Genomic DNA, 144,179 nt, shown 5'->3' with positions numbered 1-144,179 from the left:
AACTATCGCAAGGACAGAAAACCAAACACTGCATGTTCTCATTCATAGGTGGAAATCGAACAATGAGAACACTTGGACACAGGGTGGGGAATGTCACACACTGGGGCCTGTCTTGGGGTAGAGGGAGGGTAGAGGGATAGCATTAGGAGATATACCTAATGTAAATGACGAGTTAATGGGTGCAGCACACCAACATGGCACATGTATACATATGTAACAAACCTGCACATTGTGCACATGTACCCTAGAACTGAAAGTATAATAATAAAAAATAAATGGCCTTAATCCCACCCATGAGGGTGGAGCCCTTATGGCCTAATCACCTCCCCAAATTTCCACCTCCCATCACTACCACAATGGCAACCAAATTTCAACATGAGTTTTGGAGGGGAAAAAACATTCAAACCATAGCATACCTTCTGTGCAAATTCTGTGCAATATTTACAATGGGCATTTTATTCATTTGGATTTAATGGGTGATACATTTGGGCTATTTTTCCTCTCCAAATCTGATGTTGAAATTTGATTTTCAATGTTGGAAATGGGGCCTGGTGGGAGGTGTTTGGATCATAGGGGTGGATCCCTCATGAATGGCTTGGTGTTATCTTAGCACTAATGAGTAAGTTCTCACTTTATTAGTTCATGCAAGAGCTGATTGTTTAAAAGAGTGTGGGTATCCCTCCTGTCTCTCTGTTGCTTTCTCTCTTGCCATGTGACACATATGCTTCCCCTTCACCTTCCACCACGAGTGGAAGTTTCCTGAGGTTTTTACTAGAAGCAGATGTCAATGCCATACTTCCTGTACAGCGTGCAGCATTGTGAGCCCAATAAATCTCTTTTCCTTATAAATTAAAAAAAAACAACAACATACAACCTCCCTATATTGAACCAGGAAGAAATTGAAACTGTGAACGGATCAATAACAAGTAAAGTTCCAAAACTGAATCAGTACTTAAAAGCCTACCAACAAGGAAATGTCCTGGCCCAGACAGATTCACAGCCAAATTCTACCAGACATATAAAGAAGAGTAGGTACCATTCCTACTGAAACCATTCCAAAAAATTGGAGAGGAGGAACTCCTCTCCAACACATTCTATGAGACAAGCATCATCCTCATACTAAAACCTGGCAGAGACATACCAACAAAAAAGAAAACTTCAGGCCCAAATCCTTGATGAACATAGATGTAAAAAATCTTCAACAAAATACTAGTAAATTGAATCCAGCAGCACACCAAAAAGCTAATCCACCATGATCGAATAGGTTTCATCCCTAGGATGCAAGCCTGGTTCAACATGTGCAAATCAATAAATGTGATTCATTAGATTAACAGAACTAAAAACAGAAACCACATGATCATTTCAACAGACACAGAAAAGGCTTTATATAAAATTCAACATCACCTTATGTTAAACATCCTCAACAAACTAGGCTTGAATAACATACCTCAAAATAATAAGAGTCATCTTATGACAAACCCACAGCTAACATCATATTGATCGGGCAAAGGTGGAAGCATTCTCGTTGACAACTGGAACAAGACAAGGATGCCACTCTCACTATTCCTGTTCAAAGTAGTACTAACATTCTTAGTCAAAGCAATCAGGGAAGAGTAGGAAATAAAAGACATCCAAATAGGAAAAAAGGGGCTCAAACTATCCCTATTTGCAGATGATATGATCCTGTACCTAGAAAACCCAGTAGTCTCATCCAAAAGCTGATAAGCAACTTCAGCAACGTTTCAGAATACAAAATCAATGTACAAAAATCAGTAGTGTTTCTATACACCAAAAACGTCCAAGCTGAGAGCCAAATTAAGAATGAAATCCCATTCACAATAGCCACAAAAAATTAAATACCTAGAAATACAGCTAACCAGGGAGATGAAAGATCTTTACAATGAGAATTACAAAACACTGCTCAGAGAAATAAGAGATAACACAAACAAATGGAAGAACATTCTATGCTCATGGATAGGAAGAATCAATATTGTTAAAGTGGCCATACTACCCAAAGCAATTTACAGATTCAATGCTGTTCCTATCAAACTACCAATAGCATTTTTCCACAAAATTAGAGAAAAACTATTCTAAAATTCATATGGAACTAAAAAAGAGCCCTAATGACCAAAGCAATCGTAAGCAAAAAGAACAAAGATGATGCCATCATGTTACTCAAATTGAAGCTATACTACAAGGCTACAGTAAACAAAACAGCACAATTCTGGTACAAAAACAGAAACACAGACCAATGGAACAGGTTAGATAACCCAGACATAAGGCCATACACCTAAAACTATCTGATTTTTAATAAAGTTGACAAAAGCAATGGAAAAAGAGCTCCCTTTGGAGTTGGGGTAACTGGCTAGCTATATGCAGAATACTGAAGCTGGGCTCCTTCCTTTCACCATGTACAAAAAACTCAAGATGGGCTAAAGACTTAACTGTAAAACATAAAACTACCAAAACACTAGAAAAAAAAACTAGGAAATACCATTCTGGTCATAGGCACTGACAAAGGCTTTGTGACGAAGACACCAAAAGCAACGGCAACACAAACAAAAATTGACAAACAGGACCTAATTAAATTAAAGCACTTCTGCACAGCAGAAGAAACTACCAACAGAGTAAACAGAAAATCTACAGAATGGGAGAAAATATTTGCAAGCTATGCATACAGCAAAGGTCTAATATCCAGAATCTATAAGGAACCTGAACAAATTAATAAGCAAAAAACAAACAGTCCCATTAAAAAGAGGGCAAAGAACAAGAACAGACACTTTTCCAAAGAAGACATACACACAGCCAACAAGCATGTGAAAAAAATCCTCAACATAACAAATCATTAGAGAAACATGGATCAAAACCACAATGAGATACCATCTAACACCAGTCAGAATGGCTATAACTAAAAAGTAAAAAAGTATAACAATAGATGCTGGCAAGTTTGCAGAGAAAAGGGACCGCTTACACGCTGCTAGTTCAGTGGAAAGCAGTCTGGAGATTTCTCAGAACTTAAAACAGAATTACCATTCAATCCAGCAATCCTATTATTGAGAATATACCAAAGGAATATAAATTATTTTATCATAAAGACACATGCACATGTATGTTTATCACAGCACTATTCACAACAACAAAGGCCTAGAATCAACCTAGATGTCTATCAGCAATAGACTGGATAAAGAAAATATAGTACATATGCACCATCTAATACTATGAGATCATGTCCTTTGCAGGAACATGGATGGAACTTGGAGGCTATTATCCCGACCAAATTAACACAGGAATAGAAAACCAAATGCCACATGTTCTCACTTATAAATGGGAGCTAAATATTAAGTATGCATGGACACAAATAAGGGAACAATAGACACCAGGGCCTCCTTGAGGGTAGAAGGTGAGAGGAGGGTGAGGATCAAAAAACTACCAAGTACTATGCTTATCACCTGAGTGACAAAAATTCTGTACACCAAAGCCCCACAACATGCAATTTACCTATGTAACACCACCTGCAAATGTACCCCTGAACCTAAAAGTCTAAAAAATAAACATAAATAACTTGACCTAATTCTTATCTTGATGTGAATATGTTATCATTTGATATATAGCTATATTTATCTGTTTCTGCCTGTATTTAATTTCAGGGTTTGTTGTTCTTACAATCCTTGTTTATTTATTTTTAAAATTTAAAATACTTAAATAATTATAAAAGTCAAAACTACATAAAAATTCAGTCTCAAAGAATATCTCATGCCTAGGCGCGGTGGCTCATGCCTGTACTCCCAGCACTTTGGGAGGCCAAGGTGGGCGGATCACAAGGTCAGGAGTTTGAGACCAGCCTGGCAAATATAGTGATGAAACCCCATCTCTACTAAAAATACAAAAAAAATTAGCCAGACGTGGTGGTGGGTGCCTGTAATCCCAGCTACCCAGGAGGCTGAGGCAGGTGAATTGCTTGAACTAGGGAGGCAGAGGTTGCAGTGAGCTGAGATCGTGCCATTGCACTGTAGCCTGGGCGACAGTGTGAGACTCTGTCTTAAAAAAAAAAAAAAAAGAAAAGAAAGAAAGAAAAGAAAAGAATATCTCACTTTGTTTCCAACTTCATCACTCCTCCTACCCACCCCCTATAATTTTCATTTGTTTCTAGTTTATACTACTTATGTAGCTTCTTGCAAAAAACAGGAAATTTAAATATATATATATTTTAAATAAGGCATATTTAGCATATTATATACACTCTTTTCTCCTTTGCCTTTTTCACTTATTGGTAGATTCTAGAAATCACTCTTTATTAGTTCTTAAAGATCTTTCTCTTTCTTTTAATAAACTGCATAGTATGCAAATATAGTTTATTCAATTAGTGAATAGATATGAGTAGGCATTTATCTTGTTTCCAAAATTTTGTTTATTCACATAACAAAGTGATAAATCTCATGTATTTTTTTGTTGTTGTTTTTTGTATTCCAAAGTGCATCTTCTGGGTAAAATTTCTAGAGGAGAAGAGACTTTGTAAAAGGGCAAATGCAATGAAAATTGTGTTAGACATTGCCAAATTTTTCTCCAGGGGTTTGGACCACTTTGCACTCAGAGGGGAGATAATTTTGAGTGGCACAGTGTGTGTGCAGGGGAGTGGGGGCCAGTGCAGGAGGACTCTTGTCTAATATTTCTACAAACCTCTTTGTCCTGTTCAGGCTGGTTCTAATATCAATATTTTTTTTCTTAAATTTATTATTTTATATTCAGGAAGGCATTGGACCTGAAAAAGCTGGTGACCCCATCTCTGTTCTGTACTACCAGAATTCTCCTCTTCAAGTGCATCTCTTCCTGGGCTAAGCCAATACAAAGATAAGGAAAAGCTTCCTTAAGTGGTTACAATCTTCAATACGTATACTTACTGATGTAGGGAAGGCAAAATTTTACCTCTACTCTCTTAGGGATTTTTTAGCTGGACCTTATGTCTTGACATAATATATACAATTAGGAGAAATGCACACAAATTTCTTTAATACGAGTTTTACATGGTGCACAATCTTCATAAGGAAACAAAGACCCAAAGACAAAGTTAAACACTTACATGCTAAATTGGACCAACAGTCATAAATGATGAGAATGTGACCAGACAAAGGGGCTTGAGCTAGGATAGTTAATTGGGTAGAGAAGTGACCACGAAGATAAGAGTTGGTTTAACAAGGTTTGTTTGTAGATTTCCCTAGGCCTCAATTGCTTGTCCTAGATGATAAGAATGATACTCTTCTTCTGGTGTAGAAAGGACGTCTTTCACATGGGAATGTCATCTCCTACTTTTTTTTTTTTTTTTTTTTGAAACGGAGTCTCGCTCTGTCGCCCAGGCTGGAGTGCAGTGGCGCGATCTCAGCTCACTGCAAGCTCCGCCTCCGGGTTCACGTCATTCTCCTCATCTCCTACTTTTAAGAAGCAGAAGGAAAGTCAGAGTGATCTTCTTGCATCTGCTATTTTTAAGTCCTTTCAATTCAAAATAGTCAGTATGCCAGAGTGGCAGATTTTGGGGTGCCATGTTTTGAATTACTTCGCTGGCCAGTTTCTATGCACTAAGCAGTGTGCTAAACCATTCAGTGTTCCAGACCCCAAACTTTCTCAACTTCCCTAGGACTTTTCTTTCCCTTAGTTCCCTCCTCTATGTTCTATAACATCAATTTCTGTCCTTCCCCTCCTCCGTTACTATCAGCATATAAACATTATATAATACCTTTTGTGTTTAAAAAGAAAATAAACCCTCCTTGAGCCCCTTCTCAATTCTCTGTTCCATTCTTAGTCCAAATTTTCGGAAGCTTTATTTCCATTTCCTCATTTCCATTGTACAACTCAATACATTCCAGATTGCCTTTCTCTTCCAAAACTTCACTCGATTTTCTGTTGTTTAAAATTGGCAACAACCACCATGTTACCTATTGCACTGAATATTTTTCACTCATCTCCATTGCCCTTTGGCAACTTTCAATACTGCTGGCCTTCCTCATTCTTTATCTTCTTACACCAGGATGTTTACTATTCCCTCTCCCTCTTTGACTTCTTGTTAGTTTTTCTTATGGAACCTGCTCTTATGACTTCCAAATAATGGAATTCCTTAGGGCTTAGGCCTAAACCTAATTTCATTTCATTGTCTCTCCTCTACCTGGTGATCTCATCTATTCCTGTTGTTTTTTCTGAAAAGACCCATATTTACTTTTCTCTAGCCAATCCCACTTCCCTGAGCCTTAGACTCACATAGCTTACTCAGGAATTGACAGCTCTACCTTTTTGCTCCACTAACTTCTCAAATATAGCATGTCCAAAATGGAACTCTGTTTCCCCTCCCCAAACCTATATCCCCAACACTGGGGCCATCCTTGCTTTTACCATTTTCTTATATTTTCACATAAAATGTGTGTTAGTTTAGTAGGGCTATCTGTGTATTCGTCAGTTCTCACACTGCTAATAAAGACATACCTGAGACTAGGTAATTTAAAAAGGAAAGAGGTTTAATTGACTCACAGTCCAGTATGGCTGGGGAGGCTTCAGGAAACTTACAATCATGGTGGAAGGGGAAGCAAACACATCCTTCCTCACATGGCAGAGAAAGGAGAAGTGCCAAGCAAAGAGGGAAAAGCCCCTTATAAAACCATCAGATCTTGTGAGAACTCACTATCATGAGAACAGCAGCATGGGGGTAACCACCTTCATGATTCAATTACCTACCACAGCATTCCTCCCATGACTCATGGGGATTATGGGAATCACAATTCAAGATGAGATTTGGGTGGGGACACAGCCCAACCATATCAGGCTGTCATATCAAAGCACAACACATTGAGTGGCTTAAACTACAGAAATATATTTTCTCATAATTCTAGAGGCTAGAGGTCTGAGATCAAAGTCTTAGTCTTGATTTGAGGCCTCTGCTTGGCTTGCAGATGGCTGTCTTTTCCCTATGTCTTCTCATGGTCTTCTCTCTATGAGGGTCTGTGTCCTAATTTCCTTTTCATATAAGGACACCAGTTATATTGGATTAGGGCCCATCGTATGACCACCTTTTAACTTAATTACCTCTTTAAAGATCCTATCTCCAAATATAGGCACATCCTAAAGTACTGGGAGTTAGGACGTCAACATATGAATTTTGGGAGGATGCAATACAGCCGATAACACTAGGGACACACTTCAGGTCACGACACAATTCATTAGTAAATTTTGACTAACTTCAAAATGTTTCCTCAATCAGTTGCATCTCCCTACTCCCTGTACCTCAATTGTAATCTTGCTGGAACTACTGCAATAAGCTGTTGACTGGTCTTCTCACTTCCACTCATGCCCCTCCAATCCATGCTCCAATAAATAGCAGACAGATGTTCCACACATTAATCAGATGAAGGTACCGCTTGTACCCCACCATTACCACCAACAAGTCTTCAGTTGCTTTTGATTGAACTCAGAATAACCAAATCCTTAAGGCCCTTAATGTCTATCTTTTGAATATTTTTCCAAAAGTCATCTGATTCCACTACAACCAGCCACACTGATTTCCTTATTCAGATGCATTTGGCTCTTTTTGCTACTCTGCATGATTAGTTTCTTTTTGTCCTTTAAGATTCAGCTTAAATGTCACTTTTATAAGGAAGCCTTTTCTAAGAGCCTTATTAAGGACAAAACTTCTACCTTATTATGCTCTCATTTTCGTGTTTGTTCCATTCATAATACTTACTGCTGCTTGCTGCCTACTTTTTAGCTTTTTGGCTGTCTGCCTCCACTCCAGGAATATTTTCTGATGTATCTCCAGCACATACCACATTGTCTAGCAAATGGTAGGAACTCAATAAATACTATTTGAAAAAATAAATAAATGGATGGATGAATGGATGCTCTGCTCCATGAGAACAGAGGCCATTTCTGCCTTGTCCATCTGTGTTTCCACTGCCTGACATAAGACAGAAATTCAATCAGTATGGTGATATGGTTAGGCTTTGTGTCCCTACCCAAATCTCACCTTGAATTTTAATCCCAATAATTCCCACAATTCCTTTGTGTCAAGGGAGAGACCAGGTGGAGGTTACTGGATCATGGGGGCAGTTTCCCCCATTCTGTTCTTGTGATAGTGAGTTCTCACAAGATCTGATGGTTTTACAAGGGGCTCTTCCCTCTTCCCTTGACACTTCTTATTCCTGCCACCCTGTGAAGGAGGTGCCTTGCTTCCCCTTTGTCTTCCACCATGATTGTAGGTTTCCTGAGGCCTCCCAGCCATGATGAACTGAATCAATTAAACCTCTTTCCTTTATAAATTACCCAGTATTGAGCAGTTATTTATAGCAGTGTGAAAATGAACTAATATATATGGGTTGAATTAATTAATAAGTATCTCACAGTGAGAAAACTGATGCTTAGGAGTTAAAGCAACCACCCCTTGACCAGTACAGAGACAGAGCCAGGATGTATACCTTAATGTTTGACAACTCCAATTCTAGAAATATTGGTGCTAAAGGGGACTTTAGAGATGATCTAATCTAACAGCCAGATTTTACAGTTGAACAAAATGAAGCTCAGGATGGTGAAGTGACACACCCAACTCATCCGTTTTGATCTATATTGTAGGCTCAGCTCTGTAACTAGTCAGCTCAGTAAGCTTAGTTAAATTACCTTCTCTGTACTTCATTGTCCTTATCTGAAGAAGGAGTTGAAAGGTCTCAATGGCAGGATTTAAGCATTCCTGGATTTAAGCACTCCTTCCAGCTTATAACTTGTTTTATTATTATTATTATACTTTAAGTTTTAGGGTCCATGTGCACAACGTGCAGGTTTGTTACCTATGTATACATGTGCCATGCTGGTGTGCTGCACCCATTAACTTGTCATTTAGCATTAGGTATATCTCCTAATGCTATCCCTCCTCCCTCCCCCCACCCCACAACAGTCCCCGGTGTGTGACGTTCCCTTCCTGCGTCCATGTGTTCTCATTGTTCATTTCCCACCCATGCGTGAGAACATGCGGTGTTTGGTTTTTTGTCCTTGCGATAGTTTGCTGAGAATGATGGTTTCCAGTTTCATCCATGTCCCTACAAAGGACATGAATTCATCATTTTTTATGGCTGCATAGTATTCCATGGTGTATATGTGCCACATTTTCTTAATCCAGTCTATCGTTGTTGGACATTTAGGTTGGTTCCAAGTCTTTGCTATTGTGAATAGTGCTGCTATAAACATACGTGTGCATGTGTCTTTATAGCAGCATGATTTATAATCCTTTGGGTATAAACCCAGTAATGGGATGGCTGGGTCAAATGGTATTTCTAGTTCTAGATCCCTGAGGAATCGCCACAGTGACTTCCACAATGGTTGAACTAGTTTACAGTCCCACCAACAGTGTAAAAGTGTTCCTATTTCTCCACATCCTCTCCATCACCTGTTGTTTCCTGACTTTTTAATGATCTCCATTCTAACTGGTGTGAGATGGTATCTCATTGTGGTTTTGATTTGCATTTCTCTGATGGCCGGTGATGATGAGCATTTTTTCATGTGTTTTTTGGCTGCATAAATGAGGATATGAACAGACAGCTTAGAACTTTTATGATTCTTCCTGAGTTCTCTCTTACCTCCTCCCCTCACCATTTCTCTCTCATTTAAAGAGAGGGAGAAAATTAAGTTGTGTTACATCTGCTTTGTTCTTTACTCTAACGAAACCATTAGAAAAATAAAAGTAAAAAAATCATAAAGTTTCCTAATCTTTATGTATCTTAGGAAGAATAAGAGTGCCTACCTTAGATATCCCTAAAGGAAAGATAAAAGTTATATCTCCAGGTTCTAGCTATAGTTGAAAAAGTATGTGTATAATAGTCATTCAGAAGAAATATCATTATCAATCCCTGTAATGAGGCAATAAATTGAAAAAGAAAAGGATAAAGTAATGTTCATGGCAATAACTGAATGTAAAATTCCTTGGTGTGTATGTAAGAAAATGAATAACCCACATTTCTGTGGTTTTCACTTTATTTTAACTGCTGGTGAAGAGTGACTTATACTGCAAGAAGGCAAACCATTCTTATTTACACTCAAAATGTCAAATTTCATTTGCATTGAAATGCCATCACCTTGTATAACTCTACCAGCTTAACCTGCACAGAAAAGAAAAGCTAGAGGCAGAATATGAGGAGACCTGGAGCATTAAACCCAGCCTCTTTTCTCTGCAGCTTGATCAAACACCCTGATTTGCTGCAACCATTCCAAGATGGAAGTGTTTTGAATTCTAAAATAGCTTAGCACCAAATGTGTCATAATTAATCCGAAACTATATTTAGAATGATGAAATTTGCCATGAAATCTGAAATATGCTTCAAATGTCAGTCTTATTTTTAATTAATATGCCAATCCACCTTTGCAATAATCAAGTTTTACAGTCTCCCAGTACTAGATAACTTGGATGCTGTTTTGTGAGTGTGTTTTTTTTTAACCTCACAATTATGATAATGTAGTTCTCCCACAGATTCTTTCTTCTCCCACAGATTGTCAAAGGAAATCTGATTTTATCCCAGTGGTATATTTAATCTATAAAATCAAATGATGTGAAATGAAATGTCTTGTGACAGTGGTCACAAGTTAAGAAAATCATTTTCATACCATCACATCTACCATTCTTACGATCTGATATTTGTTGGAAGAGGGCAATATGTTATCCTGCTTTAGTCAAACCCATTTCTTTTTACTTAAATTCTAGGGTAATGGAAATGAAAGCCACAGATTTAAAAGAAATGTGTTTTATTTTTTAAAGCAGGTATGGAGTACATTATACTGTATGTATCAACTATAAAATGTATTGCTCATTTTACGCTCTTTTTAGGCCCATTTGTGTTTTCTATTGAATTTTTGAATATTTCATATTAAATGGTTGGTAGAAAAATGTTTAAATAGTCTTGCAGAACCCCAAATTGTAGCAGTCCTGACACCTTCTCAAATTGCACCGTGTGAGCAGAAAGCTTATCTGTGGATATAGACTTTCCTGTCTTTACAGACTCATTTGGTGAGAGAGACAAACAATTTGCTGGAAGCACACAAATATGTACAAACTGAACTAGTGTCTTGGGATTCTTCTGCCATTGCAAATAGTAACATTATCAGTCACAGCTCAAGTAAGGTTGCCATGAAAAACAAGTAAAAGAAAAGTACAAAACTGACAGTGGTTAGAAACTTCTTGAGCAACCTGACACAGTAAATTGACATTTGTTTCATCTAGTGAAAACTTGGGCTTATATTTTGTATATATTTATTTTATTTTACTAGTAATTCATTTTTATGGTATTTTTAAAAAGCATTCCACCACAGACTAGAAATTTGAAAACTGATACTTCCCCAGTGAGGATTGTAAAATAACTGTCAAAGATGACTTTGTTAGCTTCCTTGTTATAAAGAAGCATATCACTAGAAACGGACATGACAAACAAATCCAAAAAGCCATTAGTGTATGTGAGACGCAATTTGTGTATTTTGTTGCCTCAATGATAGTCATCTGGTTCTTGCTCAAATGGATTGAAATGGATCATGCAAACTTTAGACTCAGTCTCCTGTGGCATCCTGGCATTGCCAAAAACAGAAATTCCAAACAATCATTTTATAACAATTCTCAAGATTACAAGGCTGGAAGCATCTTTCTCTCCTCAGGCCAGGGTGTAGACTTCAGCTCTCCCTATGATGCTGCTGAATACCTGTCCATCTTTTATTACATTTAAGAGGAAGACAACACAATCTTTCTTAGAAATGTAAAATAGTGTTTAAAAGCACCCCATTAGGAAGTTTATGCCTATAAATTTCTTTATTGAAATGATATCCAATGCATATCTTATATGTGCCAGATACTAATCTAGGTGGGCATACCTTGCCTTCATGGAACTTATATCTAAAGGAGAAGATAGTTACTAAGCAACAACTACATAAATAAATATGAGATTAAAACTTCGATGGTATGCAAGAAAAAAAGAGAAATGGTGCTATGAAATTTTATAGCAGGGAAATCTGATCTAGTTTAAGGGTTTGGAGAAGACTTGCTGTATTTGTTTGTTCCACACTGCTATAAAGAAATACCTGAGACTGGGTAATTTATAAAGAAAAGAGGCTTAATTGGCTCATGATTCTACAGGCTGTACAGGAAGCATGGCTGGGGAGGCCTCAGGAAACTTGCAGTCATGGCAGAAGGTAAAGGGGAAGCAGGCATGTCTTATAAGGCTGGAGCAGGAAGAAGAGAGAGAGTGGGAGTTGGTGCCACATACTTTTAAACAACCAGATCTTGTGAGAACTATATTATGAGACAGTCCTCAGGGAATGGTGCTAAACCCTTAGAAACCACCCCCATGGTCCAATCACCTTCCACCAGGCCCCACCTCCAACACTGGGGATTACAATTCAACATGAGACTTGGGTGGGGACACAGAAGCAAACCGTATCACTTGCTGTGGAGTGACAGGTCCTCCACCAGATTAATTAAGGATATATGTCTGCTGCTTGAACCCAGAAGGCCAGGTGGTGAGCCAAGGCCATGGTGCCCAACACAGGAGCAGGTATCCCTAAGAACCCAAACATGTAAATATCTGGGAATATACCAAGAAAAGCAGTCTAATTGCATGTTGTAGGCAAAGAGCCAGAAAATTAGTTCAAAAGCACCTTAGATACAGGTGGCAGGGCAGATCTGTGGAGGTGACCTGCTGCTGCCCAGGAATGCTCTGTATGTGTGTCCTAATAAACTCATCTACTTATCAAGCTGGACTTCTCCACATCATTCTTTGGTCTCTCGTCTCCTTCTAAGTTTGGGGGGGTAATTCTTCTATAGAGTCCCAGGATTTTTTCTGTAATGCTTGCCCAGAGGATGCCTTGCTTAGCTGGATCCAAGGATGACCAGGAGGGAAGCAGTGAAGAGTAGGAGGCAGAGCAGTGCAGGCAGGGGAAAACTAACTTACTTGTTCCTGCTGCCAGTAAGCCTGTTTTATTTGTGTGTGTGTGTTCATGTCTCAGTGAAAAATGTTGGCCTCCCATAATTATATTTTAAGTATTGAAATCTTTCTTTTAGATTCCACAGTCTTCTTCAGTAAAAATTCCCTGAACTTTTCTGATATTTTCCTTTCCAAGCCCATGACAGCTCTTAAATGCTCCTACTTTCTAGCAATCTATCCAAGCAAGCATAGAATGGCTATGATACTCCTTGAACCCATGTCTTCTAACAGTCATGCTCCCCAAACCCTCTTTGCCCCAGCTTTTAGTCACTGCCATTCAAATCCTCTCTAATAAGATTTATAACACAGAATGAATTTTACCTTGGCAGTTCCCAGCTCCCCAGCTCTTGCTCCATACAGTTTTGGTGGGCTCATCCCGAAATACAGGGTTGGGGAGGTGGACCATATGACCCAATCTTGGATAGTCAAAGCAATGCACTCTCCTGATCCACTGTGATTGGCTTGTAAAAGAACCAACACAAAAGACAAACTGTTTCAATGTGGTATGAAAAAGAATGAGACATGGAGAGAAATAAATTTCTATTATGTTGTTTCAGTCCTCAATACAAACTTTTCTTAAGCCAGTCTAAACTTTTTCATTAAATAAAATAATGAACGCCCCCCACCCCTTTTAGTGAATATTTGTGTTGGGTATTCTTTCATCAGCACACCAGGGTCCTAACAGATAGATTGATTGATCCATCAATTGATAGGTAGATAGGCAGATATAAAAATCCTACATCAGTCATCTATCTGATATATACATTGTGCACAAGCTGTGTGCAAAAAAAAAAAACACTGACCAAAGTCCTGAAGAATCTAATAGAAGGCAGGATTATCACACTTCAGGAGCAGTGAAGTGTCAATTCCCTTCAACCGAAGGCCCCTAGGAACACATATGTGGTTGAATGAGTTGGGGTTTTACTGGTGAAGTAGAAGACACATCATGGTGTGGATATCTCAATAAAAGGGTGTTAGGAAGGAATTATAGGGCCAGATGAGGTGGCTCACACCTGTAATTTCAACACTTTGGGAGGCCGAAGGTGGAAGGATTGCTTCAGGCCAGGAGTTTGAGACCAGATTGAGCAACATAGCAAGACCTCATCTCTACAAAAATTTTAAAAATTTGACAGGGATGGTGATGTGCACCTGTTTTCCCAGTTACTCAAGAGGATGAAGCAGAACTCTGAAGCCCAGGAGTATGAGACTGCAGTAAGCTATAATTGAGCCAGTGCACTCCAGCCTGGGCTGGTTGACAGAGCAAGACCCTGTCAGAAAACAAAGGAAGAAAGGAAGGAAGGAAGGGAGGGAGGGAGGAAGGAAGGAAGGAAGGAAGGAAGGAGAAGAAAAGAAAGAGAAAGAGAGAGGGAGGGAGGGAAGGAAGGAAGGGAGGGAGGGAGGGAAGACAGACGAACTTGGGAGAGGGATGAAGAAAGCAGGAGCTCTCCTGGATTGAAGAAGGCTGTCAAAAAGCAGCAATAATTCTTTAGAATGGGCAGACTGGAGAAAAGATAAAGCTACAAATGGTTAAGAACCAGGAATCAGTCACATTAGCCAATAAAGGGGATGTTTGGTATTTTGTGGGTTGTATAGGGATCTTTTGTCATTGGCTTGGACAAAATTATGAAGTGGTCTTGAGTTTTCTCATTGTATCATGGCCTGAGTGATCTTCTCTGATGTTGGTATTCTGTGAGAGTGTTTTTATCTAGCAAGAGAACAACATGGCCTGCCTGTGAGGGCCAGGGCAGCTTCTAACAATACTAGGGCCTGGCCATAAGCCTTAGAATAGTTCCTGAATGTTAGGGTTGCTTTTTGCTTTCTCAGAGGATAAAAGATGTAGAATCCCATTGAGAGGGCTCCAGACCTTTCAGGTTGAACTTGGCACTGCTGGTCCCAGCAGCCACTCTGTGCACAGGCAGCATAGAAAGCTGCTCTCCTGACTTTGGAGAGGGATAAGAAGGTCTTGTAAGAGCCTGTAATTTTTCTTCATTTGAATAATAATGCCAGAAATTCCTTTAATAGGGATCAAAATCTCTTGCTTTCTAATAAAAGAAATGTCATAAAATTCAAATCACTCCACAGCAAGTCTGCTCCAAACTCTTAAACTAGATCAGATTCCTCTACTATAAAATACTGTAGCAACAGATGGGCATGGTGGCTCACACCTGTAATCCCAGCACTTTGGGAGGCCAAGGCGGGTAGATCACATAAGGTCAGGAGTTCGAGACCAGCCTGGCCAACATGGTGAAACCCATCTCTACTAAAAATACAGAAATTAGCTGGGCACAGTGGCAGACACCTGTAATCCCAGCTACTTGGGAGCCTGAGGCAGGAGACTTGATTGAACCCGGGATGCAGAGGTTGCAGTGGGCTAAGATTGTGCCATTGCACTCCAGCCTGGAAGACAGAGTGAGACTTTGTAACAACAACAAGAACAACAACAAAATTCATAGCAACATTTTCCTTTTTTTTTTTTTCGTCTCGCTCTGTCGCCCAGGCTGGAGTGCAGTGGCATGATCTCGGCTCACTGCAAGCTCCACCTCCCGGGTTCACACTATTCTCCTGCCTCAGCCTCCCAAGTAGCTGGAACTACAGGCGCCTACCACCACACCCAGCTAATTTTTTGTATTTTTAGTAGAGATGGGGTTTCACCACGTTAGCCAGGATAGTCTGGATCTCCTGACCTCGTGATCCACCCGCCTCGGCCTCCCAAAGTGCTGGGATTACAGGCGTGAGCCACCGCACCCAGCCATTAATCACAGTTTTAACCTTGTATCTACTTATGTAGTTGCTTGCTTAATATTTATCTTCTCTATCAGACTATAAGCTCCATGAAGGCAAGGTATGCCCACCTACTATAGTATCTGACACATATAAGAAAGGTAGCATATTATCTAACTCACGACTCTCTCAATAAAGAAACAGCATCCCACAAGACAAAGTATTTTGATCACTACTTTAAAAGGAAATGTGATGAAATTTCATTGCTTTTCTCTGCACAGCATTCATGGAGGCATCCCCAACTCTTCTTTCCCATACGGGAGGCAACCTCATTCTCCTTAATGACTCCCTGTTCTCTCCCACCAACCACAAAGGAACCAACAGGAGGTTAAAAACAGAAAGAAAGGGCAATTCTGGATCCAGATTAGCAGAAAAGGCATCAGGCTTGTCAAACCCCGAGTTCCTCTCCCACAGAGCTGAGGGGCCTGTACAGCTACACCTGTGCACACTACAAAGTTATCTCTTATTTCCGCTAGACACCTCCACTTCCTTCCCTCCCACTACTGAACACATCATCATGCTGTAGGAATTTCTCTTCTGAATAGTGCTTTGCCCTCATAATGACATCCGGCCAGATAAATGGGAGGACACTGGAATAATTTGATTTCTACCAGATATTTCTACTCTTGCTACCTGTCCTTTTTCTTCTCCTTCTAAAATAAATGTCGACTCCTCTTAGCCACATTTCTTCCTACTTGTCCTATAAAGAAAAGACTAGGGTTGGAAGACCCAAGTGCAATTTGTTGTCTTTCTCTGATCTTTTTTTCTAGTTAGCCCTCTCTAAACTAGAACGTATGTGATTCAATCATTCATTTATTAATTCAATAACAATCATGTATTGAGTGCCTATTATCAGCTAGGTACTCAGTGAATGAGACAATATCAGATAGTTTCATGTTAAATAAAGGGAACAGAAAAGAGCATGAGCCCTGGACATAAGAGGGGGTACGTAGAGGGGTCTCATGGCGGGAGACAAAGGGCAAAGATGGGAGAGCATTGTCTTTCATCACTTCCGCAATCATGTGAGGGTCCTATTGGGATGCTCAGGCCTAGCACTTGGATTGCTCTGCTGTGAGCTGATGAGTGCAAAATGTTTAGGGGGTAAGACTTTACAGGTGATCCTGAGGATACAAAGACTCCACTGCAACCACTTTCTTGATGACCTGGAGAATTTCAACACTTTCATGTGAGAGTACAAGACAGCTAACCTGCTACTGCGGAAATAAAAACTAAACACTAAAAAATGTAGCTCTGAAATAGTGTGGCCCAAGAAATTGCTGAGGTTTGGAATGAAATATGTTTGTTGTAGGGTAAGAATAGGTATGCTAATCTCATGCAATTTTATCCTTTGGGTTTCTCTGGCATTTATAAGTGAAGTGATCTTATTTTCAATAACCTTAATAAAATTTGAGTTTGAGAGAAGCATAAAAAAATCCATATTTCATCCCAGGTCAATGTTCTGCTCTGTCTATTCTAATTTTTAAGGCAATGTGAAGAGTTTCGAAAAAATAAAACCAAAAAAAAGTCTTGGCTAATGCTGAAAACCGATGTGCAGTGAGGTATGTATTTTGAAGCACATGAACTTCCAACATAGACGAAATTTTTGTGGCTTGCCCCCAGGTAAGAATAAGGTCATTATAAAAATTGTTTAAGTTGTTCTCAAAACTATATTTAGAAAAATAAAATTTGTGCTATAAACTTTTTGGGACTCAACTAGTATGTTATCATATGTGTGCGTTTTTAGTTTTATGTTCTTTATTTTTACAGAACCTTATCATATTTTTAGGTATTCAATAGAGAAACCACAGAGAGCTACAGTAAGTAATACCCAGCTATGTAAATCAGTTTCAATCTCCCTTTTGCATATATCTGCCACATTTTAGTCTGCCCATGTTTCTGCTATTCATCTACCATTGAAGAAAACTCCCACTGGTATCATACACAATGTCCACAGGTATTATAAATATCCTTTCATAGATTTCCTCTGAGGCATAAAGCATGGGGTCAATTCAAAGTCAATCTTAAATTTTTAAGGCAGGCAACTATATCATTTGCATACAGATCAGCAATCTGTCCTTTACTTAGAGAAAGATTTACAGATACTTTAAAATCAGGCCTAATCTATAAAACAAACAAGCACAAAATTAAGCTAAGGTGGGGAGAGAGGGAGGGAGGGAGGGAGAGAGGGAGAGAGAGAGAGAGAGAGAGAGAGAGAGAGAGAGAGAAACAGATCAGATTGTAATTGCTTTGAATGTTTGTCAGAGAAGAAATTCTTTCTGTAAATTGCTTTTGGTTAAGATTGCAAGAGTCCCAGTGTGAGCTCAATTGGGACCCATGATCTGCAAGTACTCATGAATTGCCCCAAGGTGCTAGGTATCATTTATTTTTTATTTAAATCACCACCATAAAATGTAAGTTTCAGGCACTGATTTGTTGGAGGGGATTGGGGGTGGTTTGTTGCTATGTAAATAAAACATTGTTTTCAATTATCTGCAGCTTAATCATCGCATGCTTGCAATTTGCTTTGGTCAAACAGAACTGTCTGTAAACATTATTCTCTGAAAGCCATTCATCTTCTGCCCTTACTGAAAAAAAAAAGTGCAGTATCCTAGAAACAGCCAGGCCAGGTGACCAGGACACTCTCAGGACCTAATGGTAGAGATGGAGCTCTCGGATCACTCAAGGGGCTACCTGCCTGGCCAGAAATCAAAGAAGTTCAGGGACAGGAAGAATGAAAGAGCACAGGAGAAACAGCTAGAGGCAAACTGCACCTTGTCAAAAGTCAGCCCCCGGCAAGGCAACCTACGTGGGCTTTTGCAGAGCAGGTCAGATCCTAACAAAACCCAGAATTGGCTGTCAGTCTCTCCAGGAGTTCCGCAACCTGCATTCTCACCACTGTCCACCACCACATCATCATGTTTAGGTTGACCCCTGGCTCTTCTCAGAGTATGTCATGGTCTTTCACACTAGTCCTGATTTAAGCCCATTCTACAGAAAGGATCAGCTTTTCACACTTTCTAAGGTGTCAGTGATGAGTCAGCCTGAAGGGTGAACTCCTAGAACCACAGCATAACCTTTTCCCAGCTATGAAAAAATACAAAAGAAGTTTTGTCGTTACAAAAAATTATAAAATTGTTAATATTTATAATTATAAAAACAAATTATATAATTATAAAATTATTTTTTAAATACAAAAAAAAAAGGAGCTTGAACCATTTGGTTTTATATCGGGGCAGGGCTTTCCTGACCTCCCTCAAACATAGTCTGGGGCAACGTTTCCCAAACATTGACGGGAGGTGCAGCTCTCCTTATTCTCCACACACATACACACATACACACACACGAAAGTTTGAGACTCGAGGGGAAATAGAGTGCAGAATTTCCCCAGGCTGTCAATATGGTTATCTGAACTTTGGATCCCTAAACTATAAATAGTGTTGTTTAAAAAAAAATTACAGGAGGTTATTGGTTTGGATTGAGCTCCTGCACTAGGCCCAATAGACCAAACCAAAATGGAGTCACGCTAAAGTTCCGTGCTACCAAGCCACAACTAAGTTGTTGATCCAACCTTCTGAGAAATCAGGAGAGGGAGAGATAATAGGCAAATCCCCAAATAGGCCAGTTTTAGCAGGCAAGACAAGGCAAGACAATCATTAACTTTGAAATGACCCGTCTGTTTTATATACCGTTCCCTCTTCTCAGCTCACGGGAACATTCGTTCCATCTTACAGAATAAGTGTTGTCCAATTCTAGATCTTAATTAAGTTTGTTGTTATTTTGTTTTCTGACAGTATATACATCATTTTCCAAACCTATTTGTATACAAAACTCCTTTTTGACAATCTTTTTGTATAAACCTTTTCTTTTTGGCCAAATCATCTCAACCATGAGTTAAATACAAGTACGTTTTAGTATCTGACATTAAATATAAGTACGTTTGATGTTACATCATAGTATGAAATACATCTTCGAGATCATTCCTTTAATTTTTCAAGACCCTTCCTTGAACACCATATCAACTTGCCCTTCCGTTCCTACTTCTCTTCCATCCTCCTCCTAGCCCCATGCCCTGATCATCTCAGCTGGTTCAATCTAACTGTTTTCAAGTCTTCACTCAGGCATTCTGTCTTCTAGAAATCTTCCTTGACTTCTCATAGCTTCCACTCTCTGAGTTTCCTGTGGCTATCATGATAAAATTACCACCAATTGGGTGTCTTATAAAAACAAAAACTTATTATTTCACAGTTTTACAGGCCAGAAGTCTGAAATGAAAGTCTTGGTAAAGCCATAACTCCTTCTGAAGGCTGGAGGGGAGACTCCTTTGTTTCCTCTTCCACTGGTGACTTTAGGCATTCTTTGGATTTTAGCAACAAAACTGCAATCTCTGCCTCTGTCTTCACATGGCATTCTCTGTGTCTATGTGTTCTAAGAACACAATAATTGGATTTAAGATCTACCCTAATTTCAGAATGATCTCAAGATGCTTAACTTAATTACATGTGTAAAAACCTTTTTTAAAAAATAAAATAAGGTCACATTTACAGGTCCTTTAGGGGGACCACCATTCAAGCCACTACACACCTCCGAGCTGAGCTCGGGACATTTACCCTGAAAATGTTTTTTGCCATCCAGGAACTGATAATAGATTTGGCAAAAACACAAATGTAAACAAACATCTTCAGCCCCTTTTAGAGAGGTGCTGCGTGTGGTGTGGTTTCTCATCCATGGAATCCGAGTTATCTGGAAATTCCAAAACTGTCTAGAATGGAGCCTTGTGACTCTTGATATAATTCAAACTCCTTAGTGTGGTTTACAAGGATCTTATTTTTTAAAATATCTTCAGCCTTATTTTTCTTCCTCCCAGAATATGCTTCAGCCACATTGTACTTGTGTTGGTTCCTGATGTGCTATGTTCTTTTTCTCCTCTAGATCTCTGAACATGCTTTGAATTCTTTTGCCCCTTCATCTCTTGCCTCCCCTCTATTCCCCACCCCTTCTCTCTTCCCCGCCTCCAGACTGCTGTGGTGTCACCTGACTGATTCCTCCTTCAAGTATCAGTCTAGATGTCAGCTCCTCTAGGAAGCTTTCCCTGAACTCCTGAGTCAGAAGGACAGGCCCTTCCTGAATATACTCTTAAGTCTCTATATATGATACTTGAATTGTATCGCAGTTGCCTGCTTATCTCTGTCTTCCATCCGGCTGTGAGCAACCTGACAGTACTGCCACATCTAGCTCCCCTTTTGATCCCCAGAGCTGATAAATGCCCAGGTACACAGAAGGCATTCAACACAGACTTGCAGAATGAATGAATGAAACATCTTCCAGTACTAGCATAGTGCTTGCCTGTCCTGCTTGGACAGTGGCCAATCCAGTCCTCAGGCAGGTTTCCTCTCCTTCTCCCTGCAAGCTTGGACTCACATGCCAAGTGATGGATCTGTGTTAGAAAAGGCCCCAGCAACACCCAGAAGAATGCACATGCTCATCTGCTTCTGTTTGCTTCTAACCATGAGGAAAGATGATCTATTTTCTGACTTTGATGCTTGTTGCATTTTAATGAAAATAAAAATATTCTTTCCTTTTCTCACATTAACACTGAGAGGAGGCTTCCGGATAGGCAGAGTTGCCAAACTTTCTTTCCCTCCCATACCTCATTTAGATTACATTGTTTGTTGCATCAGAATAAATCATAAAGTCCTGCCCCAAATTTAAGCAGCTGTTAGCGCTTGGTTTTTCATATTGACTGGATAGGTTTTCTGAAAAAGTGAGCTCATATGGAAAGAGCTGCTTCAAGATGGATTCTAAATGCTTAAAGATTGTGATTAACCCGTCTGAGATTCCTCCATTTGTTTATTCAGCAAGACTTGTAGAATAAATGAATGGTGTCTTCCAGAACTGAGTGCTATCAGTTTATTTGGCCCTCTAGTAATTACCAATCTGGCCTCTACACTTTTCTAGAGAGGTAGAATAAGATACCTGCTAGTCTTTTTTCATGATCCATCACTTTTGAGACATAAAACTTAATCACTCAGTTCTTTAACCTCATGAGGACCAGGTAGTACCTGTGGATAGCATCCTTTTGTTTTATAAGCAGATAAAGTTTTCATTCTTTGGCTCATAAATTAAACTATCGTATATTTTTTAAGGAATATAGAGTCTTTCTCCTTCCAGATCCTACTTGGAAACTCTAGAAGGAAGATTACCTCTTCAGTTCTCAGCTGCCTACTCTAAATAGGGAAAAGGGGTAAAAGAGTGATTTTAGATATAGGCTTTTCAGGTTCATAATTTAATTAACAATGCTCTCAGGAGCAAAATATCCATTGACAACTGTAATAAAGATTTATCAGATGATTTTCCCCCATTAATGGAAGATTTTTGTTGTAAAATATAAACTTGAAAATGGAATGTTTTGGTGTGAGGGAGAATGACTACAAAACAATGTAATTGCCCTCTTTATTGCTGTTTCTGGACAGCTGCCCAAAGAGGAACACATTCTACAGGGCCAAAGCTTCAAATCAATTTATAGTCCTGGTGGTCTGGATAGCACAATAGATTTCCTACTTACTGCTAGATCTGTGAAAGTCAGACGGTCTTAATTTAAATCTGGACTTAACTGAAAATCATTCCAATAGACTAACTCTTGTGATCCCAAGTGAAATGAATTTAGAAGTTGCAGAGAAAATGTTTTGTAAGGAGTATAATAATTAAACATCTAATGAAAATGCAATATGGCCTGCTGTTCTCTGTAGTGTGTGAAAGAAAGGCGCATTTATCTTAGTCTTTGGTAAATAATACTTTGGGCACTGCTCTTAATTTTGGAGATCTTTACCAGGCATCATTGGAGCCTATAAATGGAATAAATAGAATTCGCATCTGCAAAGATGTATTTTCAAGCCTTTAACTTTCCTTTAACTCATGATGGGTAAGTTTAGACCACTTCATTTAATTTTATATTCTTCACTAAATTCTTGCTAACTGGCCACTTTTAATGTAGGACTTGCTTTCTATACAGACAAATGATCCAATCTCTCAAGTAGGTTTTTTGTTCGTTTGTGTTGAGTGAAGATAAGATCACTTCAATTGGATATTACCAGACCTCCTTAGTCTTGTGCCATTACTTTAGTGATGCCAATCTTCATACTATTAGAGGTAATTCCTTTGGGCACATGAGAAAGATGGTGCAATGGAGAGAGGCCCTCACTAGCCAGCATTCTTTAGATATGATACTGGCTGTTTTCACAGGCTAGGTACAAATTTTTATCCATATCCATATCCATTTTTATTCATATCCACATCTAAATTTTTATCCATATCCATTTTTATCCATATCCTCTTTTATTTAGTAACTAAGGGGAAGCAGGCTAAAAAAGAGATAATTCATCATATTAACCATATTATTCTGAACAGAGGGAGAAGTGAATTCCAGCTTCTGTTATGGGTAAAATGAGATTCCTCTTTTGAAGATAGAACACAGGCCTATCCACATTGGAATCATGCTTCTTATGGGAACTGACAATCGCCAACTAAAAAAAGAAAGCTGTTAACAAACTCTTAGTCACAGTTCAACAGGAGCCAGGCCAAAATCAGCTTTATTTCACTCCCACTCTCCACTAGACACATACCCATTTAAGACTAAAGTTGATCTCACTTTGGCTGTACTTAAAGACTTTCAGCTTCATGGATTTAACCAGTCCATCATAAACTGGCAGGAAACAACTCTCAGAAGATTGCCAAAAATAACAGAGAAGTTACTTGCAAGAAGCTTTAATACATCTCTTGTTGACAAGCTATATGGATATAGCTATAGAGATCAGAATCTTGCTATATCATCCATTATCAAAGGGCTTTTGTATGCCAGGCACTTAAAGTTGCTGCAAAACAGACACGCTTCCTGCCGTCAACACTTTGATAGACAGAAGGGGAATACAGAAGAGTAAACAGATAATTCCAGTACAATATGACAAACGATGTAATAGAAGTGATTCCAATGGGCACCCAGGGAAAGAAACTTAATGCTTCTTTCTGAAGAGGACAAGTGCAATATTCACTCAGTTTGAAACTCTCCAAACTACACATACCAAGAGCAATAAGAACACCCAAAGCCTTGCTACTCTAAGTGTGGTGCACAGGCCAGCAGCACTGTATCACCTGGAAGCAGGTTAGAATGTTAGAATGCAGAGCTTCAAGCCCCATTTGGCTCATGTCTGTAATTCCAGCACTTTGGGAGGACGAGGCAGGTGGATTACTTGAACCCAGGAGTTCAAGACTAGCCTGGGCAACAAAGTGGGACCCCATATCTGCAAAAGATACAAAAATTAGCCTAACGTGATGGTGCACACCTGTAGTCCCAGCTACTCAAGAGATTGATGTGGGAGGATCACCTGAGCCTGGGAGGTTGATGCTGCAGTGAACCGTGATCATGTCACTGCACTCCAGCCTGGGCAGCAGAGCAAAACCTTGTCTCGAAAAACAAACAAATGAAAAATAAATAAACAAGATCTCCAGGAGTTCCATATGTCCCCTGCTTTTGAGAAACACTTCTCTAGAACACTGTTCCTCAAACTTTAGTGCACTTCAGAATTATATGAAAGGCCCATTAAAACACAGATCGCCCTTAACAAACTAGACATCAAAGGTACATACCTAAAAGTAATAAGAGCCATCTATGACAAACCCACAGCCTACATCACACCCGAACAGGCAAAAGCTGGAAACATTCCCCTTGAGTTCATTCTTAGCACTCTTATTCGACATAGTATTGGAAGTCCTGGCCAGAGCAATCAGGCAAGAGGAAGAAATAAAAGGCACCCAAATAGGAAAAGAGGAAGTCAAACTATCTCACTTCACAGATGATATGATTCTATACCTATGAAACCCCATAGTCTCTGCCCAAAGGCTCCTAGGTTTGATAAACAAACTTAAGCAAAGTTTCAGGATACAAAATCAATGTGCAAAAATCAGCAGCATTTCTGTACAACAATAATGTCCAAGCTGAGAGTCAAATCTAGAATGCAATCCCATTCAAAATACCACAGAAAGAATAAAATACCTAGGAATGCAGCTAACCAGGGAGGTGAAAGATCTCTACAATAATTACAAAACAGTGCCCAAAAAAGCCAGAGACAACACAAGCAAATGAAAAACATTCCATGCTGATTGATAGGAAGAATCAATATTATAAAAAATAGCCATACTACCCAAAGCAATTTACAGATTCAATGTTATTCCTATCAAGCTACCAATGATATTTTTCACAAAATTAGGGAAAAACATTCTAAAATTCATTTGGAATCAAAAAAAAAAAAAAAAAGCCCAAATAGTGAAAGCAATCCTAAGCAAAAAGATTGAAACTGGAGGAATCACACTACCTGACTTCAAATGATGTTATAAGGTTACAGTAACTAAAACAGCATGGTACTGGTACAAAAACAGACACTTAGATCAATGGAAAAAAAAACAGAAAACCCAGAAATAAGACTGGACGCCTATGACCATCTGATCTTTGACAAAGCAGACAAAAACAAGCAATGAAGAAAGGACTCCCTATTCAGTAAATGGTGCTGTGAAAACTGGCTAGCTATATGCAAAAGATTGAAACTGGACCTCTATATTTTACCATATAAAAAATCAATTCTAGATGGATTAAAGACTTAAATGTAAACCTAAAACTATAAAAACTCTATAAGAAAACCTAGGCAATACTATTCTGGACATAGGCCCTGGCAAAGACTCCATGATGAAGACTCCAAAAGCAACTGCAACAAAAACAAAAATAGACATTGGGACATAATTAAACTAAGGAGCTTCTCCACAGCAAAAGAAACAATCAATAGAATAAACAGATAATCCACAGAATGAGAAAAAATATTTGCAAACTATCCCTCTGACAAAGGTCTTAGTATCCAGAATCTATAAGAAACTTAAAGAAATCAATGAGTGAAAAACAAATAGTCCCATTAAAAAAAAATAGTCAAAGGACATGAACAGACATGAATAGATACTTCTCAAAAGACAACACACACATGGCCAACAAGCACATGAAAAAATTTTCAGTATCACTAATCATTAGGGAAATACAAATCAAAACCACAATGAGATGCGATCTCTCACCAGTCAGAATGGTTATTATTAAAAAGTGAAAAAAAAAATAACAAGTGCTGGTGAAGTTGTGGAGAAAAGGGAACACTTATAACTGTTGGTGGAAATGTAAATCAGTTCAGCAACTGTGGAAAGCAGTCTGGGGATTTCTCAAAGAACTTAAAACAGAACTACCATTCAACCCAGTAATCTCATTACTGGGTATATATCCAAAGGAATATAAATCATTCTACCATAAAGACACATGCATATGTATATTCATTGCAGCACTATTTGTAAGAGCCAAGACATGGAATCCACCTAGCTGTCCATCAGTGGTGGACTGGATAAAGCAAATGTGGTACATACATACCATGGAATACTACACAGCCATAAAAAAGAATGAGATCATGTCCTCTGCAGCAACATGGATGGAGCTAGAGGTCACTATCCTAAGCAAATTAAAGCAGGAACAAAAAAACAAATATTGTGTGTTCTCACTTATAAGTAAGAGCTAAACACTGAGTATACATGGACACAAAGAAAGGAACACTAGACATTGGGGCCTACTTGAGGGTGGAGTATGAGAACTGAAAAACTACCTGTCAGGAATTATGCTGATTACCTGACTGACAAAACTATCTGTACACCAAAACTCCACAACACGCAATTTACCCATGTAACACACCTGCACCTGTACCCCTGAAGCCTAAAATAAAAGTTGGAAAGAGGAAAACAAAACAAAACACAGCTTGCTAAGTGCAACTCCAATGTTTCTGATTCAGTAAGTGTGGATTGGGCTCTAAAATTTGCAGGTCTAATCAGTTCCCAGGTGATGGTGAGGCTGCTGATCTGGAGCCGACGTCTGAGAACCACAGATGTAGATCATTTTCAGGAACCTGAGTCCAGAGAAAAAAAGGAGTGTGACAACGACCCATAGTTGGGCTCAGAAATGTTTCCTTGAGGCAATTAGGAATACTACTGTATGACCCTGAGATCTTGCACACTCGGGGGTAAACCTGCTCATTAGTAGATGAAGCTTTCATTTGTGTGTGTCTTGCTCAAATTATAAGATATGTAAAGGGAAAGGACAATATCTCTCTTGCTCTCTCCTTTATTCCTGCTTCCTAGAAAAGAAAGGTGCTCTATGATGATATGCTCTCTTCCTCTGTAAGGTAAGCATGAAGGTCTTGTTCTTTGAAAGACTGTCTGTCTTTGTCTATGGATGGCAGAGTGGACTCTGAGTATGCTGGATTAGGCCACATGCTCCAGCACAACTTGCCAGAAGTGCCTTGCAATGAGAGGACATTGAACACTTGCATAGTTATTAAAATAATCCCATGTTTTCCATTTCAGCATTGCTTGTGGTTCATACACATAGTCTAACATACCCCAGAGGAGATATTGTAGGAGTTAATCATGAAATGCCATCTGAAATCCTTAATAGTAGGGACAACAGCCTAGGTCAAACCAGATTAACCTATGCTCATAGAGTTATTAAGAGTAAAAACAAATTGCTGAAGATTAGAACCTACTATTTAGAGTTGCCTCTAAAAATTCAAGTAACTGGAAATATCACATGGATATTTACTTTAATTTGGAGTTTCAAGTCAACCACATTATTGGATGGCAGATACCTGTGGTCTGTGTTCATGGAGAGATACTAAAGGGGCTTTTCCCACATCCTCCATAGATTAAGGTCATGCGTTTTCAAGGGCAAAGCACCCTGTGTTAATTTCTGTGATGCAGAAATTTTAATGAAAGATACAAATTATAAATCCCTGAATATATCATTATCCCATTGATATGTCTTTACTGATCCTACTACTGATGTTTTTTCTCCATTTAAGCTGCATGTTGCAGTCCATACAAGCTCCAGGAAGTAGAAGGCTAAGACAGAAGGTTCCTGTCTGGCATTCTGAACATGTCAGCTTTGATTATTACTCAGCAATTATAATCAGTCATCTATAATGCAATATAATTTATAGCATATTAAGTGATAGTTCTTAAATACGCATTTTTCAGCAGTTTAAAAATCAGTGAAAATGGGAACAATATTCTCACTCACATGAAGAAACCTATTTCCCTAAATATTATATTATATATTAGTATTATAACATTTTATTTATATAATATATATTATTGTATCTTCACATACTATGAAGATAGGGTCCCTCTTCCTTATTTTGTTAAAGAAAAGCAAAGGTTTTTTTTTTCAAAATATTCTAGAACTGCCAGTTACAGTGTTGAGGCTCTAAAAGCTTCAGTACTGAGGGAATTGTGAACTCCGTTAATACATATTTAGTTAAAATAATTTTTTAAAAAGCAACACACATTGAAAACTTTATGTGTCTTATCACCATCTTTTTTTTTTTTTTTTTTTTTTTTTTTTTTTTTTTTTTTTTTTTTTGAGACGGTCTCACTCCTGTCACCCAGGCTGGAGTACAGTGATGCAATCACTTCTCACCGCAGGAGAATCACCATCTTTGAAGGCAGTGCTGTTGTTTTGGATGACATTCTAGGGTAAAAAAAAGAAAAACTGGCTGGGTGTGGTGGCTCATGCCTGTAATCCCAGCACTTTGGGAAGCCAAGGAGAGCAGATCACTTGAGGTCAGGAGTTTGAGACCAGTCTGGCCAACATGACAAAATCCTGTCTCTGTAAAAAATACAAAAATTAGCCAGGTGTGGTGGCACATGCCTGTAATTTCAGCTACTCTGGAGGCTGAGGTGGGAGAGTCGCTTGAACCCGGGAGGAGAAGGTTGCAGTGAGCAGAGATGGCACCACTGCACTCCAGCCTGGGCGACAGAGAGTGACTCTGTCTCAATTTAAAAAAAAAAAAAAAAGAAGGAAAATCTAAAATTGCTTCAGCTACAACCCTAGGATTCACCTCTGACAGTGGACATGACGACTGACCCCTTCTTCCGATATTAGCAAGAAAATATGTGCAATAAGTGAGGGAGGTTGCATATGATGCGTTCAGCTTGGCTGTTACAAATGTACAGAATATCAATTCTATAACTAATACAATGACAACAATAGGCGTGTTCTGTCTATATGAGAATTCATACACATACACATATGCATGTATGGTTTGCTCAAGCAATATGGATCTTTGTGCAAAGCAAAAGTTCAGAATCAACCCTTCTCTCCTTTTTTTCCCTAAAGGAAGAAAGCAGGGGCAGAAGAGAAAGTTTTTATATTATCCATATAACTACCTGAGTTATCATTTTGCCTGGGCAGAACAATCTGTGTAAGACTAAAGGATGAAACAGGCCCTTCAAGATTTAATTAGTATCATATTGCCAGAAGTTGCTGCTAGTTGTTAAATGTTATGGCACTTACTTTCTCCGTGGACATTTTCTTTTCTACCACTGCTAATTGCTGTGATAAGTTTTCTCTAATAACACACCTTTGTCCTTCCCCTTACCCAACAGTGTATAGAAAAGAAGGAAACCCATTGAAAACAACTGAGAAATTGCACACTGAATGTTGATACTTTATCATAAATTACTGTCATTTCAATTCTTCCATGACATTTGTGATCTATGTTATACAAAGAATAATGAACAAAAACATCTTCGATAAACTTCCTGAATGTCTTGTCCCATATACATAGAAATTTTATGATACTGTTAAAGGATTGGAGAGGGTGGGGAAGGGCAAAAGAAAACTAATTTCCAGGAAATCTTTTTATAATAAGTCCATTTGGCAACTTAGCAAATAAATCTCTTTACTCAAATTTAAAAGGAATCTGAATTATGGCAAGTTCTGTTCTATGGGTAGAATATCAGAATGAACTATCACAGTGTGCTTTTCTTGTACCTATCTATGAACTTAAGCCAGTACAGACCTGAGCAAATTCAAATCTTTCCTGGCCCTTTTGTCTTCAGAACGTTTCCTAGGAATGACCTATTTTCACTGACTATAGTGTTTGCTATTGGGCCATCTGCCTTCAGCTATGCAAAAACAGTGTTTAAAACTTGCCCACGAACTTAGTTTGTAGCCTTTATCTGTGTTCTGCTATCCAAATGTAAGTGGAAAGACATACTAGAATGATTTAGAAGGACTGAGGGTTGTCTGCAAAGGAATAGATTGAAGTTTGCAAGAATTGACTCTGGATCCACACCTGCTTCAAGGCAGAGTGATGTGAAATGCGGAGAGGGACCGGCCCCAACCCTCTATCCTAAACTTGGTCTGTAATTTCAGAGGGCTCATTATTCCCAGTGAAGCCATGGTGCTATAGCAAGAAGGGCAAGGAACTATGAATCTTAAATCCTTCTGCTATTTACTATCTGGCTGACCCTGTTGCATTGCCGAGGGATACCCTCTTCTTCTACAAAAGAAATTAATATTATCTACCCTAACCAGGCAGTTGTAGGGTTCAAAATTTTTTATGGATGTGAATATGCTATCCATGGTACTCTCAGCGCACTGAACTGAACTTTTGGAATGCACAGATTTGCAAAGATTTCCTTATTGTTCAGAGACTTTGCTCAGAGAAATAAAAGTAGATAATAAATGCGTTATATTCAGTAGCAATAAAGCAGGCCTTCAATAAAATTGCCTTTATTGCTGTAAAAGCTATTATGGGCTAACTCTATTCTAAAAAACTACAACCTACAAACACAAGAATTCATATAGGGAGGAAAAAATCAACTCTGGACCCTAGCATACATACTACTTTTGAAATGTGAAAGGCTTGTGAAAATTCAAGGCAGTGATTTATGGCCCACAAGGGTTTTCAAAGCGTTCAGATTTCCAAGAACTCTCTCTCTAGATCTTAGACGTTACTCATTAATTACCAAGAAAATGACATTTCACACCATAGTAACTGCTCTGGAGATGTCTTTATTTGATGTGTGAAGAAGAAAAATGATCATTGACACAAGTTTCATCTGTCCATTTCCTTTCATGTAATGCAGTCCCTGAGTGGGTATTGCAATGTCCAGAGGTGTCCTTTTGCAGTTTATTTATGCCCTATAAAGAAGGTAATTTGGATAATGTGATATGTGTGTTGAACAAAATGACAAAACTATCCGATTTGTACAGTAATTTCCATAGTCTAAGGAGTAGGTATCAAGGCATTTTGTCTTTGTGAATTATAGTGCGAAGGTCTCCCCATGTGGCATTCCTTTTGTAGTGGGCTTGTTTATAAAGCCTAAGCTGTTTGTGTTTGCTGAGGGGAGGAGATGAATAAGTTATTAGAGCTGTATGGAAAAATCCTCACTCTGAGCAAAAAATAGCCTATTTATGGGACAATCTTAAAGGGCAAGGAATTTTTCATTCTGACCTTTAATGGTACAAGAAAAAAAATCAATGTAGGTAGTTTTTCGTGGAGAAAAGTGTAGATTTTCACTCTGGTGCCAATTTGGAGTTGTTTGCATCTTTTCTTATTAGATTGAGTTGAAGATAATGAGTTCTAGTTTTACCTTTGTGCCACATTCTTTCCTACCTCCTCAGTTCCTTTTAATAGAGGGTGTTGCTCAATGGACATTGAGATCTTGGCAATGAAAACATAGTCCAAGTCTTTAGGGGGCACTGGGCCAAGGTTACCCAGGTCAGAGCATAATGCATCACTTTCTAATGGCAACAGAAAGCTAAGAAAACTGTTTTCTATTTGGAGCCTAATCAGAAACCTGACGCAGAGCTCACTAAATGTAATGGCTACACATTTCTACCAGATCAAACTCAGTACTTTCAGGACCCTAGCTTAAATGTTTAGGTTGGGGGGAAAAATAGTCTGGGTGATATAAGCTAGAAGATGCATTTGTTTATTGTTTTATGCATGTCTTCTTATTTCTAAAATGAATTATCCTTCAGCTTAGTAACTAAATACAAATAAATAAATTCACACCCAGATAGCATTATGTTCTGCTAAATTAACCCGACCATTTCAAAGTAGTTCATTATTATTGCTAATGAGGTTGTGGGGAAAATGGCCTGCTCATTCACTGCCATTGTAGCAGAAATTGGGACAGACATATATGATGCTCTTATACCCACTCCTAGAAACTTATCCTATGGAAGTAATTCAAATTGAGGCATAAAGCTATAAGCATTAAAATATTTATTGCTGTATTACTTATGACTGCAGAGTTTAAATGAAGTTGTGAATTCAATGATAAGAGAATACTTAAATCAATGTGGTAGATTAACTGCATAGAATATTATAAAGTCATTAAAATAATTATGAATACTACGTAACAGCATGGAAAACATTTATGATATACTATTAATTGAAAAAGCAGAATATAAAATGTTACTATGATGCTATAATTACAGCAACATAAAATATTTGTGTGTTCAAAGACTGAAAGAGGACATGGAAAAGTCATAAAAAGTGTTTTATGGTGGTAGGATTAAATGAGTGCCTTTAAAATTATCAAAATGTTTTGGGTGAGGGGAAGAGATCTGAGTCAGCTAAATGAAACTTGAATGAAATCAAGACCTTACTTGACCTGAAGAAATATACTATCTCTTTTACTTTTTAACTTTCCAGTTTTTGGAACAAGACTTATCTGCATTCAAAACCAGGCTGTATATGTCTAGGTAAGAAATAATTGGCATAGTAATTTAACCTCAGTTTCTCATCTTCAAATGGAGATAACAATGACTATCTCATAAAACGCTGTGAGGATTGATAATTTTATACAAGTTAAGAGCATGATACTTAGTAACTGCTCAATATTAGGTTAATTATTATTATAATTTCAATAGAGCTTGAATTTTGGGGGAAACTTGGGACTAGGGTCACTGTAGAAAGCTGTTTAATTTCAAATTACAAAAGCTCCCTTATTTAGAGTGGTGGGACACGGTTGGAAGTGGAGGGTAATTAAATGGAGTTAGTTATTTATAAAACGTCAGCAGTTTCCTAAACATTTGTAAACCCAAAATAGTGTTGATGGGCCAAAATAGTTAAGAAAAGTTTTATCAGGGCTAATTTAACCAAAAGCACGATCTATGACAAGATAAACAAAAACGGAAATATCTCTATACTCCATCTGGGAGTTGCTGAATAAAATTACAGATGCAAATTATGCTCACGATCTGAAAATGCACCAATCCGCTCTGGTTTGACTTTTTACACTGCCTCTCCTTCCTCAAATCACCATCATGTGTGGCCTTTTGTGATGATATTGATTAATCTCATCTGAAAATGTAGGGCTGTGTTGATAGACACAGATTCAGGTTAGACATTTATGGTGAAAGCAATGGACAGTGTTGCAGAATTGAGTACCGGAAATTGTTCTTCCGTAGCAATTTACAACCTGGTCCTTTCCAGGAGTTCCCACCACCAGAGAGGTGGTTTATTTTGTTCTGAATTTGTAGGATGCAATGCTTAGGTCTGTAGATGATTTGGATACATCGTGTCATTCATCCCCCTGTCTCCAAAGAGTAGGCCTCAGACAATTAGGCTTCTCATTTCTTTTGCTGGAGCAAGACACTACATTATCTTGGGCTATTTCACTTATATCACTTAACAGAAATCTCAGTGAACAAGGTGTGTGTGTGTACAACCAATTATGTATGCCTGTATACCACTTTTTACCTCTCAGAATGGCAAATACCTAAAAAGTTTAATGACACACTCTGTTGGCAAAGCTATGAGGAAGTAGGTACTTACATATTTCTGGTGTGAATATAAATTGGTACAAGGTACATGGAGGGCATTTTGGCAATAACCATAAAAATTTCAAATGCATATGCCCTTTCAGTCAGCAGTGTCATGATGGAGATTTATTCTACAAGGAAACTTGCAAAATAATGTGTACATGAAGTTATTCATTGTGGCATCACTTACAGTACAAAAGATGGGGAAAAACAAACAAATGTCCATCAACACTATGCAGTTTGGTCAAAAAGAATGAGGGTACTCTCTGTTAAGTAATAAAGAAATGTTTCTAATATCTATTATCAAGTCAGAAATGCAGGTAAAACAATACAGATTATGTGATATCCTTTGTACAAAAGGAGCAAAGAATTAAGTATTTGAGTTTGCTTACTTTTACATTAAAAACTGAAAAATACATAAGAACCTAATAAAAAATTTATTACTTGGGGTGGCAGAGGCTGGGGCAGAACTAAATGGATGAAGGATGGGGTGGGAAAAAGAATAAGATATGTAACTAACCTGCACGTTGTGCACATGTACCCTAAAACTTAAAGTATAATTTAAAAAAATACAAAAAAATGAGTGAATTCGTGTTTATAAGAATTTTTAATGACACTATTCAGAAAACAAACTATACGTGTGGAACTAGAATTTATTTCCAAGTGATGTAATGGTCCGAGGAAAAGTATCTTAAAAGCCTGGGCAACATGGTGAGACCCTGTCTCTATAAAAAGTTTTAAAAAGTGCCAGGCATGGTGGCACATGCCTGTGGTCCTAACTACTCAGGATGGAGGTGGGAGGATCGCTTGAATCCAGGAGGTTGAGACTGCAGTAAGCTGTGATCATGCTACTGCACTCCAGCCTGGGCAACAGAGTGAGATCCTGTCTCAAAAAAAAGAAAAGGCTGGGCGCAGTGGCTCATGCCTGTAATCCCAGCACTTTGGGAGGCCAAGGTGGGAGGATCACTTGGGGCCAGGAGTTCAAGACCAGCCTGGCCAACATGGCAAAACCCCATCTCTACTAAAATACAAAAATTAGCCTGGTGTGGTAACGGGCGCCTATAGTCCCAGCTACTTGGGAGGACGAGGCATGACAATTGCTTTCTCTTGTGAGGTAAATGTTGCAGTCAGCCAAGATTGCACCACTGCACTTCAGCCTGGGCAACAAAGTGAGACTCTGTCTCAAAAAAAAAAAAATAGAAAAAGAAAAGAAAAATTATCTATGCCACTATTCCTGGCTCATTTTTATGAGTTTAAGGATTCGTTCATTCCCTGCTTTTTTTCAGCAAGTCCTTATTGTCTGTTGTATGTCTTGCACTGTGATTGGTGCATGATATAAACCAGGAAATAACTAACCTTCCCTTTCAAGCTTCACAACACACTCAGACACTGGATTTTATTACCTAACCAAACTTCTCTTGGTCCCTGACCCAAGCTCCCCACCTGACACTTTCTCTGTGAGGATATCAATCTCCCACCTACTTTGACTCACCACATGAATCTCACTGATTCATTGGACGTGATCTGCACCTACCACCCTCTCTGCTCCTTCTTGGACAGACTTTACTCTGACTCCTGGGACTCAACTGCAATCCTACTGTGTCCTGTCCTGAGTGCTCCCTCTCCAGAGAGCCCAGCTGGGTGGTCCCTTCTTCCCTACAGTCTCAGGCATGGACCTGCCCCTTGCACACTCCCCTGGAGTCAGTGTCTGGCACAGACATGTTCCACCCCCTTCTCCCCGCTCCATTCTCCTGCAAGAGTTCATTTCTAGCCGTTCCCTAGAGGCCTCTCTCTGGGAGGCCCTGCAAACAGGCATCTAGAAGCTGCTAGACTCCCACTCTGTGATGTCCAGGAGCACCTGCAGAAAAGTTATCCAGAGAGGAGACATCTGGATTTTGGAGGAAAATGCATAAAGTCGGGCTCATTTCCAAAATCCTGAGGTCAGGCTACCAAATGAAGACTGAGAATACCTGAGAGTCACTTGTTGACAAGCAGACACCACAGGTATCCAAACCTGCGGGAGCAACAAAGGCAACGACAGCAGCAGCGCAGGCTTTGGCTGCCTCCGCATCCCACAACCATGGAACACCCTGTACTGCAGGTGTGGAACCAGCTCTTCAGGGTGTCCTCTGCCTGCACAGTGAGACTCGGGGTGATTGTCCCCATCTCTGGTAGCTCTTCTCCACTAGGGTCCTCCCTGGCTTAACCAGGTGGGGATAGCTCATGCCCCCCTGTACTAAAGAAGGTAAGTGGTCTCCGCTCACTCACTCCCCTTCTCAGAGACTTTCCCGCCCCACAGCCATGCCACAGCTCTGGGCTGGAACCCTGCCAGTTACCACCCCCATATCCGGCCCTGGTACTACAGACTCATGCCCCAATTCAACACTCATCCTCCTTTCTCCATCATAGATTAGGGCCTTGGAATACCCTTCTGTAGGGCAGTGGGTGAAGTGCAGTCTATCACTCTGACTGAAATTGAGCTCCTTAAGTGATTCTTGTTGCAAAAGAAGCTGCAAAGTTTATGGAGTTTACTCCCTGTGGTCCAAAAATATCAGGATTCCTTGAGTCTTCCTGCTCCCAACCCTCCCCAGCCCTGCCTCCTAGGCCACTTTCCAGTCTCCTTCTTCCTGGACATTTTGCTCCCAGCAGTGAGCTCAGGATGCAACCCAAGCACCACCTTCAAAAGACACACATCTAACACTGTAGGGGTCTGGCCTGCAGGATCCAAGAGTCTCTGGCCTTGGCATAGCATCAAGGCAAATTACCAGGGACGTCTCAGCCCAAGACAGACATCACTGTCAAGCCCTCTTAGTTTAGGGGCCAGAGCGGTGAGGACCTGGGAGAGATTGAGTGGAGTCACCAGGAAGTTTCTATGTGAGGAGCCCAGCAAAGTCTCAGCTGAGGAAGGACATGGGAAGGGTCTCAGGCACAGCCCGGGGAAGAGGCCAAAACACACCACAAGGGGCTCCAAATGCTACAGAATGAGGGGTCTCGGGGCCGGGCCTGAGAAGGAGACAAAAAGGGACTGGATGAGTCACCCAAGGAAAGACTCAGGGAGTGAATTACCAAGGGGCAAGGGGAGAACCCAGGCCAGAAACACCTGGACAATACCCAAGAGGTCCCTGGAGGTGAGAGGTTGGGCAGATCCATCAGGGCCAGTCCCTGTGGTGAGCTTTGTGAATGGCTTGCTGCTTGCTCTACCCTGGCCTTCTGGGAGACATACCAGGAACCTTAGGGCACCACCTCCATCTTTGGGGATGTATGTTTCATTGTCAACCAGAAAGACTTCCTCCAACGCCTCCTGAGAAGAGCATTTTTCTCAAATAAGTGTTTCCATCCAGTTTCAGCAGTTCTCATAAATCTCACAGGAGAGTTCTCTGGGATACCTGCCTTTTGTAACCAATTAGACCCATTCATCTCCATCGCATTTATTTCTTCTAACAGAAGAGTGGTGTCTTAGTCTGTATGTTGATTTGGGTTGAGGTTTGGGTTATTCCTGGAGCTTGGGCTTTTGGAAGGAAGGAAGCTGCTCAGCTTCAGCTCAGTGCCTGCTTTGATTTCCAAAGAGAAGCCAGCATCTGAGGGATAGTTTGAGAGGAGCTTTTCTCCTGGTGTCGAGGTATAAGCCAGCTACATGAATTGTAGAGCCTCATGTAAAATGAGAATGTGGAGACCCTTGTTCAAAAAGCAAGAGAAAAGGTCTACTAATGGTACTAACATGTTAAACTTTTTCTTTCTTCTGTGATCTCTCAACTTCTTGTGGTGTCTTTAATTTGCTATTTGTATTAGTCTGTTTTCACACTGTTGATAAAGACACACCTGAGACTGGGAAGAAAAAGAGGTTTAATTGGACTTATAGTTCCACATGGCTGGGTGGGGCCTCAGAATCATGGCGGGAGGTGACAGGCACTTCTTACATGGTGACAGCAAGAGACAATGAGGAAGAAGCAAAAGCAGAAACCCCTGATAAAACCATCAGATCTCATGAGACTTATTCACTACCACGAGAACAGTATGGGGGAGACCACCCCCATGATTCAAATGATCTCCCACCGGGTCCCTCCCACAACATGTGGGAATTATGGGAGTACAATTCAAGGTGAGATTTGGGAGAGGACACAAGCCAACCATATCATTCTGCCCCTGGCCCCTGCAAATCTCATGTCCTCACATTTCAAAACCAATCATGCCTTCCCAACAGTTCCCCAAAGTCTTAACTCATTTCAGCATTAACCCAAAAGTCCACAGTCCAAAGTCTCATCTAAGACAAGGCAAGTTCCTTCCGCCTATGAGACTGTAAAATCAAAAGCAAGCTAGTTACTTCCTAGATACAATGGGGGTACAGGTGTTGGGTAAATACAGCCATTCCAAATGGGAGAAATTGGCCAAAACAAAGTGGTTACAGGGCCCACGCAAGTCCAAAATCTAGTGGGGCAGTCAAATTTTAAAGCTCCAAAATGATCTCCTTTGACTACAGGTCTCACATCCCAGCCACGCTGATGCAAGAGGTGGGTTCCCATGGTCTTGGGCAGCTTCACCCCTGTGGCTTTGCGGGGTACAGACTTCCTCCCATCTGCTTTCACGGGCTGGTGTTGAGTGTCTGCGACTTTTCCAGGTGCACAGTGCAAGCTGTCAGCAGATCTCCCATTCTGGGGTCTGGAGTATGGTACCCCTCTCTCACAGCTCCACTAGACAGTGGCCCAGTTTGGACTCCGTGTGGGGGCTCCAATCCCACATTTCCCTTCTGCACTGTCCTAGCAGATGCTCTCTATGAGCTCCCCACCCCTGTAGCAAACTTCTCCCTGGGCATCCAGGCATTTCCATACATGTTTTAAAATCTAGGCGGAGGTTCCCAAACCCCACTTTTTTACTTCCATGCACTTGCAGGCTCAACACCACGTACAAACTGCCAAGGCTTGGGGCTTGCACCCTCTGAAACCATGGCCTGAGCTCTATGTGGGACCATTTCAGCCATGGCTAGAGAATCTGGGATACAGGGCACCAAGTCTTTAGGCTGCACTCAGCACAGGGACCCTGGGCCTGGCCCAGGAAATCATTTTCTCCTAGGCCTCCAGGCCTGTGATGGGATGGACTGCCATGAAGACCTCTGACATGCCCTGGAAACATTTTCCCCATTGTCTTGGGGATTAACATTTGGCCCCTCATCACTTATACAAATTTCTGTAGCCAGCTTGAATTTCTCCTCAGAAAATGAGTTTTTCTTTTCTATCACATTGTCAGGCTGCAAATTTTCTAAACTTTTATGCTCTGCTTTCCTTATAAAACTGAATGCCTTTAACAGCACCCAAGTTCCCTCTTGAATGCTCTGCAGCTTAGAAATTTATTCCACCAGATACCCTGAATCATCTCTCTCAAGTTCAAAGTTCCACAAATTCCTAGGGCAGGGGCAAAATGCCGCCAGTCTCTTTGCTAAAACATAACAAGCATAACAAGAGTCATCTTTGCTCCAGTTCCCAACAAGTTCCTCATCTCCATCTGAGACTACCTCAGCCTGAACCTTATTGTCCATATTGCTATCAGGCTTTCAGTCAAACCCATTCAATAAGTCTCTAGGAGGTTCCAAACTTCCCCAGTTTTCCTGTCTTCTTCTGAAATCCTCCAAACTATTCCACACTCTGCCTGTTACCCAGTTCCAATATTCCACATTTTCGGGTATCTTTTCAGCAATGCCCCACTCTACTGGTACCAATTTACTATATTAGTCAGTTTTCACACTGCTGGTAAAGACATACCTGAGACTGGGAAGAAAAAGAGGTTTAATTGGACTTACAGTTCCACATGGCTGGGGAGGCCTCAGAATCATGGTGGGAGGTGAACAGCACTTCTTACATAGCAGCAGCAAGAGAAAATGAGAAAGATGCAAAATTGGAAATCCCTGATAAAATCATCAGATCTCATGAGACTCATTTACTACCATGAGAACAGTATGGGGAAAACCACCCCCATGATTCAAATTATCTCCCACCAGTTCCCTCCCACAACACATGGGAAGAATTATGGGAGTACAATTCAAGATGAGATTTGGGTGGGGACACAGAGTCAAACCATATCACCATTTAATGTTCTAAGTAAATATTGAATTTCAAGTTTTAGCACAAATCTTGCCACTCATCTTTATATTTTGCAATTCTAGCTTTAAATGCAAACACAAGAGCATTTATCTCATATACAGAATCACCAAAATTATACCACCTGTATTCCATAGCTCATGCATGCATATATATCCCATTCTCACCAGAACAGTGGAAATGCTTCACAAAAGTAATGCAACTCTTTTTGCTTTACTTCTTGATATAATTGAATTCTGTGGACACTAACTTCAGCTTATTAATGAGGAAGGAAGAATTGAAATTAAAAGAACTACTGGTTGTCCTACCTTTAATTTTCTGTGTCATCATTTTCAGAACAAGTAGTTGGCTAATAGAGGAAGGTAGCATGAGTAAGCAAAGATATTATAAGGTTTACATGTGTTTCCTATGGCTGCTGTATCAAATTACCCCAACTTATCGGCTCAAAATAACACAAATGCATTATCTTAGAGTTCTAGAGATCAGAAGTCTGAATGAGTTTCACTGGGCTCAATGCAAGGTATCAGCAAGCTGCATTATTTCTAGAGGCTCTAGGGAAGAATCCATTCCCTTTCATTCTCCAGCTTTTAGAGGCCACCATTGTGTGGTTTGTGATTCCTTCCTGCATCTTCAAAGCCAACACGATCAGGCCAAGTTCCACTCCGGCTGCCACCTATTCAGTTATTTCTCTTCTGCCTTCATTCCTTAAGGACATTTGTGATTTACATTGTGTATGGTCAGATAATCCAAGGTAACCTTCCAATCTCAAAGTCAGCTGATTAGCCTGGCTAACAAGGTGAAACCCTATCTCTACTAAAAATACAAAAATTTAGCCGGGTGCACTGGCGGGCGCCTGTAGTTCCAGCTACTCTGGAGGATGAGGCAGGAGAATGGCCTGAACCCGGGAGGCAGAGCTTGCAGTGAGCCGAGATAGCTCCACTGCACTGCAGCCTGGGCGAAAGAGCAAGACTTCGTCTCAAAAAAAAAAAAAAAAAAAAGTCAGCCGATTAGCATTCTTAAATCTGTGGTGTAACCTTAATTCCCTTGTGCCATATAACCTAAGATATTCAAGTTGCCAGTTATGAGGATGTAGGCATCTTTGGAAGGGGGAGGTCATCATCCCATCATCCTGCCTTCCACATGGTTCTTTGGGACTTCTTTCTTAGAATGCCATTATATTCAAAGCAAGTTCTGGTTCTAACGGAAAGCAAAGTGTGGCCTTTTGTCCCTACTCACTGAGTCATAGGTATGTTTAATGCACTCAGCTGGTACTCACTTTTAGGCTCACTGAACTCCCATGCACTGTGGATCCACCCGAATTCCACACTCCTGAGGCATAGCGGATATACTATGTTAAAATAAGGTAGCTAGGAATTATCAAACTGCATATCACAGGCATCTCCTCTGCTCAAGTACATGCTCCATTGTCCCACCAGACTTCATTCACAAAACACAAAGATAAGGTTAATAAGAATTTCAAGATAGTGACAGAAAAGCTTTAAACCAAGTCGAGGGTCCTTCTGAGTACAAAGCCCTGTGCAACTGCACAGGTCACATGTCCACGAAGCCAGCTCTGCCCTCATAAACCCTAGTGCCTTACTGGCAACTTTCAGGAAGTTGATGTTTGAAAAGAGTATGTCTTGACAGAAACAGAAGTTTGATTTTCCACAGATTTCTTAATCATCAGTTTTCACTCACCAGCAAAAACATGTCCATACCTTTTCATACTAGATGCTTGTATTTACTATGATGCTACCCGTGATTAAAGAGGAAAAATAAGTGGTTTTTGTGGTACCGTACATGGTCTTTTTTCAAATGCAATTAGATCCATTTGTTAGCTGCTTAAGAAAAAGAAAGTTTTAAACTGGAAATTATTTTTATTTAATTATATTGCTTTGTTTTGTTTTGTTTTTAGAGATAGGTTCTTGCTCTATTACCCAGGCTAAAGTGCAGTGGCACAATCGTAGCTCATTGCAGCCTCCAACTCCTGGGCTCAAGTGATCTTCCCACCTGAGCCTCCTGAGTAGCTGTGGCTACAGGAGCAAGCCACAACATGTGGTGTATTATTAAAATACATAAATACTATACATTTTTTTATTTTGAACTTAAAGTATATAAGTCTACATTCATTGGCAATCATTAGATGTACAGCTACATTCTTCCTTTTCTTTGTGCATCAAAACTCTGATTGGAGTTCCATATCTGTCTTGCATAAATCACATCCATGATGTATAATCTATGATTTCCAGCTCGGGTTTCTTTAAAGTGATGCAAGACACTTTAGAGAAGATGCTTGTGAACACTTATATATAATATTAGTGCAGTCTGAGTTCAAAATCCTTCTAGTTTTATAATCCCCTTCCCAAACTTTTATAGTTGTCCACATATAATTCAACAGAATTTTATTATTGTGACTAGACTTTATACAGTCTTCCAAAGCTTCAATTATATTTTCAAAGGAATAATAACCTTTTTAAACTCACATTTCATTGACTTATTTAACATTTAAGTTCCTAATTACATAAGTACAATTAGCATAAATATAAATATTTAATCAAATTATATAATTTGCTAAGTACAGTTGCCAAATAAAGTTTAAGAACCAAGAGAAGTGACTTTGGTAAGAATGTGACTTCAGTGGCAGGAATAGATTTTGGCAGGCTTGTAGAGATCAGTTGAATAGGGCTGGGCATGGTGGCTCATGCCTGTAATCAGAGCACTTTGGGAGGCTGAGGCGGGCGGATCACTTGAGCCCAGAAGTTTGAGACCAGCCTGAGCAGCATGGCAAAACCCTGTCTCTACAAAAAATTTTAAAAAGAGCCAGATGTGGTGGTGTTTGCCCATAGTCCCAGCTGCTTGGGAGGCTGAGGCAGGAGAATCACTTGAGCCCTGGAGGTGGAGGCTGCAGTGAGCCATGATTGGGCCACTGGACACCAGCCCTAGTAATAGAGCAAGACCCTGTCTCAAAAAAACAAAAACGAGAGATTAGCCGAATAGCAGTGACCACTAAGTATCAAGAGGACATCATGTCTTACTCAGACAATGAAAGTCATCATTTGATTTGGACATGTGGCTCAGGGAAAATTGGTTTCAAATACGTAGTCCTATTTCAAAGGACTACCCTTAAAGGATTCCATTTTCTTAAGAAGTTTCTTTATACAAAGCTCAAAAGAACTAAAGAAGTCTCCATTTTTAATCACTGTCTTTTCAGATGTCATTTTCTCTTTAAGGCTTTCCCCTCCCTGCCCATGCGGAGTTAGTCACTCCCCAGGCTCTGTCCTCTTACCCAGCCTGACACAGCATTCATCATGTAGTATTGAATTATTAGCTTTTCTGTCTCACTCGCTACTTAGAAGCCACCCTCATAAACATTCCTGGACACATCTGGTGCCACAAAGTGTACTTGTGCTCTGAGATTCTCCTTTGTTAGTTATAAAACTTTACTTTGTCAAGTCATTTCATTATATTATTTCTCATTCTCTGAATTGAATCTTTATGCTTTCCCTGAATAAAAGAGTAAAATCTGTCGATGTATGCACAGAAAGTCCTCAAATAAGGTCATTTTGTTTAGCTTCATTTTGTTATAACATTGATGAGGGGAAAAAATGGATTCCCTTGGAATACAGAAAAAAAATTTCACACAGTCAGGGCCACTGTCTGTGTGGTGTCTGCATGTGCTTCCCATGTCTGCGTGGAGTCTATGTGTCCTTCCCATGTCCGCATGGAGTCAGTGTGTCCTTCCCATGTCTGCGTGGAGTCTGTGTGTCCTTCCCATGTCCGCTCGGAGTCTGTGTGTCCTCCCCATGCCCGCGTGGAGTCTGTGTGTCCTTCCAATGTCTGCGTGGAGTCTGTGTGTCCTTCCAATGTCCGCGTGGAGTCTGTGTGTCCTTCCCATGTCTGCGTGGAGTCTGTGTGTCCTTCCCATGTCCGCTCGGAGTCTGTGTGTCCTCCCCATGCCCGCGTGGAGTCTGTGTGTCCTTCCAATGTCTGCGTGGAGTCTGTGTGTCCTTCCAATGTCCGCGTGGAGTCTGTGTGTCCTTCCCATGTCTGCGTGGAGTCTGTGTGTCCTTCCAATGTCCGCGTGGAGTCTGTGCGTCCTTCCCATGTCTGCGTGGAGTCTGTGTGTCCTTCCTATGTCCACGTGGAGTCTGTGTGTCCTTCCCATGTCCGCTTGGAGTCTGTGTGTCCTCCCCATGTCCGCCTGGAGTCTGTGTGTCCTTCCAATGTCTGCATGGAGTCTGTGTGTCCTCCCAATGTCTGCGTGGAGTCTGTGTGTCCTTCCCATGTCTGTGTGGAGTCTGTGTGTCCTTCCCATGTCTGCATGGAGTCTGTGTGTCCTTCCCATGTCAGCGTGGAGTCTGTGTGTCCGTCCCATGTCCGCGTGGAGTCTGTGTGTCTTTCCCATGTCCGTGTGGAGTCTGTGTGTCCTTCCCATGTCTGTGTGGAGTCTGTGTGTCCTTCCCATGTCTGTGTGGAGTCTGTGTGTCCTTCCCATGTCAGCGTGGAGTCTGTGTGTCCTTTCCATGTCCGCATGGAGTCTGTGTGTCCTTCCCATGTCTGCCTGGAGTCTGTGTGTTCTTCCCATGTCCACATGGGTGCTGTCCATGTACTCTGGTTTCCTCCCACATCCCAAAAGATGTGCAAGTTAGATTCATTGGCTACATGGTCCCTGCGTGAGTGAGTGTGATTTTGTGTGTGAGCATGTCCTGTCCAGAGTCGTCCCTGTCTGTGGCCCTGAGCTGCAGGGATAGGTTCTGGCTACCTGACACCCTGAATTAAAATTACTGCGTAAATAATTATTATTATTATTTTTTTTTTTTTTGAGACAGAGTCTCATTCTGTGTCCAGGTTGGAGTGCAGTGGCGCAATCTCAGCTCACTGTAAGCTCTGCCTCCTGGGTTGCCATTCTCCTGCTTCAGCCTCCTGAGTAGCTGGGACTACAGTTGCCCGCCACCACGCCTGGCTAATTTTTTTTTTTTTTTTTTTTTTAGTAGAGATAGGGTTTCACTGTTTTAGCCAGGATGGTCTCAATCTCCTGACCTTGTGATCCACCTGCCTTGGCCACCCAAAGTGCTGGGATTACAGGCATGAGCCACCACGCCTGGCCATAAATAATTATCTTACTTGTTTTCATTAATCTTTCTGAAATGTGTGTATGCTCACATTTATTTCAATGTTTAAGATTAGAAGTGTTTTAGGTCTTTATTTACAAATTTGATGATGCATGTGTGACCAGAAATACACTATATGAGCTTAACTTTTGTTTATATCAATTAGCCTATGGTAAAATTGATTTCCCTATACATAATTTCCCTCAAAGTCACAGTTTCTGAGAACCTGTTGATGACATTAACTGAGTGCTTACTATACAGTGCTTGGAACAGTGCTGGCACAGGGAAGTTATGTGTTTCTAGTAATATATTTTCACCGATATATAAACTTTCATCTTAAATGTCATTTTGGATATATTCTAACTTCCAATCAACTTTTTCATATCTTTAGAGATTGAGCTATAAGCATAAATTTAATTGTTAACTTGCTGTTACTCTAAGCACTTATCATTGTCATTTACTATTACAGTACCCACTGCAAAACTTTTCATTTCATTGATCATTTCAATGATCACTTTTACATTTGGTAAGAAAATTAGAACACTTTAATTTTAGTACCAATGTTACAATAAGAGCTGACAAATTGTAACTTTTGCTGGGACCCTAATCTGGAAGTATTTGTCTCACTAATTGCAGGAGTGATTTGCATCACTCCACAGAATTATGCTGTAGGCAAGCTTTTTTTACATTATACTGCATTATGGCTCAGGGCACACCTCATCTTCATATACATTCTTCATAAACTAAACTTGGAACTACCCTCCAACCTGTGTTTGCACCTTACCTGGGCCAATTCTTAATTCTCCTGGTATTACCCTCTGATTTAATTCACTCATTCATCTTGACCACATTTTGGGTTCCCCTGCCCGGAAATACTTCCCTGAAACACCTTCTTGGTTTATTTTCCAAATTGATCCAGCTTAGACAAAAGTCCAGCCACTAGAAATCCCTGTATGGGCAAATTTACATCACAGTCTATAAGCTGTATAACCACCATGGCAGGCTTTGGTGCAGTGTCTACTGTGGCTATAACCACATAACTCCCATCCTTCCAGGTGGAACCCAGAAATCCTGAAGTTTGTTTGGTTTGTTTCTTTGTTTGGTTGGTTTCTTTTACTTCTCAAAATCATTATTACCTGTGAGAACTCCTAGGTGGTTTTTTAAGTCTTATCATCTGACCTTGACATTAGCAAAGAAGACAGTGCTTCATGGACAAGACATCAGGGTGAAGGGAGACAGGGATGACTGTGACATGGGTTAAGCAAATGAGAAGGTAGACATTGGAGTTAAGAAGGAGAACATGCTCCTAAGACAGTAGGGAATAGCCGCCAACACATTTTGTGTGGTTCAAAATTTTACCACTGATCAGTGGTAGTTTAACATTTAAGTTAGTCACAGTCTCCATATTTTCAAACCCAAAATATGGGGCAGATCAATGTCAGTCATGTAGACAGTGAAATAAAATATTTGAATCATGATTGGTCTAGAAAATCTGCAGGCCATACACTGAGACCATATAACTAACTTAATTCTGCAGGGCAAAATGAACACTGGATAGAAAGGAGTTAATTCCTAATTTGCATATTGATGGCAACCTTCTTGCTTTTGTCTATCTTGATTCACAATTATGTGAGTTACTGTTGTTGCCTAGAGCAAGTAAAACTTTTCCATAGCATTAATAGGCTGACAATGCATATATGAGTACGTGCACTTATGAGATTCTTCCAAGTGCCATAGGTTTCATACCTGCAAATATGTTGTAAGACCCTTGCTTTGACACAGGTAGAAGAAATATATGCCTTGATACATAACATGGTAAAATTGTGGACCTAGGGTCAACTAATCAATTACTGAAATAGAGGATATGATAGGTGTGGTGGCAGGGAGGAGATGAGGGGACAGCAATGCATCTTATTTCTTTCTCAGTATTTGTATGAGAAGTGACACTGAAGCTCCCCTTCTGCCTGAATGGCCTAATGGCAATAGTTCTATTATAGCTTCTTTGAACCTCATACCAATATTATCTTTCTTGGATATCTATACTCTTCTTATATATTTTTATTCTTCCTCTCCCAGCAAAACTCAAAACATTTTCACCATTCTTATCACATTAGTTATTTGAGTTGTCCATTCATGAGTATGTAGGAGAAGATACTGTTGGACCAACCACCTAGATGTAGAAAGTTAAACTAAATTTCCCACTGTCTCAGAAAATAAGGTGACCAACTCCTCTATTTTACAGGGACTGAAAGGTTTTCTGGGAGACAAGACTTTCAGTGCTATACCCAGAAAAGTCCTGGGCAAATAGGACTGAACTAGTTCACCTACATGAAAAGTTTAAACAGGACATTAAATCAAAATGGCAGGTAAACACTTCCTCTTACCTAAATCCCACAAAATGGCAAAAAAGGGTATTGAAAAATGATAAAATAAATTTGCGACTATTCAGGAAAACAAAAGAAAAAGGAGAAGGAATTCCTGAAAGATAGCCAAGATCAGGTATAAAAAGAAACAAAAATAGCTTAGAGTGCTTTAAATCAGCTTACAGGGAAAAAAAACATGAAGGTAGGAGAGGCTTGAGGGCAATCTTAGCCCAAAATAAATGGAGACAAGAGAATAGAGAAAATTCCAAGGCAGTCATTAGGGTAAATAGTTGGAGATGTACACTCACAAGACTAAGTCATTTTTCTCCTTCATACCTTTGATAATTTATATTAAACACTGAGCAGCAGCCATTTGTAGCAACAACCTACAGCAATAAATATGGATAGTGCAGCCAGAGAGAGAGCTGTGCTCTAAGAAGCAACTGAAGGAAAACTCAGGTCCTAAAGTACTAAAATCAAGCTCAAAATAATTACAAATATATATATACACACACACACACACATAAATATCTACATACACATACCTATGTCTACCTATCCATTTACATACATACATGCATATATGCCATGAAGCAAGAATATTACTTAATAGAGAAACACTAGAAGCATTCCCACCAAGGTCAGGGATAAGGCAAAGATCCATGCTAACTGCATGGTTATTTAACATCATATTAGAGTTATTAATTAATGCAACTAGACAAAAAAAAACTTGAGCCATGAAAGGAAATATATTATCTATATTTGCAGATGACATGATAATACACCTGGAAAACCCCAGATAATTAATGTAAAACTAATTCAAATGATAAAAGCAAAATATAAAATTAATATAAAAAACCAATAGTATACACATACACAAATAATATCTAAATAGGACTAGTGGAAGCACAATTTACCAATAGCAGCAAAATGAACTTAAAAAATAAACCACAAAGAAACCTTAGAAATAAACTTAACAAATCATGTTCAAAATCTATAAAAACTACGAAATACTCCCTCCTCATGTTGTTTTATTTTGGACAGTTCAACATCATCAAGATATAAATTCTCCCTGAGTTAAAATACCAAAAAGCTTTTCTCTAGTGTGGAACAACTTGATAATTAAGTCCACATCAAATAATAAATATGCAAGAATATAATTGGGAAAATGCTGGGAAGAAAAAGAGCTATGAAAGGGCCTAGCTCTACCAGATATTAAAATGTCACAAAGCCACAGTAATTAAAACAGTGTAATGATACACAGAGAGATAACCAGACCAATTGAATAAAAAAGAAAGTCTAAAAGTAGAATCAGCATTTTATGGAAATCTAGTGTATGATGAAAGTGAGATTTCATAACACTGAGGCTTTTTAAAAATGGTGTTGGGGCTCGGTACAGTGGCTTATGCCTATAATCCCAGCACTTTGGAAGGCCAAAGAGGAGGATTGCTTGAAGCCACGAGTTTGAGACCAGCCTGGGTCACAAAGTGAGACCCCAGTCTCTATAAAAATTAAAAAGAAGAAAATTAGTTAGCCAGATGTGGTGGTATGCACCTGTAGTCATAGCTACCTGGAAGGCTGAGGCAGGAGCATCTCTTGAGCCCAGGAGTTCAAGGCTGCAGTCAGCTATGATCATACCCCTGCACTCCATCCTGGACAATACAGTCAGATCCTATCCCTAAAAAAACAAAAATATAGTGCTGGGACAATTGGATAGCTATTTGCAAAAGATACAGTTAAATCCATTCCTCACATCATATGCAAGATTAAAATCCAAATAGTTCAAAGATCTGAATGTTTAAAAAACAAAAAACCTATATAAGTAATAGAAGAAGACAAAAATGGATTCCTCCATGGGTTTGGTATAGGAAAACACTTTCTATGATTCTAAATGCAGATGCAATGAAAGATAACAAATTTAACTACATAATTTTTTCATTTATGGCAAAAAAAACTCACTACAAGCAAAATAAAAAATAAAATAACAAATTTAGAGGAAATAATTGAAACATATAAAGAAATAATACCCCTAATATATAAAAATTAAGAGGAAATAGATTTTAAAATTATGTAAACGTAGACAAAAGACATATACAGACATATACATATAAAATGACTTTTAAACATATGAAAAGATACTCAATTTCACTCATAATAGAGAAATTCAAATTCAAACTGTACTCAGATAACATTTCTCACCTAAGAGATTGGCAAAGATTAAACATATTGGCAATGTATTCTATTGGAGAGGCCATGGATAAACATGAACTTTTATACATTAATTGTTGATAGAAATAGAAAATTACACAATTTCTATGAAGAGAATTTGACAATATCTACATAAATATATACACATTTATCTTTTGACTCAGCAATTCTACTTTTTGGAATTTACTCTGAAGATACACTTCAAACAAAATGAAAATACATAAACACATAGCCATTCATCACAGCATTATTTGTAATTGCAAAATATTGGAACAAACCTAAATACCTAAAGATGGGTTGAATAAACCATGGTTTATATACGCATTGATATACTATGTAGCTACAAAAAAAAATGAGAAAAATCTCTACAAATTGATATGGGGTGTTTTCTTGGCTATATTGTTAAATTTAAAAAAAACAGCAAAGTGGAAAAAAATTACAGAAGAGAAATAGGAAAAAATTATAAATCTGCTTAGTTTTTGCAGGAAGGCAACACAGGGAGATTAAACAAAAAATAAATGAAATTGACTACCTACAGGAATGATTGTTTTGAGGTAAATTGTGTTCCTTCAAAATTCATATGTTAAAGTCCTAACACTTACTACCTCGAAATGTGACCTTATGTGGACATAGGGTCTTTAAAGATGTAATCAGTTTTAAAATGAGGTCATTAGAAAGGGACCCAATTCATTATGATTTGTGTCATCATGAAAAGGGGAAGCTTGAACACAGAGACATATGAAGAAGGAAGGTGACTGGAAGAGGCAGGGAGAAGATGGCCATCTACTAGCCAAGGAGAAAGGCCTAAAACATCCTTTTCTCACAGCCCTAAGGAGAAACCAACCCTACAGGCACCTTTATTTTGGACGTCTAGCCCCCAAAACTGTGAAACAATAAATTTCTGTTGTTTAAGCCACTTAATTTTTGGTACTTTGTTACAGCAGCCCTAGAAAACTAATACAATGGTGGTGGTGATGGTAGGAAGAAAAGGATGTGTTCTGGGTTATCTTAGTGTTTAACAAATTATCCCAAAACTGGTACAGTCATTCAACAACTATGTGATTTGACGAGTCATGAATTCTGGCAGGGCATAGTGGGCAACAGCTCTTCACTGCATAGTATCTGAAGCCTCAACTGGGGTGGTTTGAATGGCTAGAGGGCTGGGACAACTCAACTGAGGCAGTGTGCCTGGGTCGAGTGGCATCTCCTGGAGTGGGTGTGTCCAAGATGGCTTCTTCACTCACATGTCTGGCACCTGGAAGTGGATGGCACAAATAGCTGGCAGCATTGTTTTCTCTTTACATCATCAGTTTGGTCTCCCTCACAATATGGAGGTCCCAAAGAAGTTAAGGTTATTACACGTGGCTTAGGTAATAAGGCTGAGGGCTTATTACATGATGATGTGTGCTCCCCGAATATACATTCTAAGGGGCAGGAAACAGAATACCAAAACTGACACAGCATCATTTCCACCACATTTTTTGGTCAAAGCAGTCATAGGGCCAACCTAGATTCCAGATGGTAGAGATATAGACTCTGCCTCTTGATGAGACAATAGCAAAGTTGCAGAAGACCATGAGGAGGGAAGATGTTGTGATCATCTTTGGAAAATACAACAAGCTGTAATGTGGAGGAGACAGTAGAAGAAGTTACATTTCTATGAATATACCTTTTATAAATAGTTTTGATTTTGAGAGGCATTTTAGTGTTCTAGAATAGGTGTCAGCAAACAATGGCCTGCAGACAAAATGCAGCCTGCTGCCTGTTTCTGTAAATAAGGTTTTGCTGGTTTATTGGTAAACCAGCAGAGTTGAGTAGTAGAATAGAGACTGCGTGGTCTACAAAGTCTAAAATATTTACCATCTGGAAATCTACAGAAAAAAATTTGTTGGTTCCTCCTTTAGAAAGTAAAAAGTAATTAATTAATTAATGAAATCCACAGAGTTAGGGAGGAAAAAACCTAAAACTGATTGCAAACAGTATCAGATGAGCCTATCTGCAATTCAAATGAATAACATAAGTTCACTGAAAGGGCCAAGAAAGAATTCATTAAAGTACCCATTGAAATGAAGAATATGACTGTACACCTTCTGTCTAGGAAGAAAAGAACATTGCAAACAAATCCTGGACTCTTGTGTAGGTTTGTTATTTTGTAGTGATGTTGGTGTAAACATTTTGAAACCAATTTATGTGTATAGTGGAATTAAGCAAGTGAACAAATGGTTGAGAAAGTATTGATGCTGTTGGAAGTGCTGTTTCACTGCAGAAGACGGAGACAAAAAGGTGAAAGGGAGCAAGGCAAAAAAAGAGCCTTGACGGAGTTGGGCTAATGCTGTAGGTATCCGTAGAAATCTATATCTATATCTATATCTATATCTGTATCTATATCTATATATCCTAATTTTCTTTGCTGAAATGCCTAGAATCAATGACGCTTGGCACCTCGGTATCAATAAGCCTATTTGGTGCCCACATATTAGTTTCTAAATGCCACTTTCCATTAAAGGGACCAAGGGCTTTTTGAAGAAATGGCAAATTCCAGAACCAAAGTAGAGAAGTAATAAAATGAGCCTGAAACATCTTCTTGTGCCAGAAAGTAAGGAAGTAGTAAAAAAAAAAAAAAAAAAGAAAAGAAAAAAAGTAATTGGGCATGTCAAAAAGACACAGGTGAGTACTCTTCAAAACTGTCATTATCAAAAACAAGGAAAGCCTGATAGACTGTCACAGACCAAAAGAGGCTAGGAGTCATGACAGCTAAACATAATGTGGTATTCTGAATAGGATCCTGGAACAGAAAAAGGACATTAGGAAAAAACTAGTGAAATTTGGATAAAGTGTGGAGTTTAGTTAATAATAGTAATGTGCCAATGTTGTTTCCTTAGTTATTACAAATGGGCCATAGTTAGATGTCAATAATAGGGAGAAATGTGTGCAGGGTATGCAGGAATTCTCTGTGTCATCTTTACAACTTTTCTGTAAAATTATTCTAAAATTAAAAGTGTTTTTAAATGTACTTCAAAAAAAAAAAACACACAGAGCTAGCTTGAAGATGCTCCTACTGGTCAAATCTAGAACAATTAAGTAGTAATGGGTTATGATGCAATGAATAAGGTATGAATTCATGAGTTCATACTGATAACAAATAAATATTCTTAGTGGCAAAGGAGGGGCTCTTTCTTCCAGTAGAATTCCAACTGGTAAGTGTGTATGGAGCATGAGTTGGAAAATCACTATTTGCAACCATCGGAGTTAGAACCGGTTTAGGCAAGAATCATCAGTGGGTGCCAAATCTGCTGGAGTTGGAGTCTGATGATTTTCATTGCCTTAAGTGTCTCCCTCAAAATTTCTTGTTATATTTAAGAATGGAAAGAATTGTTAATTTCACAATGGAAAAACATGAAATATCTTAGCTTGGTGATCAAAATTAGCATCTCTAATGAGGTACATATGGATATGATGTACATCCAGACATGATGCCCTGTTAAAGACATATAAAATATTGTAATATTCTAATTAGGGATGCAGACTTGAAATCTAAGCATGAGGAAATACCAACAAACAAACAAACAAATGGAAAAACCCAATGGAAAAAATTCTACAAAATATTTTTTCTACCAAAACAAAACAAGTGGCCTATATTCTTAAAATATATCAAAGTCATGAAAGCTAAAACAAAACAAAGACTAAAGAATTGTTCCTGATAAGGAAGATGAAGGAGACTTAGCCATTGAGTGTAGCGGTAGATCCTGGGCTGAAAGAATAAAGATGCTACAAAAGACATTATAGGGACAATTTATAAAAATGGGAATCTGGACTGTAAATTAGATAAAAATATTGTACCAATGTCAAATTTCCTGAATATAACTACACTGTGGAGATGTAAGAAAATATCCTTGTTTTTAAGAAAAACACATTGAAGAACTATTGAAGATCAAATGATTATTAGGCATGTGCCCCACTTTCCAATAGTACAGAAAAAAAAATGATATGAGACTGAGTGAAAGACAGAAAAAATTATAAAGCAAATCTGGCATATTAGGTGAATCTGGGTAAAGGGACTTAGGGAGTTCTCTGTACTATTCTTGTAACATTTCTTTAGGTTTGAAATAACTATTTTAAAGTGGAAAGGTAAATAATATTTTTTTAAATGTGTATATGAACATACATAGCACAAAGTAGGAATTCAACAAATGTTCGTTTTTTGTTTCCTGTCTAATTTGATTAATTGAAAATCATTGTAAAACATGACTGTATTAGAGGGGAAAAAAACTGCCAAAATTCTCTACTTTCAGAAGGTAAGGAGAATGAACACTTGATATCCCAGTTTCTCCCCAAAGAAAGGAATATAAATATTTGAGGATTTGGTGCATAAACTGTGCTTATATTGGCTTCTTTTACTTGGTAGCCACCAGCTTCAAAATCTTTGGAAGGAGATATAACAAGGAAGCTTGTGGTTTCTTAAATAAATTAACTGAGTAAATGGATTACTAAAAAAATGCATAGATTGATGGGTCAATGGAACTAAACGTTGTTTTAGAAGAACCTATGACTAATCCAAAAGAATACTCAATCTACTTTAGTACTCGGCTTCCCTTTTACAGGCTATGAAATACCAGGAAGAGACTGTGGCTAAATGGATTAGAGAAGCTTCCTTTCCCTGCTGAAATCTGGGGGAGTTTTACAATATTATTCCCTTTAAGTACAACAGTTTATTTGAACTCAGATTAGAAGATAAAACACAAATCTACTTCCAATTGACAAGTGGAACAGGATTTGCGATGCAAAATCAACCAGAGAAAGAGCTCAGCTAAGACAAACGTTTACAACTGGGTTGATACAGATCATATATTCTAGATGTGTGAGTCTAATAATCCCTCCACACCAAATTATTCTCCCAGAACATCTTTAAGTGCAAATCAGCTTAATTATGTGCTGTTTTTCTTTTTTGTTCCTGTACAAATTAATGAGAATCCGTCTTAACCCTAAGCAAGACATGACAACGATTAAACTCATGATTGAGAAAACACAAAAACTTGATTTTTTACCCATAAACATTAAATGCCAGGCTCTCAGTCTTCCTTGACACATCCATGGCCACCGTTCCTAGGTTTGACGTCTCCTTGAAAGCTATAGCCCTGAAATTCTATTTCAATATTCTTATTTTGCATACACTGTGTCAGTAAACATCACCTAAGAACCACGCAAAGCATGGTTAAACTTTGTACAGCTTTATTTTATTCAGACTGATACATTCAAATAGGATCTACATCTCCACTGATACAGAACTACTCCAAACCACCATCTTCTTGCACCTGGTCTAATATAACAAACTCCAAACTGATCTCGTTTCCATGCTTCCCCATCTATAGTCCATGTCCCATACGGTAGCAAGGGTAATTGTTTTGAAATATAAATCATGTTTTTCCATAAAACCCACTAGTGGCTTCTTATGCAAATAAAATCCAGACTTATGATATTCCTTTGAAGACCTAGAAACCCTGGTCTCTGCATGCCTCCCCAATTTCTTCTCCTAAAAAACCCTCCCGCCCTCATGATTATCTAGCCATACTGTCCTTTCTTCAAGCACGCCCAGCTTGTTCTGACCCAGGGCCTCTGCACTAGCTGCTCCTTCCACCTAGAATGCTACTCTGCTTTGAATGGCTGCTTCATACTCATCACTTAGAGCCTATTTTGAATATCACAACACAGAGAGATTTTCTTTGAACACACCATGTAAAGTAGATCCTCATTTAGTCAAGCTCTTTCTAACACTCCTAGATGTGTTTACTTCAAAACTCATTACTATCTAAAATTGTGTATTTGTTTACTTGTTAATTTATTTTCTTTCCCTCATTCACTAGAATGTCAGCTACATAAGCAGGAATCTCAGGTTTATGGTTACCATTGTATTCCCAGGATTTAGAATTGTAAGCATTCAATTAATAGACGCTGAAAGAACATGGAATTGAATGAATAATCCCAAGTAAAGCAATGATCTACTAATGTCCTTTGTAGGATTATGATTTACTAAAAATATTCTGGGTTTTTAATTCTCAAGACCACACACACACACTATTCAAACAAATATATGAATTCAACAAAGTTGCCAGATACAAAAGCAACATACAAAAATTTGTTGCGTTTCTATACACTAACAATGAACAATCTGAAAAAGAAATTGAGAAAACAATCCCATGTATAATAGCATTTAAAGTAATAAAATATTTAGCAGCAAACTTAATCACGGAGTTTAAAAACATTAAAGAAGATACAAATAAATGGAAAAGCATCCCATGTTCATGGATTAGAAGACTAACATTGTTAAAATAACCATATTACCCAAAATGATCTACAGATTTAATATAATCTCTATTAAAATTTCCATGATATTTTTTGCAGAAACAGAAAAAAAAATCCTAAAAACTCATGGGACCCTGAGCAGACAAAATCATCTTTGAAAGAGAAGAACAAAGTTGGAGCCCTCACACTTCCTAATTTTAAAACCTATTACAAAGCTGTTGTAATCAAAACAGTATGGTACTAGCATAAAGACAGACAAATAGACCATGAAAGAGACTAGAGATCCCAGCAACAAGCCATCAGGTATATGGTCAGATGATCTTTAAAAAGGGTACCAAGATGACACAATGGGGAAAGGACTGTCTCTTTAATAATCTGGGAAAACTGGATTTCTACATGCAAAAGAATACATTGGACCCTTACACTGTATACAAAAAGGGACTCAAAATGAATTAAGAACCTAAACACAAGACCTGAAACTATTATACTTATAGAGGAAAACATAGGGTAAAAGCTTCATGACATTGGATTTGACAATGATTTCTTGGATATGACACCACAGTATAGGCAACAAAAGCAAAATAGACAAATAGGATTGTATCAAACTTAAAAACTTCTGCCCATCAAAGGAAACAATTAACAAAGTGAAAAGGCAACTTACTAAATGGGAGAAAATATTTGCAAATCACATGTCTGATAAGGGATTAACATCCAGAATATATTTTGAAGCTCAAAAACAACAACAAATCTGATTTAAAAATGGGCAAAGAACTCGAATGGACAGTTCTCCAAATAAGATATATAAACAGCCAAAAAACATATGGAAAGATATTCAACATCACTCATCACCAGAGAAATGCATGTCAAAACAACAAAGATACCATCTCACACTTGTTAGAATGGTAATTATCAAAAAGACAAAAGATAACTGTTGGCAAGGATGTGGAGAAAAGGAAATTCTTGTACCTTGTGGGTGAATGTAAAATAGTGCAGCTGAGCTGCTGTGTTAAAATTATGGAGGTTCCTTAGAAAACTAAGAGTAGAATTATAGAATTAACCATAAGATCCAGCAATCCAACTTCTGGGGATACATCCAAAAGAATTGAAAGCAGGATCTGAAACAGATATTTGCACACCCATGTTCATAGCAGCACTATTCACATTAGCCAAGAGGTTGAAGCAACCCAAATGTTCATTGAGGGATAAATGAATAAATAAACTGTGGTCTATACATACAATGGAATAGCATTCAGCCTTTAAAAAGAAGGATATCTTGCCACATACTAAAACAGGATGAACCTTGAGAACATTATGCTAACATAAGCAAGTCACAAAAAGGCAAGTACTGTGTGATTCCACTTATATAAAGTGGTCAAATCCATAGAACCAGAAAATAAAATGGTGATGGCCAGGACCTAGGGAAAGGGGGATATAGGGCTTTGTTTTTCACTGGATATAGAGCTTCAGTTTGGCAAGATGAAATAATTTTACAGGTCTGCTGTACAACAATGTACATACTGTTAACCTTACTGAACACTTAAAAATGGTTAAGATGGTAAATTTTATGTCATGTTGTCATGTGTTTTTTATCACAATTAAAATTTTTAAAAATTCTGGTTTCTAGAAACTTATCTTCCTTGACCTGAGCTGGGCCTACTCTTGCCTAGATATTTCTCTACTACTTCTCACAAGCTTGTAATCACTTTCAGTTCTGCCCTACTTCCTCCCCTCAATTTAATAAAGTACTTTTCAACTTCCTTATTCCCAGAATATAGGTAGATTGGCTAAGTTTGTAGAACCTATTTCTTGATTCAGCCCAAAGTGGCTGAACTATAGGTCTTCTTTTTGGTTTCTATATTCTCTTAAACACTTGAGTTTTGCCTTGAGTTTTTCCTTTTGTTACTGGATGTTTATCTAAGCATTTGTTTCCTTATTTTCTTTTACCATTTTTTAAAAAAAAGTACAACCTATTTTGCATGTAATTACACAATAGATGTTTTTATATTTAATTTTACCATACAGAAAATAATATTATACCACTCTGGGTGTGCTCTTTGTGTGAATTTAAACTGTGACACTGATGGCTACAATTTTTGAGGCCCATACTGAGACACTATGTTATATTCCATTGGATGACTCTATTCCCATTGCATTCCAGAAAATTGTGCCCCTTGGAATTACTTAACATATTTTCTGTAGGACACTCTGGATTAAGCAGAACTGGTTATATTTTTACAATAAGCAATAGGTAGCCATAAGACTTTCTTGAGCTGAAAAAAAATCTGGTGAGCTTGAGGTTAGCAAATCAGAAAGGATTACATTCCATTGTGTAGAACAGAAAGTGTGTGGTAATGATGGCTTAGAAACATATGGGTTTACTTTTCTCTCAAATAAAAGAAATCTGAAAGTAGGTACTCCAGGGGTTATCATCAGGGATCCAAGTTCTGTTTATCTTTCTGCTGTACCCTCCTTGGCACTGGTGTCTATCCTAAAGATTTCCTCATGTTTCAAGGTAACTGCTGAAACTCCAGCTATCAGGACTACATGGCAGGCAACTGAGAGAAAGAAAAAGGGTAAGAGCAAAAGGGCATGAGCCTTTGAAGACATTTTGCAGCTTATATTTCATTGGTCAATGTGAGGAAATGTTGTTTTTCCTCATTGGGCACACTGCCCAGGAAGAAGGGGAAATGGATATTGGGTAAGCAGTTAGCTATCTCTGCTCAGTTAGAAATAGTAAATGTAGCTGAATAAATGACAAAATACATTTATGATGATAGATTCATATAATTGATTTTTATAGGTAGAAATACAAATGTTATTGATGCATCAGATAAAATTCAAGTATAGTATTATACATTCTCTGAATCACATATAAATATGTTTTGATTTGCCAATAATTAGAAAAGAGCATACTAAGAAAACTTTCAGAGCTAATTATTAAAAATAAGCCAAGCAATTTGAACATTTATTTAGATCTGTAAACCAGAGTCCCTCAATAAGACTATTAAAATAATTTAAAATTATCAGAGAACAATATTTTGTATCTTTTCTGATTTGCAAAAGACAAGAGCAATTTTATGATTGTTTGTTTTGAATCTATGAGTTCTTGGTTGCACAATTGTGATGGTACAGAAATCAATGATGATGGGGCATTTGTCCAAAGATCTAAATCCACCCTCCTATAGAAGAAAAACTCAAATAATGTCCCTAGTTAAAATAAAAAATAAACATACACCTTGGAACTCACACATCCAAATGAGAGTCATCATTCAAAATAAACCTAGAAATCTGGACACTTTCTTTCAATGATACAGTTATTATTTTAAAGATTTTTGCAACTTTCTTCTAGAAATGGGGGTTGGGGCAGGGAGAAAAGGCAGGGTTCTGATTGTCTTAGTAACTCTTTTATGCACTTCATGAAATGTTTTGCTTCAAGAAGAATATTATCCAACTTGATCAATGATAGATCCATCAGAACTAGCTCCAAATGACTTTTTATTGTTTCCAGGAAAGATTTGCTGCCACTGAGGTCACTGGCATAGACAAGTTAAAGAAAATCAATTCACCTTATCAGGCCTCATTTCTTCATCTGAAAAATTATGAGGAGAGATCAGGTAGATAATCTCTAAGTTTCCTTTCAGAATGGTGTTCAGAGATTCTATAATTCCTTTTGCTAACCCTATGCTTTAGTTCCTGCACCTAGAAACTTTAGAATTTATTATTTTAAAGTCATAATCTATTTCAATGAATATACATTATCAAAATTCACCATTAACGTATCAACAAACACAGACATATATGTGTGTGTATAAAATAAATAAATTCATGTTTACATTCAAAATATATGGGAAATAGAAAAGATCTACTACTAATCAAAACTCAAGTTGATTATGGGTTAATGTATATTACTTCCCTGCTGGCTTCTCTGAAATTTATTGAGGTTGGTGCAAAAGTTTATAACTGCAATTACTTTTGCACCAACCTAAATAAACCTCTAAGGAGAACGGGAGGTAGGGAAGGAAATTAACATTTATTAGAGGACAACTAAGAGTCATGCAATTGCTAGTAACTTTTGTTATAAATCATCATAGTCTAAAAGACTCCTGAGTTATAAGGCTTGCTAGTTATCCCAAACAACAACAAAAAAAAGATGTTTTTTTTTAAAAGCAGCTTTTAAACATCTCCTAGCTATTACCAACCTACTGCACGCTCTGCTCCAGTTAATGTTCCTTCCTAATGCTTACTCTTTGTCTCAAGAACTCAGAAGACATAGCTATTCCTAGGGTTTTGTGGGTATCAAGTGCCAGGAAACACAGCTTTTACTCTATGTGATCCCCAATTTGACTTGTCTGAAGAAGTATGAGTATATTCTAATACATGTGTTCTTTATCTAAATTCTTGCATTCCAAATATTCTTCTCCCATTTCCACTGAATCGCAAACTTCATAAGCACAGATATTTCAACTAACCACATTTGTAGTAAAATGTGCTGCCCTGTTACTTTAGCCCAAAGCTCTATATTTTGAATGCAAAAATCTTTGATACTTGGCATAAGTATTAAATTTATCTGAGAGGTTTCAATTTTGAACCAAATCAGTGTTTCATTTCTCACTTGCTGGATTTTTGGAACTGTTTACCGATGAAAAGAACACTGTTGGCATTGAACCATTCAATCCATTTTGGTCAGAAGTATGATATTTTTATTTCTTACAAAAGTGCCCTGCAAATCCCAAGGCAGCCCCATGCTGCTTTTTATTTAATGTAAATTACCTCCGTGGACTGCTACTTAAAAAGTTCAGCCAATAGATAAACTTCCTACATCCCCTCCAGTTCTTCTGAGAGTAATTTCTACACTCTAGCAAAACCTACTAGCTATAATCAGATTTCTAAGTTTAAAACAAAACAAAAAATATAAACAAGCTGATTTACACTGAAAACCATGAAACTCCTAGGGAATTATGGGCAGCCAAGCGGATGGCTCTAGGGGAAAACAGTTGTTGGCACAAAGTTGCACATATCTAGTTTTTTATATTTCTGAATTCCTGCTGGTGATGGTGGAGAAACAAGGAGAAAAAAGATGGGGTAATATTGGCTTGTTATACAACTAACACCTGCAGATCAGGAGAAGAAAGGAAAGATGTCAATGAGTCTAATAAGATATAATTGCGCAAATATTTGAGTCTTGAGGAAATGTGCAAAAAAATGCATACAGAATCATCGCAGGTTCATATAATCCTGGTGGAAATGAACACTAGCTGTCTGTAATGTTAAGAGATCCTTTTGCCCTGTGTCTTAGAAATGGTTAGGACAGTATATTCATGATAAAGCTGAGAATGTTTAGAAGTGTTCTGGGTTCATCATTGTTCAGTAATGGTGCCTGTTTCTGCTTTAGAAGGCACTATAATTTTTTCTAAGTTACCTGTACCTCTTCCCAGAAATCTACTTTCAATAACAATCTCCTAATGAAAGAAAAGCAAAAGGAATTAATATTTATTAAAAGCCAACTAAGAGTTGGGCATTTTTTTAGCAATTTTTGTAAATCACATCGTCTACAACAGCTCTTTAAATCAAAAAAAGTAATTTTCTGGCTTCTGCACTGCAAAAGAAACTATCAGCAGAGTAAACAGACAACCTAAAGAATTGGAGAAAATATTTGCAAACTATGCATCTGACAAAAGCCTAATATCCAGAATCTGTAAGGAACCTAAGGAAATCAAGAAGTAAAAAATAACCCCATTAAAAAGCAGGCAAAGGACACAAACAGAAACTTTTCAAAGAAAGACATGCGGCCAAAACAAGCATATAAAAAATGCTTAATATCACTAATCATTACAGAAATGCAAATCAAAACCACAATGAGATACCATCTCTTACCAGTCAGAATGGCTATTATTAAAAAGTAAAACAACAACAACAACAAAAAAAAACAGATGCTGGCAAGGTTGTGAAGAGAGGGGAAAGCTTATACACTGCTGTGGGGAATGTAAATCAGTTCAGCCATTGTGGAAAGTAGTTTGGTGATTTCTCAAAGAACTTAAAACAGAACTACCATCTGACCCAGGAATCCCATTACTGGCTATACCCAAAGGAATATAAATCATTCTACCATAAAGACACATGCACATGTATGTTCACTGCAGCACTATTCACAATAGCAAAGACATGGAGTCAACCTAAATTCCCCATCAACAGTAGACTGAATAATGAAAATGTGGTACATATATACCATGAAATATTATGCAGACATGAAAATGAATGAGATTATATTCGTTGCAGCAAAATACATGGAGCTGGAGGCCATTACCCTAAGCAAACTAACACAGGAACAGAAAACCAAATATTACATGTTCTCACTTACAAGTGGGAGCTAAATATTGAGTACACATGGACACAAAGAAAGGAACAGCAAACACCAGGGCCTACTTGAAGGTGGAGGGTGAGAGGAGAGTGAAGATAAAAAAAACTACCTATTAGGTATTACGCTTATTACCTGGGTGATGAAATAATCTGTACACCAAACCCCCACAACACGCAATTTAACCATGTTACAAACCTGCACATGTACCCCTGAACCTAAAATAAAATTTATTTTTGAAAAAAGTAATTTTCTCTCCCCCAGTGAAAGGAAGAGTTAAAACAAAAAGGCTCCTTTTGAACACCTTCTAACTAGGACCGATATGTTATCCCACAGTTCTTGTTAACTTTCCTTCTTAACATTAGCATTAATATGAAGTGTTCTACTAGGGACAACAGACATACATATTTTGGTCTCTGAGAAAATTTGTGAATCTATTCCAAAGAGTTTAAGATCAACAGAAGCAACAATTAAAAGGACAGGAACTGGAACGAGAAAGAGGAACAGAAACAGATGGTGTAATGGATTGAAAAGTATCCTCCTAAAATTTATATGTCAAAGCCCTATCCCTCAGAGCCTAGGAATGTGACTGTATTTGCTGCCAAATTCTCTACAACTGAGCTATACTCCCCAAATGTGACTGCATTTGGAGACAGAGCCTTTAAGAGGTCATTAAGGTTAAATAAGGTCATAAGCATCCTAATTTAACCCTAATCCAATAGGACTGGTGTCTTTATATCAAGGGACACCAGAGAACCAGAGATGCAAAGGCCGTGTGAGGACAGAGAGAGAAGGCAGCCATCTGCAAGTCAAGGAGAGAAACCATCCTCAGGAGAAACCAACTCTGCACACACACCTTTCTCTTGGACTTCCAGTCTCTAGAACTGTGAGAAAAGAAATTTCTGTTGTTTAAGCCATCCAGCCTGTGGCATTTTGTTATGACATCCCAAGCTGACTTATGCAGATGGCAAAAAAAAAAAACAAAACAAAAAAACGATGAACAAGAACAGGCAGAAGTAAAAACATAAAAATAGACTGCATGTTTTAAAATGACTGAATAAGCTTCAATAAACAAGAACGCATAAAACAGAAGGATCTTGACCCTGCTCTGAAGACCTTGGCTTCTTATAGAAGACTGACCAGAAAGCCAGGGATCAGAAGGCTTTCCCTGCTCCTGTGCCTGTGACTGAAAACAGCAGATAACTTCCTACTTCTAAACTCATTCTGAGTCACAAAGACAGAAGGTTTCAGTGGAGACAAATCTCCTTCTCACTGTCTTTTTCCTCTGTTGAAACTCCTGCTGCGATGTGTTAAGGCTTGGCAGTTGGTACTCTTAGAAATGGCCGGATGCTTGTCAATTCATTTCTTTAAATCATTGAACACCTATTGGGAGGTAATACAACCTGACAAATTCATGGACTCTAGTAAAGCCCCACTCTGAAAATAAAACTGATTTAATTATTAGTCAAGTATATAATGTTGAGATATGTTCAATTTATCCTATAGACTTTTAGCAGAATGTTAGAATTCCTTCTCTTGAAGAAAAAATCAGTTGCCTACTTAGGTTTCAATAATTATTATAATTGTAATATTCTTATTTATAACTTTATATACATTTTCTGTGCTACGAGATCATGTCATATTTATCCTTAGCCTCTCCTCTCAAAGCCCAGTACATTGTTTAGTACCAGTAGTCTTTTAGTTGAAGTTTGTGAAATGAATGGGTCAGTCCAAGAATTAATTAATCACATTTCATGAGAATATCTTTGTAGAAGCGTGTACATCTGACTCTTCCCTTCCTTCTAGCCAAAGGCTGAACTGTTCAACTGCTCTGGGACCAGCTGTTTAGCAAGCAAACCTATAAAGGTGGGATTCATATGTTTATTCATTAGCCTACAATTTAATTTCATGTTGATGTGTTTGTTCCCTTCCATTTATTTACAAAAGGTTGTTCAAGATTTTTCTTTTCTTGCTTTTACTTTTAATGTGAAGATACAGATTTCCATTTGAGGTGTTTTGCCATAAAATCATCTAGAAGCTTCTGATCAATGTGTATTCCTGTAGCCAGAGCTCCTGTAAATGGATGTGCGGACCATGCATCGCACAACTCAGGATGTCATTCACAAATAGTCCATGTGACTCTTATGTAAAACAACCAGTTTTTTATATGTTAGCTCCTATTTCATGTTTTACCTACTTTTGAGACTGGTTTATAGTTAGGACCAACAGCCTTGTTTAAGGGGATATATTGATCTCAATGCAAAAAATGATTCACTTGCTTCTTCAAGAGCAAATTAGTCTCTATCTATATCCCTTTTTATTTTCCCCTACAATTACAATAACTTTTCTTTCTTCTTTTTTACAGATTATGTTAATACACTGATTTTAAAAATCTCAAATAGAACAAAAGTAAAATTTTCCTGAAATGCTACTATTTAATTAATTTCCCCCTCAGACACATTGCCCAGTTTCCTACCAAGAAGATCATTATTCTCTACATATAGTTTCATTTATTTCTCTCTCCACAAAATCATTAAATAAAATGTTGATAATTTGGGATCCCAAATCTAAGCAAATATAAAAGAAACTTATTCTTTCAAATATAAAAGAAATCTCATTCTTTCTCTTGCCTGCGGCCATGTAATACGTCCCTTGATCTTCTACCGTGATTGCGAGGCCTCCCCACTCACAGGGAACTGTGAGTCAATTAAACCTCTTTTTCTTTATAAATTAACCAGACTCAGGTATGTCTTTATCAGCAGCATAAAATGGAATAATATACATGATATACAGTATGTTTGAATAATTGATACTTAATCAAGTATTTGAACATTTAATAAGGCAATATTACCTCACCATTATTTTTTATACTTTTCTTGGCTCTTCTGACATACTTAATCTCTCAAATGATTTTCAAGGTCTTATTATCTAATTCCAACAAACTACAAATATAAAGGTATTCCAATTAAATTTTGTCTAATTTGTTTATTTTACGGAAATTTTTGAGTTATGAAATCATCTCATGCAAAAGCATAGATTTTCTTTCTAAATGACTACATCTTGTTTATGTCCTTCGATAAGATTTTATACCCAACTGGACCCAAACTCCTGATTTTTTCTTTTTCTTTTACATCCCATGTTCAATCCATGACCAAATTCCATCATTTCTACCACCAATATATATGTACTTATCATATCAACCTCGACCATGCTAAGCTAAACCATCACATCTGCCACATGGAAATTCTCTTAACTGGTTTCCTTGCTTCTGCTTTTACCACCCTATAATCTATTCCCTACACAGAAACTAGAATGATCCTTTTAATACCCATGATCCTTTTAATACCATAGTCACCCCTTTGGTATTAAAAAGATCATTCTAGTTTCTATGTGGGGAATAGATCATAGGGTGGTAAAAAGTAGAAGTAAGGAAACCAGGTAAGAGAATTTCCATGTGACAGATATGATGGTTTAGCTCAGCATAGTCGAAGTTGAAATGATAAGTACTTATATTTTGGTGGTAGAAATGACAGGATTTGGTAATGGATTGAACATAGGATGTAAAAGAAAAAGAAAAATCAGGAATGACACCAAGGATTTTGGCCTGAGCAATTGGAATAATGGAGTTTCCATTTTCAGAGATAGGAGAGTACAGAAAAAGCAAATTTCTGGTGGAGGGGCTGGTGGATATGTAATCCAGTGGTTCAATTTGAAAATGTTTGAGAAGCTTATAGATATTCAAATAAGGATATCACACGTAAAATCAGAAAAAAAATTCTGGACCTGAAATAAATTTGAGAATCCTCAGCAAATAAATGCTGTTTAAAGCCACAAAACTGGATGAGGTCACCCAAGAAGATGGTGTAAGTGGAAGAGAGAAGCAGCCTAGGGGCTGAACTCAGGGACACTCTGGTAGGGGTAAGGTAGTGAAGATGAGCCAGCAAAGAGGTTCAGAAAGGACATATAGTGAAGTATGAGAAGAACTCGGGGTGAGGGCTTTTCTAGGAGAAAAATGAAGTCCTTCAAGGAATAAGGAATGATAAATTGGGTCGAATAAGATGATTGCAAATTGACCATTGGATTTGGCAATGTGAGATTATCTAGTATGGAAAGGAGGGCAAGTGGATATTGCAAACAGAGACAGATCTTTAGTTAAAAGGGAAGTAGAGAACTGGGGCAGTCCCTGGAAAGAAATATGGGTCAAGGAAAGTTTATTGGCTTTTTAGACATACTGATAGCATGTTTCTATGCTCATGTGAATGATTCAGGAGACAGGAGAAATTTGACAACAAAGAGAGAAAAGAAAAAATTGCTGGGACAATGCTCTTGAGTAGGTAGGAAGAGCTATGATCCAGTGGAGGATCTGGCCTTCCACAGGTAGTTGATCCATAGCAATGAGAAGGAAAGCCGACTACATGAACAGAGATACAGGTGAGGTGGTAGATGTGATGGGGGACTGTAGAGATACAAGGGCAAAGGGTTTGGGTGATTTGAGAAACGAGGAACTTTGAAATAGTCATCAAGGAAAACGGAAGACTTAATAGGGAAACAAACACAGTGAACTGACCCAATACCTGAGGGCCAATGTGAGGTTATGGTCATGGATTTAAAATGATATTAATGAACAATTTGTGTTTCTGTCCAGCTCTGTTCATCTATCTTAGTGAAGCCATGAAGTAGATAAAGTTGGGTTTAATCCATGTAACGGTTTTTGCTAGGCAAGTTCAAAGGAGCGAGAAAGGAGCAAGGGAATTGAGAATGTATGAGAGAAGTAATTTTAATGTTATATCATGACATTTAAGATGAATAAGGAGGAGAGTTATGACATGTGCACAAGGGTGGTAAGGGAAAATAATGAGGTAGTATGTTCAATTTTAGATTCAGTTTTGATCAGTGAATTTTGGAAATGAGTTTACAGGATGGATTAAGCTGGAATGATAACAAGAGTTATCATAGAATGGGATAGTTAAAAGAGATTATGAACAGGATATACTGACTGGCAATGACAAAGTCTGGGCATCTCACTTAGAGTGGAGGAGAATAGAAGATAAAGGAATTGAGAGTCTAGGAAATTAGGTGGATCCTCCATGTAGTTACTGAATTTGCCAACACTTACTTAATTAGGTGTAAGGTCAGAAAGAGGAATAGTGAACCAACTGCCTAAATGTTCACATCTTCAAGGAATGAGGGGGAAAGACTTTAAGAATGAGTCTTTCCGGCCAGGCATGGTGGCTCACACCTGTAATTCCAGCACTTTGGGAGGCCGAGGTGGGTGGATTATGAGGTCAGGAGATCGAGACCATTGTGGTCAATGTGGTGAAACTCCGTCTTTACTAAAAAATACAAAAAATTATCCGGGCTTGATGGTGTGCACATGTAATCCCAGCTACTCAGGAGACTGAGGCAGGGGAATCACTTAAACCTAGGAGGCAGAGATTGCAGTGAGCCAACATGGCGCCACTGCACTCCAGCCTGGCAACAGAGCAAGACTCCATCTCAAAAAAAAAAAGAAAGAAAAGAAAAGAATGAGTCTTTCCAAGAGTTTATTATTGATCCAATTAGGTGTTATGCCTTTTCTAAACCAATCATTCTAGCAAAAATGATGAGGTACACGATTGGCTTAAGCTAACTATGGCCCACTCCTAGAGTTGAAGGTGGAGTAAATGTAATACCGACAGAATTGCTAATAAAGGAAGAGAAACATTTCTCAAAAGGATATTCAAAGTACTATCATTATAAGAAGGGGGAATGTTTTAAGAATTTCCATACTGTTTTCCGTAGACAGTATACCATTTTAGAATTGCACCAACAATGCACATGGGTTCCTATCTCTCCATATCCTTGCCAACACATTATTTTCTAGATTTGTTGGTTGGTTGGTTTGTCTATAATGACCATCCCAATAGATATGAGGTAAGGTACCTCACTGTGGTTTTGATGACTAGTAATATTGAACATCTTTTCATATACCTATTAGCCATTTGTGTGTCTTTTGTGGAGACATGTCTACTCAAATTCTTTGCCCATTTTTTAATTGGGTTATTTGGTTATTTTGCTATTGAGTTGTAATAGTTTATATTTTCGGGTATTAGCCCCTTATCATGTATAGGGTATATTGCAAATATTTCTCAGAGGTTACCTTTTCATCCTGTTGATTGTTTTCTTTGCTGCACAAAAAGAAGCTTTTTAGTTTGATGTAGGACTACCACATGATCCAGCAACCTCACTTCTGAACATTTATCTGAAAGGATTGAAAACAAAATGTGGAAGAGATATTTACACTCCATGTTCATTTCAGCATTAGTCACAGTATTCAAGAGCTGGAAACAACCTAAATGTCTATTGACAGATGAATAGATTAAGAAAATGCTGTATATACATATAATGGAATATTATTAAGCCTTAAAAAAAGAAAATCTTGTCATATACTTCAACGTGGATGAGCCGCAGGACATTATGCTAAGTGAAATAATTCAGTCACAGAAGGACAAATACTGCTTGATTCCACCTACATGAGAAATTTAAAAGAGTCAAAACTAATAGAAACAGAAAGTAGGATGGTAGTTGCCAGGGGCTAGAGGGAGGGGGAAATGGGCAGTTGCTGTTCAATGGGTATAATGTTTTAGTCATTACAGATGAAAACGTTCTGGAGATCTGCTGGACACATTGTACATATAGTTAACAGTGCTGTACTGTACACTTCAAAATTTGTTAAGAGGGTAGATCTCATGTTATGTGTGTGTATGTGTTTTACCACAATAAAAAAAGAAAGGGAAATGGATTCTGGATAGCAAACAACAGGTGTATACAACAATTGTTAATACTATTGCCTATAATACCAAATCTTGCTCTACCCAAGTTTTGTTTTCTTAGATTTTCTAACTGATTAGATTATATTTATGTATAACGATATACTATGACCAAAAGCCCCCAAAACAAACTTAATGGTAATCATTACACTATCACAACATTCCTTACCTTGACCCATTTGACCAGACAAGATGGAAAGATTTTTTGTTTGTTTGTTTCTTGTTTTTTAGAATCTAGCTTGCCAATCTTAGCATTGCTAAGGCTTCAGCAGCCAAAGTGGTGGTTTAAAGATTTGGTATTTGAGTGTTGATTTCTACAGTATTACTGGGTTTAACATGTCCTTTCTTCCTACAATGACCTGTCACCAATCTAACCAAAAGCTCCCTCCTGTCTACTTCTATCCCCATTCTTCTATCCCAAGCCCCAGAAAACAAAGCAGCTGAAATGTAAAATTTCTTCTCCCACTCGTATGTTCTACATTTTACAATTTTGGGGCTCTCTTGCAGTTAGGTTGCGAATGTGACTAAATTCTAGTCTCTGGAACATAGGTAGAAATAAGATATGCCACTTCTGGGCCTGGCCTTTAAAGTATCCATGTGATTGTAAACACCTTCTTTGTCCCATCCATGAAACAGGCATTGGAACATGCCCAGTGATACAGACATACAGTGGAAGAAACCCAGATACCTGAGTCACTGCCTGAAGAAAGCTGCCTAGAGAAGCCATCCAGCCTGACACAGATGATGACATAAGCAAGAAACAGTTTTTTATTGTAGAAAGCCACATAAATTTAGGTGATTGTTACTGCAGCATTGTTTATCCAATTCTGACTGATAGAGAAAAGAAACCCAAGTAATGCTACATACTGTTGTTACATATTTTCCCCAAGGAGCAGTCTAGGATCCTATGTTTTTTTAAGTCCACACAGCTTTACCAGGACCTAGTTATTAGACCCAAAGGGTGTAGGAAGTGCCCCAGGCTCACCGAAGTTCCCCACAAAACTTCTATGGCAGCCAATTTAGAAAAGGATCATTGATGTTGCTCTGAATATTATAAGCATTGCTTTAACCCAGGAGACACACAGCATTATCTGATACGATTTGACATTTATTTCATGGTTATTAAGCCTAAGACAGAAACTTTTCTTGACATAGAGAAAATCTTAAGCCACATAGATTATTTTTCCACATTACTAAAGTTAGAAACTTTTAAGAAAGTACAAGGCTAACCGTATGATATCCAGATGTTTACAATTTAGCCTATGTGAATCTTCAAAGGCATTTTAGTCCCAAGGTGATATACCCTAGTTATTTCTTAGTGGGAGCTTTTTATTTCTTTGTTACTTTAGAATACCTCTCCTTCTAACATTAGATTTAAAATGGATGTATCATTAATTGCTTGCCTTGGACACTTTATCCAATGCATGCAAAAATGCAGTTCTTTTAAGTACGGTCATCAAATAATGTAAAAGAAAACCACAAGCCATAATGGACAGATCATCATCTCTAGGTGATACATACAGTATATGATTCTTGCCCCTCAAACTACCCAGGCTGTTTTCAGAAAAATATGGCAATAGAGGCTGCTTTCCTGCCAGGTCCTAGTAGGAAGCTGTCTGTTTCACAAAGAGTATCTGTGCAACAAGCCTACAGATCATCTGTCCAACTGATTATCCTGAAGTTTCCCAGTGTTGACATATTTTGAGCCTGACATTAACACCTTCAAAAATAAATGGCCAATTTGGAAGGATCTTGGTGATAACCAGCTGTAAATAACAATAATTCCTCAAGTTGCTTTTAATGGAAACTCTCAGGCATTTTTCTAGAAGTTTGACTTTGTTTTTTTCTCCAAATAGTGTGTTTTCTCACTTCTGCGTGTTCTATTTCTGACCAGTACCTGACGTGTAACACTGTTTAGAAGTCTGCTCTGACAAAAGCAAACTGCTGTGACTGGATATAGATAATATCTACTCCTGGGTTGCAAGGTGACCTTTCAAATTATTTAACTTCCAGGTTTCACTATCCCCAGCCAAACAATGGTAATCATGCCTACCAACAGCTTAAAGTGAAGGCATCATTGGCTTTATGCCATATATAAGCAGATTCCAATTTTAACTCTGCCATCTGCTGGCTGTGTGACCTTGAGCAAGATTCTTAACCTCTCTGAATCTCAAGTTTTGCAGTGCTACTGTGAAGTGTTAACAGTTAAGCGGGTGGTCTACAAGGTCTCTAACTCAGTGTCTGATACACTGTAAATAATAAATATTCATTCCTTATAAAGCAGTTGAAACTCACTGGCCTAGGAGTACTGCTACAAAACTGTGAAGGAGGGTTACTGAGATTTCTCAGCAGGTTGCTTTTATCCAAAATATTCATAGAGGGAGCTGGGGTTACCTATGGCCATGTCTGCTCTACCCTAGAAAGGGAGAAGCAGGGTATACAAAAATCATTATTATCCCTGGTTTTACAACTTCTAAGGTTATTTCCAGGGATCAGACTTGCTGTGCATAAAAATTGCTGTTTGTGTCTGTCAGGTGGATGGGGCACTGTGCTGAGACAGAAGGATGCATCAGCCCCTGCTTTCAAAGAGCCTGGAAAGAGAAAGCAAAGCTTTCAACACACAAGTTGCCCAATAGCAACACAATAAAGCCATTATCAGTCATGTAAACCTCATCGGTCCAGGAAGCACATGTTCCCTCCAAGCTCAATAACTTCTGGGCCTGCTCAATCAACACTGCTAAATTTTCTTGGCCTCACTGCCTCCAAAATGAAATCCTTCCAGCTGTGACTCTTTAGAATTGCAGGTTAATTCCTTACACTTAGCAGAATCATTAGGAAGGCAAGCTTGAATGGGAAAAAATGAGCTAATATGAAAAGTATAAGATGCAACCTAAGAGGTATATGAGTTGATGCTATCCCCTGTTTTTATCCTGGACCAGTCTCAGTTGTGAGTACACTCAAAGCACAGAGGGGGTCTGTGGATTGTGTTTTCTGCCTCCATCACATCCTGTAGCTACCCTCAAAGTCCATATCCTCCATTAAACAACTCTAGATCCTACAAATGAATGTCATCTCTGCCCTCTGTGAATTAATTTTTAAGTCAAACATATTTTTCCTTAGATATAAGAGGTAAAGTATAGTGAACAAGAGCAAGGACCTAGAAACCCAACAATCCTGAGTTCAAGTTATGCCTTTACCCTTAACTTGCTGTATGACTCAAGCTTACGGAGCCTTAATTATAGCATTTTCAAAAGTAAGAGATGATGTTACACGATAGAGTTATTATAATCATTAAATAAAATCATGCATTTAAAAGACTTAGCAAATGCCCATAGAGAGTGTGCAAAATATCATGGTGGTTGTTATCATGTTGTTATTATCATTATTATTCTCTCTCCTACTCTAGCATAAACTCACAGAGGATAGGGACAAGGCTTCATATTGCATTGCTTCCTTTGGAGGGTTTGGCTCAAAACTACCCAGAAAGTGTTGAACAAATTTAAATTGAAGTTATAGCCATTTGCTTTAGTCATGATGCTTTCCATTGTAACTGATAGAGACCACAATCAAACTAGCTTTGGCAAATGGGTAAGCCTGCAGTACAATACTGAGTATGTCTTATATAATTGAAGGAAATCTGAACAACCACAACTTGATAAAGGCAGAAATGCACCTGGCTTCTGAAACAGCTGGAGCCAAGGACTTGACTGTGGCAAGGCTAACCTCTGACCCACATTTCTGTCCACTTTAGTTTCTGCCACCAAAAACAGGCTTCCTTCAAGTGAGAGGAAAAGTGGCTGCCAAGGGAACCTGATTTTACGAATAGTTTCCATCTCTAGAGAAGAACTGACTCTTCCTCTCTTCCTTTCACAAAAATCCCAGGGGAAGCATTCCTATTGGCTGAACTCTGGCTATGTGCCTGCTTCTAGAGAAATTACTTGAGGTCAGAGTATGACAGCATCACGGAAGACCAGGGTGGATCCTGAGTAACCATATGGTTGGATCTGGGGAAGAGGCAGTTCCTAAGAGAGGAAAACGCTGTTCCTAGAGGCAGAAAGGGTACAGGACAGAAGATACCACATGACGTGCACTAAACTATGGGCATAGGGTGCCACACTGTTCCCCAAACAAAGTTAATTTGAATATACTCTAATTATTTTCATGTCTGCACACATAAAGTATTTGGAGGAGTAGAGTGGCATTAAAGCTTCAGGACTAGTATAGCTCCATAAATATGAAGGAACACAATATTAATAGTTTAAAAAACAGTATGTGCTGAAACTTTTAAAATGTGATATTATCTCACAAATAAATCAAACAGCCAACTTAAATAGATCATTTGACTAGAATGGTATGCTTAGCATCCATTCTAAACATTTTAAATGTTTCAATGTTTTCATATTGGTGAACATTTGTATTAGTCTGTTCTCATGCTGCTAATAAAGATATACTGGGTAATTTATAAAGGAAAGGAATTTAATTCACTCACAGTTCCACATGGCAGGGGAGGCCTCACAATAATGGCAGAAGGCAAAGGAGGAGCAAAGTCACATCTTACATGGCAGCAGACAAGAGAGCTTGTGCAGGGGAACTTCCCTTTAAAACCATCAAGTCTCATGAGATTTACTCACTATCAAAAGAACAGCACCAGAAAATCCTGTCCCCATGATTGAATTACCTCCCACCAGGTAATTCCCATGACATGTGGGAATTACGGGAGCTATAATTCAAGATGTGATTTAGGTGGAGACTGAGCCAAACCATATCAACATTAAAGAGTGATAAGATTTTTGTTTTCCTTCTTATTCTTTCAGAGTATGCATATTGACCTAAATCTGGTGTTCTGAATAAGATATTTACTCTAAGTTTAAACAATAGACAATTTTCTTTTTTTTTTTTTTTTGAGATGGAGTCTCACTCTGTCACCCAGGCTGTAGTGCAGTGGCACAGTCTGGGCCCACTGCAACCTCCACTTCCTAGGTTCAAGCAATTCTCCTGCCTCAGCCTCCCAAGTAGCTAAGATTACAGGCACCTGCCACCATAACCAGCTAATTTTTGTATTTTTAGTAGAGATGGGGTTTTGCCATGTTGGCCAGGCTGGTCTGGAACCCCTGACCTCAAGTGACCCCATTATTATTAGGGAAAGAAAGGTACAAATAAGGAAAGGAGAGGGAAAGAGATTTTATTTTGTCATAATAGCAAAAGTAGTACCTAATTTTTTACCCCACCCAAAATGAATATATCAAATAAATGATTTTTTAGATTAAGCAATAGTACTCATGACCTCTTTTCAATAAGCAACTTGGACTCCTCATGAAATTAGACATTTCTGATACAACATTTTAAAGACAAAACTAAGAGAAACCAACCCTTAACTAGAAGGTAACAGAAGCAGAGGACCCCTGTTGTCACTGTAATTGAATGGCGTTCTGCCCAACAGCTATTTGGCACCTGGAGTTTAGGTTTGACCCCATTTGCAGGCCGGTGGCAATCCAGCTTGCCTGGTGTGTCAGAGTTTTGGCAGGAAAAAGCTGGCACTCAAACTGGGATACGTGAAGAAAATTTAATAAAGGGACTAGTTCCTATTGATGAGCAGGGAACAGGGAAACTGTGAAGAAGAGTGCTGTAACCCAGGGTGGTGACAACGGTGCACCATCACCTCCATGTACCTGAAGGGGTAAGCGGACGGTGTGTTTATGGGAGTCAGAGACACGGAAGGCTGCATGGATGGGACACCTAACAGAGCTTTGCCTCCTCTGGGCCCCCTTGCAGGGAGACAGCCACGGAAACAAACACTGCCTCACTCCCTTCCACCCATTGAACCCTGTAACCAAAGGCCAAAAGGCAAGAAAGCCAATTTGATGCCATTCTTATGAGATAGCCACCCAGGCCCCAGAGTGGGGTAGAGAAGGTGGACATGGGACCTAGCACATAACCCTCTGACTGGGTCACATCAACACTTCAGTTCACACCCAATCAGTCACCCCAGCCACATGATAAGAGATTTATAAGAAAATCAAAATCTCACATAGCTTAATATCCCACAAGTACTGGGAGAGAACTGAGAACACTGTCTGCTTTAGCCCATGGACTTGGCAAAGGCTCTTTTCCTCCCTCCCTCCCTGGGGACCTGAGACATCCTAGGAGTGTCATAAGTACCACATCAGCAACCAGGGCTAGGCAGCTGGCTGCTCCTGACAGCTCTTCAGGACAATGGCTTTTAGGACATCGGATCCAGATCCCCTCAAGTCCAAACATTCTATTCCAGTGTTATAAGGCAAGTTTAACTGCACAGCTTCTAGGGATCAAGTCCTAAACCCTGGTCCTGTGGTGCATGGTGTTGACAGAAATATGGCCTCTTAGGGTTTCTGAAGATCCCCACAAGGGAACCAACAGGACTATAAATCAGGAAGTGCAGATGGGCTGCTTTATGAGTCTCAGTGTCTCCTTATATGGACTTCAGAATGCCTATTTGAAATATGAAATTGAAGCAGCAAGCGTGTCCAACATAAATTTTCCTAACTCATGGAGAAGCTTTCAAATTGTTATTGTAAAACTAACACATGGAGTATCAAACTATAGCTTGCCTTAACGGTTAGTTCATTCTAGAAGAACCAGTAAGTCAGTTTTGCTTCCCTCTCTTCAAGCAGCCTTCTCAGCTGAATTCACACTAAATGTAAAAGATCAAAATATTCATTTCCAAATGAACCTTATGGATAACTCAATAACAGAGTTCACCACTGTGATCTCAATTCAGATAAAACATTCTACTTAAAAGGAAGGGACATTTCTGAATATAATTTTCAAAGCATGCTCATTGGATTCTTTTATCTTCTCAGTGATCATGTGAAATAGCATCCAGGTGTTACTATTGTTGTTGTTTTAAGATAAGATTAATTGATACTTGTCAGTATCATGGAGTTTTCAAGTGGTAATGTCTGATTTGAAACCCAGGTGTTTGACTATTTATACCATGATTTTTCTGCTTTTCTATGCTGCTTTTTTATGAGATAAAACTGCAGTTTTACCAACACAGCATCTCTTTGAGACAGTAGTGTCACCAAAGCCAATTCATAAAGAAATAAATAATTTCAGCAAATTTCTGCCTTCGTCATGTAAACTTGTTAATATAATATTACCAAAACAAAACAAAAATTCTTTATACCACCTGATTGTTTTGCCTCTATCACACTAGTCTGATATTTGAGAACAATTTGCCAAGCATCAAGAATTATTAATTCCATGTGGGGAGTACATTTGAATGGTGTAATAGAATTCTTTTTATTCTTAACTTTGTCATAGAATGACTTTGTGAGAGGGAAGTTCAGTCTGATTATGGTTGTATGATTCCCCTCTATGATACGGGCATTGATTTTTTTTAGTGTAGTCAGAACTTTCAACCCTTGATAACCCTAATCAAGGATCCTAAAGAAACTTTAGGATTTGCTCGGACTTTGAAAAAATAATTTCAATGTATATTACTGGATGAGACAATATGGATGGTATCACCTGGACAGAATCTGCAGCCAAGAAGGCCCGTTAGATGGAAATGAATCAGAATAGTTTTATTAGGGTTTTCTTTTGTGGCCAATATATCATTTTGCATTAACATTGGAGAAGAAAAAAATTAGTGATTTATTCTTTATCTCTATACTTTAAAAGGCCATTATCTTCACTAAGGTATACTGGATTGGCAAGGGAATATATGTTTCAATAACAATATAGTACTAAAATGAATAATAACAGCAAAGAAATGTGTGTGCAAAGCATAAATTTAGTAGAGGTAGACATATTTCAAGATTGCTTATTTCTTACAAATTTATGAGACACTAAGCAGTGCTGAATTTATTAGTAAATGTGTGATTTAGTTTGCACGGAACTCACAATGAATAAAATGTGGTCTTACAATCTCCTTGATGATGGCAGGTCAACAGGGAAATTGGCTCATTTTGTTACATTATTCTATTTCTATTATGACACAAATCATACCTCTATGGTCAATGCTAACTAACCTCTCTTGGTCCTCTGTTTCCTGTGGTACAAGACTCATGCCATCACTCAGAATATATATGTAATGGTGTATCATTATGTGACTTAAGAACGTGAGATCTAAGAACCATTTATTCTGTTTTACTCTCTGAGATATTCAGAGCCCTAAGAGTCCTAGTTTTCATAACTCTCTCTTTTCTCCTTGTTGAATAGGCCTGCATTTTTTTTCCTTCCAGCAGCATTTTTGGCACTGTGCATTGTGGAGGTGGCATATCACTACATGTCCCTCAAAAAATTATTTTTCCAATAATTTTCTATTCGAATTGGTTAGTTCATTAAGTAAGCTTATTGCATTTTTCTCCTAGGGTTTTTTCAACTCAAGCTCTGCACCCTTTCACATTTTGTTTTCCATCTTGATATTTTTTAATTAGCTCCAATCAGTTTCCAACTTCATCTGCCTGCCAGACAAGCCTGTCTTTTCTACTTGGAAGGAAAGAGCGTGAGAAAAAAATTCAATGTGAAATGGTATCTCAGAAAATAAACAGAAGCAACTAAACAAAGTAATCAATTATAGTAGAATTTTGATCCTTGATAGTACACCTACTCTGCCAGAACCAATCTACTTTTGGCAGCTATCTACTGCTTTAAAAAGTTTGGCAAATTCAGAAAGTTAGTGTGAAAAATGCCTTATATACAATAGGTCACATCATTATCACCTGAAAATGAATGCTTTGTCCTTCTCTTTCTCCTTTTCCTCCTCCATGACTTCCAATATTCCCCCATCTCAGTAAATGGCACCATGTCTATCCAGCCAGAATCCTGAGAATCATCCTTGACCTCTCCTACCTCTCTATCCATCACCACCCAATCACCAAGCACTATGCATGCTACTTCTTTAATATCTTTTGGATATGTCCAGTTTTCTCCATCCTCATTTCTTCCACCTCAGTCCACGTCGGCACCATCATCTTGTGACCGAACTGTGGTAATAACTGCACCCACAGCTAGCCCCTCATTTTCCACTCTGCAAAAGTGATGGGTTTTGTTTTGTTTTGTTTTTGGAGGTGGAGTTTTGCTCTTGTAGCCCAGGCTGGAGTGTAGTGGTGTGATCTAGCTCACTGCAACCTCTGCCTCCTGGGTTCAAGCAATTCTCCTAAGTCAGTTTCCCAAGTAGCTGAGATTACAGGCACATGCCACCACTCCTGGCTAATTTTTGTATTTTTAGTAGAGACAGGGTTTCACCATGTTGGTCAGGCTGGGCTCGAACTCCTGACCTTGTGATCTGCCCACCTCGGCCTCCCAAAGTGCTGGGATTACAGGCGTAAGCCACCGCGCCTGGCCAACAGTGATGGTTTAAAACACACTGCTCTCATGCTTACAACCCTTCAGCAGCCTTTTTACTCTCTTTCCTTTGTTGTCATTTGCTTTTTAAAATGTTAAAAAAAAAAAAAGGGAAAGGAAGATTTGTATTTATTTCAGGAACTTGAGTTTAAACAAATGATTATAAATCGGTATGGTATATGTAGTGAGCCAAGAGAGAAAGAAATCCTTCTCAGAAAAAGGAGGATTAAGTAGTGTAAAATGAGTCAGGAAGCTTAAATACAATGTTGAGAAGAAGGAAGAAAGATATCACTGAGAAATGCAGAGGAATGGATGACTCCAGAGTACATCACAAAGAAAGAAAACAGAATAGATGGATTATCCAGTATACATGACCATGTGGAAAAGTTTGAGGAAGAATCAGTGATAGTTTTTTTTAAGAAAACAGCAAAATGAAGCAGTTGTTGATACTGAAAAGAACAACATTGTACAAAAAATTAAATGTAATTATACAACATTGTTAGGTCTCAGGTGTAAATAGCATTCAATACTCCTGTGATACAAACTCTGAATAATGATTTAACCAAGAATTGTGTCTGTCCACAGCAGGAGGATAAGGGAGCAGGTCTGAATGAATAGGTCTTATTTATCATGCTTGGAAATCAATAGATAATGCCCCAAATAGAAAAAGAATAAATGTGGTACTTAAAAATATGAATGGAACAGAAAACTAAAAATAATTTTAAATGTTGGCTCTGGAGGATTGCGGTTGGGGAGTGGTAGGAAAGAGTACTTCAGGCTTTCATTAAACTTTGCAGCACAATTTGACTTTTAAAAATTATGGTCATATATTATTTTAAGAAAACTTAAAGAAATATTTTAAATGATAGGAATGGTAAAATAAACTACTAAAATATTAACCAGAGAAAATATTAATATCCAGTAAAATAGAGTTTCAGGCAAAAATATTATTAGAAAAATGAAAGCTTTATTCAATGATAAAAGTAACAACTCCCCAGGAATTTATTACAATTCTAAACCTGTATCTTTCTAACAACATTGATTTGAAACATGGACACTGAAAGTTGACATAATTACATAAAGAAATGAAAAAAAATCCACAAGTAATTTGAAAGAGGAAAGGGCTGAGAAACGCATAAACTTGGCTTATGACCCAGCAATTTCACTCTTGGGTATTCACCCACCAGAAATGGTTTGTACATGATTACTCACAGAATATTTATTTGTATTAGCCCAAACTGGAAAAAAGCCAATGTTCATCCATCAACAGGTGAATGGATACACAAATCACGGTATACTCATAAATAGAAAGCTATTGAGCTATAAAAAGGAGATAACTACTGACTCCTTTATGTTGATAAACTAAAACTTCATTCTGAGTAAAAAATCCAAGCACAAAAGACCACACACAGTTTGATTCCCTTATTTGGGATTGTAGCATGAACAAAATTAATCTACAGTGACAGCAGATCATTGGTTTCCTGGAAATACAGTGGAGGAGGGGAAGGGGGCATTGATAGCAAGGGGGTACACAGGAATTTTGCGGGAGACAAAAATGTTCCATGGTTTGATTGGGATGGTTATGCAGGTGTAGACATTTGTCAAAATTCATTGAGCTATACTGTGATTGTTAATTTTATGTGACAACTTGACTGGCTCATGGGTTGCCAGGATTGCTGGTTAGACATTATTTCTGCGTGTGTCTGTGAGGGTGTTCCTGGAAGAGATTATCATGTAAATTGGTAGGCTGAGTCAAGTTGTTTGCCCTCCCCAGTGTGGGTGGGCATCATCCAATCCACTGAGGGTCTGAATAGAACAAAGTGGTAGATGATGGGAGAATTTGCTCTCTTTGTCTGACAGAGCTGAGACATCAATCTTCTCCTACTCTTTGCACTCCTGTCTCTCTGACTCGACTGGAGTCTATACCATTAGCTCTCAGACCTTCAAACTGCATCACTGGCTTTCCTGGGCCTCCAGCTTGTCAAGGGCAGATAGTGCAACTTCTCAGCCTCCATAATTGCATGAGCCAATACCTTCTAATAACTATCTCTCTCTCTCTGTCTGAACATATGTATATATACTCTCTCGAGAACCCTGACTAGTACATATATTTAGATGTCTGATTAGATGTAAATTATGGTTTAATAAAATTGGTAAAGTTTTACAGAAAGCACGTGGGGTCTTTCAAAGGGACTCCCTGCCCGGGAACCTGTATCACATTTATTGGCAGTGGGAATTATAACTTTACAGAGCCAGGTTATTTTCAGAAATCCATTGAAAAAGGTGTTAAGTGCCAGCAGAGGGGGCAAGAATACTTTTCTCTAGTGGTGGGTATCAACAAGAGAGGGATAATGGCATAAAACCCAGTTCAGTTACCCTGCAAATGGGGAGAAGCAGAATGAGCTAGTTAAGGTCACCAAACAGTGCATGTTGGCACCAGTAGCAAGAGCAAAATTTAATTAGTTTCTGAGGATGTTGCTGGAGATCTCACTGAATTAGTTGTATTTTATTACCATAATTAATGTGATATAAACCTTTAATATTCTGTCCCCCATCCTGAAGCTGTTGTCTTCTGATGAAAATGGAATGTATATCCATTTTATGGTGTTGTAACAGGACCTGGCATGAATAAGACTGTAGAGGCCTAACTGCTCTTAACCTGAATTCTTCATTTTAAGAAATAAAAATATTAGTCTAGGTGATTTCCCAGGACCCTTTAATTTTATATTTTAGGGCGCAGTCCCTTCCTTGAAAAACTATGAAAAGGAATGACATTTACACTATGAAAGATCAGTACTTATATACATGGAGAACTCAATATAATTGATTATAACTATTATAATATCATATAATTATATTATGCAAAATAATTATATAATAATATATTTTCATAAAGTGGATGGAAACAAGATAAGTATAAAAATATAGGGAATCAGCATGATTTCCATTTACTAACAATAGCTTGTTAGTAAATATAAAGTAATAAGGTTAAAAAAGATTACATTTAAAATTAGGGGAGAAAGCACCAGTTAAACAGAAACAACCATACAAGAAATCTGCAACATCCACACGGATAGCTACAAACTTTTCCAAGAACTAGAAAATATTTGAGTAAATAAAAGGAGAGTCATAAAATATTTCTGGATGGAAAGTCTGAATTTCCTTGGTCTCACATCTCCTTTCAGCTATCATTATCCTCTTCTGCTCTTCCCTTCATACTCAAAACTTTTATAGTTGTCAACACTGCCCATTTCTGTTTGCTTACTTCTTATTTTCCAGTTGACTGCAGTCTGTCCTATGCCCTCTCTAGGCCACCAAAACTGTTCTCTTCAAGGTCATTAACATACTTCTTAATACCAGTGACAACCTTGCAGTCATTATCTTGCCTGATGTCTCAGAGCATCAATGTCATGCCAGTCCCATTTTCCAAACATCCATCTTTCTTCCACTTCAAAGATACCACACTCTCCCGTATTTCTGCCCTCCCTCTGGCTGCTTCCTGTGTCTAATTTTGTAGCTTCCCATCCTCTGTTTGTACCTTAAATATTGTTGCTCCTTAGATCCTCTGCTATGTTCATTCTGCAGACTCTGTGTGAGAGGTTGGGTTACATTCATTCTTACAGCTTTACTCACCCTTTAAATACTGAAGACACATGAATTTATATCCCTAGTTCATCTCACTGTCCTCCAGCCTCTAGGCCAGCACAGCCAATTGTCTATTGGACATGCAGCTTTAGGTTGTACCACACACATCTCAAACTGTAGCATCTTCCCACCTCAAGCCCACCTTTCCTGCATTCCTTTTCAGTGAATGAAACCAACATGTACCCAGTTGTCCTGTGGTGTCATCCCTGATTCCTCCCTCACTAATTCAGCGTATCTAATCAATCACCAATTTCTGTCAAGTTTACATCCTAAATGTCTTCCAAATAGACCACATTTGTCAAATCCATCCATATCCCTCTATTTCTGGTGCCACTACCCTAGCACAGGCCACCATCATTTTCCTTTCTGGTTTATTAGAACAAGCTATTTCCCTGCCATAATTTTTGCCCCCATTCCAACCAACCCTCCATATTGCAGCCAGACAGATCTTTCTTGACTATGAATCAAGTTAAGTAACTTTCTTACTTAAACCCTTTCAAAATTTTCCATGGTCCCCAGGGTAAACTACATGCTCCTTCACACGGTTTGAGTGACTCTTACTCTTCTGGTCCCTGTTTAGAACCAATCACATTCTGCTCCAGCAACACAGAATTATTTTCAGTTTCCCAAATGCATCAGGCTTGCTATTGACGCTTGGATTTTCTGCATGCAGTTCTGTCTATCTTCAATATTGTTCTCCCTCCTCTGTTTGCCTATCCTGAACCTCAGGACTAAACTTCGATGTCACTTGTCTAGGAAACTTCATTCACCCTGAGCCCAGGGTGGACCCTTATCATACGTTCCCCAGGAGCTTGTGCCTCTCTTCTCACCACTCATGTTTCACTAGTTGTACACATCAATTATTCTCCTGTTTCCTGCACTAAAAACCACAAATGTGAAGGCAGGAATATGTCCATCTGTTTTATTGGTGTATCCTAAGCCAAGACAGTTTCTGAATGTGGTAGATGTTCAATAATTATTAAATAGAAATTATTCATTGTAAAGCTATAAGAATGAAGGCAGTAATATTGGTACAAAAAAGATAAATCAATGAAACAGAACAAAAGCCCAAAAGTGATCCTTAGGAGATAGAGAATGTAATACATAGAATTTAATGAGTATATCACTGTAAACAGGTCGGGGAAAGTGAGACCCTCTTACTATTGGTTAGACTTTGAGGAGGGGATAGAGATTGTCTGAAGTTAAAATTTATGAAAAATGTCACAAAAATTATACTTGCTTCCATAATTATTTGCATGGTTGTTAATCACAAATGTGACACAAATTAAAAGGCAAATTGAAAACTGGGGGGAAAATATGTTCACTAAATATGACAGGCAAAGGGTTAAAATTTTTTTTATAGAGTTTTCTCAAAGTTTTAAGAAAACATGATCCCAGATAAATAGGCCAAGGACTTAAAGAGACATAAAGAAGAAATGTAAATGAACGATCAAAAATGTATTCAACTTTCATTGTAATCAAAGAAATGCAAATTTTAAAATGAGACAATTTTTTTAACTTTTACATTAGTAAAGATTTTTAATGATAAAAATTCTAGGCATGCAAGAGAGTAATGAGACATTAATAGGAGAATAAGAAATTGAGACAACTTTCTGTTAAGCAATTTGCAATATGTATCAAGAGGACTTAAACCTCCTAAGAATCTAAAATTCTTTGACCTTCAAAAATTCAAACCTAAGGAAATAATCCAAATGGAAAACATAGGTACACATAAATGTTAATCACAATGTTACTTATAGTCAGGTAAAATTGGGGGGAAATTTAAATTTTTTTTTTTTTTTTTTTTTTTTTTTGAGACAGAGTCTCACTCTGTTGCCCAGGCTGGAGTGCAGTGGCGCAATCTTGACTCACTGCAACCTCCGCCTCCTGGGTTCAAGTGATTTGCCTGCCTCAGCCTCCAGAGTAGCTTGGACTACAGGTGCCTATCACCATGCCCAGCTAATTTTTTGTATTTTTAGTAGAGACCAGGTTTCACCATCTTAGCCAGGATGGTCTCGAACTCCTGACCTTATGATCCACCCACCTCGGCCTCCCAAAGTGCTGGGATTACAGGTGTGAGCCACCGTGCCTGGCCAGGAAATTTAAATATTAAACAGTAAGAAACTAGTTGAGTAAATTCTAGTATATCCACAAAATAGAGTGTTTTGCAGCCATAGATAAATAGACAAGTAGGTAGGTAGATAGATGCAAGAACTGCATACATTGTATGATATTACACCATAAAATTAAGAATGCACAAACATACACACAAAGAAGCTACAAGGAAATAAATATATTAGACATGCTTATCTCTAGGTTGAGCGATTAGGAGAAGTTCTTATTTTCTTCTTTATATGTTTCAGCAGTTCCACATTTTCTACAGTAGCATAATTTTTATAATCCAGTAAAACAAAAATAATAAAAATTGACTGTGACAGACTCTGATAAAGCTAACTTGACTGAATAGAAAGCATCAAGACTGATGGGGCCAGGTGTTAATTTTTGCATTGGAAAGGCCTTTGGGGTAAAAATGTGGCTGAAAGCTGGAGCCCAGGAAGATGTCTAGAGGCTGTCTTGCACTGGTTGTTGCTGGATCCCCATGCCAAGACAATGTCTGAACATAGTAGGTAGCCAGAGAGACACTGGGGGGTTGGGGGTGGGCAGCTGTGCCTAAGACCCTGGCATGCAGCCGGAGACTACAGGGGGTGGGAAACAGAGCTCTAAGGAACATCATGAGGTGTCAGGGGTCCTGAGGCCACAGAACCTGGAATCACAGATGGAATATAGGTTATGGCCAGTAGATTTAGAGAACATTAGCTTATAACGTCCTACAGAGTTTCTAGAATGTGAAGGGAAGAATTCAAATGAGCTTGAGATGGGGCCTCCAGGCAGCCACATTGCATGCCTCTTTCAAAGGAAAAACATGGTTTTCCAGAAAATTCCTTAAAAATGTTGATGCCCACTTATGAAAATAAGTATACTGACTACAAGGCAGCCGGAAGAAGAGTGGGCTTCAAGAAGCCTGTGTGGAAAGAAAAGAGAGAGGACGAAAAAGATCACCATATATTATGAAAACTTGGAGCCCAGAGCTCTTGCTCAAGTCCATGTTCTTGCACGTGATGTTGGCATTAAAGTGAGCTTTAAAGCATGAGACAGTGGATTTCTTACAATTAAGTTCAATGTGAGTGACAGGAACCCCAATATAACAGTGACTTAAATAATTTACAAGTTTGTTTTTTTCTATAGTATGAGTCAAGAGGCAGGCAATCCAATGCTGAGTTGGCTTCCCACAGTATTAGGGATTCAGGCTCCTTCTATCTTATTGCTTCCCCATGAACCAACTCCATTCTCCATCCCCCCACAGGCTCTGGGGTAGCTCCTCCAGCCGCAGCCACCTTGTCTCTCCATGCCGATCAGCAAAGCAGGACAGAAGGAGCAAAAAATAGCAATGGAGATTTCCAGTTGCTGCCAGCTGACGCTTCTGCTTATATGTCATTGGCCAGAACTTAGTCACAGAGTCACATCTAGCTGCAAGAGAAGCTGGGAAAGGTAGTATTTTTCTGGATAGCCACATGTCCAGCTCAACATTCTAATACTATGGAAGATGAGGTAAAGGACACTGGAGGATAACTAAGATTCTTCCAAAGAAGGATTCCAATAAATGATATAAGAAGGGAAGAATTTCAAGAAGAGGGAACACTTTGTGAAAAGCCAAAAAGGGCTGAAGATTGTGTGTTCTGGAAATAATGAATACCATTCACCAACTGGGGACTGCCTGATTCACCCATGCATATGCTTTAGGCTTCATATGAAATACATATTTGTCTCATGCGGGGGTGGGTGAGGAGCCAATGATACCATGGCTTATATTACTTTTTGAGCCTCCTTACTTTCTGAATTTGGTGCAGTTTGCATCAGTGAACAATCTGATGGTGTGTTGGTCGTTTGTTTTAAATCACTCACTGCTCCAAGTTTATTCTCATCTCCAGAGAATTATTAAAGTGACCCAAACATCTATAAGAATTTGAATTTCAGACCAATGGATATACATTACCCAGGACTTAATAAGCCTACATTTGCCAGTGTTAGTTACCCACAACCAGAGAAAGTCAAGCCACCCCACCTTGCCCAAATGGGTAGTTTTTTGTCCTCTTTCTGAAATACTGCATCTTGGAATACAAATGAAACAGGCACATGACATTCAAAGGTAAGACAATCAAAGACTCATTAGAGCATGCCAGATTATGATGTCACACAGAGACAGAAAAACAGTATTTTACATAAAATGTGATTGCTTCATTTCCAGTAAACTTGAGTTGAAACAGGAAAAATCTTTCCCTTAACCCTATCCCTTAACCCTGATTCCAGAAAATAAACATGATGACATTTATCTGACCCTTGGGTGGGCCTCAAATATTTTGGACAAATGCCTTTATATGCTGCTGCACTTGGATGCCTTGAGGAAAGTGTGGTCAGGGAAGGAGTTGGGTATCAAGGGTCAAATGTTCTGATCCATAAAGTGCAGCATCAAGGTAAATTTGTGCTCACTGTAGAAGAGACTTTGTAGGAGGAGTGCATTTGCCTCTAAATAAACTATCAGACAAAACTATCAGACAGGCTGCATAATGGCCATCTTTTGCAGTATTCAGTGTAGAACTCCTGGAACCAACGGCTACCTTTCGGGAAAGTCTTTGGCAGAGGAGGACATAGTTAACAGCTGGAATTAGTTACCTGATACATAAAAACTGGCCCTAGTAATGTTCACACTACAGATGTCTTTATGCCCCCAGTTTAAGAAGCATTAAATATGGGCAACCACATTTCAGTGTTCTGCCCCAGCACATGAACTTGCTGCATTATAATATTTGTTCTGGAAACAGCTGACTCAGCTCAAAGAGCTTGAACACAAATGAAACCTCAGCATACCTCTTTACAACGTTCATATTTGAGCGGCAAATTGTGAGATAAAACCCTCAACAGCCTTATAACTTCCTTGTGACAAAGTGTTTCTTTTTTTTTTTTTTTTTTTGAGACGGAGTCTCGCTCTGTCGCCCAGGCTGGAGTGCACTGGCGTGATCTCAGCTCACTGCAAGCTCCGCCTTCCGGGTTCACGCCATTCTCCTGCCTCGGTCTCCCGAGTAGCTGGGACTACAGGTGCCCACCACCACACCCGGCTAATTTTTGTATTTTTAGTAGAGACTGGGTTTCACCATGTTAGCCAGGATGGTCTCGATCTCCTGACCTCGTGATCCACCTGCCTCAGCCTCCCAACAAAATGTTTTTTATAGTGCTTCTGATCTTCCCTTCATAATTATGATGCAGAGGAAATGAAGAATCACCTTTTGAACAATTTCAAATATGACTTCTATGACCTTCAGTCATTGTTACACAGGCTGCAACAGTTTTGCCATATCTAGACCCCATTCCCAGATACAGGTTTAATTGGCAAAGGCTGTAAGCAAAACAATGGACTAACGTGCTACCATTTGAGGTTCATTTTTTTAAATAAATAAAACCTACACTATGATTGGCATATAATTGCATCCCACCTAAATTTTTTCCTATGGGATTATCATATTAAATCATAACAGATGATAGAGAGGGTTAGTTTGGGCTAGCCGGCAGGTGATTTAAGAAGCACTGATTGCCCATCTGCATGAGGGTGGGGCTACTGACTCATGATGGGATTTGGGGTCAAAGGACCCTGGTTTGAATTAGGATTTGCCCTTTAGCCTTAGAAAGTTGTCAAACTTCTCAACCTCCCTGAGCCCTAGCTTCCTGACCTATATAAAATGGAGGTGCTAATAATAACAGCCAGCATTATTATTTCATGTTCTCAAGAAGGCTGTTGAAATTAGCAGAGCATTTTGTAACTTTTATGGAGATGCATAATGAATTACTTAATCATATGTACTTTCAGTTGGTTGGAGTCTCTCTCCCAGTTGTGGGAAGGAGTCTGTACTAGACCACCTGTCACTGGTCTGGGGCAAACCTCCCGTGCTCTACAGGGGATCTGCTGAGATCCATAGCATCATCTGGGGCAAGCAAGCAGCTTTTCCTCTGCCCCACATAAAGATTTAACTCCTATCCTTGGCCACATCCACTAAAGAACTGAGCCAACCAGCCTGGACCACAGTTAAGCAGATATTTTTGACCCTCTGAATACATATCTATTTGAGGTTGAATGTGCTCAACTTCATAGAAATTGACATCAGGTTGGTTTTTAAACAGATTATGTCTGCCAAAACATATTTTTGGTGAAAACCTAGCAAAGGAAGAAAAGCCTGCCTACCTATTAGGGTGGGACAAAAGCTGATGAGTCCAAACTTTGTGTCAGGTTGACTGCTTATGGCTTAGAACAGTTTTCATGAATGGCTGAAATTTGTGGACTGGTTTTCATAGACCTCAGCAAATCAGACTATCGACGTCTTCTTATTAAATCTACCTTAGCTTTTCAGAGAGAGAGCCATTAGGAAAAACTATTTTTCCCCTTTTGTTAGTTTGATTCATGCTCCAGGATCCTCTTAACCATTAAGGGATGAAAATGTTCACTAGCACTATTCCTTCCTTGCAGATCTCCTCTCTGCTGGGTAAGTAAGAGTCTGGTCCTTCCCCTCATTCAAGGAGAGCATAGGGAACAAGACAACACAAAGGGCAAAAGAAAAAAATGTGGAGGCAAAAAGCATATGATTAGACCTCATTTAATCATTCAAGTTTTATTTTTGGAGCAAAACTTTCAGCGACATTTTTTTGTGTCCATTTACAGGCAAGAGGAGAGAGATAGCAAGTTATAAGCAGGTGACCAGTCTTCTGTGAACCTGCTTAAAAATTTTTGCCATATCTGGGACCCCCAGATAAATATTTAATAGAAAAAAAAGTCAAAGTGCAGAACAGCATGACTAATTTACTACCACTTAGGTTTTAAAAATCTATATAAAAATACACACATATACATACATATTACTATGAATATATCTGTGGAAATACCAATAAGAAACTACTGACCACAATTACCTTTGTACAAAATTTGGGGGGCTAGCACGTAAAGGTATATATCTTTGTGTACTTTTTGAACATTGTACCATTTGTATATATTATCTGGTCAACAAAATAAATATAATGTATTCAATTAAAAGAAAACTTCATGTCACCACAAATAGAAGGTAACTGTGAAATGAAACTAATGCACTGTTATCTGTGTCCTGCTCTGTATTTATTGAAAAAGGAGATGTGCCAATATTAGAGAGAGGTTAAAGACTAGAATCAGAGGCTTTCTCCTTTATGTATTTGTAAGTGTTTAAAAAAGAAACTGCCCAGCCACCCAGGAGGCTGAGACAGGAAGATTGTTTGAGTCCAGGAGGTCAAGGCTGCAGCTCACCATGCCACTGCATTACAGCCTGGGTGACAGACTCTGTATCAAATAGAAAAACAAAAAGAGAAAGAAACCAGCACATCCATAATATTCTTACCTTATGATTCAATGGCATTTACTGCCATGTCTGTGCCCTCCCTAAAATCTACATCCTTTGGGAAACTCTAGCATCATAGGAAAAGCGTTTAACTGGAGAGCCGTTGCTTCTAGTCTTGGGTGCTCGTTATTTTCCAAATCTGTCTAATCCATCTAGTGTTAATTCTTCTCATCAGGATGTCTCTCAAAAATTGAGTTGGGATCAAATAAGATAATGTATATGAAAATACTAAGAAAAGAATACACGCATACCTCAGAATTTGCAGGTTTGGTTTCAGACTACCCCAATAAAATAAGTCACACAATTTGTTGGCTTCCTAGTGCATATAAAACATAATATAAAAATTATGTTTACACTATGCTATAGTCTATTAAGTGTGTACTAGCATTATGTGTAAAAAACAATATACATAACAATTTAAAATATGTTTTGCTAAAAAATGCTGACACAGACACGAAGTGAGCACATGCTGCCAGAAAAATGGTGCCCATACACTTACACAGTGCAGGGTTGCCACAAACCTACAACTGGTAAAAGATGAAATATCTGCAAAACACATAAAGCAAAGCACAATAAAATGGGATTTGCCTGGATATGATCAAGGGAATTATTATCTATAGAATGCCTTATATTAAGTAGTTCAAAGAGTTGATATGAAAAATTCATATATTTGTCTCTACCAGGTTTTGGCTTCCTATCTCATGTCTTGTGATCCTTATTCTAAGAGTAGGCTGAGAATGGAGAGAAGTCAGAGATTAAGAAGGTTTGTCCAAATCCCACAGTGAACGCTCTTAGAGAAAAATGAGTGGACATGTTACATATCCTGATTATGGCCTTCGCAGAGGTGGAACAAATAAGCAAGAAAGGAAGCTGCTTCTGTAGTTTGTGTGACACAGGGGCGTCCTTAAACCTGAAAGGGAAGGAATGGAGGCAGGAGGTACTTTAGCCAAACAGACATGGGGTCCAGGCTGCCATTCCACCCTGAGGCAGGACGCTTGGGCTCCTTTTGGTCAAGCCATTAGCATAGCAGTAAAGAAACCCTGTCTTGAAAGGCATTGTTTTATTTCAAATATATCACCCTTTGAGAATCATTGCCCTGTGTGAGGTTGTATCTATACGACATCACAACATATCAGCCAACCATCTTAGACAACGAGAACAACCCATATGACTATTTTGTTCTTGTAATGTGTTCCACGAGATGTATAGATATTCACTGGAAAGAAAGAGGACATCCATGATCCTGTAAGAACTAAAACCTCTACACTGAATAAAGGTAAACACTTATTTTATAGAAAGACATCTTAGAGCCTTTAACTAATTACTATATGTTTCCTAGAGGAATATAAGTTAGCAGTTTTTTCCTAACACCTAACCACAGGTCCTCTCTACACCACCCTCTCTCTCCCTTGTTTCCTATGTAACATCTATTAACAACTATATTTTTGAAACTCTAAGCTAAGAACATTGAACAAAGCAGGCAGACACTGCCTTAGGCTTCACTGCTTCAAATTCCCCACGATGTATTCCATAAATGGTGGAGGAGTAGATGAATTATTTAGCCAAGCCAGAATTAGCTGCTCTGTTATGACTGTTCTCTTGAAGAGTGTAGTCTTTGAGGCCCCTTTCAGAAGACTATGCAAACATAGATCTATTTTTCATAAATACCTTTAAGCAATACTTATGCAAACACATTCCCCTCTTCAAGTAGTCTCATTTTCTTCCAAAGAGGAATGCACACACAGAGAGTGTCCCCCATGATTTTTTACGCCAATGCTAAGAAATCTATCACAGGAGCAAGTTAACCCAGCGAGCACTCCACTGGGATCTTTAGACCTCATTATTTCCCAGCATAATTAAATCTTTATTAGATTAAATTGCACTTTTTCTGGACCTCTCAATAAATTTAGTACCCAGCCGACTTTTAATGTGCCATTAGATAAGACCCGAAAAGAAATTTAAAGAAAAATATCCTGTAGCAATGCATTCGAAATTCTCAATTTTACAGAAAAGCCTCCTCAGACGCAGGCTACCCACATTATATGGAGTGACTTTCAAGGTGCTTTATTTTCCAAATAAGAAAAAGAAGGAATCAATAGAATTAGCACAAGAAGAGCTTTGGCCGGTGAGGAAATGAAAGGTAAAAATGGAAAGACTTAAAATAAAGAGGATGTGGTTTTTGACAGCCCAGACATATTGGCCCAAATTACAAAGCCAAGCAAACAGAGAGAAATTCAGCTCTGAAACTACAACACTCTTTTTATGATGCTTGGGGGCTGGGGGGAATTACAATGGCCACAGGCTGCAGTCTCCTGGTTCATTCATCAACAACCGCAAATTCACACTTCCACACCAGCACTTCTCTCTTCCAAATGGTTTCAACAAAGACAGCCACCTCCTCCCCTGTGTTATTTCTGTTATACTTCAGTCTGAGAGTTTCAGTACTTGAAGAAACAACTTAAAATTTACCCAGAATTAATGAGCAAGGAAAGCAGGACTCTGATGAATACTGAAAGCAAACTCTGGCTCCAGCCTGCCAGGGTATCATCAGGAAAATGGCCCTACAGTTTTGTTGGCAATAAAGTAGTTTTCATTGCACATAGGTGAGAAAACAAAAGTTGTAATTGTCTCACCACATAAAAACTCTCTGCCGTTGTTTTCTCCAACGGCAGAGATAAACTGGCCAAAGGCATTGCTGACAACTTTAAAATACGATAACCAAAAAATCAGCAAGTCTCCATCTATTGGGTATCATAGTTGAATCTCCATCTTTCACTTATCAATATCTAAGTCAACCCGAATCTACCTGAGGTAATGTCAATGCAACCATTCTAAAGCCAAAATAATTAGTCAAACAACTGTGTGTGTGTGTGTGTGTGTGTGTGTGTGTGTGTGTAAGACAGTGAAAATAACTAGTTTTGTCTTCCTTTTTCCTATGAATTCACAGATGATGTGGGTAAATGGGTTTCTGTAGTATTCTCTGATTACCCCTGTCATTGGATTACCACATTGCATTGAAATCTACATTCTCACTATACTACAAACTTTTTCAGGGAAACGATCATATTTTAGTATTTCCTTGTGTCCCCAAGTATACAGCACAATGCTAGGCACATAGTAGGAACTTGGAAAGTATTTGTTGAGCTGACCCAAATGGACCTGAATTTGTTCTTGCAATAGGTAAACCCAAAGCCTCCTTCTAGAAAAAGTTTGCTCCTTGTATAACACAGTACAAGTGATAAAAAATCCCAGCTTTCTCATGGAACAACTTGTGATTTCCAAATTGTAGTGCAAATTGAGATCTTGGGATGCACCCAACTGGGGTTTGTTGGTGAGAGCAGTGTTACAGAAAAAGGAGTAGTCACCCCATATTCCACCACCCTTCACAAACTCACCTCACCTTCACTGACTCCTAGCAGTGCTTGGCTTTTCTCTAGAAGCAAATTTTACAGAAGAGGTTGGAGCAACATGAGCTGCACTTGCAACCAAAGGAACTGAACTTGCTGAGCTCAGGCTCATATTCACATCTGCTGAATAAACTCACACACTAGTGAGTTGAAAATGAGAGCAGTTATGCTTGCAAAATATTTTGTCCTCCTTAGAATAGACAAGCTCCTTTTCAAGGGTTGAAATTTTAGAGGTAGATTTTTATATAGCTTGGTACAATTCAGTAATATTCCAGAAAGGAGGATGTTTATCCAATTCCATAGTCTGTCTTTTTTAACATAAATATACCTTTTACCATTGATGGCACCACTTCTAAAACTTAAGAAATGAGCAGATTCCCTGTAACGAAAAAAACACATTTCTCCTTGATCTCCTGGTGTTAACTTAATTTTATTTTGTCATTCAAATCTGTACAGCCTTAAACCTATAGCTGTAAAAGTCCTTATGCTTATAGTTCTTAAGCAACTAAAAATGTTTTAAATTAAATACAAACAGCACTTCAAGCCAATAAGTTTTTAATTAGCAATCTTAATTTAATGTGATGGATGGTGGTATGTTGCTAAGAATTAATCACTGTTTGCAGTCTGAACTTGGCACCCATAACTATGCATGGGTCCTTTCAGGTTCTGCAGGCTTCAAAGGGTAGACATTATTTGATGACTCACTTCTCTCTATTCGATTACTACAAAACTTTCATTTATAAAATGTGCATCTTTTATATATTAAATTGACCTCTATTATTTTCTTATTAGCTCAAGATAATTAAGTAGTATTACTTGACACAAAAGATACTGGAAACAAACACAAACATGGGCACTAAATTCATCCAAATTATCTGTGTACCTGTCAGGATTTCTTTTGGTTACAAATAAAAGAAAATCTAAGTTAAACTAGGTCATAAGTGAAAGAATCCTGAGCAAACCTTCCCCATCGGCTCTGACCAGATTACATGCTCATCCCTGAGACCAACAAGGGGGGATACACTGATCACAATCAGAGCTAAGGCCAGGAACCATGGATAAGATTAACCTCACTCAAGTTATGTACCTGAAAAAAGAGAGAAGTGGTTTCCAAAGGAAATTGGTGGTACTGTTATCAAGGAAGAATGAAAAAGATGTGCCAAACAACCACCAATAAATATCCACTACACCCATTAATTTTTCTATTTATTAAAACATAAATCCAAATTTTTGCAGGAATTCTCAAATCCTGCAAAAAATGTTCCTTAGACACTCCAGCATTTCTGAAACTCGAATTTGAGAAATATTGATCTAGTGGGCTGTAGGCTAAGCAAGGGGTAAAAAGCAAGCTCAAAACTTAACCTTAAAAGTTCAGAAAAGAGGTTCCAGATAAGTAGATGGAATCTAACCAAAAAAATACCTAAGCTCATCCAGGAACTTGCAGGAGGAAGCCATTATTGTCTTTTAGATATGTTGATCTTGAAATGTATAAAATTTTTTTAAAAAAGACTTTCATCTCTCTTTTACTACCTCACATGAAGTGGATTTTTACCAAATTTAGAGTTCATATTGGAATGGTCTGTCTTGAACTATAGGCTACATGTTATTGATGAAATCCACTTTAGGATGCTCTGAGAGGCGCATTAAAGAGACAGGAGTCTATCCAGAGAAACAGGGCAATGGAGGTCACATGATTGCCAATCAGAAGAGAGATATCATGGATCAAGAAAACAAAAAGCAGTTTCAAATATGAACCATAAATCAAAAATTAAAAGAGCATATACTCTGTATAGCAGGTGGCAATTTGCCCCAAGCTGCTTCTCTCACAGATAATAGCTCAAAGCCATGGGGACAACAGCAATTTATTTATTCAACAGTGATCAATGATTCTCTTGAAAAATGCATCATCAGGTTAGAGCCAGCTGGAATGTAATATACAATAACGTGGCCTCAATGAGAGCACTCAGCTCTCAGTAGGTGAGCTGACCTGGGTAGGTGTTCACACCATGACAGACCTAGGGTAAAAGTCCTGTTCCCCTCCATCTTTGTCCCTTTGTACTGATACTAACTCTTCGTCTCCTGGAAAATGATCTTGTGGAAAAACTAAGGTTACTCAGCAGCTTTTAATTGCTAATATGCTTGCACAATCATCACCACATGGAATAACATAGAACTTTGATTTTTATCAGGGGGCCATCTAGGTCATGTTTCCATCCTTTCAGCAATGCCCCTGGACCACTCCAGATGCAAACGTGCTATTTAAAAGGTTCTATTCCTTCTGTGCTTGCAACTTTCAACAACATCCATTGCCAGCCAGGAGTCTGGATACCAGCCGGGGCTCTCCTCCTGACAATGTCAGTAACTATCTGAGTGACCTGAGACAAGTTGCTTAATGTATTTGTGGACGAACTCCTCTGTGTATAAAAGAAGACACTGACCCTTTCTCTACCCCACACACAAGGCTGCTGGGATTAAAAATAAAGGAGATCACGGATAAGAAAATGATGTAAAAAATTGAAAGCAATGAACAAACATGGAGCTCTATTCAATTATAGGAGTATTCCTTGGCTACTCACTCTCTTCGTAGGACTATTTTTGATTCCCCAGTTTTGTCCTATGTGAAAGAGCATGTCAATTCAAGTTCACAAGATTGTGTCTGACAAAGGTGGACAAAACTAGAGCTTTGTGGTGATCTATAGATGTTGACACACCTTTCCCACAAGTATGGAAATGCATTTGTATGGACAGCAAACCAATGGAAAATTGAACTCAATCTCTAGTGTTACAATTACTGCTGCCATATTATTCTTTTATTACTATACCTTAATTAAATTTATCTTGCCAGTACTTAAAAACTATGAAACCCCCCACATATTGAAAATCTCAGACCATTAAGTCACCTTCTGTTACACATAGGATTCTGTTTTAGGACACAAAAAGGACAATATTATAATGTAATTGTTGCTCTTAGGAGCAGTGAGTAATACCAACCCATCACTCGAGCACCAGAAATTTACAACAATATTTTGTTATGCCATGTAGCTGCAGGCTACTTTTTCTTTCCCCACCCAAGACTAAAAATCCAATAATTTTTCTCATAATGGGAGTGATGTGGCTTGAGAAGTATCTGTTTATGATTCATGCTAAGGACTGAGCACAGTCTGCTACACACAAGCAAGCTGCTTTGCCTCAGGGGAAAACATGTTCTGTGTTGCATTAACTTAGTTCTGAAGCAAAATATCACAGCCGTGCATCATCAAATTAGAGCCTGAATAGGCTGCACAATCATCAACTGGTGCTGAGATTCCCTTTCACATTAGAGACCTCAAAATGAATTTCCAAGTGGCTGAGTGAAAGGTATCTTTGATCCCATCTCACAAGTGAGACAGCTGAAGTAGAGCAATACAAGGTGAATAATATGTTGGTGAGAGACTTTCAGCTTATATAATAAAGAATGAGATTTTAGAAAACTAAAGTCTAATTATAAAATTAAATAGCCAACAAAAATATTAGTAATGGTAGCAATGGTCCTGGTTCTGGGGTCTGGTTCTCCTCCCAGTTAGGCCCAGCCTCCAAGGAAATGATGAGGTGAACAATTCTTATATAGAGGGATTTTCCACACCCCCAACTATTCTGTGGTCTGTTTTTCTAATTGCCTACCCAGAATCACATCCCCTTACAGGCTTTCTTTCAGCTAGCTGCCCCAGACAGGAAGCAAGCTGATGAATGTAGTAACTATTCATTCATTTGTTCACCCATAAGAGCATTTATTGAGTTGTGTCTAATCACTGTACTACACTCTCAAGGTTCAAAGGATAATACAGCAATAGCTTGCCCTTAAAAACTCATTCTAGGCTGGGCGCAGTGGCTCATGCCTGCAATCCCAGCACTTTGGGAGGCCAAGGCAAGTGGATCACAAGATCAGGAGATCAAGACCATCCTGGCCAACATGGTAAAACCCCATCTCTACTAAAAATACAAAACTTAGCTGGTGTGGTGGCATGCACCTGTAGTCCCAGCTACTCAGGAGCTCAACTTCAATGTTCATCAGCACAGTCTGGTGCTTAACCTTTTGCCCTGGCTTATTGTGTTTATTTTTAATGTTACTTCTCATCTCCATAGTAGTTTGCACTGAGCAACATTAGAAAGAACTGTGTTCACCTACAGAGTAGAACACACCAACTAAGAATTCAAATTATTCATTCAGCTTTATTTGAATGGGAGGCTGAGGCAGGAGAATTGCTTGAACCCAGGAAGTGGAGGTTGCAGTGAGCCAAGACGGCGCCACTGCACTCAAGCCTGGGAGACAGAGCAAGACTCTGTCTCAAATAAAAAAAAAAAATCCTCATTCTAATATAGTATTTAATAGGATATAGCTTGGTGAGGGGATAGGAATTTGATCTGAAGCACCAATTGGGAGAAGGAATGTAATAGGTAGCACATACAAATAGAAAGAGCATTTAAGAAGTTGGTAAGGAATGATAATGACACACTTTGTCAGGGCCTGCTTCCTTCTTGTTCATTGCCCCCAGTATTTGCCAAACCACCACATCAGCTCTAAGAAGCTAAGAGTTTGCCACTCCAATTCTGCTTCCATAGTCATCTTTCAGCCACTCAGCATCATGTGGTACCTACTTAGGTCCCAGCTCTGCTTTGCAAGAGGTACATGAGGCCTGCCCTTGCACTGTAGAGCTGGGGAGATGTCACCAAACATGCAGTTATTATGTCATTAGTGAAGTACAATCAATATTGGAGATTTGCACAATGTGCTATGAGTATGAGAGTGGGTACTGAGTAGTTCATTCTCACTACAACAGTTAAGAAATGTTTCCCAGAGCAATTAATATTTAAACAAAGTTTTACAGGATAAGTAGAACTCATACAGCATGAATGGGTAGGGGAGGTAATATATGTAGGACATAGGTATTCCCTATGAATATTAGAGGATTTGGCCCTACTATGCCCAAATTCCTACATACGGCCATAATTACCAGAGTGAAGTGTCCTTTCAGATAGGGAGTATGTTGGTCTTTACCTACTTTATTTGCTTATATACTTAACCTCTTAAGCAACTGAGTTTGAGATCCCTGGTCTGCCAATTCCAGCCGGGGTCCATATGACCACAAAACAATCAATGGAGGTGGTCAATTATACGCAACTCTCACTTTTGTTTTTATTTTTTTAACAGAATTTCTTACTGGATGTTTTGTGACAACTGGCATAACACTTAAATAAGTATGTTTTGACTACATATAGCCATGGGCTAAAATGAAGAATTAAATGTTGATCATCAAAGCAGTAATGAATTATTCGGTCAATTTAAGAACAAATCAGTCCTGCAGAGAGAGAGAGCCCAAAAGTTCACATGTCCCACCTATTCTATGCATGCCAAGCACCACCTCTCCCATGGTAGTCCATGGAGTTCTACTCTAAACGTGCATGTATATGGTGGTACTAAATCAACTGAAACTCTCAAACCTCCCTGATTCGGGTGTGATGCAGTCTGCGGTAGTGTGCTGGCTTTGGCAGCACAGAGACAGACTCTCAGCAGCCCAAATTGAAACATCAGGCCTCCACAAGCCACGATTCCAATTCTGCATCAGAATGATACCATAATCCAATGGCAGACTCAACAGACTGCAATGGGAGTCTGGGTTCAAGCTTGATGTCATTGCCTAAAGTTAGATCTGAAGTTAGATGCATCTGAAAACATCTGAGCAGCTGTCTACTGGAAAAATACGTGTGTGTGTGTATCGGACATATAATTTAGAATTCATACTCTCTCCTCATAAAAAAGACTCGATGGATATGCTGAAAGCACTCCCACAGAACAACATTCCTATGAAGACCTTACAAAAAATTACAATATCTGAAGAGAGTAGCAGAATTTAGCAGCTTTCTAAACATGGTTTTACCAGGATCTGTTTCCTGATTAGGTCCGGCTACACAAACAGTGTGATTGACATGGTTGACTTCAGTGCATCCTCAGAGTTGAATAATATGCACCAAATCCACTGTCACACTCTCATTCCAAAATCAACACAAGTCTTCTCATTCCTTGTTGCTTTATTTGCTTTTTTAAAGACCACTTCTTTCATGGAGGGAAGGGATTGGAGAGTGGTTTTTGGTGTTTTCTTTTTACAAGGAGGTAGAGAACAACAACAACAAAAAAAATATATATATATGGGTAGTAGATTTGACAGTGAGTTGAATCCAAGTAATGGCTGAGAATGCGTGTGTGTGTGTGTTTGTGTGTGTGTGTTTAAAGGCCCTAGAAATTATAGATAAGAATATAAGAAAAATAAATTGATACTCTAGATGATTATTTATAAATAATGGGTTTTTTAAAGGATAGTTTTTCAATTTAGGAGAAGGTGAGAGTATGTCTGAAAAATTATAGATTTCAGCAATTCTGCCTGATTCATTTTGCCCTGAGTATACTTGTTCACTGTAATATTAGTCCAAAATATGTGGTCAGAGCTGCCAATTTGGATGACTTTATATAGAGCCTTAAGCTCCCTACCTTCCAGATTCAACTGAAGACAAAAGTTCTACCTACAGGACCAGGTAGAGCTAGAAAAAAAAATCATCTGGTGCATTTTTCCAAGGCCTGTCTATGTTAGGAGAAGCAGGACCCTAAAAGGGCTGGCTCCCCTGTTCAATGAGCTATCTTAACAAACCAGTGAGCTGAACCGACTCAATAGATGTCACTCTAAGAGTGTCAAAGAAAAAGGTTGATTTGCATCAGTTTGAACCAGAAAAATAAGTCCTACCCTGAAATACAGTAATTTGTAATAAAATATAATAATGACAATGAAATAACTTTTAGCTGTTCTAATATGACTGCTAATAAAAATTTTCAATGTCATTAAAAATAGATGTCACTTATGACATTTCTAAGATGTTTTGCTTTCTAATAAAAATGATTTAAACTCAACCTCTATGCTCATCAGTACAGTCTTGTGCTTAACCTTTTGCCCTGGCTTATTGTGTTTATTTTTAATGTTACTTCTCATCTCCATAGTAGTTTGCACTGAGCAACATTAGAAACAACTGTGTTCACCCACAGAGTAGAACACACCAACCAACAATTCAAATTATTCCTTCAGCTTTACCTGAACTTGAGAATCATGCTATCTATACTTGAAGAAGTTCCCTTGATAATATAGCTGCTTATCAAGAGACATGACAAATTAAGAGAAACAAGAGACAGAGATCCAAGCTTGAAACTATATGAACTCAAATGGTGATCCCCACCCCTGACTCACAAAATAGAAGGATAAAGAAAACTGTATATGCTTAGAACTTTAAAAAAGGCTCTCATTCTCTTTTTTCTTTTTACTTTTATTAATATAATGTGCATTGTACACATAAGACCTTAGATTTATTTATAAAAGCACTATGTGTAATAAACTCTCATCTACTAGGAATCTGAGAAGACCAGCTGGAAGAAAGAGTATGCATGAATCAGTAGGTCCCAACAGCTGGCATCGATGGGCAAGCCTTCTGCCACTCTTCTTTGGAGTTTCACTGCTAAGTTATTGTATTTCTAAATACACTATTGCTTTCTTAAATAAGCTTCCAGCTTCTGGCTTTCCAAAACATCTTTGGACTTGTCATATGGCACCCCAAACAAAAAAAAATCCAAACCCAAAAAAGAGTGCTAATTAAGTGTGGGAGTTGCAATGTTAAATGATTTTTTAATAAACACCAAGTTTTTATATTCTAGAAAGAAGGCATCCCAGCCCACTGGAAAAAGCAAGGGTTCTGAAGTGAGAAAGATGATGTGTTGAAACCGGTATTTGCTAGCCTCTGTTTTCTTTTCTGTAAAATTGGGGTGATCATGCCTGCCTGGAGAGTCATTATGAGGATTAAATGATACAGGAGATGTCAACTGTTCGGGCATCTCTGAAGGCCTGAGTTAGTGTACCATAGAAAACTGAGTGGATTAAGCCTTCTTTGAAAGCACAGTTTAGGACAATTCAGGAGGGTCTCTATTTTCCTCCAGTTGGCTGGCAGCTCCTGTGGCAACTCTTCTGGGTTCTGTGTGTAGGAATTGGGGGAGGCTATGATACCATGTTTTCAAAGGGAAATTGAATATCAGAGCCTAGGGGTTCTCATTAAGGCTTAGCTGGTTCTATGGGAAGATCTGAATACCAACACATTTGGATTGACATAATATTCATAGTTCCCTGTGCCTTCTCTGAATTCAGAGCTTCTCCAGGGAGCAGGGGCAGGGGCTCTCACTTTTTACCTAATGAAAGAGGGCCACCCTTATGCACAATAAACAGTGCAGGACTCCTGTGGATTCAAAAGATTTTCAAGTTTCTTTCAGGGGGTGTATACCCACACACCTGTTGAGGTCACTCTCAGGCAGCAGATCTGACTGACCAGAATTTGGGTTAGACAAACCCACTTGCCATTTTTCCTTCTTCTGTTAGTCTGGGCATCAGTGGAACCCAATGAGGTACACAGCAGAGCGGTAGCCAATACTCACCACTCTCCAGAAAGAACACAGAAAATCATGGAGGAGTCAGCCCAGGGATGCAGTCCAGGAAAGGAGAACATTTCCTTCATCATTGAAGTCAAGAGGAAAGAGAAGCCTAACAGAGAAGAGAAGTAAACGAGAACCCAAGATACATTCATGGGAAGAACCAAACTAGTAAAGGCTATGGAATGGCAGCTTTATGACCAGCACTTCTCCAGAGTGAATGAGAATAAGCAATTTCAGTCCCTGCCTTTAAAAAGTTTACAATCTCATGGACAAAAGTACCAAAACCATGGAAAATGAAATAACAATAAATGATTTATGAAACAGGAGAAATGATGTCAGATACATGGGTAGATGAGTGGGTGGATAATTAGCTATTATGTGCCATGTACTTTAATGAATACACAAATTTCATTTTAATCTTTACAATCACCCAGTTATGTATTTATACCCACTTTAAAGATTCACAAAAACTCAATCTTAGAGCCATTTAAAAAACTAATTAGGGATTCAAGGCTAGTTAAGTGGTAGAATGGGATTTGAATTTAGATATAACTCTATAAATGTTTTTTCAGAGTTTAATGGTGGGGGTGGGACTTACCTCCTCTTCAGAGCCGGTATTTCCCCTTCTTAGGTAATGAGCTCTTTCTAGCTTGTCATGTTTCTCTTTTCACAATGCTGACAGGTGGCTTAGTGCCAGGTTTTCAGCTCTATTTATCCTTATGATTGGCATATTTCTGCTATGTGGTTAATTTTATTGCAACTTTTTTAAAAAATGTTTTTGTAATTCCTTTTTGGAAGAAAGCTGAGTCTACACAAATAAATTGAATTAGATTGACTTAAAAGCTCATGTTTTGCCTATTGTATCATGCCCTGCATTAAAATAACAGGTCTCAGCAACAATCAAAATCCACAGGCTGAACAAGAATTGTTGCCAAATACAGTGTTCAGACCAAAAAAAAAAAAAAAAAGCCATAAACAGTCACAAAAGGAAAGATCCTTCCACTCTCACTCAGATGGATTCAGGGACATAGAGAGGTGAGATTCCAATCAGGCCACGAAATGCTGATAGAAGCAAGATGGACATGGGGCAGACTTCCCACACAGTAAAGGCAACAGAAGATAGAGACAAATTAGAGAAAACAATTCAGGTTTTCTTCATGGTCTTCAAAGTCATTATTTAAGTTTCATTTTGTTTTGGCTTTAAAATGGTTTGGGGGTCCCTATTTTATATTTGTTGACTTCAAATCAAAACCTACGTTCTTTTTTAGAGGGTTTTTCTTTCCGTTCTCTGACACCCCGCCCTCTAGGCAGAAACTGTGATCCTAAAGGTAAAGTGGCAGGTGGTCTTGCCATTCCTAAGCAAAGGAATCACAGCACCATTCAGACACATCACCCTGATGGTTTTGGCCAAAGAGATAAATTTCAAGAGAGTCCTTTCCCTTCCACAAGATATTCTGAGAAGGTTCAAGTTTCTTTTGGAATGTAGGATAAAACTCTCCTTCCTTCACCTTGCTGCTCTGCCAAGAACTCTTTAAAGCCAGAGAAAGGCAAAACGACGCTGACTGCCCCAACTCCTCACCCCATCCAATTTCCCTGCTGGACTCTGGGACCTGCAGGTAAAGGAATGAGGCAGTTGGCACTACAGAGATATCACTTGGATTCCCATTATCCCCAGAACAGAACAGCCCCAGGAGGCAAAGTCTTTAGGACAACACTCCTTTCTTAGCCTCCAAGAGCAATTTCAACTGTAAAAATTCAAGGAAGCTCATAGCCTATGCTTTGTAAGTATGTGTTTATTCAGTATTTATCCAAGTGCCCAAAAGGTTAACAGTTATAAGTTTCATGATTGCCAGCATATACCAACACCTTCTCTCAAAGGAATATTTTTTCTCACCAATGCTATCATCAAAAAGCATTTATTAAACACCCATCTGCATGTGGTATTGGGTACAATACAGCACAATGGCAATTTTTTAAAATTATACTCTAAGTTCTAGGGTACATGTGCACATCGAGCAGTTTTGTTACATATGTATACATGTGCCATGTTGGTGTGCTGCACCCATTAACTCATCATTTACATTAGGTATTTCTCCTAATGCTATCCCTCCCCCATCTCCCCTCCCCCTGACAGGCCCCAGTGTGTGATGTTCCCCACCCTGTGTCCAAGTGTTCTCATTGTTCAATTCCCACCTATGAGTGAGAACCTGCGGTGTTTGGTTTTCTGTCCTTGTGATAGTTTGCTCAGAATGATGGTTTCCAGCTTCATCCATGTCCCTACAAACGACATGAACTCATCCTTTTTTATGGCTGCATAGTATTCCATGGGGTATATTTGCCACATTTTCTTAATCCAGTCTATCACTGGTGGACATTTGGGTTGGTTCCAAGTCTTTGCTATTGCGAATAGTGCCGCAATAAACATACGTGTGCATGTGTCTTTATAGCAGCATGATTTATAATCCTTTGGGTATATACCCAGTAATGGGATGGCTGAGTCAACACTTGAATTATAACTCTGCTGCAACAACTCATTTACCTTTCTTTACTTTATTCGAGAAACAGTGAGTCAACTTCTACCACCTACAGAGCAGAAGCCAGAGAGTCAGGAGGCTGCACAAAGAGATTTTACCAGGGTCCAGGAGAAGGGGCTCTTGTATCTGGCACCCTAGAAGAAATATGGCACAGAAAAATGTTTCTTGTGGCTTCAAAGGTCTCAGTCTCCGAGATAGAATTGGAGATACAAGGAAATAGTGCAAAGGCTGTATCCAGTCTCTTTCTTCTCTTTCTTGCCTTTTTTCACTAACTTAAAAAAAAAGATATGTAATATATGATACCTACTAAAGAATGTATGTAGCAAATATATGAATTATAAAATAACAAAATGAACATTATGAACCCATCAAGAAACATAAAACTAGAGCTTTTCTCTTAGCATTTCATCCATCTGTGGGCTTCCTCTTCCCCTACCCTAAAGCTTTCCTTCCAGAGGTGAACACTGCACTGAATGTAGTAGTCACCATTGATTTGCTTTCTAATTTTAGCATATGTATTTATAAATAAACAATATATTATGTACTCTTGCTTGGTTTTGAGCTTTATTAAAGGAGTTTTAGTTTGCATTTCCCTGCTTACAAATGAAGTTAAACATCTTTTCTTATATACATTTGCCATTCATGATGCCTCCTCAGTAAAATGTCTTTCCCCCCATTCTTCTATTGGGTTATCTCCATTTTAATTGATTTGTAGAAATGTTTTTGTATATTTCAGAAATAAATTCTATTTGTTATATGTCAGGCAAATGCCATCTCCTTGTGTTTTCATTTACCTTATGTTGTCTTTGAACGTAAGTTCCTAATTTAATGTAGTTAATTTTTAAAAATTAGGTTAGCACTTTCTGCATTCTATTCAAATGTATATTTCTTTACCCAAGAATGCAAATCATCCCATACTTTCTGGGAAAAGTTCTGCCTTTTATATGTATGCATTAATTCAACTAGAATTGATTTTTCTTTACAGGGTGAAAATAGAACTTGTTTCATTTTTTTCCATATGGATAATTAACTTTCTCAGCACTATCTATTAAATACTACATCCTTTCCTAGTCATTTACAATTCCACCTCTGCTACATAAAGTTCCATATGTAGATCTGTGTCTGGACCATCTATTCTCCTTATTTAGTTTGATTTGTAACTCTCTGTGAAAATGCCACATTATATCGATTATAATAACTTTATGCCTGGTTATCTGGTAATTCTAGCCCTTCCGATGTTTTCTTCTTGAGAAGAATCCTGGTTCTCCTTGAGACTTTGCTCCTTCACTTAAATTTTATAATTGGCTCATTAAATTCTCCAAAAACCAGTCGAGATTTTAATGAAAGTTGCCAGAAATCTATAATTCAATTTAGGGAGAAGTTACAAGTTTATAATATTGAGGCATTCTATACATGAAACAGCATATTTCTGTATTATTTACATCTTCTTAGTGAATTTCAATAAAGTTTTACTGATATACAAACAACACTATTCTTCATACAGATCTTGCGCATCATTTACTAAATATATTCTTGAACCATGTTGCCATTAATATCTCTTTTTGTATGCTACTCTCTGTTTCCTTCCGGTTTTAGAAATCCAATCTGTATCCTTTATTTTCATACCTTTACACAGGTAAGGACCTCCCGTGGTGAATGGAAGTGGTGGGAGCTGACAGGTTTATCTTATTCTGATTTTAAAGCGCATTCCACTAACATCTCACTGTTAGGAATTGTGTCTGAGGTTTTATTTTTGGTAGACACCTATTATTAAGCTAAAATATTTAGATGTAGTCCTAATCTGCTGAGTTTTTTGTTGTTGTTGTCACTTACAGGCATCCTAAGGGGTAGCTTCACTCCAAGAGCTACAACCAAGCAGTAGCACAAATAAGACCAGAGGTAACAGTAGTTTGACTGAAATGAGGAATCTACTTCTGTGTTTGTTGATTACATTTTATATTTCATGAATAGTTTCTCATCCAATTTAGGAAAGTCTTTCCAAAGCCTCTCAGGAATAACATTAATAAGATTATAGCTAATGGGAAGCTGCTTGGTGGATACAACATGTGCTACTCCAGTGATGGCCCCAGTGAAGCCCTGACTTCACCACAGTGCAATATATCAATGTAGCAAAATTGCATTGTACCCCAGGAATACATACACATTTTAAAAATTAGTAATAAATAAATAAATACAGGTTATAGTTGACCATTGGTCTTTGGAGACTTTCTGAAAACTGAATGTGGAACTGGCTCTCTGCTCCAATGTAGCAATGTAAAAACTCATCTATCCTGGGCTGGTGCCCAGATGGTTTGGTACCAAGTGACTCAGACAAAGTGAGCTGGTCCCTTCCTACTATCTCAGTCTTATTCTCTCTTTGAATCAAAGTATAATGAACCATTTTGCAAGTCAAAGGATAGATCAGGCTTTATTTTTTAAAAAAAGGAACTATGCTGCAATTTTATAGTTACAATAACTTTCTCAATATTTTCATTACTTGGACATAACAGAGAAAACGAAAAGGGCAAGTGGATTTTCAGGTCATTAAAGTCAGTCCCAGAGTCTATTGAATCCCCATGAGATGCACATAATTGCCTCTCGTAATATGCACATTGTCATGTTTTGTTGCCAAAACTATTAGTGACTCTTCCCATTCTGTAGCAGTCTCCTACTTGCTACAACACAACTGAGCTTGTTGTAGTCCTGACATTTGCAACAACATTATTAGGTGCTGAATACAAGACAAGGAACAGGGCCTCAAAAGTGTCAGAAAAGCTGCATTTATAGGCCAAGTCAAAGAAAGGGGGAGATTCTTTTCCATAAGGCCTGATCTTTAGCTTCCCATCCTTATTACTGCAAAGACCATGTTTGGTGAGTTGGCTTTACATTATAGCAGCCCCTTTTCACACAAACTTACAGACTTACTCCCCTCCCATCACAAAGGGCTTAAAAATGTCCAAAAAGGCTCTTCTTTCCAGCAGATGTACTATGAAAAGCCAACAGACATAAAGAACTTCAGGATCACACAGCACATGCATTTATCTCAGACAAGCTGTGGATCAGTGTATTTCATGTTATCAGTGAATCCCACAGGCACTGAACTGAGCAAGCTTCATACCCAGAACCAGGAGGAAAATCTGTCCCAGAAGGCTCTCTGAAGACATATGTTCTCGTCTCACTGGCCATGATTAAGTCACACATGCATGCCTTTCTGCAGGGACGCCTGGAAAAGCAGTGTTGGCCATTTCCAGCCTTTCTATTGGGAAATAAGTACTGGTGCCAAGGAAGGAATGTTGGGGTAGACAACAAATTACTCCTTCTTCATGTTTCTCATTCTCTTTCTTTCTCTAAAAAGCAAAAAAAAAAAAAAAAAAAAAGTTTCCTGTCAAAATAAAGCTAATACATTCCTTCCTGCACTGGCTCTGGTTTGCATATTCTCAGATAGTTTCACTTATTGTTCTCTTCTCTCTTCTTTTATGTATTTATTTCACTTCCTGGACACTCTTATCCTTTTCATTTGGGTGGGTGGATGTTATCTAAGATGCTTTGAGGATAACAGATAACAGAAATACCTCTAGACTTGACAAATGAAGTTCTGGATTCAAGAATCTCTCCTGCACCTGCCTACTATTAGCCATGTGGTCACAGACAAGGCTCTTCTCTGAGCCCCATCTGTAAAGAGGAAGTGAAATTACTCTTCTACTGATTTCTGGAAATAATTGTGAAGGCCAAATGAAGAAAGACGTGTAAAACTGTTTTGTAAATTGTCAAGTGCTATGCATATTAAATGAGCTGCTGACATCCAAGGATCTTTGTTGCACCCAGAAACACCTACACTTCAATTGCCTTTTCTCATTCACTATACTGAGGTCATTTTGCAAAGTTCTTACTGTGAGTCAGAGATTTCTACACATTGGCTGGAAAGAAGCCAATGCATTCACAAGTAAACAGCATTTGAGCAGCTGCACTTCAGAATCAGGAATGAGGGACATAATGGCCTGTCTCTCCCCTTGACTACATTGCCCTGGCCAGGTCACTAGAGTTAAGCAGTTGGATAGGACTGTCTACAATGGAGTATGCTACAGATTTGGAGAAAAGGCTACAGATGGTCAACTATTTGGACCTGGGCATCTTTTTTTCCAGAGGGTTTCTCCTTCACCCAACCCTTATCCATGGTTCAAGTAGTTCACTCAGGAAACTTAGTGCCCCTCCTAAAGTCCAGGTGCTCTCTATGGCCTCATAACAGGGCCTCCCATGGAACAGAGCTGATCCTAAGCAGAATCATAAATTATATTCAAAAACTTAGATGGTCCCTGTTCTGTGATCATGTGCCTACTATACTCTTGATGTAAGTATATATCTACATCGATATCTCTATATATCTACTATCTACTAAGATGACTAAGACATCGGTCTTGCCCTCTGCACTCAGTGGGAGGAATTAGCCAAGAACACAACTCAACTCTAGCTCAAGGTACAACACAGCAAGTGCCAAGAAACCTCAAAAGTGCTCAGACCTTTTGTATCAAACAAGAGAATGAATCCAGGCAGGAGCATCAAAAAAAAAACTTGAAATGACCATAGGAAAATGGTATCATGCTTGCAAGCAAAAATGCTGAATGAAACAGCATGAGCCAAGCTTCAAAGTGGAGAAGCAGTGTCATGTCTGAGGAAAAGGGGTTTGATGTAGAATATATGTACTTAGAACAGGGGGACTATGGGGCAGTTGGGGTCACAGGTGAGGGTGCTCGGTATTCAGTTCTTGTTTTCACACACCCACTTTGGCAGAAGAGGGCATTTTCCTCCCTCTCTCTCCTTCCATCCCTGAAGAATATTAGTATCTCAGTATTCCCTCCCACAGCCCTTCCCACTCATCAAAAATTGCTATCAGGGATAGACCTAATATAGATGACTTATGATTTGGCAAGAATTGCAGGCAGACTAATACTTCGTTTGAAACCATAGCTCAATTAGAGGGTAAAGGCATTGTTTCCTATCAAAAGAATTCTAGGAACCATGATGAAGAGACACCACATTCCTCAGCAGACTGAGAGCCAGTGGGACTAAAAGTATATCTGAATTTCAGCCCCAGTTTTCTGATTTATTTGTCATGTAGGCAAGTTATCTAACCTCTCTGCACTTCAGTATCCTTGTCTCCACTAAGAAAATCCTATCTCTCATACCACTATCACAGAGCTGTTGTAATAAGTCTCATAAAACAACCCATACAGAGACAAAGCACCCTGGTGATAAGGACGTTCACCCCACTCTGGGGTCTGGCTGCTGGCAGGTATCCCTGATGACAATCTCACCTAGAGGCTCTGATGGGAAAGTGCAGGGAGCTGGGTAACTGTTGGGACATTGCTCCTGCCTTAGCCCTTCTCCCCATCATGGGTTCCCAAATGCACAGGACTGTGGCCCGGGCTGGCCCAATCTAGGCAGCTGGCAAAATGCACTATTACCCGAAGCACTTCAGGAGGGGTTGCACAGCAATCAGAGCTGCTAATGCACATGGACCTTCTCCTCTCACAGGTGCTGAGTGTGAAAGCACTCTGACCAAGAAGCCATTAAGGAAACCCGAATTTGGATCCTGACCTATTTCCTTGTCCCGGCTTTATCCTTGCTTACCAATGGTAACTTGGGTAAATGATTCTTGCTCTTCAGACATCGTTACTTCTGCTATACATTGGAAGAAATACCAACTGCCTTGTCTACTTCATAAACCTAAGATGCATTTTGCAAAAGTATGCTGTTATTACTGTTTGTGTTTCTATCTGACAGAAGAGCCTTTTGGTCACTTTTGGACACTCTTGGAGGCATGGGACATCCTTTGAGGCATATCCCAAATGCTGTGTCCTCAATTACAGCTTCCCCAGTTTTCCCGGCACATTTACTCTCCATCCTGTGCATCTCAAGCTCTTCATTAGCTCCTCTGATATACCTCACCGCATATTCTAATTGCATGTGTGTCTCCCCCTCTAAGGTCCTCAAAGCCCAGGAGTCCTACATTGAATACTTGGGGCCTGGCATTGGCCTTGCACATTGTGTTTGCACAAGAAATATTTGAACAAAAGAGTTCTCAGATAGTGGTTTTATTCTGGACTTCCTTTTTGCCTCTGGGCCATCACTGACATGGAAACAGGACACTTTTTAGAAACTTTGTAAAGGCTCAGCCTGGAGTAGCAGAAGTTAAATACAAGAATATCACAATAGGATGGGGACCAACAAGTGCAGTGTGGCCCATTTTACATTCTGTTCTTTGTCCTCAGGGCTCTAAGGCAGATGTGTCCTTACTCTTTTCCCTCTGTCTTAGACACTATGTCCTGACGACATTTCTAATGGAAACACTGTAACTGGAAATTGGGCCACATGCTTGTATTGATGGATCCACTGCAGAAGACCTGCCAATAAATTACTCAACAGCACTACACCACTGTCACCCAAGACTCTGTTAAATACACAATATTCTACTCCCAGATGCCAAGAAGCATAAAGAGATACTTTCATTGTAAAGCAGAGGAATGTGAAACAGCTAAACCAAAAATTTTGCTAAAGTTGTTAAGATTTTCCCCCCTTAGTGTGATCTCAAGATGAAATGCAATTCAGCAGTTAAAAACAGAACAATTTAAGAGTGTTCGGTTCCAAAGCATGAAACATGCAAAAATGTAGTCTGAAGATTGTCGAGCTGGGCTGGCCCCAGTTTCATCAGCCATTTTTGGGTACTGCTTTCTAAAAGGAAGTATTAGTGGAATCCAGCTGAGCCAGGCAAAGTCTCAATAATATTAACATCACTTGCTCCATTGCTCTTGGTAGTAAGAGGAACATCCCATAATGACTTGTAATCATATTGCACAATGCTGTGTCTAAAGACATGGTTTATTAAGGAGGAGATGATCACTGATGTGTTTCTCTATGTGATAAAACACTTCTTGCTAAAAGCAACCAGGGCAAATGGAATATTACAAATGATTCTGAATGCTACGGAGAGTTAAAACAAATTAGATGTCTGTGCCTCCAGTTGGGTTGCCATTCTTTGTAATAAAATTGTCTCCTGAGAGGAATGCATGTTGTTTGCAATTTGGAAGACATCCTTGTAAGCTTCTGCCCAACACATCAGAATTCTTTTTATCACGTTCAATTGCTATATTTCAAGAAATAATTTACAGCACCACTGCAGACAGTCGAGGCTTTCACTATTGCATACTTTTCCTAAGCTAACATTTTATGTATGTTATTTTATTTAATCTCATAACCACCTGTTATCTGATATGATTATTAAGTACATTTTATTAATTAGTAAAACTGAGGCTTAAAGAGGTTATGTAACTGCTTCAATGTCACACAACTAGTAAATAGCAAAACTGGCTTTCTACCTCCAGTCCTACTAATTCCACAGCCCACAATTCCCATTTTATGGATGAAGACACCAGGGATGAGAGAGGTTAATAACTAAACCACATCTGGTTACACTGCAGAGCTGGAATGCAAAACAAAGCGTGTCCACCTCCAAGCCACACTCTTTTCCCATTATATGACCATGTTGTCTCTTGCATTTATCTGTGTTTCTTAAAATCCTCTGAGTAGGTAGATGGGGGTAGATACCTCTCAGCTTTCTCCAAGCTCCTGCCTCCTTAGGTATTTAGTGCCCTGTAAGCAGTTCAGCAGAATCCTGACTACTGAGAGAAGAGAGGCTCTGTCATTCCCACGGGGCCACCCAGTTGCACCTGTGGTGAGGTCAAAGACATTGCTGCCTCCACATATCAGAGAGGCAGCTGGAGTGAGTCTGGACATTTACAAAGCCACAGGAATCTTGCCAAAGACATCAATGTTCCTAAAACTGTGACTCAGTCTTTACAGAGCTCTTGAGTGTCTCCCATGTATTTAATAAGTAGTTTTGGCAGCTTACTCTGCACTGGCCCTGAGGCAAGCTGTAGGGACATAAAAATGACAGATATGGGTCCTGCCCTCAAGTATAAAAATAATAGCTCACAATTGTCAGCATTTAGTATATGCCAGAGATCCTCTCTTGCTTCACATACTTTAACTCAGTTAATCTTCACGTATCCCATGATTGGTATACCTAAAGCTCCCCTTTTACAGATGAGGACATTGGGGCACAGAAAACTTAAATATAACTTTCCCATTGTCTAGTGGGACACAGACAAGTAAACAAACCTTGCCAATGCAACGGGTTAATCCCTGGGCCTGAGGGAACACAGGATGATGTGGGGCTCAGAGCAGGGATCTTAGCCCAGCCTTGGGGGTTAGAAAAGGCTTCTCAGTGACCACAGAATGCATTGAAATTAGCCAATGAGGAGGTGAGGCACCAGTGAGGCATAAGTGCTTGATACAGCAGGGATAGTGAGGCAACTTCAGGTCCTAGAAAAGTTCAGTGTGCCTGAAGCAAAGAGAGAACAAAAAATGAAGCCAGAGTGATACATCTGGTGGGCATTTTTTTTTTTTCATATGGCTCATTGCCAGAGCCTAAAATCCTCTTCAAATGATCAGAACTGGAGACTCTTCAAAGTCAGAAACATGATCTAGACTGTAGCAAATCAAAGGTCGGGAAACATGATTAATATCATATTGCTTTGCAATACTGCTTTTTCAAGGATCTTTTTCCCCTTCAATTCAGGTTAATTCTGGGGTGTCTTGTTTTACCTCCTGCTGTGATGAGAGGTATTTGGGAAAGGAATACTCTTGCCTCCCAGAACGTTTTCAGCAAACTTTTCACAAAATTGCAGGCCCACCAGCCTCATCTGGAGCAGGCACACCTAGAGGGCTACACACCTCTGTGCACTCTCTATCCCTCTGCAGCCCCACCTCTAACAACAGGAAGCCCGAAAAGGTGTCAACTCACTATTGATTCCTGATGCAACGAGTCCCCTAGCTCTCTCCTTCCAAAAGAGAGGCACAATAAAATCCTACTGCAAGATCATATATATTTCGTACCTAAGAACATGGAGTAATTCACAAAAGCATAATCACTAAAAGTCAAGAGTAGAAAATGTCACTTCCTGATCTTTGTAATCCACGTACTGCAAGGCATTTGAAAACTACTACCGGGTGGTACTAATCACATGAAAATCCATATAGCATAAGAGATTAAACCATCCTCCCACACTTGATTGTATCCTTGATCCCATCCCTCCCACGTACTTATGTCCCCAGCTTGGGACAGTTCTTGATTATTTTTGAGGAAGTCTAGATAGATGTCTATCACTTCCCTACATATGTGCTCAGTTGTTACAATAGGTTATGCTCTGGTGTTTGACCCCAAATGAGGACTAAAGCATGACGGAATAAGAAAGATGATGGCTACGTAGAGGCCCCCAAGGCATATCTCAAACCCAGCACCTCTGGTCACCTCGTTCTAAGAATGCACTCTTTCCTCTTCTTCCAAATTTGAAGCTCATCGCAGGTGGGCGTGACTGGCTGTATGCCAGAGAATAAATGAAGGAAGATAGTAGATACTAAAAACCAGGTGTTTTCACAAATTGAACTTTAAAGATCCTTGTATTGGGTAAGTCCAAAATGTAAATGGAGGCTGAATTAGGGTTAAAAAATATTTTTAAGTTCCTGTTCATTTCTTTGATTCCTCAAGGCGATAATTCAGTAAAATCAAGTCATTAAGTCAGGTAGGTTTCAGAGTACACACTTGAGGGATCTCCCTCCCCCTTCTGTCTTGTACTGTCTCTCTCTCTCTCTCTCTCTCTGCTTCCCTCCCTCTTTCCCCTCCACTCTTCTCGTATTTATCAGGTATTATTTGAGCACCCACCTTGCACCAGTCAGTATCCTAGGAGCTCCAAGGTAAGCATGGCCCTGCCTTCTGCCATTCAGAGGACCTTGATCATCTCATATTGATCTGCTTTTTAAAATTTATTTTCATTTTTATTTAATTTCAGAGACAGGGTCTCACTCTGCCACCCACTGGAGTACAGTACTGAAATCATCACTCACTGCAGCTTTAAAATCCTGAGCTCAAGTGATCTTCCTGCCTCAGCCTTCTGAGTAGCTGGAGCCACAAGCACACGCCACCACACCCAGCTAATCTTTTTTATTTTTTGTAGAGACAGGTCTTGCTATGTTGCCCAAGCTGGTCTCAAACTCCTGACCTCAAGCTATCCTCTGGCCTCAGCCTCCCCAAGTGCTAGGATTACAGATGCAAGCCACAGTCCCTGATCATCCATCTGCTTTTGAGGCAGGTACAAAAACCAGCCACAGAGATAACACGTGCAGAAGTCCCAGACACCTCCGGTTGGCCTTTTTTCCTCTTCCATCTATTCATCTCCTAGAAATGGATGTTAGAAGGTAGAAAGCTTAGAGGGAAAACAATTAAGAAGTTTGCTGAGTCAGAGATTTTTCAGGTGGCTATTAACCTTCACTCCCAAGTGATTGCTCCATCCTCCCCTGTCCCCGGCTCCCACCACCCCAGTTCCTTGCATTTGGATTTTCTCATCTCCAAACTTATTGAAAGTTGTTTCTTTAAACTTTTTAAAATAAGATTTGAAAACAGTTGGCTTAAAAGTCTCCTTTGTGATTGAATAGTGCCTATGACTACGATCTCCTAAGGATGTTACTTCAAACTGTTCTAAGAATATCCTAGTGGGACCAGTTCCTTGAAAATAACAGCCTTTGCAAAACATAACACATTATAATGCTGTATCATTTTCTAAGCACATAAGCAAGATCTTGGAGGTCTGCAACTCCTCAGTGCCTCTAATCTCTATCTTTTCCTACCTGGTGGGTATTTCTGATAAAAAGGCAGTGCTTCCTCAAGCCTAAGAGTTTTTTCACCACAAAGACAACCTCAGCTGCAATTCATACCTCTGCTTTTAAGAACACTTCAAAAATGGCTGAGGCAGACAGAGTTCTTCAGAATCCAGGCCCCACTGAATCTTGGAGGTGGTGAGAGGGAAAGGGATTCCTTTCTCCCTTCATAACCTCAAGACAACTGAACACTGCCAATGGAATTCTTGCTAGCTATCCCCAGAGTTTGACCTCAGGCTGTTACAGAAACAATGTTTTCCATGCGGAGCTCTTGGTTAAGAAATTTCCTCTCACCCTGAGAGTCCAACAAAGCAGTGGTTTATACACCCTCAGCCTCAATGCAAATAGTCTAGGCTGGGCCATCCAAGCTGGCAAGAACTGTGATTTCCTGGTAGCTCTGCATGTGTGCGCTCAGTTGTCATTTTATAGCTGGGGGATTTTTGTTGTTGTTGTTAAATAAAAAAGTGTGCTTGGGTGAGAAGACAGTCAAAATTCTTTTTGGAGCATGCAGACAAGTAGTAGGGAAGGGATATCTCCCAGGCAGAGAGGGAAGATGCCTGTGAGGGAGTTCTCTTTGTAAGAGGAAGGAGGAAGACTTGCCTGCTTTTCAATAAGGAACTTCAAAGTAGGCCCCTGGTTATTTTCTTGTTTACTCCCCACTCTGTGTCATTTTCTCCTGATAAGCTGAATTGTTGACTGAAAATGACTGCTTCATCCCTAAAAAAGAATCAAGGGAGTTATCTAATGCTGGACTGTTTTCAGTAGCAGCAGAGAAGAGAAGGAGGGAGGATGGGAAGGAGGGAGAGGAAAGAAAAAGAAAAATCATATTACAAGTACCTGGATATGGACGTATAGCTATAAATAAAATCTTCTTGTTCTGTTCCTGACATCATTTACTAAATCTGTATTCACAGAAGAGCCATGTATTAAATTATAAAAGAGGGCATCCATCTACTCATGAGGATTTTCATTAAGAAGCATTCTATAGCCACACAATGCACTATCATGATGAATCCGTGGTAAATAAATAACATGTACATTTCCAGAAGTAATCACTGTGTCTCTTCCTTCCTTTCTGGTTTAGTATGCAGTGAAATTGGGCATCTGTCATATTCTTCCATGTGCATTGACAACTACAACTCAGACAGGTTTCTTTACCTTCTGTTTAAACACAGTTACCTTTCTTTTGAACTATGTAGCCATTCCATTACCACTTCAGGCCTGCTTTCACAGGATGCCAGTGGTGCTAAGCCTTCAGTGCTGACCTGCTGAGTTGCAAAGCCATGCTGCAGTGTGAAGCCCTCAGTGTTAGCATCTATCGCTCCTCAGGTGTCTATTATGATACCAGTGGGATAATCCAATACAGCTAGGTCATCCTGGCAGTTCCCCAGCCTCCAACCCTTATGGCTTTGCACTTGCTTAGGGCCCACATTATTATTATTATTATTATTATTATTATTATTATTATTATTTTGAGATGGAGTTTCGCCCTTGTTGCCCAGGCTGGAAGTGCAATGGCACGATCTCCACTCACTGCAACCTCTGCCTCCCGGGTTCAAGCAATTCTCCTGCCTCAGCCTCCTGAGTAGCTGGGATTACAAGCATGGGCCACCATGCCTGGCTAATTTTTTGTATTTTTAGTAGAGACGGGGTTTCTCCATGTTGGTCAGGCTGGTCTTGAACTCCCAACCTCAGGTGATCTGCCTGCCTCAGCTTCCCAAAGTGTTAGGGCCCAAATTTAACAGTTGCTATTACTTTCTGCCTCTGGTTTTGATATGGTGGATCGCCCATTTAAAAACTCGTTCCTGGGAAAGTCAATCCTAATTCACAACTTATTGCTTATTTTCATTTACAGTGGACACTGTTTCCCCAGAAAGTGTCCACACAGGCCAAAGGTAGGGTCACAGGATGTGGGATGCTCTTTACTGAGCCGCTTTTATGTCAGGAAAAGAAAACCTTCCTTCTCAACAAAACTGAAACACGTACTTAAGTGGAAGAAATGGGTTAGAAGGAGAAAACTGTGCTGATGTTGTCTTAGATTTTGTGTCTTATTTTATTATAGAAACACTTGAAGAACAACCTTGAAGGGGAAAAAAAGATTGATCAATAATAATAGCAGTAATTTATTCATTTAAAACACATAACTTTACTCAAGAAAGGAAAATTATTTGAAAATGGTCGACAACATCCTATTCAAACAGCCTTTGTTTTATCAACCCAGCAAGACGCCAGAACATTCCTTTGTGTCTCTCTCTTCCCTGATAAGGGTGGGTAGCCTTTACAAAGCAAAAAATCATTTTGTAAAAGCAGCCTTGAATGATTTTTTTTTCCTTTTTTGTTACTTGCGTGGGTTTTTCAGCCCCAGGATCTTTTAATCTGATACAACTCATTTAAAATAGATGAGAATGTTCTATCACCCAATCTAAATGCCCTTGGGAAGAGAAGAGAGCCATGATAATTACAAACTATATGGTGAATATTGAAAATGGTCACGCAGTGTTTGCACAGCACACTCTGGCTGGGATGAGGGATTGTGCACACTGAGTATCCACAGGTGAGAAATCAAACGTAGACATTCCAGGGGGCCTGTAGGGCAAAAAGGGATGTCAGACCTGGTAACTGTTATAGGAGACCCACAGTAAGACCTCGTGAGTTGAATCATTTCAGTGAAATCCAAATGCTCTCCTATAAGAATCTTCCTTGATGAGCCAGGACACTCCTGCCGTGTTGTAGTGTCCTTGTTGCTGGTGCTGTGTGTCTACTACCTACTACCTTGCTAAGGTCCTATGTCTGGCACTATCAGCTTTCCCAATGTTTTATTTGGATTCCTCCTGTATGTTTAGAGCACACACATTTCCTCATCCTGTGCTATTTGCCAGGTCTTTGATATAAAACCTTGCTCCTGAGGAACTGGGTCTCCTGATATTCAACAGCTTGCCTAGTTTTATCTCATTACTTGGCTTGGTGCTGTGTGTGATCTGAGTATGAGCTGTTCATCTTGCTCTTGACCCCAAGATATACACGCATGCACACATGCATACGCACACACACACACATTATTTATCTACTTGCCAATTATTGGAAGCTCGATAGTACATAAAACAAATCTCTGTCCTACCTTTACAAATCTTACTATCCAGTGATTAAGACAGATATTTCTCTTATGCCCCAATAAACATATAAATACAAATTAACAAATTATGCTATGTACCATGAAAAGAACAGAGTACTTTGAAATAGACCAGTAGGAAAGGCCTTTCCAAGAAAGTAACATTAAGCTAAAACCTGAAGAATCAGTAGGAGTCAAATGGACAAAGAGCTTTTCAGGCAAGAAAAACAACATAGCCAAAGATCTGCTGGCAAGAAAGAGCTTGGCAAGTGCAAGAAAATTAAAGCAAGTTAATGTGACTGGAGAGTAGTGAGCAAGAGGAAAATGAAATCAGGTTACAGGAATAGGCAGGGACAAGACAACAAAAGGTCTCAGTAAGAATTTTGTGTTCTGAAGTCCAGGATGTGGTTTTTTGAAAAAATTAATAAGATAGGCCACTATCTAGACTAATGAAGAAGAAGAGAGAAGATTCAAATAAAGACAATTAGGAATGACAAAGGGGATGTTCCCACTGACCCCACAGAAATACAAACAACCATCAGAGACTACTATGACACCTCTACACACACGTACTGAAAAACATAGAAGAAGTGGATAGATTCCTGGATATATACACCCTCCCAAGACTGAACAAGGAAGAAATTGGTTCACTGAATAGACCAATAACAAGGTCTGAAATGGAATTAGTAATAAATAGCCCACCAACAATAAAAAAGCCCAGGACTAGACAGATTCACAGCTGAATCCTACCAAATGTAAAAAGAAGAGCTGGTACCATTCCTGCTGAAACTATTCCAAAAAGTTGACAAGGAGGGACTCTACCCCAACTCATTCTGTGAGGCCAGCATCATCCTGATACTAAAACCTGGGAGAATCACAACAAAAAAAAGAAAACTTTAAGCCAGTATGCTTAGATGAACATTGATGCAAAAATCCTCAACAAAATACTGAAAAATCAAATCCAACAGTATACTAAAAGGCTTATCCACCACTATCAAGTAGGCTTTATCCCTGGGATGCAAGGTTGGTTCAACATATGCAAATCAATAAATGTGACTCATCACATAAACAGAACTCGAGACAAAAACCACGATTGTCTCAATAGATGCAGAAAAGACTTTTGATGCAGAAAAGCCTTTTGATAAAATTCGACACCCCTTCATGTTAAAAATTCTAAACAAATTAGATATCGAAGGAACATACCTCAAAATAATAAGAGCCGTCTATGACAAACCCACAGCCAACACCATACTAAATGAGCAAAAGTTGGAAACATTCCCCTTGGAAACCAGCACAAGGCAAGGATGCTAATATCTAGCATCTGTAAGGAACTTAAACAAATTTACAAGAAAAAAATAAATAACCCTGTTAAGAAGTGGGAAGAACATGAACAGGCACTTTTCAAAAGAAGACTTACCTGTGGCCAACGAGCATATGAAAAAAAAAGCTCAATATCACTGATGATTAGAGAAATAAAAATCCAAACAACAATGAGGTACCATCTCACACCAGCCAGAATGGCTATTATTAAAAATTCAAAAACTAACAGATGCTAGTGAGGTTGTGGAGAAAAGGAAACGCTTATCCACAGTTTGTGGAAGCGTAAATTAGTTCAACCATTGTGGAAAGTAGTGTGGTTATTCCTCAAAGAGCTACAAACAGAACTACCACTCAACCCAGAATCTTATTACTGGGTATATATATACAAAGGAATATAAATCATTCTACCATAAAGACACAGGCACACGTATGTTCGTTACAGCACTATTCACAATAGCAAATAATACGGGAGTGCTGGGAAGGGAAGAGCGTGGTCCCTTTAAATGATATGGAAAGCGGGAAGGAAAGTGCTGGGTAGAGGAGGGCGTGGTCCCTGGCTAGGGCTCCACCCCCACAGACCTAGGTAAGGACAGGCACTTCTGCCTTCTCGCCCAAATGCTGCATTTTCCAATACCACTCTGGCCTGCCATGCCCTATCCTGGGCCTATAAAAACCCGAGACCCTAGCAAGACGAGACAGAAGCTGCTGGATGGTGAGAGGAACACATCAGGGGGAGGGACACAAGCAAGAGGACATCAAGAGGAACACATTGGTGAAGAAGACACAAGTGGCTGGTCATCGAGAGCATGCCGGCGGAAGAGCAGGCCATCCACTGACAGAAAGAAGCAGAACTACAAGGAGTTTGGCTGGTGCGGTGGAAGCAATCGGAGAAGAGTCCACGAATGAAGTTCAATCATTGCACTATTCACAATAGCAAAGACATGGAATCAACCTAAATGCCCATCAATGGCATATTTGGTAAAAAAAAAAAAAAAAAAAAAAAAAATGTAATACATATACATCATGGAATACTATGCAGATGATGTCCTTTGCAGCAACATGGATGGAGCTGGAGGCCATTATACTTAGCAAACTAATGCAGGAACAGAAAACTAAATACCACGTGTTCTCAGTTATTAGTGGGAACTAAATGATGAAAATACATAAACACATAGAGGGGAAAACACATTGCCCAGTGGCCCGACTCTAGGGGAAAACCATCTCCTTTCTGGCTCCCCAATCTGCTGAGAGCTACTTCTACTAATAAAACCTTGCACTCATTCTCCAAGCCCACGTGTGATCTGATCTATATGTTCATTGCAGCACTATTCACAATAGCAGAGACATGGAATCAATCTAAATGCCCATCAATGGCATATTGGGTAAAGAAAATATAATACATATACACCATGGAATACTAGGCAGCCATAAAAAAGAACAAGATGATGTCCTTTGCAGCAATGTGGATGGAGCTGGAGGCCATTATACTTAGTAAACTAATTCAGGAACAGAAAACTAAATACCACATATTCTTACTTACAAGTGGGAGCTAAATGATGAAAACACATAAACACATAGAGGGGAGCAACACACACCAGGGCCTATTGGAAGGCAGAGGGTGGGAGGAGGGAGAGGATTAGGAAAAATAACTAATGGGTACTAGGCTTAATATCTAGTGACAAAACAGTCCGTACAACAAACCCCCATGACACAAGTTTACCTATATAACAAACCTGCACATGTACCCCTGAACCTAAAATAAAAGTTTAATTAATAAATAAATAAAAATAAAAAAATTTGGTGTTCTAGTCTAAGGTTGTGGAAGCCACTACAGAATTTTAAGCAGCAGAATGACTGTGATCCCATTTATGTTGTTCATAGGTCAAGGGAAAGACTGAAACAAGGAGACCAGTGAGAGAATATTGTCACAAACTATGAGAATGCTGATTTTGACCATCTGGGTAGCCCTAGCATTTAGCCTGCTCCCATGTGAGTCTTCGAGCCTAAACAATGGCCTTGATCTGGTTCTTCTCATCCTGACTGTATGTCTTCTCCTACAACTCTTTGGAGTTTATGGAGCTGAAACATCACTGTGGCTTATCCTCACTCAAAAGAAAAAGCCAACTCAGAAAAAAAGGTCAAGGCAATCAAATGTTATGTTTTGAAGGAATTTTTATTTTCAACAATTTGTTCTTCTGCCACAAGACAACTTTAGAGATCAGTCATTTGCCTTTTTGTCAATCCCCGGCCTTCACCATCAATATAGGCCCAGGAGCCAGCACTCAACCAAGAATTAGAACAGCAAATTTCTAGTCTTATTTCAGATATTACCCCGATTGTAGAGGTGACAGAAACTGAAATGGAAAGTAGGATGGACAGTATCAAAACTGATTATGAAAAAGGTCATAGGATTGGCCTTTGACAAAACACAGAAGTAGAGTGTTTCTGATTCAAGCACAATGTCGCACGATAGAAACTTAAACCTCTGAGAGGTCAAATCCAGGTTTGATCCAAGGGAATAAATCCTTAAATAGAGCAGAAAAACGAAATGACCTGAACTTCACACTTACAAGAGATAATCCTAGGTACAAAGTCTCTTACAAATATTACTGAATCCTCACAGATACAAGGAGGTCCTAGGGGTAAGAGGTGGTGAGAAGAAAGCATTTATTTATTACAATACCAGGTTTATGGAGGGGAAATTTAGTGGAAATCCTTTTCCACAGTCAGGAAATTTAGTGGAAATCCTTTTCCACAGTCAGGAAATTGAACAGTGTTGAAATCAGAGTCAGAACGCAGAGGTTTTTCACTAGAGGCCAAAATAGTCTTGCAAGAAGCCCTAGGGCCCCTCAGTAGTAAATATTGATAGAAGCCCACAGTGAAGGCTGCTGAATTGTGTGGGCAGAATTTTACTGTCTCTATTTCCCTTCAGCGTGCTAGGAGAAAAAAGGGGGCTAACTAATAAAATATAGTATGTGTTTGTGTGTTTGTGTACATGTGTACACATATGTTTGCTTTCTCTGAAAGAAAGATAATGATAGGCTTCAAAGTACAGGAAAGATCGTATCTCTGGGTGGCATTTCCTTCAATGGTGGATATAATAACCTTAGAAACAGATAGATCTATTGTTTTTCATGCTGAAAAGCAAATAAATATTATTGTTTTAATTCATCTTACAACCTGTGTCATAAAATCAGTTGGCTGTCAGGTTAGACGGAAGCAGAGCAAATTGCTTACTCATGGTAAGCTCCCCCTTTTATTATTACTTTAGACAAAGTTAAACCCGAGGGAGGAAAGAAACATTTTATCTTCACGTTACCAACTCTGTTTAATTCTTTTTTGACATGTCATGTATTGATTCTAAATCTGAATTCTTCTGGACTCCAGCAGAAAATTGAAAGAAAAAAAATTGAGGTTTGTGTGGCTTCGAGGCTCAGTTCTGATACCAGGAAAGAAGCATAAAATTAAAGCATATTGTTACCATGCTGAACCTAAGAGGAGCAAGAAAGAGACAAGGAAAGGCAAAGAGAGAACAAGCAACATAGCTCAAGCTGATGCACGGCCTTGGTCTGAGAGTCGATGGCATTTATTCAAAACCAAAAAGAATTCATCACAAGATAGAATGTGGAACCCAGAAAAATTTCCAGCTCATCCTAAACAAGGACTTCATGCCTCAGCTTTATTATTTTCTTGTGATGTGGTGGCTTCCCATTAGTCAGACATGTCCATTGTAGCCATAAAAAATACTGTAATACAAGTAAGAATAATCTTTGATTCACTCACACCCCAGAAAATTCAGAACAGTGTATTTATTTATTCATAAAGTTACATGGAGTACACCATTTGAGAGTTGAAATTACATCTAGAAAAGTGATCTTATTGTCCCTTTATTCATGATTTCAGTGACTCTAGCAGATATGCCAAAGTGAAACACAACCCATAAAACCAGTCTAGAGTTTGCTAAATGTTCCCTTTAAAAGAGATATCTCCATTTTTAAATTTTTTTATTTTAATAATTATTTTTTAATTATAATTTTTTAATTTTTTAAAAATGTGTTTCCCAGTTAAATAGGGTTTATACTTCTTTTGTCTAAATCAGAAGATAGCAAAGAATATGAATTGGAAACAGCATTGATATGACCGCTGATCCTAGCTCTGGTGTTAAGTAGCTGTGTGACTCTGGGCATGTCATTGATCCTCTCTGAGCCTCAGTCACATGGCCTGCAAATGGGGGAATGCAGTCAGAAGATCAAGCAGTTAGATTCTAATGCAGGTCTAGTGCTTAAATGAGTAAAATCCTTGCACATAGTAAGTGTCTGGCACACAGTAAGTGTTTAATAAATGCCAAGTAGTCTTAAGGATGTTGCTCCACATGTATCACCACATGTGTTAGTATTACCACATGTATGATTTAAGTAAATAATTGAACCTCTCTTGACCTTCAGTTTTACTTATATGTTGACTTAAACAGTTATTATGAATATTAAACAAGGTAACATATGTAAAAGGGGTAGGTACAGAGAAAGTGCTCATTAAATGTTTTCTTTCTTTCCCCAAAGTTGTATTGACTTATGAGTAGGAAACACAAAAATAAGAACAAAAAAAAAAAAACTCTCTTCTCCATAGCAAGATGTTTAGGAGAAGAAAAAAAAAAGGCTTATGGTACCCAGCTCACTGAAAATTTCTGCTACTCATTTAAAAAAAAAAAAAAATCCTTCTTTAAAAAAATACACCAAAATTTAAGAAGAATCCAAAAAAAAAAAAAATCAGAAATCCCATATCTCTTTTCTTACTGTGATAAAAAACTGCACAACATAAAATTTACTATCTTAACCATTTCTAGGTGTACTATTCAGTAGTCAGGAATATTCACATTGTGCAATTAACCTCCAGAACTTTTCATCTTCCCAAACTGAAACTCTGCACCCATTAAACAATAACTCTCCATTTCCCCCTCCCCCAGTCCCTGTAACCCACATTCTACATTCTGTCTCTATAAATTTGACTACTGTAGGTTCGTCGCATGAATGGCGTGAAATGGAATTGGTCCTTTTGTTATGGCTTACTTCACTTTGCATAGTGTCCTCAGCGTTCATGCATGTTGTAGCATGTGTCAGAATTTCCTTCTTTTTAAGGCTGAACAATATTCCATTGTACAGATATACCACATATTGTTTATCCATTCATCCATTAATTCTCTTAGTAGTTTTACGCAAACTATTAAAAAAAAAAAAAATTCAAGGTAACAAATTGCACTACCCCCACCCAGCTACCCCCACAATTTAGAAAATCTGGTTTGCTCACAGGAACCAAAACCATGGAGAAAATAGACCTTCTTTGTGCCCCCTCATCCCAGCCTCTCACATGTAGTATTATCACGGTGGTAATGTGGCTTCTCAAACTTCAGCCAGCACTTCTTTCTCAGCTCAACCCAGACAAACCCAAATAACAGAAATAATAAAACCCTCAGTTCCCCTTTCTCACCCACCAGAGGAATCTCCCATACCTCGCTCTCCTTACACTCTTGCCCTGAACTCTTCTCATGTCTACCTGACCTTCTGAGAGCACATGGGGACTTGGGGAGCAATATTGATTCTCCCAGAGGAAATTTACCAAACGAGAGGAGAGGAGAGGAGATGTGGAGGTCATGTAGTGCAGGCACCCAGCAACAGATTCTTCTTGGAGCTGCATTCTTCATTGCCTGTCTGGCCAGAATTTCTTTGGATTTTCTTCTAATAAAGCCTATGTTATCATTCATGATTGCTTTCATATTCCACAGAAGAAAAAGAAAATAAATACGCAGACTGCTAGTTTGATTTTTTAGAATATTTAAATCCTGAAATAGACACCGAAATGATTTGCTTAGCTGGGAGGGAAGTTTAAAACCTCAAAAGGACAGCATTCCATTCTGCCTCCATCTCTCAGATTTCTGTGTGTTAGCAGCAGCCACACATGCCTCTCATTCAGATGTGTGAGTCCAAACTATTTTATAACTGAATTTCCAGTTCCTTAATTAGTAAAATGGTGATGGGGTTGTTATTTATATCTTAAGGGTGGACTAAACCTTCCTCTCCTTTCTAATTAAATCATAACATGGCCTCAAAAGTGTGTTGCATCATTCCTACCGGATCATAAGCAACAAGACACTTTTTCGTTTTTCCTTCTAGTGCCAGAATCTTGCATGGGCTGCTCAGTCTCTGCTCCTCCCTGTCTCCCCTACCCCCCTTGCAGCCCCCTCCCATCATGGTAACTCCTCCAAGGTTGCCGTTTGTGCTATGCCCTCTGTTTTACCCATGGTGATCACCATTAAAACCCTTAAGACGACAGGGTCTGTATGCTTGTCTTTGGGAACTGCTAAGATGATCCACTGAGCTACCAATGTTAGAGAGAGAGAAGTGGTGCTAGTGGATTTAAAGAGAAATAAAGTCAGGAAGTCCTGAGACATGGAAATAACCCTGGAGGCTTACATAGGGAGACCCTGGAGCTGTACTGACCCATGTGGTAGTCACATGTGGCTATATATATTTAATGTGAAATTAATTAAAATTAAATAAAATTTTAAATTCTGTTCCTCAGTCACACTAACCATATTTCTTTTTAAGTATTTATTATTTTAATAGCAGATACTAACCATATTTCAAAATACTCAATAGCCACATGTAACCGGAAGCTACCATATTAGACAGCACAGATATAAAGCATTCCCATCATTGTAGAAAGTTCTATCAAAGAGCACTGCTCTAGAGATTTCCAGGGGAAGATCTACTTAGCAGCTCTTGAGAGACAGCAGACTGTGTATTAGAAATAGCACGACAATAGAATTTATTGATCAAACAGAAATAGTTTTGAGAGAGAAAGGGGGTATTAATAATGATTCAATAATTTTAATAATTAGTTAATACTTAATGATAATTATCCTGAAATACAGAGAGTAAAAGGGGCACAGTGAATAATTATGCTGGGATTACAGGCAAACCTGGAAGCCTGGTCACCTGATCATCACATTCTTCCTGGAGGGGTTATTTGATAGATTACAATCCCCTGGAGTTGTGTAAGCATAGCTGTTACTTTCATAGATAACAACTAGACTTCACAAATACAACTAGAATGTCTTCCCTAAAGCACTATCACCTAAAAAAAAAAAAAAGGGATTTTCTTCCAGAAACAGGCCTATATCTAGATGGTGCCAAAGCCAATCTCTCCTTTTTGGTGCTACCCTATTTCCAGTCTGGAGAATCCCAGACCATGTTCAGATCTGTGTTTTCCCTGGGGCAAGCCTGGAGAGGGCTACCCTCATCCAAAATGTGCCCATGCTGAGAAATAGGATTGTTTTCAGCAGTTTCTCTGGTGTAAGACTCTGGTATTAACACAACCATTTTTTTTGGTTGGTTGTTTGTTTTTGAAAAGGAGTCTTACCCTGTTGCCCAGTCTGAAGTGCAGTGGCAAGATCTTGGCTCAGTACAACCTTGACCTCCCAGGTTCAAACTATTCTCCTGCCTCAGCCTCTCACATAGCTGGGACTACTGGCATATGTCACCACACCCAGCTAATTTTTGTATTTTTAGTAGAAGCAAGGTATCACCATGTTGGCCAGGCTGGTCTCAAACTGCTGACCTCCACTAATCCACCCGCCTCAGCCTCCTAAAGTGCTAGGATTACAGGCGTGAGCCACTGCGCCCAGCTAACACAACTATTTTAGAGTGACTTTATCTGCCCCAGACCACAGACTCTGTTTTATCAAATAGTGCCGCTGGAAGAGAAGGAGTAAGAGCAGAAACCCTGCTGACCTCTGAAGGCCCCTGGGTGGCAGTATCACTTTTTTGTTTCATGTTGTTTTGGGGGAAGCCAAGAACACTGGAAAACCTTCTTTTTCAAAGTGCTGCCAAATAAGGAATCGAGCAGGTACACCAAAATCTGTTGAAAGTTAAAGAAAAATCAAAGAACCCTAAATACATTTGAATTTTTACATTTCCCTCACCTGGAGTGAGGTGCTGAAGCTCCAGCCTGGGTCCCGTTTGGTGACAGACGTGAACACAAACATGGACCCTCTCTTTGCCCGGGAGCAAGACAGTCAGGCCAGTAGGATGGGATCTTCCATTCAGGGTCATCAAAGAAGGCTGAGTGCTGTCACTAACCTTTCAGCACACCCCTCCTGAAAGTCATATGGACTCAAAAATGTGTCATGGCCATAGAATCAACCCTAGGAAAATAGTAAAGAATATCATCCTGTTGCTCCCAGCCTTCCCGCCTTGGGTTGGTAGATTTTCTTATGGGGTGGAAACTCAGCGCCAGCATTGCCACGGGTTCAGAGATCCCATGTCCAGCCTCACATGTCTGGGCTGGTTCTGCTCTGAGGCTGCTCTAACACTGGGAAGTATTCCTTTATTCTCGCTGACGGGTTATCTCCAATGACATTGTAGACCAAGCACCAAGGACAGCCCTACTTAGGGAAGGTAATTCAAACCCTTTGTTTAAGCTCGCTGCTTCATACAACACAAACTAACCCAGCACCTACAACGTGGCAAACACCTCTTGGGGACACTGAGCACATAGCTGTGAGCAAGAGAGACAGGACCTTGTCATCACAGAGCTTATATTTTAGTGGGAGGATGGAGACAATGAGCAAATAAACAGAAATTATTCCAAATGGTGATAACTGCTACAGAGGAAAAAAGGTGATACTTGAATGTGACTGCAGTGACTGAGGGACAGCATCAGATGGCATTGTCAGTAAGAGTTTCCAGATGGGGCCAGTGGACCTGTGATCTGAAGGTTGCCAGCCAGCTATAGTGGAGGAACCCAGAGCTTAAGTCCTTGAAGAGAAACACTGAGCTGTGCATTTTCAAGGACAATCTGAAAGAAGGTGAGAGATCCCGCCTTGTGAGCAAGAGGAGGGAGCAGAAAAAGATAAACTTGAAGAAGTAAACAGAGGAACCATCCCAGGCCTTGCAGGTACCATAAAATATTTGAGTTCATCTTAAGTGCAATGGAAAGATACCCCAGGGTTTTAAGTAACAAAATGGCATGATCTGATTTACATGTTTAAAGATTACTGTGGATGCTGCATGCAAAACGGATTCCAGCAGTGGTCCTCAAAGGAGGTTCCCAGACCAGCAGCATCACCTAGAAACCTGTTAGAAATGCACATTCTTAGGCCCCACCCTCAATATCCTGACTCAGAAACTCCGGGGGTAGAGTTCAGCAATCTGTTTTCACAGGCTCTCCAGGATATTCTGATGCACACTCATGTTTCAAGACCACTGCATTACAGGAGGATGAGATTGGATCACAAGAAACCAGTTAGGAGGCTACAGTGCAGGGATGGTGCTCTTCCTGATGTTGTTCCTATGTTGTAGGGCTAGATGGAGTTGCCCTATTCAGGAAATGCTCCCTTGAATTTAGAATGTCCTTCAAAGGAAATTCAATGATAAAGATGTTCTCTTTCTGTCACCCAAAAGCTGTCTTTTAGACAGAATAGTTAGAGACCTTTTCTTTTTCTTTACTTTTTCTTTTAATGGAGGAGGTGTAGAATTCAGAAGACTGCATTCACACCATTTAGCTAAGGAAAAGCATTGAAATCTGCACTATTTTCATATCTAAACCATATCACACAAGAAACAGACAACCTGGGGGTGAATATGGGGGACTGGTGCATTTAGAATCTATGCCTCATATAGACCAGAGATGGAGATGTTCTACACTAATATAAGTGTATGGATTCTTATCTAGAAAAACAGTGAAATCAATGAAGAAATGCTATTATTGGTCAAATCCCTTGACCTTGCTTACAGGGCCTTTTATATGTGTGCTCACACCAAAGAGAGAAGGAAACCTTTATTTCACATCCTCTCATAGTCTCCTGTGCAGGAAGACACACCATTCTTGACTAAAGGGGACCTCCCCCAAGGTATCACTGAAAATACCCACACTCTTTTTGTGGGCTCAATGAGCTGGACTAATATTATGGTTGCCAGCATCATCCACCAGCTCTTGTCTCCCAAGGAACCTGAGAATTATAAAAGAATTTATGCCAGAAGAGTAAAATGCTGTGGCTTTGTGTGTTACTAAGCCCTTTTATGGAAATGAGTTTATTGGATTGGCCAGCCAGCCTGGTAAGGAGGGAAGGGAAGAGGCAAGGAGAGATTTAGGAAAGTTGATCTTTGGGAAAACAAAATGAGGATCAGAGTAAGTAAGGGACAAGAGTCACTGGGGAAAAGAGGGTTACCAAATACGTGGAGAAAAACATAATGAAAAGGGAGAATACTGGAGTAAAATGCAAAATCAAGGATTGACACAGATAAGGTTTCAATCTTCTGCTGCCTCCTACTAATTGTGTGATTTGGGCAAGTGGCACTAATGCTCTAAGCCACAGTTTTCTCATCTGTGATGTGGGGATTATAACTGGAGCTACTTCAAAGAGATATTGCAAGAATTAAATCAAACCTTGTGGTTAAATGTCTGGTCTAGTACCCAGAACACGGAGATTAGTAAATACTAAAGACTTCCTTCCCCCAGACTCCTTTCATCTCCCCCAGCTATGACATGGGAAGGAGGAAGAAAATCAGATGCTTAAAAAGACAAAATGATAAAGGCAATTGGTTATTTTGTATTTCTCTCTTCTAAGAGTGTTGAAATTTTAATATCTTGTTTTGTTCAAGCATCACTGTCCCATGTCCTCCTTGAGGTTCAGAAGGTAAAATGGCCCTCTCAAGTCCTTGTGGGGCTGTCATGCATCCTAAAGCCCCTGCCCTGGCTTCACAGAGTGCTCCCTGGATGTCCACCCCAGAGCTACTCAGTCTCACCTCCTAGAGTTAAGGAGGACAAACATTGTCTCCTCACTTTGCCAACAGGTTCTAGGAAGCTCAGAATATGAACCTGTAAGTCTACTGCTCCTTACAACTAGCCCCAAGCATTTGGAAAGGGGAGGAAGATGAGAGGATCCAAACTTTTACGATTCAGAAGCCTAAGTAAGTGATAAGTGCAAAAGTCCTAAAAGAATGTTTTCTGTCTCTGTCAATGGAACAGATTTTGTAGAGTTCTGAAAAGGACCTTGGGCTACCCAAAGTCCAAATTAAACAGAGTAAAACAAAATAAAACAAAAAGAAACAGAGAAGTTCTGTGACTTGACCAAGGTCATATAACAAGTGAGAGTAGCATCACTGACCTTTTTAAGTCAACAAGTCTATGCTCTTCTCAAATGACAAAACTAGTCTGGCCAACATGCAGAACACAATGTTCCTCTCTGAACAATTTGTACTTGGAAAATGAGACCATCTTTAGAAATTCTCACTGCTCTCCTGAGACCAAACACTGCAACACTGATTTGAAAATGCTTACATTTTAGAAACAACTGCAAAATAGAATCATTCATTATGCCCCTCAGCAGCAAAGACCATCCCTGCCTTGCCACACTTGCAATTGATATTTTATTTGTGAGGAGGCATTCTTTCTCCCATTGCCAGCCAATGTTATTTGTAGCCTAATAAATTATTCACAAAATAACCCCACTTATTTGTCTTTCAGATATTTCTTTCCTAGGAGACTCAATATATTTAATGATAGCACCACAAATATGCCCAATAAGACAGGGCAATTTGCAACCTAATAGAAAAAGGTATGTTAACTATACAATATGGTTTCTGTATGAAGAACAAAAGAATTTCCTCTGAACATACTGGCACTGAGACATGCGAGGGAGAGCAGCAAGACACAGCTACTCGTGTGGTTGACAAGAGCAATTTCCCAGCAAAAGCTGAGGGCACGGGTCACAACCCATGACCAGGAATGGTGAAAGACCAGCCATAACTGGCAATAAGAACATGTCCTGCTTCCCCAATCCAATCTGTCTGCCAGATAATCAGCCATCCTATAATTTGTTGTATTTCTTATGGAAAATAAAAAGAAACAGATCAAAAAATAATAACTTGAACTATTGGGCAAAAGGAAAAATCAAGCAAATGCTAATGCAGACCCATGTAACTGGGTCTGCTCCCTACTTTCAAGATAAAATTAACATCACATGTCTTTCATTTTCCCTAAATAAATCTGTCTTGAGTCCCCCTTGCCAAATTAGTAGAATGGCTGGTACCCTCCCCCTTGTTACCGTTTTGAAAATATTTAAAAGGCCTAGGAGTTTAGAGCTCCAAAAAAAAAAAAAAAAAAGAGAGTTGGGCTGATTCTGACATCCACATCTGGAAAAGACAGACCCTGGTGTCTGATCTGCCCACAGCTACCCCTGCTCTCCCTGCCACATGGTGGTGGTCCTCCATCATCACCCAGGCTTGCGGCCCATCCAAGTCCCTACAGAGTCCACTCCAGATCTCCAGGGAAAAGTGATCTTACTCCCTCAAGAGTACCTTTGATCCACAATTCTTTGGTTCCCAGAATCATAGCCCCGAATGCTTAGCTTTTTCCTGTGCAGCCATCCCTTCAAAGATAACACCCACTTCCCAGCCCCATCATAGCAGGTCGAGTTTCAGCCCATGGTGGACACAGAGCCACTGACTGTTCCTTCCCTGGGATCCACGACTTCTTTTTTCCCTAATATCTGGAAGCTTTCCTCATTAATTCCTGAAACAAAATGAACCTTACTACACACTTTTGGTGCTCAAGAGGGCTACCCCTCCACCATCTAGGAGTGCTACCTAACTGGCTCTAGAGGATCCATGAGCTTCAAAACACAAGCAGTCTGATTTTACATTTTTGCCAGCCACCTCCTTGGGGTATACCCTGATGATTTGTGTTGGGAAGTGGGAAGGAAACTCACTCCCTCCTTCTTCAGAGAAGAGCCAACATAAGCATGCCAAAGGTGATTTAATCTCCTTTGAATGAGCAAGATGAATCTTTGTCACTTATTTTGCTAAAGTAGAAAATTTGAAAATCCAAGTTCAATCAAAAGTGGAACATTCTGCTCTAAATTAGTTAGACTAAGAGCTAGAACACCTCCACACACATAAACAAGCAATCACTTAGAATGATATTTGCAAATATTGTGTGACCCTGCAAATAGTTACTCTCTCCAATGTGCATTATTACTACTTGCTGTATGAATTTTGTGGAAATTGAGTGTTTTGTGTAAATTAGTAGGAAAGACAGAATTTAAAACTTAACTTGCATATTGAAATGTGCTAGGTAAGAGACAGAAATACCATTTGACCCAGAAATCCCATTACTGGGTAGGCATGCAAGCATATGTTCATTGCAGCACTATCCACAATATCAAAGACATGGAATCAACCCAAATGCCCGTCAATGATAGAATGGATAAAGAAAACGTGGTACATATACACAATGGAATACTATGCATCCATGAAAAGTAATAAGATTTTGTTCTTTGCAGGGTCATGGATGGAGCTGGAAGCTGTTATCCTCAGCAAACGAAGGCAGGAACAGAAAACCAAACACCACATGTTCTCACTTATAAGTAGGAGCTGAACAATGAGAACACATGGACACAGGGAGGGGAACAGCATACCCTGGGGCCTGTTGGGGAGAGGGATTGGGGGAGGGAGAGCATCAGGATAAATAGCTAATGGATACTGGGCTTAATACCAAGGTGATGGGTTGATCTCTGCAGCAAACCACCATGGCACACATTTACCTATGCAACAAACCTGTACACCCTGCACATGTACCACAGAATTTAAAATAAAAATTGAAGATAAAAAAAAAAATGTGTTAGGTATCCAGTAGATTACTTCTTGTCCTTTTGTATACATCTATGCCACTTGTTTAAAGCTTCAAAACAACCTTATAAGATATATATTATTAAATTTATTATATATGAATGACACAACTAAGGTTCAAAGAGGTTAAAAACTGAACAGCAGTCAGTAAATTATGAAGCCAGAATTTGAGTTCTCAGCTGCTTTTCCACTTCCTATTCTGATATTTCTTACAAAAGAGAAGACAAGAAGTAGCTTAGTTTCCTAGCTTCCAAAAATAGGAGGTCCATACTGAGTTAGAAGAAAAAAAAACAAATAATCATTGTTTTTCTTAAGACTGCTTTGGAATAATTTGATTTATGCGTGTTGTTGTGACCCCTCCAGAATCCCTACAGAAAACACAGGGCCTGTCTGCTTTACTAGAGTATGATACTGAAAGTCTGAGGCTGGCTAGAGAGCAGCTTGTGTAGGACAAAGAACATTGCATTAGCAAACCCAACTTTGGTTGATAATCACAGAAGCAAGTAGTATGAAACACCACCAGGGGATGGAGAAACACCTGGACAAAGAATTGATTTATTGAGGGGAAGATAAGATTAGAAGAATTCAAAGCCCTTGTAAGAATACTCTCACTGCAGAGAGCTTGATGATATGGTTGTGTGAGCTAGAAACAGAAGGCTGTCCTGGTACCAGAGGGAGTGTCTCTCCTGTAAAATAAACAATGCTCCACTGTCTAGGATTCTATTTTTCCCCCTCTGCCTTTTCCTATCCCAGCATCCCAAGTCAGCTGCTGGAATTATAGAAAAATAGAGGGCAATAGTAGAAAGTCCTAAAGGCATTGTGCAGAGTACTGGCTTCCTTTGCTTTTCAAATTCGGCCTCACATCTCATTTGATTCCATGTGCTACCCCGACCTTGCAAAAGGGGAAACGAAAATACATTGAAGCTGAGTGACTGGTCCATGTTACTGGGAATTAATAGGTTTTAGCAGAACTCAGCTCCCCTAAGACTCAGCTCTGTATTTCTGTTGGACAAATGAAGATAGGAGAGAATAAAGAGGATACTACCTTCTTCAAAGCATTGTTTTGTTTTACCCTCTCACCCTTGCTCTCTGTTCCTCCAGGCATCACACAAACACACGCACACAAAATTTACACATTTTATTAGATAATGGTTCCATGAAGAAAAATAAGAGCTGCTGGATATGGATCAAGGCAGGGAATGTCTTGCATCAAGAATATGGTGAACATTCATGATGAAATGGATTGGTTCACTGAGGTCTGTTTGCATTCTGGAAGAACCCTGGTTCCTTAAAAAAAAAAAAAAAATTTAGGCCAAGGGACAGAAAAGGGGAAATTTGGCCTGCTAACACCTAGACCAATTTTTTAATGAGGAAAAGGTAACGGGAAACTTTCTCAAATTAGTCTATGAGAAGAGCATAGTGTCTTTGTTATTATCTCTCTTGTATTGTCTTTTTATAATAAGAGAATAGTGTGATGGCATCCAGACCTTGCTTGCAGACATCATTTTTTGTGTCTACTTAATACTCAGGAACGGTGTGGTTTTTCTCTGTGGCTTTTCTACACATTGGTAAAATGAGAATGTTTCCTAAGAAGAAACTGGATCTTTTCTACTGTACCTCCCCTATATCCAGGCAACTGGGACCCCTGCCATGAGTTCTGTGCTTCAGAAGGCCCCACTCTGGACTTCCTACAGGGCAGGAGCAAGAAGTCCACAGGACTAAGGATATTTGCCCACCTGGAACCCATGCCCCAAATTCTAGACCAAGCTCTCAGTACCTGGGACCCTGGGATTACTAATCCTGGAATGTACTTCAGAGCCTGCAGAGCCTCCTGCAAGGGAGCAGCCTCCTGAGAGCAGACAGCGCGATCCAGGTCTGAACTGTGACAAAGAGGTAGCTTTCTGTGGGATGGGGAAGGGGCAGACAGATGGAGCTTGCTCATGTGGATGCAGAGGTGTAAGTGCCCTGAACAGCAGATGGGACTAAAAGATGGCAAGCCTTGGTAGGATGGGAGCTTGGGGGTGGGGAGATGGTCTGCGTTTGTACTTTTGCCCCGGCCCTGCAAATGAAATGACTGTTGTGGGAAGGCTGCCTTTATCACTACCTAAAAAGCAAAGCCTCCTAGTAGACTCATGGCCTTTTTCTTCTGCTCAATTCGTCTTCTACACTGTGACCACCATCATCCTTTAAAAACAGACACAACCATATCAAGAAGTCTCTGATTAAAAATAATCCACAGCATCTGTTGCTTACACCAGCAGTCCCTAACCTTTTTGGCACCAGGGACTGGTTTTGTGGACTACAATTTTTCCACAGACTGGGAGGGGGTGTGGAGATGGTTTTGGGATGAAACTGTTCCACCTCAGATTGTCAGGCATTAGATTCTCATAAGGAGCATGCAACCTAGATCCCTTGCATGCACGGCTCATAGGAGGGTGTGTGCTCCTATGAAAATCTAATGCTGCCGCTAATCTGACAGGTGGTAATGCTTGCTGACCTGTCGCTCACCTCCTGCTTTGCAGCCTAGTTCCTAACAGGCTAAGGGCTGTTACCAGTTCATGGCTCAGGAGTTGGGGACCGCTGGCTTGTACCATCATAGCTGAACTCTGGATACTCCCTACTTATCCTTCTTCCCACAGACCTTGACCCACCAACATTTGCTGTGCCTTATCTGTTTACCACCTTGGACAATCTTTTGTTCTTAAACATGGTCTGCACATTCAAGCCCATATACCTTTAATCATGCTAGTCTCTTTGTCCGGCCAGTATACAGAGTGTGAAATATATTGTTGTTGAGTTGTGTTGAAATAATGATGGACTGATATGACAGAACACATTTTTGAGATGTTTTATTTGTGTTTGTTTTCTTTGTATTTCCCATGCCCCTCTATTTTAAGCAGGTTGCCAACCTTTGATATCTTATTGCCTTGGTAATTTTTTTTCAGTGTGGAAAGCATATGCTTCTTCCTCAGTTCAAAGGTTTTTCTCATTTACTAAAAACGCCTAAACTTTCTCAAGAGATAATGCCCTGAGGAGGAGTAATGGTAGGCATGAGAAGGAGCTTTTGAGGGGAAAGATATAGAGGGAAAAATAAGAGTTCACCGAAGATTAAGAGGGGACAGAGATGGGCAGGTCCTGAATGTGGTGTCAACATTCTGGAGGCTGCAAGTGCTCAGAGAGGTGAGGAGCTGCAGAGTTATGAGGCTATAGAGATGATATGGACGTTGAGACAATCTCCACAAAGTTGGCTGGCCAAACTGTCCAGACGCTGGGCTGTGGCACTGTCTTCTGCAGTATTAGCCAAGTAATGCTTCCTCTCTCCTAAACAAAGTGCAAGCAGTTCATACTGCCCTTTAGTCAATGGAAAAATGCCAGAATAATCATACAAACAGCCATCTCCTACTCAGAAAATGAGTGAATGGCTCACTCAGGAGGGTTAGGATCTTTTCTAGCCACTTTCACTGCTACCAAGTTGATGTGCTCATTGATTCCAGGTTATCTAACAGAATTTGAATGGGATTTCCTCAGGCTACGTCCCTAAAAAAGACCTTTATTATTTGGTCCAGCCATTTATTATTTGTCCCCTTTATCCCACAGTATTGTTTCTATGCACTGTCAGCCAAAGTGATAGTGTGAGGCCAATCATGAAAAGCAAGCACTAAAATTTCCCAGAAGCTGCTTCTGCTGGCTTCATGAAAGGCATTTCCCAATGGACACAAGCAAGAGCTGCCTACTTTAGGGGTCCATCGACCTGAACACCTCAGTCTCAGAAGTTAAAGAAGGTTGTATCTAGTTAGGATGAAAGTGAATTATGGTAGCCAATTGTGTTGCAGGTTTCCCACAGACACAGGGTTTGGAAATTAGAAATGAAGAAAAGGATGTGCCATTATATCCAAACGCAGCATCTCCTGACTACTCCAGTTCATATTAAGTCTCCTAGGTACTGCTGCTTTTCTCCTTGTTAAATGTAGCCAACAGGTGTTTCACAATTGACCTAGCAGCAAACAGCATACAACATTCTCCCTAGTTCTAAAACCCATTCTAGCATACCAAGATATTTGCCTTGAACCCACCCCATGAGTATCTGGAGTCAACTCAGAACAAGGTGAGTTTTAAGATTCACCTTCCTTCCTTTCTGCCTAGTTGCAGATATTCAGTTGGGTTAAAGAATGTCAATGTAATTAACAAAGCAAGTCTATTTTAATAGTCTACCAAATGTCCTTTTGGCGAAGGGAAGGGAAGGTAAGGGAGAAGGGAGGGAGGGAAGAAGGAAGTGAGGGAAGAAGAAAGTGAGGGAGGAAGGAAGTGAGGGAGGGAGAGAGGAAGGAAAGAAAGGAAGAAGCGAGGGAGGTAGGAAGGCAGAAAGGAGGGAGGGAGGGAGAGAAGGAAGGAGGGAAGAGAGAGAGAAAGGAAGAAAGAAGGATTCTTCCTCCAATCCACAGTAATATGCTGGGAGACAGAAAAGTTTTCATGAAAATAAGACTAGAAAAGGTTAGAAGAGTCTAGGTTGGACATTAATGCTGATTTATTATTCATTGGTCTATTACTCACCAAACTGCCCTATGCGCAATCTACATATTCAGTCTCAGATACTTAGAAGAGAGCCAATAAGTGATAAGTAAACAGGGCTTTGGGCCATAGAATCAAAAAGCACTTAGCAGTTCTCACTCACTAGTTGAATGTGTATTTCCCAATGAAAGAAGAGAACTGCATCAAAATTTCTCCAAGCTTCTTCACCCAGTTTTAAACTTTATAAATAATGGCAATGATATGCATGACACCGAGGTTGTTGTACTCCCTTTCTTCCTGGGAGGCCAAACATTTCACCTACACTGGTATTAATCTCTGTTGAGACTAGAACATAGGACCAATATAATCAGCTACTTGGCAGGTCCCCCAATCCCTTCTCTTTGTTTTAGATTCCTATTCCTACCAGGATAGAAGAAGAAGATTTTTGTAAGTCTCCCACCTGCAAAGTGTCTCATTTAAATTTAAATCAAAATCAAAACACTTCCAGATTTCAAATGATCACAGTTCAGTCAGAAATTGTCCTATTGTGACAAAAGTTGAAACCATTCTTTTCAACTCAGTGAGTTCAGAAACTGTTACAAGTGGAAATATTGAAGAGAAATTAACATTTTAATATCATTTTTAGATTTTTGCCTGTGTTCTGTTTCAGCTCCAGTTCCAGGCAAGAGTCACATGTAGTATCCTCGATGCTCAGCACCAAAAATTCAAATGTTTTTATTTAACTTTTAAGATTTAACTTTTAAGATTTTTGGATGCCCTAAGGATTTGGTGTTTCTCCTTTACCTGAGAAATTAACTCATGGGAGTCTCACTTTTGAGAGTCCTAAAAAGTTGCAAAAACAGTCTTCTTTGATCAATGATTTTTAGATGACTCTGGCTAATCTACCTTCCTAAATCACACCTGTCTGTTGATTTCCCAGTACTTGCCCAAATAGTGGTGGAAGGACAATTTCCCCTATCCTCTACAGTAGAGGATCATTTGCTATTTGCAAGTTAAACAACATCAAAAAGAACATTAATGCAACACACTGACCCTTCTATATGTTAAGAAGTGTATTGGAGCATGTTGATGTGTGGAAGTTAACTGAGAGCCAGGTGCTGGAATGCTTTTCGTTTATATAAGGAATTAATAAGCCCAATTATTCTGAAAGGAAGGGAGGCTGCAGGGACATTAAGAGGGCCCATGAGGACATGGGAGTTGTCCTTATATGCCCCTGTGCTGGCGCTGCTGCTGTGGAGCCTATGGAATAAACAGGTAGCACAGGCTTGGAGATACGTAATACCCTCAAGAGCTGCCTTAGGAAGCTGATGTCTGTGTCTCCCATGCCACTGTGCTTCCCACCTTTCTTGCACATTCTAGGAAATGGTCTGGGTGATATCATTCCTAGATTTCCTCATCTCTGCTGCTTTCCTTATGCTGTTCCAACAGCTTAGAAACTCTTCTATTGCTTTTTTTTTTTTTTTGAGACGGAGTTTTTCTCTTGTTGCCCAGACTGGAGTGCAATGGCACAATCTTGGCTCAACGCAACCTCTGCCTCCCGGGTTCAAGTGATTCTCCTGCCTCAGCCTCCTGAGTAGCTGAGATTAGAGGCATGCACCACCACGCCCAGCTAATTTTGTATTTTTAGTAGAGACGGTTTCTCCATGTTTGTCAGGCTGGTCTTGAACACCTGACAGGTGAACTGCCTGCCTTGGCCTCCCAAAGTGCTGGGATTACAGGTGTGAGCCACCACACCTGGCCAATGCTATTACCTTTTTAAAAACCCTGCACATCCTAACCAGCCATTTCCCACCCAAAGCAGATCTCCTCACCAGGTAAGATTGAGTCTGCTTCTGAATTGCCACCCACCCCATAGCTTCAACATCCATCACACACTACACAATTAATTACATGTGTAAATCCCTCACCTCTTCTTCTTCTTGGTTATAAATACCTTAAGGGCAAGGATTGTACACTTTTCCACTCTTTTAACCCCATGCCTCTAACAGCCAGCACAGTGCCTTTCTCATAGCAGCTATTCGATAAATATTGACTGAGTGAATGAATAAATGAACACTTTAAAGAGTCCCCAGAAGACAGGGTTGATTTCAGAGAGAAATAATGAATGACTGCAAGGATAGTTAAGGTAGTGAGATGGTTAAATTCAGCCCCAACTCCAGATATGCTACGATTGGGAGGTTACCTTACAATGAGTAAAACTGTATAATTTTGTCACTAATAAACTGCTTCTGCTTAGCCCATTCACTCCCAATAGGCTTCTCTCTGTCTAATGAGGGGGAAAAAATTTACACTACTAGTTTTTAAGACTAAAACAAAGAGTTGGATAGTTTGAATTGTCATCCCTTGAGACTCTGTCAAGAAGTAGAATAAAATCTTAGATTCTGGATGTTGGATCCATGAGCATTCTAAAACTCTATGTCTCTTTTCATATATGTTTATTTTTTACAGGACATAATCAAAACCTTAGAAAATTCAGAGTATATGCGGGGCAGGGGAGGGGGTCGGGATATCTCCTAAGGGTCAGGAGTTTACCCCCAGTATCCATTCTACTCTTCTTCCTGAGTTTTTTTGGACATGTGCTACTCAGCTAAAGACTAACTTTCCCAGCCCCTCATGTGGCTTGGTGTAGTCAAATCACATAGTTCTATACCGTGGGCTGTGCAAAGAGGTAACCTGTGCATCTTCTAGGTTACGTTCTTGAAAGGAAGTTGTGTTCTCCACTTTCTCTTTCCCCTTCCTCCTGGCTGGGCCACAGGTAGGTGGTAGCGAGACAGCACTGCCCACACTGATAAAGGCAACACTCTAGGAGATGCCAGAGTCACAAAACAGAAAGAACCCTGGGTGCCTGCATAACCTTGTCAACCAAAGCTACCTTCCTCTGAACTCCCTGCCAACCTGGACTTTTACATCTGAAAGAAATAAACTCCTATCTGGTTTAAGCCACTGTTATCATGCTTTCTGTCAAAGCAGTCAAACCAGTATCCTGACTGACACAGCTTATCAACAAGGTGCTTTGTGGCATCCTTATTTTTAGAAAATAAAAATGAATTTAAATGAGTGGTTAAGAGATGTGTGCATGTGTGTGTCTGTGTGACTAGTGACAACCCAGGTTTTGCAAAACTAGCATTGGATATCAGCCATCAAGCATTTTTAATGGCCTAGTAAGCCTCTAAATTATCAAAAATCTTCATACCAAGCCTGAGTTTTATGAGTTTTACATAATTAAAATCTAAGTCAAGAAGGAAACACATTGGAAAGTAAAAACACAGAGTCTTTTATAAAATGCCTAGCACCTAAAATAGTAGTTTATTGAATAAATGGATGGGTGAATTTGTAAGCACACCGGAGCACCTCTATGTGCCAAATACACAATTTCTTTAAAGAGTTTAAATTCAGATTGAATGAAAGAAGACACTTCCTTGATCCATTATGAAAATGACAGCTAATTAGAGTGTTATATTCACTGTGACTTGTTTTTCACTTGGAAACCAGAGATGAGGTTTCTTCATCATACTTGATCAGAAATAAGAATGGTGGTCATTACATAAAATCCACTGTGAAATCAGGAGTCAAATGATGTCACCAATAAACCTTGTAGCTAAGGCTTAATTAATACCCTCCGAGCTACAATCATTCTTTATAAGTGCAATGAGACAGATTATAATGGTTGTTTTATAAGTTTTGCTTAAATTGCCTGATGAATTGAGAATTTCAGAATTAAATGGGCCTGAGAAAAGGAATCATTAACATCAGAAAGGAATTTATACAGGTTTGGAAATTAGCATACAATTTACAAAAGGAAAGAAAAATTGGAGAAGATAGAAAATGACATATGAAAAAAGTAAGTACTGAATGTTGAAGCAATATTCAAAATCATGAAGATCTAAGAAATTTTAAAATATAGATAACATCTGCTCTCAATCAAGTGAGATTCATTTGCTAGGAAACTTCCCAAAGATGTAAGCAGCCCAAAAATATATGTATTATCAATGTTTTATGATTGTTTTGATTTTTTTTTCTCAAATACTAGAGTTTAAAAGGATAGAAAACAAACTTCAGGACACTGTGTTCATTTACTAATGACCTCTTGGCTATCAGCCATTTGTCCCTTCTTATTCAGACTGCCTTCTCTTCTTTTCCCACTCTGCTTTCGGACATGATTTTTTTATTTAATAACAACAACAATGTACATTTGAATAAGTATTTTAAGCTCCCAAAGCACTAGTATAATGATTCTCTCATTTGATCCTCAAAATCCTTCTGTGGGCAAAAGGAACACGTATTATGATTCTTTATTTTCCTCAAAGATAAAAATGTGTTCAGAGAAGTTTAGCAACTTGCTTAAGGTCTGACAGATCTCACATCTAAGGTTTCCCATGGGTTCCATATGATTCCCTCTGCACACAGTAGGCTGTCAGCTCAATGAAAAATACTTGAGTTTTCTTAGCTTTTAGAGCATACTATTACAACTTGTAGCAATGCAGGTATTCACTCACTTATCAAAATTTCTTGAGTGCCTACTATGTGCTAGGTACTGTGCTAGATACTAAGTGATCATTAGTGAGCAAAAGAGACATGGTCCCTGTCCTCCTGGGACTTACCATCCACTAAGAAGAAAACTATTAAATAAATACAATGCTATATTATGAGGGTTTACTTCCTCCCAAAATTCATGTTAAAATCCTCAACCCCAAGGTGATAGTATTAGGAGGTGAGGTCTTTGGTAAGTGATTAGGTCATGGGGATGGAGATCTCATGAATGAGATTTGAGCCATAAAACAGCTGTAAAAGAGACCCCGGAGAGCAGCTTTGTTCCTTCTAACATGTGAGGACACAGCAAGAAAACACTGTTTATGAACCAGGAAATGGGCCTTCACCAGACATAGAATTTGCCAGGGCCTTGATCTTGGGATTCGCAGATTCCCAAAATCAATAAACAAACAACTGTTGTTGTTTATAAGCCACCCATTTTATGGTGTTTTGTTATAGCAGCCAAACAGACTAAGACATATACTAACAAATATGGATGTATTAATATATTCTAAGTCGAATGAGTGAAAAGCCCAGAGTGCTCTAAGCGAGAATAAAGGAAGGGACCTCATTAGATGGGAATATGTGTGTATGTGTGTGTGTATATTTAGATGCAAGTGTGTGTGTGTGTGTGTGTGTATTTAGATGGGAGTATGTATGTGTGTCTATGTATAGATAGGGGTGTGTGTGTGTGTGTGTGCATGTATTTAGATGGAAGTGTGTATTTAGACTGGTGTGTGTGTGTGTGTTTAGATAGGAGTGGTGTGTGTGTATTTCGAAGAGAGTATGTGCGTATATGTATGTTTAGATAGAAGTGTGTATATATTAAGATGGAAGTATGTGTATTTAGACCGAGGGGTGTGTGTGCGTATTTGGATGGAAATGCAGGTGTGTATTCAGATGGAAGTGTGTGTCTATTTAGATGGAGGTGTGTGTGTGTGCACATGTCAGAAAAAGCACTGGGGTGAGAGGAGTGGTGAGTGAAAGGGAGTGAGGGTGAAAGGGGTTGGGGGAAGCAGTACTGTGAAAAAACATCAGCCTGCGCAAACGTTCTGGAACAGCTGACCCTTCTCAGGAACTAAAGAAAGAACTAGAAATCCAGTGTAGCTGCATCTTCCCACACAAAGGGGGAGAATTCTGTGAGTTCATCCTGGCTGTTATAGCCATGTTGATAAGTTTGGGTTTTACTCCAAGTACAATGAAAGGCTACTGAAGCTGGGAAGAGACATGATCCAATTTATATTTTAAAAGATCGCTCTAACTTCTTTGTAGAGAATTGATTGGAGTGGGGCAAAAGTAGAAAGATGACAGAAGGCTCTGGTAGTAGTTCATGTGAGAGATGATGGCACTTAGGCTAAGACAGCAGTGAAGGTAATAGAAGTGAATGTCTTTAAGATATACTGAAAGTGGAAATGAAAAGCCTTTATGTGAAGGGGGAGAGTGATTGGGAACGGAGGCTGCCTCTCAGGTTTCTGGAGGTGTCATTTATGGAGTAGTTACAGCCAGTTGAATATTTTCCTTGCTGTCACATTCATGGTAAAGCCCTCTTGTACATGTAAGTTGCTAATCAGATTCGTGTTCTAGACTTATTGACATATGATTTCTTATTCTAGGGAGTAGGAATCTGGTGGCATTTTTAACAGAAATTTATCCTCATATCATATTGAGATGATTGTGTTGGAGCACATAAAGATGTACTTATGCATCTGAAAATGTGAGGAAAAAAGAACTGGGGTTTTAGCAACTTTTGGTGGAAAGGCACAGATGTGATTTTCTTTTTTTTTTTTTTTTTTTTTTTGAGATGGAGTCTCGTTCTGTCTCCCAGGCTGGAGTGCAGTGGCGCCATCTCGGTTCACTGCAAGCTCCACCTCCCGGGTTCATGCCATTCTCCTGCCTCAGCCTGCCAAGTAACTGGGACTACAGGCGCCCACTAACACGCCCAGCTAATTTTTTGTATTTTTAGTAGAGATGAGGTTTCACCGTATCAGCCAGGATGGTCTCCATCTCCTGACCTCATGATCCGCCCATCTTGGCCTCCCAAAGTGCTGGGATTACAGGCATGAGCCACTGCGCCCAGCCCGGATGTGATTTTTGGTAGTTACTGCATGGGAATAAAAAGGCATCCCTCATCCTTAAGACATGGAAGACAAGTGCCTTTCACACAAGTTTCTTCCCATCCTTGTAGATCCTATCAAAAATAAATAAAGATGTTAATACTTGGAGGAAAAAACAGTTAAAATGGAAGTTTTTCTGCCTCACTGGTCACTGCTATATACAACTCATTTCTTTTCATTATTCAATAAATACTGACAAGACCCCTATTTCTTTTTATACCTCAGGTTGGATGAAGATGACGTTATGGAACAAAAGGTAAATATAGCTAATAATCCTAATAGCTAATATATGTACATGCTTTAGAGTTGGCATATATATAGCTTTTATGTTGACACAGGGCTTTTATGTCTGTTGTCTCATTAGGGTCCTTTAAATTGGGTGATTATGCTCATTTGAGAGCTAAGAATGTCAAGCACTATCCTTAGTTGTTTTTATGTATCAGTGCATTTAGTCTTCACAACAACCTAATAATCTAAAGGTATGAGTAAACACCAGAAGCATTGTTTGCTAAGGCTGAACATTGACATCAACTGCTGGAAAAGGCAGCTACTCAGTG

This window comes from Pan paniscus, chromosome 11 (assembly GCF_029289425.2).
Source record: "Pan paniscus chromosome 11, NHGRI_mPanPan1-v2.0_pri, whole genome shotgun sequence".
NCBI lineage: Eukaryota > Metazoa > Chordata > Mammalia > Primates > Hominidae > Pan > Pan paniscus.
The sequence above is the reverse complement of the archived record's forward strand: the minus strand, read 5'-3'. Positions refer to the sequence as shown.